The 144,179-nt window shown below is 36.6% G+C and overlaps 8 protein-coding genes, 4 long non-coding RNA genes, 1 other non-coding gene and 1 pseudogene across 15 annotated transcripts; 6 read left to right on the top strand and 8 right to left on the bottom strand.

Annotated features, from left to right (window-relative positions):
- The first annotated feature begins 4,434 nt into the window (after positions 1-4,434).
- Positions 4,435-6,889, top strand: LOC147283245 (uncharacterized). The gene is made up of 3 exons (XR_015123030.1): positions 4,435-4,783; positions 4,889-5,006; positions 6,411-6,889. It is a non-coding gene; the product is annotated as an uncharacterized LOC147283245 (long non-coding RNA).
- Positions 6,890-20,649: 13,760 nt separating this feature from the next.
- LOC147283244 (uncharacterized) lies at positions 20,650-21,628 on the top strand. Its single transcript, XM_086248393.1, has 2 exons — positions 20,650-21,498; positions 21,617-21,628. Exons 1-2 carry the CDS (start codon positions 20,650-20,652, stop codon positions 21,626-21,628), a joined length of 861 nt encoding a protein of 286 aa, XP_086104519.1.
- Positions 21,629-21,637: 9 nt separating this feature from the next.
- LOC147283243 (uncharacterized) lies at positions 21,638-23,069 on the top strand. Its single transcript, XM_086248392.1, has 3 exons — positions 21,638-21,747; positions 21,833-21,908; positions 21,985-23,069. Exons 2-3 carry the CDS (start codon positions 21,860-21,862, stop codon positions 23,067-23,069), a joined length of 1,134 nt encoding a protein of 377 aa, XP_086104518.1. The 5' UTR covers positions 21,638-21,747; positions 21,833-21,859.
- A 1,921-nt stretch (positions 23,070-24,990) lies between these two features.
- LOC147283242 (pentatricopeptide repeat-containing protein At5g15010, mitochondrial-like) lies at positions 24,991-26,990 on the bottom strand. Its single transcript, XM_086248718.1, has one exon. It carries the CDS (start codon positions 26,836-26,838, stop codon positions 25,273-25,275), a length of 1,566 nt encoding a protein of 521 aa, XP_086104844.1. The 5' UTR covers positions 26,839-26,990; the 3' UTR covers positions 24,991-25,272.
- Positions 26,991-28,593: 1,603 nt separating this feature from the next.
- LOC147283241 (uncharacterized) lies at positions 28,594-30,882 on the top strand (annotated as a pseudogene).
- A 10,660-nt stretch (positions 30,883-41,542) lies between these two features.
- On the bottom strand, positions 41,543-47,197 carry LOC147283240 (uncharacterized). The gene is made up of 12 exons (XM_086248390.1): positions 45,707-47,197; positions 44,973-45,598; positions 44,594-44,881; positions 44,391-44,502; positions 43,726-44,301; positions 43,419-43,469; positions 42,946-43,323; positions 42,633-42,854; positions 42,427-42,519; positions 42,242-42,340; positions 41,669-41,926; positions 41,543-41,611 (listed from the first exon to the last, which is right to left on the bottom strand). The coding sequence occupies exons 1-12, from the start codon at positions 47,195-47,197 to the stop codon at positions 41,543-41,545; spliced, it is 4,263 nt and encodes a 1,420-aa protein (XP_086104516.1).
- Positions 47,198-51,778: 4,581 nt separating this feature from the next.
- On the top strand, positions 51,779-53,407 carry LOC147283239 (uncharacterized). The gene is made up of 2 exons (XR_015122984.1): positions 51,779-52,089; positions 52,375-53,407. It is a non-coding gene; the product is annotated as an uncharacterized LOC147283239 (long non-coding RNA).
- A 796-nt stretch (positions 53,408-54,203) lies between these two features.
- On the top strand, positions 54,204-60,191 carry LOC147283238 (uncharacterized). Of its 2 annotated transcripts, none has more exons than XM_086246248.1 (2): positions 54,204-56,731; positions 59,167-60,191. In XM_086246248.1, exon 1 carries the CDS (start codon positions 55,214-55,216, stop codon positions 56,378-56,380), a length of 1,167 nt encoding a protein of 388 aa, XP_086102374.1. In that variant the 5' UTR covers positions 54,204-55,213; the 3' UTR covers positions 56,381-56,731; positions 59,167-60,191. The 2 variants fall into 2 exon arrangements, 1 of the variants encoding a protein (XP_086102374.1); XR_015122800.1 differs by lacking the exon at positions 54,204-56,731 and adding an exon at positions 57,549-57,629.
- A 16,407-nt stretch (positions 60,192-76,598) lies between these two features.
- Positions 76,599-85,036, bottom strand: LOC147283237 (THO complex subunit 4C-like). The gene is made up of 7 exons (XM_086246249.1): positions 84,761-85,036; positions 84,071-84,324; positions 83,600-83,743; positions 83,444-83,512; positions 82,229-82,416; positions 80,723-80,779; positions 76,599-77,155 (listed from the first exon to the last, which is right to left on the bottom strand). Exons 2-7 carry the CDS (start codon positions 84,272-84,274, stop codon positions 76,936-76,938), a joined length of 882 nt encoding a protein of 293 aa, XP_086102375.1. The 5' UTR covers positions 84,275-84,324; positions 84,761-85,036; the 3' UTR covers positions 76,599-76,935.
- On the bottom strand, positions 84,305-87,277 carry LOC147283236 (uncharacterized). Its single transcript, XM_086248389.1, has 3 exons — positions 86,866-87,277; positions 85,746-86,789; positions 84,305-84,324 (listed from the first exon to the last, which is right to left on the bottom strand). The coding sequence occupies exons 1-3, from the start codon at positions 86,912-86,914 to the stop codon at positions 84,305-84,307; spliced, it is 1,113 nt and encodes a 370-aa protein (XP_086104515.1). The 5' UTR covers positions 86,915-87,277.
- LOC147283235 (uncharacterized) lies at positions 86,953-88,448 on the bottom strand. Its single transcript, XM_086248388.1, has 3 exons — positions 87,308-88,448; positions 87,063-87,193; positions 86,953-86,979 (listed from the first exon to the last, which is right to left on the bottom strand). Exons 1-3 carry the CDS (start codon positions 88,446-88,448, stop codon positions 86,953-86,955), a joined length of 1,299 nt encoding a protein of 432 aa, XP_086104514.1.
- Positions 88,449-95,013: 6,565 nt separating this feature from the next.
- On the bottom strand, positions 95,014-95,120 carry LOC147283234 (small nucleolar RNA R71). The gene has a single exon (XR_015123200.1). It is a non-coding gene; the product is annotated as a small nucleolar RNA R71 (small nucleolar RNA).
- Positions 95,121-115,153: 20,033 nt separating this feature from the next.
- LOC147283233 (uncharacterized) lies at positions 115,154-118,493 on the bottom strand. 2 transcript variants are annotated; one of them, XR_015122970.1, is made up of 3 exons: positions 116,982-118,493; positions 116,608-116,887; positions 115,154-115,859 (listed from the first exon to the last, which is right to left on the bottom strand). It is a non-coding gene; the product is annotated as an uncharacterized LOC147283233 (long non-coding RNA). The 2 variants fall into 2 exon arrangements; XR_015122969.1 differs by having other exon boundaries at positions 116,789-116,887.
- A 28-nt stretch (positions 118,494-118,521) lies between these two features.
- Positions 118,522-120,304, bottom strand: LOC147283232 (uncharacterized). The gene is made up of 3 exons (XR_015122971.1): positions 119,050-120,304; positions 118,856-118,957; positions 118,522-118,769 (listed from the first exon to the last, which is right to left on the bottom strand). It is a non-coding gene; the product is annotated as an uncharacterized LOC147283232 (long non-coding RNA).
- Positions 120,305-144,179: the final 23,875 nt, after the last annotated feature.

Raw genomic sequence — 144,179 nt, 5'->3', positions numbered from 1 at the left:
GCTTCGACCTTGGGACTGTCACGGCCCAAAACTCGGGTACGTACGTAACAGAGGCACCTATCTTGAGAATACCTGAGACTACAACAACCAATCCCACTACAAGAAAATAGGGATTTGGCAATGATTGGAGGTCGTTGTATAAAGCTCGAAATTTGTTGCCTAAAACAATTGGCAACAAAATTATGCCGTTGCCCTAGGACCCTTGCCAATAACTATAGGCAACGATTTTGACGGTCGTTGCTAATTTGGCAACGAATACTTCGTTGTCTATTCTGGCATAAAAAACTAAATTTGAGGATATTTAGCAACGATCACCGCGTTGCCTATTTTATTATGCAACAACGTGGACGTTGCCTTATCAATTTATAAGCAACGACTTTGTCGTTGCCGACTATATTTGATAGCAATCCATGTCGTTACATATATCATTTAGACAACGAAAGTCGCGTTGCGTATTATATTACGCAACACCGTTGTTGTTGCCTTTTCAATTTATAGGCAACCACTATGTTGTTGCTTAATAATTGCGGTGACATTCTATGATGTTGCCTATGCTATCAAACAACGACTCTATTGTTGCTTAAGTATGAAATATGCAAGGACCATGGCGTTGCCCAATCTTCTTGGCAACCATGTCATCGTTGCCTTTTCCCATAAAAGACAACATGGTTTAGTCCTTGTCTAATCTTTTTGGCAACCAAACATTATCATCATTGCCTTTTCTCTCAAAAGGCAACATGGTTTGGTCCTTGCCTAATCTTCTTAGCAACCATGTCATCGTTGCCTTTTCCTTGAAAAGGCAACATGGTTTAGTCCTTGCCTAATCTTCTTGGCAACCGAATCATGTGATCGTTGTCTTTTCTCTCAAAAGGCAACATGAGTTGGTCCTTGGCTAATCTTCTTGGCAACCATGTCATCGTTGCATTTTTCCTCAATTGGCAACATGGTTATCGTTGCCTTTTGAGATGCGTAACGTGGTTTTCATTTAGAATTGGCAACGAATAATTTTTTAATTATCAATTATTTATTTTAATTAATTTTCATAAATATAAATAATGCTATTTTTTCAACATATAAAAGTTAAAATCCCAATAAAACTTTATAATATAATAAATCCAAATGTTAAATTGACCATCATATTCTAACTTGTCTAATCTAAAACTTAAACAAAAATTTAATAAATCCAAATGTTAGAAAATGATAACTTAAACACAAATGCAATAAAGATCAAAAAAAAAAAAAAATGCAACTAAATCAAATTTCATCCTCATCCTCACTACTACTACTTCAGTGCATTTGAAGCATGTCTCTTTGCTCTCTTCCCACGGGTCTCCATAAACCTATAACAATGCAAAAAATTAATAACAAATATGGGTTGGTAAAAATTAATAACAAATATGGGTCAATCAATTGGGTCTGCACTTATGATGCGAGCTTGCAAGTATCCTAAACCATCCAATTAATGGCAAAGGAAGAAAACCCAACAACAACAATTCATCCAACTATAGCTCAGCTCCACCATAAGAAATCAGTGCTTTTCACAATTATATATATAAAGCATATTTCACAAAGACTAGCTAGCTAGAGAAGAGGAATATAATAGTGAGCAGAGAGGAATATAATATGTGCTTGAAATTCCCAGATAATTGGCATCGACTATAAGGTGCAAATTGTGATAGTGATGATGATTTTCTAATCCTTTTGCATTATTGCAGTATCAGCCGAAACAATTTCATCACACAATTATGAAAGCTAAATATATATATATATATATATTCTACAGAAAAATAAAATTGTGGTCGAAGCCAATTTGCAAAGGTGGGTGGAATAATTGCTGGACCTATTCCTTATTATATATATATAATTAGAAAGATATATTGCTGACCAAATATAACACACTTAATTAGTTATTAGCCCATTGGTATGGTGAAAGCAACTTTACAATTTCAGGCACTCACAGCTTGCTATCAAACTGAAAGAGATTTCTAGTTTTCTAGTTTAATTCTCTTCATGAATATAACAGGGAGTACCAACAAAGGGGGAAAACAACACACAAAGGCAATGCAAATAGACCAAATCAGCACAAAGCCCAAATATGGTTTTCAAAATTAGGAAAATTAAGAGTGAAATTTTTTTAAAACCTTGGTTTGCAATGGAGAGGGTGGCGCACGAGATTTGCAATGGAAGTGAGCAAATAAAATAATTAAACCTGCATAAAAACAACCCAAAAATCAAAAGTTAGAACTGTAAAACATTCAAATATTTAGAGATGTTAAAATTTTGAAAATAAAAACTTGATAGAAGAGAAGAAGAGTCAATTGGAGGCTAAGAGGGGCAAGAGAGGGGCGTACTGTTGGCGATCAGAGAGGGCTAGGGCGAAGGGGACAGAGAACAAGAAGCAGGCGCACTCGCAGACACATGGAGGAGTATATATATAGCGTGCAGAGAGAAAGGAGTCTGAGAGTGAGAGGAGTTTAAGGGTCGATTGGTTTCTGATTGGCAATACATAGGGCATATGGGTTTTGTTCCTTAAAAAGATATAAACTTTCATAATGGCGGGAGGCATCCCACCAAAAATTTTTGTGGGTTCTCAGAGAGGGCTAGGGCGAAGAGGGAAGGTCGCAGTCGTAGTCGCAGGGAAGAGTAAATAGCTTGCAGAAATTGAGGGGTCTGTGAGAGAAGTTTAAGAGTCTATTGATTTCTTAGAGTGATAGGAGTCTCTGATAATCAGAGTGATAGGCGCTTAAGGGGGCATTTGGGTTTTTTCCCTTAAAAAAATTAAAAATTTCGTAATGGGGGGAATCATCCCACCGAAATTTTGTTCTCTATTTTTTTGGTGAAAAAAGTTTTGTTTTCTCATTTAGACAATGGGAGGAAGCATCACGCCAAAATTTCGTTTTCTCAAGAAAAAAATAAATTATTAGACAATGACCATCAAAATAATAGGCAACAAAATCGTTGTTGGGGGAAAAATTGAAAAAAAATAAAAAATAACAAATGAAAAAAAAAAAAAAACATTATAACAACTAAAAAACAACAATTAAATTATAGAACAAAAATTGAATTTAGTTGTGGGTGTTAGTGATTGTGAGTGGAAGGGTTTGATGGAGGTGGTACGGTAAAGGGCGGTTTTGGGTGGAGGGGGCAGTTAGACAGTGGCGGAGTTAGAAATGTTGTTATGGAGGTGAACTTAAATTAACTATGAAATTAATGAAAATTGTTTGGCCAATCGCAATTTGTTGGAGAGGTCTTGAATTCAAATCTCATATGGTCAGGTTACTATTATTATTATTATAAACATTACTTAAGAGGGTTAACAAGTTAATAAGTATTATATATAATTAATACTTAAATTAATTATATATAATTGATACCGAAATTGATCATATGGAAAACATATACACTAAATTGATCCCTTATTCAGTGTTAAATGAGGGATTTCCCTGTGGGGCCCGCACAGGTTGTTTTGTGTCGATCCGAACCGTCCATTTTTTATATCTCTATTCATAAATCATTGCTTCAGAAAATCAGCTAAATCGGAAACCGTTTACTCGTTTGATTAAGCGGTCAAAGTTTAGGTGTTTATAGGTGAACTTATTGTTCATCCATTTGTTTGATCCAAATTAGATATCTTAACCGTCTCTAATTTGGCTGATTTATTTTAAGAATGATCTATCAATGAAGATGTTTAAAATGGACGGTTCGGATCGACACAAGACAACCCGTGTAGGCCCCACCAGGGGAATCCCTCATTTAACACTAAATGAAGGATCTGTTATTGGAAGAAGCCCCCTGTATATATATAAACTACATATTTTCAAATGTTGAGTAATAAATGTTAGTCAACATAGAAACAAGAGTTTTTCAATTGGTGAGAAAGGTCAACTAACACTAGTGAGCCCATGCTGGCTCCGGCAATGGTGGCCGGTAGAGCCATGTTATGACTAGTTGGAACATCAAAGATTAGTAGGGAACATCAAAGATTAGTAGGGCACTAGTGGCCGGTCATAACATGCCTCTGCCACTGCCGCCTCCATCCAAAACGTACGGCTCTCCCCCATATCCCATCCAAGGCACCCTTCTAGTCAAAATCACTGAAACCCACAAGTAAATTTAATTTGTTGCTCTATAATCATATTAATTTTATTGATTTTGCAAGTTTATTCTCTTACACGGGAAATTAGTAGGCAAAAAAAAGGCGTCCAACGATGACTTTGTTGCCTATTATTTTGAATTTTTTACAGGTATTGTCTAATAATTTTATTTTTTTTAATAATGAGAAACCAAATTTGGGAGGCAACGATATAAAAATGTTGCATTTTTTAATAGGCAAGGAATTGCCCATTTATTATTATTTTTTTTTTGGTCGAAAAAGGAATTGCCCATTTAAGGCAACACAAAAAAGCTATGTCGTACTCGCCAACCTCCAATCAAACGACTCACACCATCTGTTTCCTCTTCTCTGTTGCCCACACCCTCCTCCATCCTCTATCCTCTAATCGCCCTTTCCTCTTCTCTGTTGCCCACACCCTCGTCCATCCTCTATCCTCTAATCGCCCTTTCCTCCTCTGTTGCCCACACCCTCCTCCATCCTCTATCCTCTAATCGCCCTCTCCTTCTCTAATCACCCACAACCCTCTGTTGCCCTTACCCTTTCTCCCTTCTCTCACCAACGCCCATCTCTTCCCCTCACCCCCTCTGGCTCTCATCCTCTCTGGTCGTGGAATCCATCGTCCAACCCCCTCATAGCCTTTTCATTCCGCATGTGTTCTCTTCTATATAGGTTTTCTTCTTCTCTTTTTTTTACCCAAGTTTTTCACATCATTATTTATTTTTATGTGTTACATTCTTGACTTCTGATTTTTGGTTTGTATTTGTGTTTATGCAGGTTGAATTATGTGATTTGTCAACTTCAATCCCAAATCCGTTTTATCCCCGTGCACCACTGACTTCTAGGAAACAGAGTATAAAAATAAATTGGCACTGCTAAATCAAAAGGAGAATCGGTATATTCATTTTTCTAAGGTTCTCCTTTGTGTGTTTGTTTTTGTTAGGAATAAATTTGACTATGACTATGCACAGGGGACAATTACATGCATTAGTTTTATTAAAGAGTGGACAGTTTAGGAATATATGAAGGATTATCACAGTGCACACCTTCATTTCGTTACTATTGATTCTGAATATCATCTTTTCTTTGATCTCTGATATTTGAAAGATTACTACCTTTCCAATTAATTAATTGCCTACTATTTTTTCATGTGGCAATAAGAGTTTTTTCATTTGTAGTGAATAGTTATAGCTTTCCCTTTTTTCTTTTTAATTTGTGCAAGGAAAAAGAAAAGTGGGGTTTGTTTTTATGCTCTTTTTCTTTTCAAAATCTTGGAAAGAGGGGGGGGAGGGGTAAGTAAGTGGGGCTGATTTGTCTAGTCCGAGGATCAGGCTATTTTATTTTCCATGAAGGTTTAAAATTACATATACTTTACGATGATGAGGTGCTGTTAAAATTATTCAGAAACTTGATCAGGTGGAGAGCAATAATTCTAAATAACTGGAAGGTATGAGATCATGCGTAGGATGGGTGTGTTGAGCACCCTTGTAGGCTGGGTCTACAATTCATATGATGACATCCATAAACTGGAAATGCATGCACTGTTTAGCTTTTCCACTTTTTTTTGGGTATCAATATTCATTAACTAAACTTTGCACTAGTTGAAAGACAGTATTGCTTTAGGTAGAACAAATTGAAAGTTTTACTTTAACTTAACTTTAAAGCCCATGGTACATTTTGAAGCCATGGTAGACAGTAAAGTGAGATGTATATGTTCGTATTGAAATTATCCTGTTAATATATTGTTTCTACCTAAGCTTATTACGTAAAAAGTAATCTTGTTTTGACTAAATGTTTTTACTTTTATGCATCTCTTAATCAAAATCTGTAAACTATATTACTTTTTTGCTCTATGGAAATGCACACAGTCCTTTTGATCCTCATTAACATTTTGTGCAAATGAATCATTAACATTTTGTGCAATGTATCTTCATACTGTTGAGACAACCTTTACTCGACCAGAACGAAACGATGATGGAGGTGATCATGATGCAAAGCTTTCCTTAGATTTGATGATAGCAATTGATCATAGGAGTCATTGTTGTTTATGGGATTTTTACAATGTTCTCTACATCTTTCTTTGTAGAAAATTAATATGAGTTACTAACTGTAGACTCTAGTTGTATGAAAGCTATGGGCTTTGAGCAGAAAACCATAATTTGAACTTCTTGTTGGCTGCTAATATTATGTTAGAATGGACTTCTCAAGTTACAAATTCTGTGGTTGCAGTATATTATTTATTATAACGAGTTTGAACATTCAAAATCCAATATATTTTTTTTCATGATTTCAATACCAGGAGATGGTCTTGCATGCTTGTCCTTCATACACAATTAACCAACTTTTGGAGTTTGAAAGAAGAGGTGAAAGTTTTAAGTGACAGCCTAGTTATTCATTGAAGAAGCTCATTGCAATCATCACATCTTAAGTGAAGAGATGAAGATGGAGGTTGATGCATAAGAAGAAACACATATTAGCCATGCTCTAGAAATACGAAAAAGCAAGACATTGAGAAATAGCATTAGCTCAAGATTAATTAGTGCATGTATTTGGAAATTATATATGTATATACTGTGAGCAAAATATTTACTATTAATGTAATTTATAAGTTTCAATGTCCTGCTTGAGCTTTCAACTTCCAATATTCTTATTTATTCCTTTTTAACTTTCAAGAAGAACAATGTTAGTTGTATTGTTATTATTGAGAAGCACGCAGAGATTGTGAATTAAGAGCCAGGAAAGAAGGGCAAAGACTTATAATGAAGTATTGGAGCTGAATCCTTTTATAAACATACCAGTATGTCAAAGTTTCATTGCATTACACTTAGAAATGTGCAAGGGATTTGCCCCTTCATTGTTTTGTTTTGATTTATATTAAGTAGTAATATCTTTATATTATATACATGGACTCTCTCTATCTACATAAATGTTCAAAGAAAAAAAAAAAAAAAACTCGACTCCAAAACTTTTTTTTTTCTATTAATCAACAATTGTCGTTCATAAGATTAATGCCTTATAAGGGTCAAAAATCAATGTGTTCAGTTTAATTTGTTTCTTATATTGGGAAGTTTATTGCTTATATTTACTCATATGCAATGTCAATAACGGTCCATACCTATTTTATATTAAATATAGTGCCAAAAATCCTCCACATATGAATTGGTAACCACGTGAAAAATAATAGGCAACGACCTTGTTGTTGCTAAACTTTGTGCCTTTTTCTCCTGTACTAATAGATAACGCCCTACTTAGTTCCTTGCTAATCCCCACAATATGCAATGACCACGTCGTTGCCTATTGTACTGAAGTCGTTGCCTTATATTTTTTCAATATTGCGTTCATGTTTGTTGTCTATTATAGAGTAATCGTTGCCAAACTTAATAGAAAACAAATTCACTTTGTTACCTAAACTCTTGCACATTCATAGCCTATACGCATAGGCAACGACAAAAACAGTCGTTGCCAATATTATGTTCATTATGGTGCCAAAATTTTCCGCCAAATGAATAGGCAACCACTTGAAAACAATAGGCAACGACCTCATCGTTGTGATCATTTCCCGCCAAATTATAGGCAACCCCCTTTTTATCTCCTTACCTATTCTCATACTCTGCAACCAAAACATCGTTGCCTATACTATCGAGATCGTTGCCTATTAATTATCATAGATCAAGTACATAATCGTTGCGCTTGTAAAAAACTTTGTTGCCTATTCTTGTATTAGGCAACGAATTTTGCAGCGTTGCCTATTGTTTCGTTGCCTAATCCCGAATTTCTTGTAGTGTCCCCCGGTGTTGTAATCCCAAATTTTCACAAAATAGGTTAAGCCTTTTGGTTTAGTAAAATGGGTTGGATCAGAGTCTTGAGTTTGCAGAGAAAAATTAATTCATAAATAATTAATTCATAATTAAACCAACCCTCGAAGTTACTATTGTTTAGAGTAACTTTCAAAGAAACTGTTTATATAGACTCGATAATTCAAAAGTAAACAACTCAAGGACTCAGTGTATATACAGGATATGACCAAGGGTATATAAAGATAGTAAAAGGTCACCAAAGACCTGCCCAAGGAAATATACTGACTAAACAGGAATACATGAGTTGACAAGCTCGAAACCGCACCACCACCCCCTTAATCGAGGCCGTCAAAGTCCACACGCGCAACACCTAAGAGGGAGAAAAACAACAATGTAGGGGTGAGCATCACATATGTTCATTGCTCCCCCTTAGGGAACTCCCTGCTAGGTTTGAAAAATAGTTTTAGATAATTTAAAATCAAAAGCACAACACAAACCAGTTGTCAAGCTTTGTAAAACTAGTAACATGCTCATACAGTTTTCAAAATACAGTTTTCCGGGCCCAAGTTCAGAATCATACCTGTTGACCAGCCGTTAGGGCTAACTACCCTCTCACAAAAACATAACAAAGTCCTACAGTCATTTGACTGAGACATGGTAGCAAAAGTGGTCATTTCATGGTTTTACCGCCTAGACTGGCCTCCCAAGAAGGACAATCGACCAGTCCGTCCATACAACCCCTCATGAGGTTTTGGGGATCGAAACCCAGGGTCTACCGTAAGGGACCTTTCACTCTCAAGTCAAACACAATAACAATCTCACGAGAATATGCATAACAGTCATCATTCCCATCATCATAAAACCAAGCAGATATGCCAATCAAAAACATGCATCTTTATCACACAGTATTTATTATATAGTACATGCAGGAAATCCACTAGTCAGAGTGTGTTGTCCCCTACCTAGCGTCCAAAGCTTTTGCCTGTTCTCGAGTACAAATCACAATTTGCCACGTCGCAACGATCTATTTTAGGTAATTGGAGTTCCTAGTTTGACAACAACTGGTGTTAAAAATGGTCTTCACGTAAATCGATGACCTTGTCTATTAAGACCAGGTATAATTCAGAGGTTTGGCACTAGCGTAACTGCTAGGCTTCTCGATCTAAATTCTTAATCCGACATGACCTTGCACCCCAAGGCAAACAGTCATGTCAGACCGTGTGGTTTCTATATCTATTGTAATTTATTGTAGAGGAGGTTGATCAGTTATGAACCTACAACGTGACCAGGTCAGTGCATGGGGAAACTGAGGGAGCTCTGGCTCAGTACCCAACGCCTGTATGCTCATGGACTGACCTTAGTCATCACGTTATTTGGTTACCACTGATATGGCCTTAATATTTATTAAGTTCATTTGATAACAACAGTTTAAACGGCGTTCCGTCTATAACCACAACTTAAATAACTGCAGATTAAATAAGCTGGGTTAAGGGTATACCTGTTGAAGACTTCCCACGGGCAGAATCTCGGTACTACTAGACTTGCTAAGTAACAAAATTAAAAGAGCCTAATTAACAAGAGATTAATTTAACAAAATTTTAGCAGAAGTTCGAATGGGATCAAGAAATTGCCTATGGAGCTCAGAAATGATTTTTTTAAAAACTTCACCAAAAACATAGCCTTCACACTACTAGAATTGAAGAGCTTGTCGCCACGATCGCGTAGGCGAAATCGGATTATCGATCGGAGCTCCAAAACTCAAGATAAACTCAAAACAAGATTGAAGAACATAGAGAAAGGAGGATAGAGGAGAGAGGAGAGAAGAGAGAGAAGCTCTCTCTTGGGAAGTGTGTGGCTGAATTGTGAGGGATTAGCTGGGGGTGTGCGGCACTATTTATAGGGGGAGCTTAACTGAGTCAACTTGGTCAACTCGTTGACTTAGTGGGTGGACTCACCCCCAACCGTCGCCACGTTTCATGTAGGGATGCTGCCACGTGTTGCGGGCCATGCAGCTGGTTTTACATGCAACCGTAGGATCAAATGGGCCATGCAAGATCCAACGGCCCAGATCGTGCCACGTGGCGCGATCTGGTGCTTCATATTTTATTTTATTTTTCATATTTTTCTCAACTATGAGGTCAAATTACCACTTTTCCCTTTAGAAAAATTTCAGAAATTTCAAGCTCCACAAACTAAGAAAAAAATGCTTTAAAGAAAAAGAAAATTTGGGAAATTCATAAAATAATCTCCCGGACTCGGAATAATACGAGACTTGCACCGTTGGATTTGTGAGTAAAAGTACTACCTTTAAAGGTCTAACTTGGGTCAAAACTCTAGTCAAAGTTGGTCAAACAATTAAAGCTCAAGGGGGAAAAATTAGATTTTCTAACAAATAAATTCTATAAAAATTTTAGAAAATAAGGAAAAATCCCAAAATAAATTTGGAAATTTCCGGGTCTCACAGGGGCCCTTCCTCTTCTCCCCCTGCCGAGCCGAACTTGGCACAGATGGCCCAAACTGGGCAGAAAGTGGAATTGGAACCTATACCGGTTTAGCTCGGGGCTGAATGCCAGCCTTCTTCTGGGCGCCCTTCGTCACCCTCCTCCTCAGCTTGGCAGCAAGGTCAGCAGGATCCATCTCCTTGTCACGTCGGGGATTTCTCCTCGGCACAAATTAGGAAACTCCGCTCGACCTGATCTAAATGGGATCGAGCAGAAACTTGGTGGAGAGGTACTCTGATGACTGGGCTCTCACCTTGTTAAGTTGATCCTGAAGTTCGCCCCTAAGTTTGTACTTGCCCCAGGTAACTACAAGAAGAACACAAAATGGTCAGTGCCGAGCCGAGCAAACAAAAAAAAAAAAAAACAACACAAAAATATTGCAAATCAGTTTGGGATTGATCGACTCTTCCAAACATCAAGTGCCCACCTGGTTTCCTAAATGCTTTAGCAATCCGAGCTGATGAAAGGTTTTTCAGATTGGTAAATTCTCAATCCCCAGAAACGAAAAAATACTTCTCCTTCCAAGTCTTCTGGAATGAGGAATTCCCAGTGAACAACTAACTAGAATAGGCCTGGAAGTTGTAAAAGCCGAACTCAGTTTTTTGCTTTGACCTCAACGAGTAGAAGCATATCACCAGGTCCTTATCTGGTACACACTTGTGGACCCTATGCCATAGGATGTGCATGGATAGCATAATCTTATACACGTTCGGATTCAGCTGGTGCGGTGCTGCACCGATCATCGCCAACCAATCATGCAGGAACAGGTGCAAGGGAAGCCGAACTCCATTTTCAAACATCTTGGGGTACATTGTCACCCATCCTTTGTGGGGTCGGCTCGGTTTCTCAACCTTCGTCGGCAAACGAGTCTGTACAGAATCAGGGTAGTACCTTCTCCTCAGATCCCTCAACTTTCACTCTATTATCTCATTTGGGATCTGATCGGCCTTCCACACTAGTTCCTCGTAGAAGTTCGGGTCGATCGGACTTCTTTGCACTTCTCGAGCCGAACTCGAGGCCTCATGACCCCGATCTCTTTCCGAAGACCCAGACGTGATCCTCAATAGAACACTCGAGCTTGGCTCGACATTGTCATCTTCTTCTTCTTCATCTTCTTCATCCCCCTCGTGTTCGGACTCAAGAGTAGCCTTCTACTACTCTCGATCCGAACCCAAATCCACTTGGGAATTTCTTCACCCCCACGTGGTCGGCGCTCCTCTCCAGGATTATATTCCAAATCTGAGCTGATCTCGTCCGAATCCTGAGACATCTCCTCCCAGTTAACTTCACCCCCAGGTGGACTTCGACTCAACTCGGCCTCGCTGTCTCCATCAAAGGCTTCTCCCTAGCCGAGCCGACCACTCGAATCGGAAGTAGACATTCTTTAATAAACACCTTCTTTTTTTTTTACTAAACTCACCTACTTTTTGGATTGAAAAGTGCTTTTCACAAGAACTCTCAAGAACAACCCAGAAAATATAAAATTCAGAAAATCACAGAAAAAAGGAAGGAATCACTTACTTTTTCTCTTGCCACCCCTTTTTGCCTCTCAAACACTCAAAGCCGCCGCGCCAACCGTCGCACCTCACCAACGTCGCGAACGGATCGCCGCCAAAAACACACAGAGAGAAAGAGAGATTTCAGAGTGAGAGAGAGAGAGAGAAAGAGAGAGAGAGAGAGAGAGAGAGAGAGAGAGAGAGAGAGAGAGAGAGAGTTTTGAGCTTGAGAGAAAAATGGCAAAAATGAGGACTGAGGAAGGAAAAGAGAGCCTTTTATATTTTTAGGCTATTCAGATCTGGATCGTCCGTTTTTTGCGCTTCAGATCCCAGATTCCGCCTCGTGTACATATTTAAAACACCCATAAATGAAGTGACCCTTGCACTTCCCCATGGAGGCACAATCATGGTGACTGTCCCTTCGTATCTTCCCGAGATACCTTGACCAACCACACATCATCACGTGTCCTGATTGGTGAGATGCCGAACCCATCGAGATCAACACATAGGGACCAGCTCGGCTCAGATATGTTTTTCCATTAATGAATTTCTCAACTTCCAATCCGTCTCCGCATGCTCGGATTGGAAGTTGGGGGACTTCTGTTTGTAGATAAATCCACATGGATTCAACGGCCAATCATAGACCAACACGTGGCTGATCAGGTCTTCTTTTGTTCTAACTTTTACTGCTGCAGCTAAGGTGTTCAAACGATTTTGTGGAAATGTTTTGGAAAATCATCTTTCATTGGTAAAGGTTTTAAAGGTTTTCAAACCTAGCAGAGTCTCTTGAAGGAAAGCAATGATCGTATGTGATGCTTACCCCCTACTTTCTTTGTCTTGTGTTCTTTTCTCTTGTTTATGCAGATTTGTCTCTTGGAGACGATATTGATTGAGGGGTGCGTAACATTGAAGTCTATTGTCTAATGTCCTAAAGTCTCATTACTCATGTCTTTTATCTTGCAGTCATTTCGGCCTTTCCTTGATTATCTTATGCTTATTCCCTTTTGGGAGCTTTTTTGAACAATGATGTTTATGTTTTAATTAGTTTGGAAACTTATTTGGGTTTTTCTATACTTTAGTAATTCTTTTTTGGCATAAATTCAATTTAGACACATAACTATATAAGCTATTTTTCAACGGGGTCCATGAACTTTAAAATATTTCAAATATACACCCGATCTATTATCTAAATTGAAAAATGAATTTATGTCCATTGATTCGTTGAGAGATCAGTTAAATGACAGATTGGCTTTTGCTGACCGGGATTAATTGGCGACGTGGCGCTATCTCAGCAAACATTTTCAGCCAAATGAGCGACACGGGCCCACAATTTAATAATAATAGAGAGAGAGTTTGTGGGCCCGTGTCAGGGGTTAGGTGGACCCTGTCGCTCATTTCCCGCCAAATGAGCGACACAGGTCCACCTAACCCTTGACACTAGTCCACAAACTCATCATCTCTTTCTCGATCGTTGAACACAAGTGAGAGATTTATATTCGAATTTGGGGGAAAACGTGATGTTTTTTGGAGACTAAATGGTTAGGAGAGCGTTCGACGAGCGAGAAAGAGGTGATGGGTGTGTGGGCCCGTGTCAAGTGAACATGTGTTGCTCATTTGGCGGGAAATGTATGCTGAGTTGGTGCCACGTCGCCAATTAATCCCCGTTAGCAAAAGGTAAGCTGACATTTAACTGATCTCTCAATAAATTGATGGACGGAATTTCATTTTTCAATTTACATAATAAATCAGGTGTATATTTGAAATATTTTAAAGTTCATGGACCCCGTTGAAATAGTATATATAGTTATGTGTCTAAATTGAATTTATGCCTTCTTTTTTTAGGGTGTTGATTCAACTATTTCACTCTAGTAGGTTGGTTAATTTTATTTATCTACTTTGATATTATTATTTACTTAAAAGATTTTACTGTGCAATTGGTACTCTGATCAAATTAGATAAACAGTGCCTTTGTGGCATGCCCGGAAGTAGGGGTGCACATGACCAAATTAGATGAAAAATCAATCGTAGTTGATGATTTGGATCAAACTGGGATATAAGTCACATAACTGACATTTTGTGGACTATTTTTATATAAAATTTTGTTGAAGCAGTAAATTGAGATTCAAACAAAAATTTATAAATCATTGCTGCAATTAAGCCAAAATTTAAATAAGGGGATGGAGTCGTCATGGGATTTGACAGGACACTAAAAATCAAGCGAACAAGGAAGCGAGACAGGGTTGAGGCCAATGTGTATGAATGAATGATGAGTTGATGATATATTCAGGAAAATAGGTTAAGCTTGTGGTTATGTACTTATGCGTGGGTTTTGTTGCTCAAATGGATTTAGGAATTATAACTATTATAATAATAATGATGATCAAATGATATATCAAAATGGCTTTATGGTTTGGTGACCACCCAATACCATCCAACAGCCGACAACTCATCTTGACAGCCCAGCTGAGCCAACTTTGTCATGAGCCGTCATTCACTCATTCATATATATATATATATATAATTATATAATATATGCCCTTCTCTGTCTAATTTTACTAAAGATAATATTAAAGAGACCCTCTTTTTGTATCATTTCTCTAATAGAGATCAGATCCACCAGTGACTCTATTAGAGAAATGATACACTAGATGATATAAAAAAATAGTTTTGCTGACATTTTTCTTTAATTAATTGCATAGATTTGGACCAATTATTTACAAACTGATCAGGTTTTAGATTTGAAAATTGCAAGTAGACCTGTATAATTTAATTAGTGAATTTGAATTTATATGTTATCGTTGAAATTCAAACTCAAAATGAATTCCGTTAAACAAAAATATAACTATCCCGAATTTTTATTTTAAAGTGTACTTAACGGTTAGATTTGACACAGTTATAAAAATCAATAATAATTACAGATTTGGTCCACTTATTTTATACCTATTTCAATTTTGGTTCACGATCTTTTTTAAGTTTTGTTTTGATCCACTAATTGTTTCATTTGTTTAATAAAGGTCTATATTTGTGACTTTAAATCTTTTGGGTTATGTTTTCTTCAATTATAATTGAAGTATAAGTTATATTTCATCATTTCTTAGTCATAAAAACAAATTTGGAGTATTATAATCTAAGAAAATTGAGATTTGGTGAAGTTTAAAAAATTAGTAGTTTTAGGTACCCTACTTTGGGGTCAATTATTTTGAGTTGTAGAACTATAATTTGAATGATCTTTATATGGTTATAAAGAAGAAGTGCATAACTTTAAAACAAGTATATGTTTGCTGAATTTGTGTGAGATTTAATAGGGTAAAAGGCAGGCCAAATTTGAGAAAACAAATCTGGACCTTTATTGAACAAGTGAAACAATTAGTGGACCAAAACAAAACTTAAAAAAAATTTTGGACCAAAATTGAACTAGGTATAAAATAATTAAACTAAATCTATAATTTTCTCTTTATTAAAATAAATCTAGCTTTTCAATACATTAATCATCACTTGTCTCTCAGTTTAAGTCTTTAAATATATGGTTATGCATAATAATTTCCTATTACAAAGGGCATCATTTTTAATTTTTTTTATTCATGGCTACATTTATGTACATTTGTCAAATTTCAATTGGGTGTCAAACCTTTTAATTTGAGTAATATTATTTGAAAATTAAATTTGAACCTTTTATCACGTGACCAGTATGAATTACACAGCCATATCATGTGAAGAATAAAAAAATTCTGGCTTTTTCACTCAAATTCCACCTGGACTATAGGGGATGTGCTTCCGTACCACCCAAACTTTTTTTTTTTTTCTGCTAGTTTATCATTTAAAGTTATCAATATGTGTCAATGTACCACCTGTCATGCTAATTTTTGTTAAATTATCAACTTTTTTCTCAAACTTCCTAATTTGCCCTTAAATATAATTAAATATTACTTTTGTAAAATTCGTTAAAAATAGCTCGGGTCTAGGAAAAAAATCACCGAAAAATCATACAGACTCATCTCAGTGAGTATTAATTATCTAAGTGGTCAAAATATTATTTTTTACTTCCAAACTATTTTTGAAAATCACAACTTCTTTAAATAAATTATCAAAATCTCATAATAAATTTCAAATAAAATTTAAAAAATTTACAGGGTCTCACATCGGGGGTGAGGGTGGATTGGCTGGATTTGTTTTTTTTGTTTTTAGTTTAGATTTTTATTTGGATTTTATTTTTATTTTTTAAGATATTCTATAACATGAATTGGCAATAGTATCCTTCAAGTTAACAGAAAAATTGATAGAAATGAATGACAAGTGCCACATTGGCACATATTGATAACTTCAGATGATAAATTGACAAGAAAAAAAGTTTGGGTGGTACGGGAGCACACTCCTTATAATTCAGGTAGTATTTAAGTAAAAAAGCCAAAAATTCTAAATCAAAAGATGAGAACCAAAACCCATGAAGCAGACAGAGCGGCCTCATTGGCTACCTCTTCAGCCTCCATATGCGGCCCTATCCCCTCAAAACCCAGAGGCTAGTGTCTCCTCCAAAAACATAACTATCTCACAAAAAACCCAACGTCTATGTTCGCCCTAACTTCCCAAACATCACCTTGTGTATTTGTTTTAGTTAAAACTCAAACTCTCCAAAAACTAAACCAAGACTAAGTGAATGCAAATTACTTTGAGCCTGAATGTGGCTGTGATGCCAACCTTATTATGTTCTAGAACGAAACAACAGTCAAGCAAAACGACAAACTAAAGACTGCAAAATTACGAGAGACTAAGGTGGCAATGATTTATTTTGTAAACACTTAGCACAAAGAACTTGACAAGTTGTTGAAAAATTGTGTATGTTAATGATTTAAATAAAGAGCAAAGTACAATTTACACCCCTCAGGTTTGTGATGTTTCACAACTTGAGTTATTTATATTTATACCCACTGAGGTTTATCACATTTTTACATACACTTCTGAGGTTTCAAAAATTACACACACCCCATAAAATTTCAAAATTGTTGTATATAACCCCCTGCAAGAGAAAATAATAAATAAATAAAAAATATTTGTATTGAGATTGGACCTTACACCTTGAATAATCTTATTACACCATTCCACCCCCTTAGTATGCCATTTTGCATACTTTTTCATCATTTTTTGTCTCATTGTAAGGAGTTATGTGCAATAGTTTTGAAACCTCAGAGTATGCATGTATAATTTTTGAAACCACAGGGAGAGTGTGAAAACACGATAAACTTCAGGGGGTGTAAATGTAAATAACTCTTTACAACTTGTACCCTATAGTTTCAATTTTTTCAATTTAGTACCTAACATTTTGATTTCTTTACAATTCAATACTACCATATTTTTTACTGTCTAATTATATATTAATTGAAGACTTGACAGTTGCAGATCCCATATTTTTGCCAACCTGTAAGGCCGAATGACCTCTCTGTATGTTCATTTTCAGTACATCAAGTTTGATATGGATTTTGAGAGGTCATTCAAAAACCAAAAATCCATATCAAACTGCTGACGCACTTCTTATGAGGCAGTTTGGAAGATCGTTCGGCCTTACAAGTCAACAAAATGTGGGATCCGCAACTGCCACATCATCAATTAATGTCTCATTAGACAGTCAGACAAACTGCAATAGTAAATTGTAAGTAAATCAAAACATTAGGTTCTAAATTGAAAAAATTGAAACCATAGGATGCAAGTTGTGAAACCATACAATTATGAAAGATGAAAGGTGTAAGTTGTAATTTGCTCTTAAATAAATTAATGATGTATCTTTTTATAAAAGGCTTGCAGGCAAGGAGTGAAATTTTGAAAATTTCGGCGAAATTTTCGTTTTTTAGGGATCCCGAAATTTTATCACACTACCCTTAATTTTCGGTAATTTTTCGGCGAAATTTCGAAAATTTCGCCGAAATTTCGATCCCCCTCACATGCATTTTTGTAAAATTTCGACGAAATTTCGCAGTGAACATAAAAAATTTCACTGTGCAGCCTTACCTTATCACTCGGATCTCTTCCTCTTTTTCATCCACACACTCAAATCTCAACCTATTCAGCTATTCTCTCTGTCTTCTTCTCCCCTGCGCACTCGGATCTCTCCCAGTTGCCTCCTTCTCCGGCGCGGCGTGACTCTCTCTCTCTCCTCACTCTGTCTTCTCCGCCTGCGACAACGGCTGGCCTCCGACCGTGAGTGGTTGTCTTCTCAGATAGACCCAGAATCTCGACTGGGTGGGTGATCGATTTTGGAGAAACGGCGGGTGGGTACTCGGTACTCCTAGTGGTTGTTCAATTTGCTGCTCGATTTTGGATGAAATATATCATATATGTCTATTTCTTGGTTTTGCTGCTCGATTTTTGTGCTGGGTAGCCTGGGTTTATGCTGGATGTCAAGTATATGCCTTCAGGTTCTCACAGCTGTGGGATTAGTAACAAGAAAATAGTTTTAGCAATGGTTGGCCTTTTTGTTTGTCCCTTGGTTCTAAGCTAGTGTTATGCTTTCTTCTGCTTCACGATTAAAATTTGTTGTTTGTTGGTTATTTATATAAGCAGAGAAAGCCAGTTCTTTTAGTAGGCTGCATTCCTATTGGATCATATTCCGGGTATTGTTTTTATTAGTTTAGATTTAGTCAAATTTTAGAATCATTTTTATTTCTCTTTGTTTATTCCGTTTATCGTTTATATCTTTTTTACTTCCTTTTTTCCCACTGAAATGTTTAATTTGCTGGGTTTATGAGTCTAAGTGTCTAAGTCTAAATTCCCATATCTATTGCAATTCTAGATATGAATCAGGTATTAATGTATTATATGTGTTATTATATATGACTGAATTTCATTGGATCAAGTACTTTTGATCTGGATGAGCATAAGCCGCATAACCTATCTTACATATATATTATGATCTTATCATATATGTCAATTATATTATTATATATGAGTATATTTGTCGATTAATTATAATTATTTAAATGTATGACCGATTAATTAGCTATCCTGATTTAGACATGTACAATGAATTAAAGTTATAGAGAATATATGTGAATATATATCACTGTTACTGTATCTTATCTTATAAGAAGAGGCAATCTCAAGTTTTTATTGCCATTATGTTTTAGACTGTCTAACTGCTAACTGCTAACCCAATAAATAATAATTTCGCCCGCACTCAATATATTTGTTAACTGGGGCAACTCATGCCCTGAAAAGAAAATTATATCCCCAAAATAATAGTGAACCTCTGTGATAAGAGGGGGTGCCCCAAAACCTGTGGGAACATAAATTCTGGGATTTTTACAGCTAAGAAGGGGTGTGTTAATCTCTATCTTAATTATAAGGGCAATGGGATCACATGGTTTTCGCATGCCCATGAAACAGTCCCTTTAATCCTCCATTAATTCCTCTTGTATTGAAATACCAGACTTTGACCACCTATTTTGTTTTTCTCCTTTTATTTTTAATTCCTCTTGTATTCCTCTTGTATCCAACTTTGCAGTATATAATTTTTAAGATCCTCTCCCTCACCCCTGTGAATTTGTGATGCATTATGCATATATATTATATATATAATATATGTCAAAATATATAAGATTAATAAAATAATAATGCTATTTTTTTGACAAGTATATAATAATATAATTTTGGCACTAATATATCCGAATATTGGTAATTTGTGGAATGCATGACAACATTTTTGTAGTTTGATGTGAGTTTGAAGTGGGTTGTGTACTAAATTTATGGTTCTATAACAAGATTGAGAAGACAATTAATCTTATATTCTTATCTAAGAAATGGATAATTTGTTTTATTATATTCTTTTATTTCTTAATTTATTTTTGTGAAAGGATTTATTGTTAATTAAGTGTTCCACAGTTATTAATGTATATTTGATTGTGATTTTGCATATTTGATTGTTATTATGATAATTGTGAATTTGTGATTGTGTATGTCTTTTGTTATTAGGTACTAATATGGACAGTGGAGGAAGAACACGTGATTCAGCTTGGGAGCATCCACTTCCAAATCCGGCTAGTAAACAAGGTTCAATATGCAAATATTGTGGCCTTGTAATGAATGGTGGTGGAGTCACAAGACTGAAATACCACCTTGCAGGTATTGATCCTGGAAGCAATGTGAAACGTTGCACTAGTGTCCCACCAGAGGTGAAACAACACATTGCAAACACCTTGGGATATAAACAACAACAAAGGAACAAGAAAGCCCAACAAATAGAAGAGATTCAAGCAGAACTTCGTGGAGAAGGTCATATAAACTTGAGTGACAGTGACGACGACGACGATGATGATTATAATGATGATATGGGGCCTGAAGAGCGAAGAAATTTTCGAGCTGCAATTCGACAATCCAAAGCAGCACAATGGGATAGGGAACACCTACATAAAGTCCCGAATAGGGGACAAGGTTCTGGGTCTAGTAGTGGTTCACAGTTGAGAAGAGGATCAAGCATGAGGGAATCACAACCAACACCCCCAGTAGCACCAAGCCTCTACAAGTCATCTAAAGCACGCCAAAAGAGTGCTAAAAATCTCTTTTCTGGAGGGTCAATCAAAGAGAAGATGCAGGGCTTGATAGCCAAGTTCTTCATCTAAGAAAATGTTCCTCCTTCAAAAGCAGCATCTCATCATTTCAAAAACTTGGTGATAGGATGTCAGCAGGCAGGAGAAGGAGTGGAACCTCCATCACCCTATCAGATACGGAATGTATATTTGGAAAAGGAATTTAATGAAATGCAAGAGCATGTCAACAACTTGAAGAAGGATTGGGCAACTTATGGTTGCACAATCATGTCCGATGGTTGGACAGGTCCAACCAAGTTGTCTATTATAAACTTCATGGCATACTCAAGAGGTAAGACTATATTCCTTAAGTTCGTTGATTCTTCAAATTGCATAAAGGATGCAAGGTATATATATGGGCTACTGAAGGATGTAATGGAGGAGGTTGGACCGGACAATGTTGTTCAAGTTGTCACTGACAATGGTTCTGCATATGTCGCCGCAGGGAAGAAGTTAATGAAAAAATATAATGTGTACTGGACGTCGTGTGCGGCACATTGCATTGATCTCATGTTCGAAGAGATTGGGAAGAACCAGTCGGTTGCTAAGGTGATAAAAAAGGCTCAAAAGATCACAAATTTTATTTACAACCATAATTGGTTGTTGGCAAAGATGCGTGAGATTTGTGGTGGAGATATTATTCGTCCTGGTCCCACCCGATTTGCTACCCACTATCTTGCATTGGATAGTTTGTATCGAAAGATGATTGGGTTGAAGCAATTGTTCACTTGTACTGATTGGGGTAATAGCAACTTTCGGCGAGGAGAAGCAGGACAACAGGTGGAATCCATAGTACTTGATCACTCATTTTGGCAACAGGTGCTTAAGATTTGCGGTTTGTTAGAACCTCTATACCTAGTTTTACGTGTTGTCGATACAGAGGTGTATCCTACTATGGGATCCGTTTATGAGTTGATGCGTCGTGTAAAGGAAGAATTATTACTTAAACACGGTGCACGGTCGGTGGTAAAAATCATCGATGATCGATGGTTTAAAACATTACAACACGATTTGCATGCAGTAGGTAACCTAAATATGTTTAATTTAAATTTAGTTCCGCATGTTTTTTCATTGATCTAAGTTATCTTACTTTAAATTATTGTTACTAAATATGTATTTCAATATTTACTTGATGCAGCCCACTATTTAAATCCTCGCTACCAATATAAAGAAGGCGTGGCAAATGATGGTGAACTTATTCGGGCTGTGCACAATGTATATAAAACATTGGATCCTGATTCAACAGAAGTTGCCCAATTTGGAAATGAGGTGAAAATAACTTGCCATAACACTTAAAAAAATTTAATTGTCTTAAGTTTTATATTTTGATGGATATTGTATGATTTGTATCTAGCTAACTTATTTCAAAGATGCGAAGAGAATGTTCGGAGAGCTAGCTGCAATTGCCGCTAGATCAAAAATGTCTCCTAGTGAGTATACACCGTACTTTTATTAGTTGGATCAATTGAATGGTTGAACTTACACTCATAATTTTGTACAATTCAGGTGAATGGTGGATCATGTATGGGACTGATGCGCCTACTGTAAGAAAATTAGCCATCAAAGTTCTTTCACAAACGGCGTCATCATCCGCTTGTGAAAGAAACTGGAGCACTTTCGCTCTCATACACACCAAGCAAAGAAACAGGCTTTCATATAGTAGGTTAGAAAAGATGGTCTATTGCTACTATAATATGAAGCTTGCAATTCGAGACAAACAAGCTGAGGAAGATCGCGTCGACAACTATGATCCGCTAGATATGTTTGAAAATTGTATGGGAGATGATGATGCAGAGGAAAACCAGCTTTATCAGTGGATCAGACCCATCCATCTAGATGATGACGCAGGCAATCCAGATCCTGATGTTGCAGCCCAAGCACGCCAAGAAGGCATCAATGTGGAAAGAGTTCTTAATGAGGAGGTGGGCCCTACTGAGAGTTTTGAGGAACTTATGCGAGGTCCAAGAAATCGCAACGAAAATGTTCCCACTAATCCTTCTCGATCAGGCAACTCTGACACAGGATCAGACACACCTACCAACAGTGGAAGTAGAGGTGGTGGTGAGGGTGGTGGTGGTGGTAGAAATGAAGATAACACTGGAGATGATCAATACGATATCATTCGATTTACTGGCGAAGAAAACTACACCCATGCAACACAAGATGAGGATCATGGGAGTAGGCGTGCAGGACGGGGAATTGGTGCCATTGGAAAGTACTACAATCGCAGGAAAAGAGGTAATGTGGGTATGATACCAGAAGAAGAGGATTCGTTATCCTCCACTTTTGGTTCTATGGGGGTAGCAGATGATAATTACAATTATGGGCAAAACCCTCCAATAGTCTACCCACCATATCCCTTTTACTTAGCTGAGTCTGGCAGTAGCTCTTCCAATGAGTATGGCTATGGGCAAATTCCACCACAAATACCACCTCCTGATCCATACGGTTGGCATGTTGGGAATTATATGCAAAGTTATGCTGGAGATGTATCTTGGGGTGATTATTCTTCGCAATTCACCTACTCTGGACAGGATGATACTGAAGACAGCGAAAATTTTGAACCTCCTAGAAACTCTATGTGGTATTGAATACTTATTTAATTCATGATTTAAAATTGTAATATAAATAAATTTGAGGTGTTATTTATATAATTATTAATTAGTCACCCATTTTTTTAACAGTATTTACCACCAGCGCGCATTATATTCATCTTATATTACATAAAACTTACTATATAATTTGGTTTCTTCAATGTTTTTTATCAATATAGTAGATAATATGTTAAATAAGCATATGGTCAAGTTTTATTCAAAATTTCCATATTTTGATAACAATTTCCGTCGTTTTTATCTAATTTTGTCGAAATCGAAATTTTAATCGAAATTTCCACGAAAATTTCCGTCGAAATTTCTATCGAAAATTTCATCGAAACCGAAATTTTACTCCTTGCTTGCAGGTGCTCCAAGCCCTCAGCATCATAATGGGTCATGATAATGGGTTATCATATTCTTAGGATATTTAAGAGGATACTGATATGGATGGAATGTTAATGGGCCGTTTGCCATCTGTACAGGCATAATTCATGCATTGCTTTCTGGGTTTTGAGCCAAATCAAACCATAGCCCCCATCTTTCTAAAATAAAGGTGAACCACTAATGAAATGCAGAAACTACCTTAAACTTGAAAAAATAAGCCAACATCATCGTAAGCAAACTAACAATCTTCTCCAGAGTCCAGACTCAAGTTGAGCAGCCCTATACCACAAACAGAGCTAACGCTCTTTGGCACAACTCACTACAGATTCAACATATGAGGCAAGCGGTTGCAAGGCATAATATGGATGCATCTGTAAATGTATGCCTACTATGTACACGCACACATGAGATAGCAGGACACATGAAATCATTCAGCCAGATACTTTCATTTATTAATAAGAAAACAATACATATATATCTAGGCTATAAATATAACAAAATGGAATCCAAGTTAACTAGCCATGTAAGGATAGTCAATAAGACACACAAAATAAACAAATCACAAAGAGCTACTTGCATGGAAAACAGGAAGAGTTTTTCAATGTTGACAACCAAATTCTAAGCTTTACAAAAGTGTGAAAGAAACATTCGCAGCCTGGTGCTATTTAATTCCAGTTTGGCTTCATGAATACTTTTTGTTTCTCTACTTGCTAGATTGCATAAGTTGTTACCCAACCACGTAGGAGCTGTTCCAAAGTGGTCAAACATGTAGGAAGAACCTTTATGCTCACAAGTTATTAAACAAAAACAATATAACCAAACCTGCATTAAACCAAGGTACAGTACCTCTTGAGAAATTAATTCAGGAACATCGAGGACCTAATTTCTCCCAGGTTCCAGATGTCAGGCTGGGCTGGGCAATAAGGGAAGCAAATAATTAAAATGATTCCTGTGACCTTGATCCCTTCTGTCATTAGGTAGAGCGACCTCGACCCTTGTTGAGTTTGCAGCTCAAGCATACCAATATGTTATGAGAAACAAATACTATTAACTCTAAAAGTCCTACAACTTACAGAATTAACAACAAAAAATTTATGATTGGGACTAACACGCACCTGAAGTGACCTTCATTTCCTGCCATTCATGCTCCCCAATCATTAATTTCTTGAGGTTGAAGATTATTGATCTTTCATTGATTGAAAAAAAATAAAAGGTTTTCAGACAACTAATTCAAATCTAGCTTATTTGTTCTAGTTTACATATTATTCAAGTGATAGACCATGCCCAAGCCTAGATCAAGAGCAAAGCAATATACTTACCTGCACTAGAACATTATGAGATCAACCACCACTTGAAAACGAGCTTGAGATGACAAAGATCCCACAAACTCACATTGAGGGACACGACAAACATACAAGACTAAAGTTTAATTCACATCTCAATATCATAAAATATGAATTACTTAATAAACATAAATTACAACTCTGAGACAAAATTTTAACAACAATTGACAGTCTTGGGCAAAGAAACCTAGTTATGAACAGTTTGGCTAAACTGTTCCGAAAGAGAGAATTAATATTTTCATTAGTCAAAAATGCCTATACAAGTTTTACATACATTTATCAATTGACATAGCATAGATAGAATAGGAAATAAAGACTACTATAAAGCAGCCATATAGCTGTACGACACAATCCAGTTTCATTATTTTTTTCCACAGGGAACAAATGTGCAAGTTTACACAAGAAAGGCAAAGGTCAACAGCTACTTTAACCTGTGTAACAAACACATATAATTCCAAGTATTTCTAACCTACCTACTGAGCTTTCCACTTTCTCAAAAGTTCATCATACAAGTATTCCTTCTTTGCTTGGGAAAGGTTCTGTTTCAGCTTTGACAATGTAGAAAAGTTCAACTTGATTCCTCTTATAATCATATCCTCCGCATACTTAACTGCTTCTGGGACCCTATTCAGATCACGAAGCCCTACAACCAACAAATTACCAATATCCTCCAAGCCAGAATGATAATTCTCTAGCATGCATTTCCAAACTTTCATAGCAAAATAAGGGTTCCCCGCATCCAAGTAAATCCTAACCGCTGCTGTACAATTAACAAGGTCTGGAACACACTCATTTTTAATCATCTCAGTAAACAAAACCGAAGCCTCCTGTAACTTCCTATTGTTAATCAGCAACTTAAACAACATGTTATATGTTTGCAAATTTGGGAATGCTCCATTGTACACCATCTCATCCAACATCTTTTTTGCTAAATCAATATTGTTCTCATGACATTGTAAAGAAATCATCAAATTATACATACTGGTATCAGGTAGGACGCCAATCCTCCCTACCATTGCCTCCCATAGAACCCCAGCTCCCCAAGCATTGCCATTCTTGACACACTCATCGAGTGCAAGCCTGAAAAAATTGAACCCCGGATAACACCTCCTCTCCTTTAAGGACTCACATAACTTCACTGCCTCGTGGATCCCATCAGGTCCCTTAAGCAAAGTATTCAAGAATGAATCATAAGCCGGTACATTGCTGGGGTCCCAACCAATCTCAAGCACCATCTCAGAGAAAACCTGCCTGGCAGCAGCTACATTGCCTTCGTTTTCCCACCCCTCCAACAAAATGGCATAAGTATCTGGGTCCGGCCTAATCTTATCCTTGGCAATACGCAAAAAATCAACGGCATCGGCGGTGTTCCCATCTCTACAAATTGCACTCAAAAGTGAATTCAACGCGACAATATCTCTAGGACAACCATATTGGTCCATAACCTCAAATGTCATAATAGCCTCTGGAACACGATTGGCAACTACATAACTACTAAAAACCGAAGCAAAAGTGGCCAAAGAGAGCAACCTTTCATTGTTCATGGACTTGATGGCGTCCCACATGGCGTCAAAGAAGCAATTTTTGCCCAAAAGATCAACAACCAAGTTCCAAGCATAGGGGCTGTGGTTGTCATTGAGCTGATGACCAGACCACCTGAAGAACTTCACAGCTGGACCGGGGAAAGCGTAAGAGAGTTTGAGGACCTCTTCAACGTCTTCTTGGGTGACTCTAATACCAGTCTCTTTCAAGCTTTCCTCAACGGAAAGACAGTGGGTATTGGCCACTATTTCACAGAGTAGTCTGACTTTGGAAGGCAGATTGGGAATGTCAAGGTATGAGGCAAAGGTTGGGCGCTTAGGGATGTGGGTTTGGGGGGGAATTGGGTTTGGGGTTGGGGTCGGGGTTGAGCAAGAGTTGTGCTTCTTGGGTTTCTTGGTGGGATGGTGTTTCTGGTGATTTGGGTTTGAAGAAGACGAGGGAGGAGGTGGTCGGTAATCATGTTCATGGCGTCGCTTTCTGCGGCTTGTTCTCGTCATATGAAGCTCTTTCGACTGATTATTTGCACTTAATTGCAGGTGAATTCAAAATTGAAACAAGAGAATTCTAAAAGATTTTAGCGATTTCAGAACCCTAGATTCATGGAATGTGTTCCGACTTCCGAGAGAAAAATCGATAAGAACAAGGGAAATAAACATACGCACACTCCACAAACTAAAAGGAAATAGACACCGGTAGCACTTATACATGTTCCGTTTACAACTCTAGCACCCGGCAGTAAATTTTACAAAAATAGCACTTTTTGGACAATGCACCTTTCAATTTTTTTGTTATTACTCTTTGCCATGGCACTCAAAAATCTGAATCCATCAATCTGTAATCCCCCACATTCCCACCCAAATCTATCGATCTATTTCCCCCAAAACATTCAAATCTCTCCATCCCATGTCATTCTCGCTCTCACTCAGATGGAGCTAGGGTTATTGGGAGTTTAGCCTCGTCATCGTACTTCACTGCTGGGAGGATATGATGGTCTACACATATGCATCAACGTCGGTGTGACAATTTATGCTCGGGTACCAATTGGATAAGAGCTAGGCTCGTTGTTGGTTGAAGGTATAATCTCTCTCTCTCTCTCTCTCTCTCTCTCTCTCTCTCTCTCTCTCTCCTTCTCTCCACTCTCCCCCTCTCTCTTTGCATTTCCTCATATTTATTGAAATTTAGGTTAGTGTTCCATGTAATTTGGGATTTTCTTTAATGTTTACGTTACTGCATCTTTTCCCTCTTTTCCAGGGACGGACACACAGCCAAGCTTGGGGGGTCGGGCGACCCCCCGAGCAGCAGAGCACTGGGCTTGGACCTCTGGTCGGCGACACCATTGACCCCCCAATGTGAAGAAGGCGACCTCCAAGCTCCAGCGGCAGGGATGGACGCACAGCCAAGCTTGGGGGGTCGAGTGACCCCCCGAGCAGCGGAGCACTTGGCTTGGACCTCTGGACGGCGACACCAGCGACCCCCCGACGTGAAGAAGGCGACCTCCAAGCTCCAGCGGTAGCCCTCCAGGTGTTTGATGAAAGTGCTCAGTGGGCTGGGCTGCGGGCTGATCACTGATTCACTTGGGTAGTTGACTAGTTGGGTTGTTTATTTTTTATTTTTTAAGTTCCTACTCAAAACGACGTCGTTTTGAGCTAGGAACTTAAAAAATAAAAAAAGACTCTTGCTGCTGACCCAGTGACCCGTGTTTGTGGCTCCTCTTCCTCACTCATTAGTCATTCTTCATTCATTTTCCCAAATAGCCAAACTTACACACAGAGGCACAGAGCCGAACAGCCCAACCCACTAAGGCCCAGCCAGCCAGCCGTCGCCCCTGTTGACTGCTGCCTAGTGCCCCTCAAACTCAAATGTGAACTTTGAATTTTATTTTTTCAAGTAAGTTCGAAGTTTCAAACCCTAATTCCCAATTCTCAATTCACCTTAAAGTTATAATATATGATATTTTTTTTAATTAATTGATAAGATTATTGTGATGAAATTAGACTAATTAGTGGTTTCTTGATGTTGATTTAATTATTGGTTGATTAATTGATTATGGGTTTTTATTGTATTAATATGATTATTGGATTGTTGTTGATTATTGTTATTACTTTGATAATTTGATTAATTGATTATGGGTTTTTATTATATGAAGTTGATTATTGGATTTTGGTTGATTATTGTTACTACTTTGATAAATTTGATAAATTGATTATTGGACTTTAATTGATTATTGGAAATTGGTTTACATGTGTAGAATTATGGAACGATATTTTAAGAGAAAATGTCCAACAGGTAGTTCAAATAATTCGGCTAATTCAAGTTTTGGTTCGACTTTAAGTGGGTTAGATGATATTTTGGCTAGTCTTTAAGCAGACCCTGGACTAAGAACTCAAATGGCGGATTATAGCCCTAATATTCGAGATGAGATCCGAAGAGCATATCTACAAAGGGACCTTGTCAACCTAGAGGTAATATATTCCCACAAACTAATCAATCGGGAATTGATCGACGCTTCATTACCCAATGGTTTGATGAGTTTGATTGGTTGGAATATAGTCAATCTAAGGATGCCGCATCTTGCCTTTATTGCTATCTATTTAAATCCAATTTTGAACAAGTGGGTAGTGATGTCTTTGCTGGGGTAGGCTTCAGGAATTGGAAGAAAGGGAGATAAAAGTTCAGCACGCATATTGGGCCAGTTGACAGTGTTCACAATCGATCTAGAGAAGCTGCTATGAATTTAATGAACCAAAATTTACATATTGAAACAGTTGTGCAAAAACAGTCAAACAAAGCTCGTATTGCTTATCGGACTTGCTTGAATGCATCAATTGATTGCACAAAGTTTTTGTTGCGACAAGGACTTTCTTTTCGTGGCAATGATGAAAGTGCCACTTCAAGCAATAGGGTGAATTATTTGAAGCTTTTGCAATTTCTTGCAGATCATGATGAGAAAGTTAAGGCCGTTGTGTTGGAAAATGCCCCGAGGAATCTCAAGTTAGTAGCTCCTTCAATTCAAAAAGATCTTGTTAATGCATGTGTCATGGAAACCATTGGGGTTATCATGAATGATATAAAAGATCGACTCTTTTCTATATTGGTGGATGATTCACGTGATATTTTAATAAAGGAGCAAATGGCTATGGTGTTGCATTATATGGACGACAAAGGGCAAGTAATTGAAAGGTTTGTGGGGGTTCAACATGTTGTCAAAACCACTTCTAGTGCACGGATGCCATTGATGCATTCTTTTCTTTCAACAAATTGAGTTTTTCCAAGATACGAGGGTAAGGTTATGATGGAGCTAGTAATATGAGAGGTGAGTTCAATAGCCTTAAAACAAAGATTTTGAGAAAACAACCTTGTGCATTTTATGTTCATTGCTTTGCTCATCAACTTCAACTAGTTCTTGTTGCCGTTGCAAAGAAAAATGCCGACATTGCCATTTTTTTCACATTTTGTAATAGTGTGGTTAATATTGTTGGAGCATCTTGTAAGCGTCGTGATGCATTGAGAGAGCAACTCTAAAAAGAGCTTATGGAAGCCTTTGAAAATGATTGTCTTCAAACGGGTTGAGGCTTAAATCAAGAATCTAGTCTCAAACGTGCCGGTGATACACGTTGGAACTCTCATTATGGTACGTTGATTAGTTTGATTTATATGTTTGCATCGGTTGTGAAAGTGCTTGAATTGATTGTTGATGATCGCTACATTGATAGGGTAGGTGAAGCAAATAGATTATTGGGAGAAATACTATCTTTTCAGTTTGTGTTTCACCTATTTTTGATGAGATCTATATTGGGAATCACAAATGCTTTGTCAAAAGCATTACAAAAGAAAGATCAAGAGATTGTGAGTGCAATGACTTTAGTCAAAGCATGTGAGGAAATACTACACCATATGAGAAATAATGAGTTTGATCTTTTGGTTGATCAAGTAGCATCTTTTTATGCTAAAAATCATATTGAAGTTCCTAACATGGATGAGACATATTGAGCTCGAGGGAGCTCTTTATTTATGTCATTGATGAACAACTTGTGGAATTGGAGGATCGCTTCAATGAGGTAAATAGTGAGTTACTTATTTGTTTGGCATGTTTGAGTCCGGATAATTCTTTCGTAGCTTTTGACATACAAAAGTTACTTTGCCTTGCTCAATTTTATCCTCAAGATTTTTCAGATCGAGATCTATTGGCACTTGAAGATCAACTTAGAATTTATATTCATCATATGCGTTCAAGTAGTGATTTTTCAGAATTGAAATGGATTGGTGATCTTGCGAAAAAATTGGTGGAGAAAGGGTTGAATCAGACATATACTTATGTGTATTTGCTTATTACATTGGCTTTGGTTTTACCGGTTGCAACTGCTTCAGTGGAGAGAACATTTTCCGCCATGAATATTATTAAGGGTCCACTCCGCAACAAAATGGAATATCAATGGTTGAGCAATAGCTTGATTGTTTACATTGAGAAAGATGTTTTTTATTGTATTGATAATGAAGCTATAATGACGCGTTTTCAGAATATGAAAACTCGTCGTGGATAATTGTAGCTTGTATGTTTTTATCATGAATTATAAATGAAACTACTATCATATAATTTTTTAGTGTTATTTTCGTAAAAAAAAAATTTATGGTATAGGTTACACTATGACCCCCCAGAATCAAATTCCTGGATCTGTCACTGATCGGACATATACTTATGTGTATTTGCTTATTACATTGGCTTTGGTTTTACCGGTTGCAACTGCTTCATTGGAGGTGGCATTTTCCGCCATGAATATTATTAAGGGTCCACTCCGCAACAAAATGGGAGATCAATGGTTGATCGATAGCTTGATTGTTTACATTGAGAAATATGTTTTTGATTGTATTGATAATGAAGCTATAATGACGTGTTTTCAGAAAATGAAAACTCGTCGTGGACAATTGTAGCTTGTATGTTTTTATCATGAATTATAAATGAAACTACTATCATTTAATTTTTTAGTGTTATTTTCGTAAAAAAAAATTTATGGTATAGTGTACACTATGACCTCCCGGAATCAAATTCCTAGATCCGTCACTGCTCTTTTCTTAACTATTTTCTTTTCATTTTTTTTTTCTATACTTAGAATTGGACGCCTCCAATCCAGTTTGTCACTCACTTTTTTCTTAGAAACTCAAGCAATAGAAAGAAATCGACCATCAGGCCAGTCGTTGTTGGTTTAAAGGTATAATCTCTCTCTCTCTCTTTCTCTGAAAGCACTTTTGCGGTTACTAAAAGCAAAGTGCTCAATTCATGAAGCACGTGTGCAGTTATTAAGTTGTTTAGTTGGACCTGCAATCCTGAAATACAGTGTGATTTGGAATACCAAGTACTCATTTGTTCGTACTGTGTCCCCTTTGAACCCTAATCCCCCTTTGTTTAGGGCTAGGGTTCAAAGGGGACACAGTTTGTGCAAACTCCTTGAGCCAAGTAATTAGTTCATCATGCAATTAACAGCTCACTCCTTGAGCTCTTCAATGCATGGCACCAATCAGCAACACAAGCACAGTGGAACCAAAGTAAATGCTATGAAATGCAATTTTAGATTCTATAAAAATCAGCTCCTTCAAGTTACAAAACTTGAAGAAGTTGATGGAGAATCCAAACCTAAAATCTATATGAGTGTTTGATAATGAAAATAAAAGATCAAAACCAACTCAGATTTTAGAAAACATAAACCCAGATTTTGAAAACATTTTTCATCAGAAAAAATATTTTTCTCACAGGAAGAAACTTGAACTCTCTCTCTCAATCCAAAACGTGAAAAGTCCAAAATGAAAGAGTTGAGGAATGAGAGCTAGATGGCACACTCTATTTTGTCCAAAACAAATTGTCACCTGATTGGGACACATGGAGGATTCTGACTTGTTTTGAGCTAAAGAACAAATGACAGCTAGAAAAAGAATGTCCAAGAAAAGAATCCAAAGCTGGTTTGATGATGAGAATGATGATGTGGATTCAGATAAGAGAGGAAGGGAATATTCTTAGTTAAGAAATATCCAATTATGTGTAAGGATGATCTGAGAGAGAGAATACACAGTGCACGTGAGTGTGTGTAGGCAATAATGAACAGTGCACGTGGAGGGGAAATGTGTAACGCCCCGAATCTCGGGCTCATAAAAATCATGAACATCAAACGTTTAAACTCCTTTCTCTTTCAATGATGAGCTATGCATTTAACAAAATAAATATATATAATAAATATGTGAGAACCCGTATTTTTCAAAATCTTATTTGGAATTTTATTTTGAGATTTGGGAATTTATTTGAGAAATAAAAAAGTTTTGGGCAAATTTTTAATTTTTGTTTTAATTTGGGCTTGACCCGAAAGTTGACTTTTAAAGTTAGTGGGCTTTCGTTTTTTATTTTGGGCACGTTGGTTAGGTCCCGACTTCACGAGTTCGTAGACATGAAGCACGCGTAAATCGGAGTTACAGTTTGAGTTTTACGGACGTTCAAAGTGATGGGCAATTTTGTAAAATTTTATTTAACGATTTTAAATACCCAAAATTAGTTTTATATTTCATTTTTTCCTCTCTCTCTTCCCAGCTCTCTCTCTCTCTCTCTCTCTCTCTCTCTCTCTCTCTCTCTCTCTCTCTCTCTCGCACTGCACAGTGCAGCCGCCGCCATCACCGTCGCGTGAGGGAGTGTCCAGCGACGACTACCGGAGGTCGAAGCCCAGACGAGCTCGTCTCCCTCTCCTCTTCCTCCCAGTGGCAGCATCTGACCCAGAAAACCCAGCGACGACGGAGAATTGACGCGAGATAGAGAAGACTCTCTCGTCGGCGATCTGCATTTTTCGACGGAGTTGTGACGTCGAAGCTACTGGGTCCTTCTCCTCTCAGCACGGCGAGTTCAGCCATGGTTCTCCCTTGCTCTAAAGACTTCTCTCAGCGACAGATCGATGATTTTAGGCCGCTGCTTCTCCGACGATTTTTTGGCTTTTCCAGCGACTTTTGGCCATTGACCTAGGTTGACCACCGCGAACCACTGCGGGTCTCGCCGTATGTGGTCGTGCCGATGACTCCAATTGTTGGTTTTTGGCCTCTGGCCAGACACCCGAAGCTTGTGGGTGAGTTTTTGTGTGTTTTGTGTACTGTTCTAAGTTGGGCAGCCACCACGCGGTGCGATTGCCGTCCGTTTCGGTTGTTTGTGTTTCTGATTGTATTTGATTTGGTTGTCTGGTCTTAACAGGTACATGAGCTCGGGAAATCATATTCTCGATGCCGTCATGCTGCTGGATTTGATATCCTAGCAAAGGCGCTATGAAGGACATTTCGGTCTTTTCATGTGGTTGTACAGTGAGTGAAATTGGATAGTTTGATTTGTTACTTTGCTTGCATGTATGCATTTGTTTGCTAGGATTTGGTTTGGCTAGGACTTGATAAAGTCTAAGCTTGAATCTTGAAGATGAGAATGTTGATGATTTGTCATGAGATTATGGAATATGATGTGTGGTTTGTATTATCGTGAATGAGTTGGAGATACGGTATAGGCATATAAATTATGTTTGAGGTTAATGGTGGATGATTAAGCTTGAATTGTTGGAATGACTATTACATTTTTATTGGTGGGATTTTTATGTGAAATTGAGGAATTTGATTTATTTTGATGCTTGAATTATCGGTGAATGAAATATTATGTTATTGAGTAATTATGAATATTATTGAGGATAATTGTTTAAGTTATTTCACTCATACGAGCTTTCGAGCTTACCGGGTTTTTTGTATAACCCGGTACACCATGGATGTGGTGTAGGGTTTGTGTTTTGCAGGTTAAGCATGCTGAGGAGGTAGTGGGGAAAAGACGAGGCAATGGAACCCATTTTAATTTGATTTAAACTATTTTATACAGTGATTTTACATAAATGTTTTTGGGGCTCACACTCTAATTTTGATTAATACGGGTAGGGATGGCAAAATTCCCCGCCCCCGAAAATCCCCGTGGGGACCCGCCCCGATTAAGCGGGTATGGTAATACCATCCCCATCCCCGCCCCGCCCCGTATACCTGTTTAATAAAAATATTATATTACATAATTATATTTTAATTTATTTTCTTAATTTTTGTTGCATATCTTTAAAATTTAATAGTGTTCTCTTTATGATTTAGTGTTATTGTAATATAATATGATGAATTTTAGTGTATTTCATCTATTATATTATATATTTATATTAATTTGATATGTTATTAATAAAAAAATTATTTTTTTGAAAATAATAGGGGCCCCGAATACCCCCGATGGGGACCCGATTACCCGGCGGGGCGGGTATGGTATTGGCAAACCCGCCCCGTATTGCCTCACAATCTACCCCCCTTAAAAAAAATTTCGTCCTCGAAATTCCTAAGGGAAAGTAAAAGCATAACAACTTCACACAATCTTAACCAAGCACAAGCAACAACAAAACATACTTCAGAAAAATTCTTTCAGTTAAAAGAAAACAGGGAATAATACAAGCAAGAAAGATAATAAAAATACGATGCAGATCGAATCCTTCACTTGAGAACTGCAGGTAACGAGCTTGTTGTGTTCCATCCGCATCTATTTTCCAAGATCTTTCGAGTGCATCCAGCTTGATCTTCATATCCTTAGAGTAGCTTGTCGCGGTTCTCGATAATTTTGGATTCTCCTTCTTGAGAACTTCCATCTCCATGTGCGAGTAGCTCAACCACTTCTGAAGCATTTCTATGTGAGGTTGCAAAACTGTAACCGCTGAGTTCTGGCAAACAAACAACAACCTAGGTCCTACGTAGCTACTACATCGATAACCCTACTTACTCGGTGAACTAACTCTTCAACCAACTAAAAACCCTACTTTACTATTTCCCTTGAACCTTTGTTCTCTAACTAATAAACTTACTCAAACCTTCAAACTTTTCTAAATTCAAATCTCATACTAAGTCTGAAACTTCAACTTTCCTGAACTTTCTGAGGAGCAGAGAGGCGATGGCAGTGCAGGGGACATTTCTCAAAACTTTCTCAAACATTTTCATGGCTCAAATAAAATATTTTTCTAAAATCACTTGAAAATCATTTTCTTTCTCAAACTGGCTTTGTCAAACATTTTTCTCAACTAATTTTCTCAAACTGGTTTCTCAAACCTTCCGTAACATCATCATTCCTCACCCAGGCAGTGTGAGATCACTCACTTCTCCTCATCTGGTAGCTCGCCAGTGTCTCGCGTAGCCGCCTACTCAGGGTTTTGGAACTTGGGTCTTGCAATCCACACACTTCTGGACGGGTCTAGCTCTGATACCAAGTTGACAGCATCGTCCACAAATTCCACGCTGGAATCCGAAGTGATCCTGTTGAATCCAACATTAACTGGGTGTTAGGCCCGCAAATTTCCACTGTAATCCAAAATTTGTATCTGAATTTAAACAGAGCATAACTAAGTAGGATTTTTACAACATCAATATACATAAAAACAAATAAGACAAAAATATTGTGCCAACAATGTTGACAGACGAATAGTAGGAAAAACTCATACCTCGACGTGGGGGAAAACGTAAAAAAATATAAAACGTGATAATAATCTCTGTGAGTGGACAAAAATGAACTTTAAAACACGACCCTTGAAAATCATTTGTAAAACTGCTTGTTTACTTTGAACTCATTTCTTTAAAGATTCTCCAGTTTTAAAACCATTTTTAAATTCCCTCAAAGCTGTAAATCAAACTCTGAAGAACATATAATACTTTCAAATTGTAAAACTATTAAAATGTTTGAAATAAAACGAAATGTCTTACTGAAACTATCATTTAAAATATTTATTGATGTAAAATCATTTTTCAAAATATTTCACAAACTAAAACCTCACGCACCCTAGTACCCGGGGAAAAACTGGTCATACGTGCACGTCGAGACTATGATGCTGGTCATACACTGCTGAGTCATCTCTAGGCAAATGCAGAGCAAATATGTAATGCTGGTCATACATCGCTGATTAGGCAGGTGCAAAGCAATATATAATACTGGTCATACACCGCCGACTAGGCAATTGTAGAGCAAATGCTGATCATACACCGCCGAGTCATCTTTAGGTGGGTGTAGAGTAAATCTATACCTGTTGAGGGGGTACTAATTATATGGCGGTTTGAAACCGCTTTTGAATATCTCAATCAACCATATCTTAGGAATACTCATCCAGATAAAATATAATTCTTTTAGTAAATCCGCTTAAATAAAATCATTCTCAAATCGTGAAAACTGCTCAATCAAAATCTTTTTCAGAGAAATAGAAATTTTAATCATAAACAACTTAGAATAATACCCAAAAACCATTTTCATAAACCTTCCTTATGAAAATCATGCAATGCAACCATGATCTCAAAATCTCACTTCCTTAACTCATATCAAAACAATTATTTAACAAAAGATTTTCAAACTTATGCAATTGAACAGATTTCCAAAACATTTCGTAAATCATTAATCGAAAATATCAAGATAGTTAAGCATAAATTTAAGCTTCCAAACAATAATAGTAAATTATTATTATTTTTCTCTTTTTCAAATGAATAAGCATGCACTAGCTTGTTTAAACCCTCAATTAAATTAGCATGCAATAATTAAAAAATTTTCTTTAAAAAAAATAATCATAAATTATATAAAACATTTATAAAACAATGTCCACTCACGGTTTACATCGAGCTATGCCGAATCCTTTTCAGAATTGATTTCTACTCACGATCCTTTACTTGTTTGCCACTAGAATAGCCGAGAGGTGAAGCTCATTCGACCTAGTATAAAAACACGCCCAGTTTCATAATTTAGGAAATTTATTATACGAATTTCAAGTAAGGAGATAAATGATTATATGCCCTCTTAATTGAACGAGATCTAAATTTTTGTTTTGCATAAAATTTCAAATGCGGTCAACACCACTCAAACCAACATCAAGACTCAACATCTTCCTCGAATAACAAATCTCAATTTTTCCAATCAACCAAACCTACATTTCTCCTTCTCTCCATAATCAGTATAAACCATAATAATACCAAAGATATAAATAAGAATCCTCAAATCATACCGATACTTCCTTAAAAATTAATTAGATCATTCTAGCAGAATAATTGACTACTAAATAAATCATTAACCTCGACAATAGACATTTCTCGTCTAAATCAGCAATTAATCTCAGAGCATCTCTATAATTTCCAATTAATCCCTTAGCCTCAATATCATCATCAATCCATTCTCATGATCTAGTCCTACACTTAGCCTCCTCTAACCTAAAAAAACAAATCACATAAAACAGACAATTCGCCCACTATACTCTACAATATAACCAGATAAATTTCACTCACCGTGCAACTTGTGAAAAGATTGAAATGCCATTCATGGCGCCTTTGCTCTAATATCGAATCTGGCAGCATGACGACATCGGGAATAAGATTTCTCGAGCCTGTGTACCTGTTAAAACCAGAACACTAAATCAAATACAATCGGAAACACAAACGACCATTGAACGACCAAAACGGACGACAATCGGCTCGCGTGGTGGCTGCCCAACTGAGAACAGCACACAAAACACATAGAAACTTACCCACAAGCTTCGGATGTCTGGCCAGAGGCTAAAAACCAACAATTGGAGTCATCGGCACGACTACACGCGTCGGGACCCGCAGTGGTCCGCGGTGGTCAACCTGGGTCGACAGCCAAAAGTCGCCGGAAAAGCTAGAAAATAGTCGAAGAAGCCGCAGCCTTAAATCATTGATCCGTCACCGAGAGAAGTCGTCAGAGCAAGAGAGAACCATGGCCAAACTTGCCGTGCTGAGAGGAGGAGGACCCAGTAGGTTCGGCGTCACAACTCCGTCGGAAAACACAGATTGCCGGCAAAAGAGTCTTCTCTGTCTCGCGTCGATTCTCCGTCGTCGCTGGATTTTCTGGGTTAAATGCTGCCACTGGGAGGAAGAGGAAAGGGAGGCGAGCTCGTCTGGGCTTCGACCTCCGGCAGCCGTCGCCGGACGCGCCGGTGATGGCGGCGGCTGCACTGTGCAGCGTGAAAGAGTGAAAATGGGGAGAGAGAGAGAGAGAGAGAGAGAGAGAGAGAGAAAGAAAGAGAGAGAGAGAGAGAACTGGGAAGAGAGAGAGGAAAAAATGAAATATAAAATGATTTTGGGTATTTAAAATCGTTAAATGAAATTTGACAAAATTGCTCCTCACTTTGAACGTCCGTAAAACTCAAACCGTAACTCTGATCTACGTGTGCTTCATGTCTACGAAATCGTGGAATCAGGACCTAACCAACGGGCCCAAAGTCAAAAATGAAAGCCCACTAACTTTACAAGTCAACTTTTGGGTCAAGCCTAAATTAAAACAAAAATTAAAAATTTTCCCAAAACTTTTTAATTTCTCAAATAAATTCTCAAAATCTCAAAATAAAATCCCAAATAAGATTTTGAAAAATACGGTGTCTTACAAAATGGGTTGAGAAAGGTGAACTTATGTGAACATCACATGATTCTTAAAAGACTAACAGGCTCACTTAAGACAATTTCATAAGCAATGAAATGGACTCATATGTAATGGGCTTATTAACAAATATGATGCATGAAATGCATTTTGCCTTAGTCCATATGCTTTGTTCTTTCAACCTTGATGTGTTTAACCTAAAACAAACCCTAAGAGACTAAAATCTCAATTTATCCTAGAGCTTGTTGAATGTGACAAATATAAAATGAGTACAATGGTTTTAACAAGGAAAAACCAATTTAAATTCTTAGAACTAAAAAACGTGATCTTCATGCCTTTGGGGAGGTTATTCCTCCAAAGGCCCTTCGATTCTTAACTTAGTCATGTTATCTTTTTCGGATCTCCTTTTTCGTCCCTTAACATGATCTATGTCGAGCCTTTTCATACCCCTTCTCCCCAAGAGTTATTTCCTGAATTTGAAGAATAAATAACCTCTTATTCATTAACTGTCGAGGTACATTAACCTTCAAAGCAGTTAATGAAGGCTTGGTTCTTATCTGACTATTTAATAGTCAGATTAGCCTCCAGCTTGGGCCTTGGGCGTCTGATCATTCTTTAGGCACCTATTTATGACCTAGAAATTAATAAATATTGCATCTAAATATAATGGCCCATCAGTTACCCCTCTACTTTCTCTGAGGTTCCAACTTCGAGGAAAAAGTTCTTACTAACTCGTAAAGCTTTAAACAAAAAGAAATGAAAGAAAAAAAGCAAATCCTTAGAATTACCCTTAGGACTCACTAGGGATGTTCCTAAAATACGAGCAACTATCCCTCTAAATCCTCCATCTCAATCTAGTGTTGAGGTCGCAGTTGTCTCTGATCAGATTCAACCTCAATGATATCCACAGGTCATTGTTGATCGAATTCAAAGTCACGTGGTAGAAAAAAACTGTCTAGAACTCGAATAACTTCATCGACCCTACAAAATTAACTTCAACACCCCCGGAATCAAAGACAGGTGTTTATACTCCAACAAAGGTATTATCTGCTTCCAGTTACAGCCTTTCGAGTTCAGGCTTAGATTGCCTCTGCATCGTCTCATTAGGAAATTTCACTACAAGAAAAGTACTCATTTGCAGCATTCCATAAACGCTGCAAATTATCATTTGCAGGGTTTTATTAAACGCTATATATTGAGACGTTGCAAAAGACACCTTGTTTTTGCAACGTTTATTTCATGTTACTAAGAAATGCTGCAAATGATATTTTATAACATTTTTTCATCGTTGGATATTGACTTTTATAACAGTTGGATAACGTTGCAAAAGTTCCATTTACAACATATTTTTAACGTTGCAAAAGAGGTCTTACATCCCCCACAAATATTATTCATAACATATTTTTAACGTTACTAAAGATATTAGATTGCAAATGTTGTTATGTATTACTCAGCTTGCAACATTGTTTAAATGCTGCGAATATTGGTTTTTTTTTTTTACATCCTTATTCTCTTGATTAACCATTATTGTTCAATTAGAAATATTTTAATACACCCACTAACTTCTAAAATGTTCCTCTCAAAGTCATCCATGAATCAAAATAGACATTGAAAAAATTAAATAAAATCAAGTGAATAATAGATCACATTCTTACAATTAATTATAAAATATCACATAGTAAAATAATTACATCATTTCGCCACCTTAGTTTTTAGTGGAAATTACAGAAGAACTTAAATACATTCAACTAGACGTTAAATATATTATACATCAGACCAACTATGTAGAACAAAATAAGGTCACCTACTTCTAACATATACCAAATGCATGTGTAGACCACAAAAAGGTCAATATATACATTATCAACTAGAGTCAAAATAATGGTCAAGATGGAGTTGCAAAAGACCAAATATGCACAAACTCAAAAAACATATCCTGCATTGGTATAGCTAGACCATGTGTAGAACCAAAAACACTTTAGTTAGACTTTGGACCGAGAAAGATCACCCCTCTGCATAATAGCCAAAAACTACATTGTTCTAAATTAAGTACTTAATTTAGAACAATGTAGTTTTTGGGCCAAGCAATAGTACTTCCAATTGCATCATCAACCACATTAAACTCTGACGTTGGACGATATAATGGAGCATCTTCTAATACTATAAGTGTCACCCAAACCTTCCAACAATCTGGTCCAAGACAAACATGGTGTACCTTTGAAAGAGGATCTTTTGATGCAACTGTTCCTTCAGCTACAACTTCTCCAGTTCCCATCCATGATAGTAATTTACATCGACCATTTTCCACATTCCTTGCATCTGATATAGTTGGATTCATGTGCTGCAAATAGAGTAATTACAAAGAAAAATAGAATGCGGTCAATTTTCTCCAAGAAGAAGATGTGACCAAATTGAATAAGCATATATATAATGCAAACCTGTGAAGTTTCCTTAGAATGTTGCATGCTATCCTTAGGAGTAGTAGTTTGATCCTATAAAGATTTTAGCATTTGTGTATCAAATTAAAATCACAGTAATACAAATAGTTGTTCTTCAAATCATAAGACAATTGGAATCTTTTACACACCAAATAGACACACACACACATACAACACCTGTAGAATATCTTCAGAATGCTCCAATGTGTCCTCTGTAGTAGTTTGATCCTAAAAAAAATTAATAAAATGTCATATATATGCTAATTGAACATGAAGTAATCATATATTTTGTTCATCATTTGGTGTCAATTAAAATTGAACCACAGCTCACATCACAGCAAACATGTAAGGGCCTTGGTTGTACATGAATTTAACATTTTTCATGCTAGTGTATTTCTATAATTAGATTAATAGAGTTCATTGCTTTTAGATAAAGAAAAAAAATAAAATTACCTTTTGTCTGCTGCCTTGTTTAATAAACAAGGCTTTCAGCTCATCAAATTGTGATTGAAGATCTTTAATCTTACCCTCAAGACATGCAACATTGGACCTATTATGTGCTTGTAAAGTGAATCTTGTTGATGTCGCTCCAAACCCGAGTGCTCGAACCCGCCCTGGTCGTTCAGCTCCAAATACATGGGTTAGAGCATCGTCCTTGAGAGATTGAGCAGCTTCACTTGCATGTTTTTTGTTATATTCACTCACTTTTTGCTGAATGTAAGCAAATATTTTGGTTAATAGTGTAAGGCTAAAAATTAACAAATTTACTGCTTGTATTTATATTGCTAACTCAAAAGGGACAAACAAATCAACACTTAGATGGAGTGGATAGGAGTTGCAAAAATCAACACCTCATATCCAAACAAATAAAGAACATTGCAGATTCGAAAAACTTTATAATTAAAAAAAAAAAGCAAACTAACATTAAATAAAAGAATAGACAATGTATAACTGTTAAGAGATTGAAATAAACCATTCCCATAAGGGATTCCAACCCCTTTCGGTCTATTAATTAATGTATATTACCGTTGCATCAGCAAGTGCCTCACTAATTGGCTTTCCTGTTTTCTTTGAATATCCACGAAGCCACACATCAACTCTAGACACTGATCCATTCTCTTCTCTCTTAAGAAACATAGAAATAATTAGTGGATAACTCATTAATTTCAATTTTAGAAGAACTAAAGATTGATAGACAATACAAGTTTTACCATTTCATCTTCTAAACGAGCAAAGCCTTTCCGACCTGTGGTGTGAATGAGAGTCTGGTTTGCCTTCATGTCTTGAAACTTTTTACTCTTTTCCTAAAATAAAAAAAAAAAAATAGTAAACATGTAATTAAGAAGGCATCAATCTTTGTTTTACTTAATAAAAAATGTCAACATTTGCATTATTATATATAGAAGAACATGCTAACCTTGAAGGTATCAGACAGTCTCTCTTTGACAAACTTCGCCCAATGTTTTTCGTTAGTGCTTTTGGGTTTCAAGTCCTTGAATGCACCAATATGTCTGGAAACATCCTCACTTTCAGCTAATTCTCGTATTTTTCGTGTTAGAACAGATTTGTGAGTCCTCCAGCTCCTTCCCATTGACATTAAAACAATTTTTTTATGGCATTCCTCTAACTTGAATTGTTGCTACATTATAAAAGAAAATGATTTATGAACAAGTTATAATGTAATAAACTTAATAATAGTAAAAAGCAACAGTATGCGTTACAATACTTACCTTAACACAAATCCAAAGTCGTTCTTCTGTTTCATCATCAAGACCATGCCAATTATCTAATGTTATGGGCACCACTTGTCGTGCCAAACAACCAATATAAGAAGATAGCTTATTAGAACTTTTCTTCACAGGTTGACCCAAAGGATTAAATTCAACATTGACAAGTCTTCCATCTTTGGGAGGATCGATAATATCAATCGTTGCAGGGCCCCTGGTCTTTTTTTTCAGTGGAGAGGAATCAGGTATCTCATCTACATTAGGCGCTGAATTATCAGAATCATCACGGATTCTAATTCCACGATTTTCAGTATTATTTCTAAGAGCTGCAACACTAGCATCTTGTTCTTTCCTTGCTCTTTTGTTCCCCTGTTTAGACGACTGTGTAATCATAGATAATGAAATTTAGAGACTTTTATATTATCAAAATTCCAATACTGATAATATGTGCAAATTAACTGTACAGTGGAGTTTACCTCTGGGTTGGTTTTGGACATCTCTGAAAATCTGGTTTCAATTACAAGATCCTGCATACATGCCAATTTAAATAGAGATATACCTTTTTTTTTTCCAATGAACCTCAATAGATGAAGTTTATTAATGAAAAACAATAGGGAAAAAGATAATATGACATTTCAAAGCAAAAGCAACCAATAATTAACAACAAAAAGTGCTTAATCAATAGATGAAATAGTACCCTAAATATAATTTTTTTAATAAAAATCTAGGTTATTACACTAACATTAGAAGTTACACTAAGATTCCATCACAATCCTCTCTTACATACTGGACATCTTCACTAATATAAGTAGACTTAATTGTTTCTTTATCTAGAGTTGCGTATGGAGAAAAATCACTCTCATTGGACATCTCTACATCATGAATGCCTCTAGGTGGTGCTTTTAGTACAACATACCATGATGATGTATCACTTTCCCTAGAATAAAAGACTTGCTTCGCTTGTGGTGCCAAAATAAAAGGATCTTTTTCAAAGGCTGATTTTCCATCAGGGAGGTTAACTAATATAAAACCATCTTCTACCTTGACACCATTTGAAATATTAGCCCAATCACACTTAAACACAGGAACACTAAATTTGTGGTAATCTAGTAAAATGATATCCTTTAGAATCCCATAGTAAGAGATGTTTCCCATAACTTGATTGGGATCTTTTGCACTAGATCTACAAAGAGTGTCAGCTTCAATGGATACACCGCTATTTTGTGTTGACTTCTCAGTATCCTTTGTACGAAAACGGAGTCTGTTAATAATATATCCAGAATAAGACATAGCATAACTTCTAGGTCCATATGCAAGCCAATAAAGTGTGTCACTGATCCCATCTTCTTGGACCTTAATCTGTTTAAGTAAAAATTTAGTTAGAGATCACTAACTAAATGTAAATGCAAAAGGCAGATTGGCAGCAAATTAAAAAAATACTCAACCACCTTATTTGACAACCATTCCCTAAATTGGTCTGTGTGCCTCTTTTCTAATAGGCTTTCATACTTTGGATTTCTAAGTCTGGCATCTTTTTGTTTCAACTCCTCTTTGTGCATTCTAATATATCAAACCAAATAGAAACAAAATTAAAAAAAAAAAAAGTTAAGATAATTGTTCCTAAAATAAGGGTTATAGTCATCTAACTTACTCAAAATACGGCTCAACTTCTGCACTATTACGTAACACATAACAATGAGCAATTTCTCTCATATCATCATCCAAAATAATTGGTACCCCAGTAGTGAATGTATGTCCTCCAAATAATATTCTTTCATCATCCCAATCTTCATTGCGATCATGTCGAGTACCAATTATACTTGCTTGTTCCATGTATCCACTACAAAACCTCATACATTCTTCAGCTAGATAACGCTCAGCTATGCACCCTTCGGGTCGTGCACGATTTTTTACATACCCCTTCAATACTTTCATATATCTAGAGAAATGGTGTATGGGATAAAAATTATGTTAGTTAGATTTGAGATAAGTGAATTATAAATAAAAATAAAATTCAATAATGATAGTACCTTTCAAATGGGTACATCCAACGATATTGTACTGGACCACACCGTTGAACTTCCCGTGCTAAGTGAATCGTCAAGTGAATCATAATGTCGAAAAAAGGAGGAAAAAACCTTTCAAACATGCACAAAGTCTCTACAACTTCTGTTTCCATTTCTTCTAATTTATTACCATCAATCACCCTCTGGCACAATTCATTAAAAAATGCAGATAGCCTGAAGATTGCATTCCTTGTCCCATTTGGTAAGAGGCCTCTTATTGCTACTGACAATAGTTGCTGCATTAGAACATGATGATCATGAGATTTAAGGCCCATTATTTTGCATTCCTCTAATGAGATGCAATTCCCAATATTGGATCCATATCCGTCTGGTAACTTTAAAGTATATAACCTCTTAAGAAATGTTTCTTTCTCATTCTTGGAAAGCATGTGCATTGCTGCTGGCAAATACATCCTGCTGCCTCTTTTTACTGGATGCAAAGCATGCCTAATGTTCATCACTTGCAAATCTCTACGAGATTTCAACCCATCTTTTGATTTTCCTTTTATATTCAACAATGTGCTAACAATGCTATCACAAACATTTTTTTCCACATGCATAACATCCAAGTTATGACGCAAGAGTAATCCCTACAAAATTATCAAAAGAAAATAATTGCATCATGGTTTAAATTAACACCCAAAATAAAAACTGATGGTCTAAAATATTAAACAAGTAATATAGTGTTAAACATATACCTCCCAATATGGCAAGTCAAAAAAAATTGACTTTTTTTTCCACATTTGTACCTCTTTTGGGTCTCTCTTCCTTTTCTTCTTTGTTTTCTTTCCCCAATCATTCACAATATCTTTCACTTCTTGTAAGACTTGTTGACTGGTTAATGGTTTAGGCCTTCTTTTAGTTTCTTCATGTCCATCAAACCAACTTTTCTTTTTTCGAAAAGGATGAGTTGATGCAAGAAACCGTCGGTGATCCATATACACCACCTTCTTACTGTGGAGTAAATATTTTGAGCATGTACCAAGACCACATATAGGACAAGCTGCTTTCCCTTTTGTTGTACATCCAGCTAAGTTTCCATATGCTGGAAAATCATTTATTGTCCAAATTAAAATAGCTTTCAATTTGAACATTGCCTTATTGTATGAATCATACATGTCCACCCCGTTGTTCCATAGTTCCTTCAAGTCCTCTATAAGGGGCTCTAAATAAACATCTATATCATTCCCTGGCTGTTTTGGACCTGGAATTAATAGACTCAACATTAAGTTTTCCTTCAACATGCTTAACCCTGGGGGAAGGTTATAAATCACTAGTATCACTGGCCAGCAACTATATCTAGAACTAAGGTCACCGAAAGGGTTAAATTCATCAGTTGCTAGTCCAAGTCTAAGATTGCGTGCTTCCAAACCAAATTCAGGCCATTTCCTATTAATTGTATTCCATGCTGGTGAATCAACTGGATGACGCATCTTTCCGTCTTGACTTTGATTATTAGAATGCCAAGTTAACTGCTGTGCTTTTTCCACTGACTTGAACATCCTCTTAAATCTTGGTATTATAGGAAAGTAGCGTAAAATTTTCACTGGAACTCCCTTTTGAACCTTTTTAGTGCGTTGGTTTAACTTCCATCTTGAAGTGCTGCATTTTGGGCATGTCTCCATATCTTTTTTTTCTTTCCAAAATAAACAACAATCGTTGGAGCATGCATCTATCTTCTCATACCCTAGATCAAATGCTTTCAATAACCTTTTTGTTGAGTAAATCGAATCAGGAATACTGTTTCCATCAGGCAGCATATCTCGAAATATCTGAAGATATTCTGTAAAACAAATATCAGACAAACCATGTACAGCTTTAAGCTTGTACAAAAGTACAACTGCAGACAGCCTAATGTACTTTTTACATCCTGTATAAAGGGGAGACTCAGCATCTTCCAACTTTTGCGTGAAATCTTCCTCTGCTCTTTCACCAAATGGTTCTCCATGACGTAAATCTTGATCATACACATCTTTATACATTCTATATGTGTCTGATATATCAACATCTTCACATTCTACATTCATGTGTGGACTTTCCCCATGAAGGACCCATGTAGTATATCTAGGATCCATTCCTTTGATAACCAAGTGTTCATAAACAACATTAGCATGGTGAGAGCGAAGGTTTCGACATTTAGTGCAAGGGCATATGATATTACCAAAATTCCCTGCGCTTGTCTGAGCCATATTGACAAAGTTTCTAGCTGCATCTTGGTATTCTTTAGAACGTCTACACATAAAACTAATCATTATTATTGTTTAAAATTGACTATACTATGTTTTAGTATTTTCTATAACAAAGTAATTGGAAAGACCTTTCAAGATACACCCATGTCTTGTCCATTATATATAAAGCCTGCTCTCACGTGTGCACATATATCCTGATTTGAATAATATATTGGATCATATTATACCATGTACCAGTTAGCTTAACATAGATATCCATGTACTAATGAAGAAAAGGATGAGAGAATATGCAATTTATACTTTCTAACTATTGGGTTGCTAATATGCAATTTTGTGGTTGAAGCAATTATAAAGAAGCACTACAAGAAATGTGAACAAAGGCCACTTTCATTGGTTGTATAGAAAAGGGTGGCATTTGGGAACTTTAGTCTCTATTGCTTAATTGCCATCAATTTTTGTTAAAATCGAGGCACTTTAGTCCCTAATGCCCAATTACCACCCTTTTCTGTGCAACCAATGAAGGTGGCTTTTGCTCACATTTCTTGTAGTGAAGCAAGTCTAGTTTAAATAAAATAGTGAGTATAATGTTGCAATGCCATTGTTATATTCAACAATTCAATTAAGGGCTTTGAAATGTTACCTGAGAATGGAATTAGCAATAATGAGTTTTATTAGCTGATTTTGTGCCCTCTGTTTTTTTCCTTCAAAAACATGTAACATAAAGGCAATTCCCAATTGACTTATTTCTAAGATATCACATAAAAAAGACAGCAACCAAAATCTATTTGATGCAGACAAGTATACATTCAATATTCACACATGTTTAATAAAAAAAGTACAAGAGAATGCTTGATCAAGACAAAAGTAGCCTCTTTATAAACATATATAGTCAATTTGATAAAACAGCCACAAGTACAAAAAATTATTTGTTATGGTTTTAATCAGTATATATAGATTACTCTATGAATAACAAACATTGTGATACAAGATTTACGAGGGTCTATCAAAAGTCACTCTATGATTAGTAATGAAGGTGCATGAGATAGAATAGTAATAACACTCCAATCACAAGAAAATTGCTATAACCCACAAGCCACCACAGTAGTAGTACTGCTCAGTTTGAGGGTCGAGGATTCTTTGGACATTTACAATGCAACAATACATTACAGATCAGGTAATTTACCATCTAGGGATTGCCAATTAAGCATGAATTTTTCTCAACGAAATCTAAAATTAAGTGCCTATTAATTATATCTAGCTAGCTCCTTAATTAATCTATCTTTATTTTGTATATTTGGGTTACAGCTACATACAGATTGCAAAGTTTGATCATCTTATAATCTTTACTTGAGTGTGGTGGTCTAAGAAATTCCAAGAACTTAGTTTAAGATTAGACTCATTATAATCCATTTGTATTCAAAGAGATGGAGTCTAATGTGTGAAAAAACATAAGAAACATAAAATTACTATGACCTACAACTTGACCATCAAATAAGAAATATAAAATTACTATGACCTACAACTTGACCATCAAATAAGAAATATAAAATTACTATGACCATCATTATTATGATTCTTAGACTCAAGTCTCGTAAAATTACTATGAACTTGAGTGAACTTGACCATCTTGGTACTATTACTATGACCATCAATATCTTTGCGCTTGTTAGAGCCATATTGACAAAGTTTCAAGCTCCATCTTAGCCTGTGAGAGTGAACTTGAGTCTAAGAACTTGGTCATAAAATTACTATAATTAACTTGAGTCTGTAGGTTCACTAATATTCACTATTTGACTATCAAATAAGAAACAGAAAATTACTATGATCAAAAACTTGAATGCCTTCAGGGAAAAATATCTCAAGAGAACATTAAAAATGTCACATTTTTATTTGTACACATCTAATTTCATTCCTCCCAGGCTTCAATCGAGGCTAGATTAATTGCATAATTCATTTAAAAGAGTAATTCACTGTTGTAAATTGTGTGATGTAGCCATACCCAAAAGAAAAGTTTATGGTGTATCATCATATACATCTAAGGCAATGAATCGAGGAGGTAATAGTTTATTGCTGAAAAATAGTATCTTATAAAATCTACCTGCCATCCTTGGTCAAGAAATAGTTTTTCCTTGCCTCTAATGTTGGTGTATCATGTATGCCCAAGAGTGCACAGCCTCGACTCTGAAAATACAAACACAATAGCATTATTATGTGCATATCAAATATTTATTGCAGATAAGATGAGATAGTGTTGAGCAACATAGTTTCACCAAAAGCAATAAACGGTTAAAATTTTACAAGTTTCACAAGCAGTGACACAGACCAACAAGGTGCAAGTGTCTAGCCTAGACGATCTTCAAATGATAAGCATGTGTTTTAATTAATTTATCTATTTATTCTTTTCTTTACAAGAGATTTTATTGAAAAAAAAAAAACAGGAAAAAAAGAAAAAAGAAAAAGAGATGGTACAGTACACAAAAGGTAAACATTATTGCATTTATTTGTCCTGTTCTCAGGCAAACGCTGGCAAATGGGAGGAAAGGAAATTTTTTCCTGCTTTTCACAGAAACACTTTGCAATCAATATAATGAGTCTAATTTTTTCATGATAATATATATTGGATTATAGCATCATTATAATCCATCTCCTTGAAAAGAATCGCCATGAATACATTAGACTCCATCTCCTTTAATGTTAGACTGCAAATCAAAAGCCTTACACATCCTTGAATATCTTCTAAAACTCAGGTACAATACAAAAATTCGTATGAATTTCAAGTTCCCATAGATTTGGTTCTCACCAAATTTCCAATTAAATCTTTTTTGGTTCTATGATACAGAGACATACAAACAGAGTGTGTGAGGGATTCATCAACAGAAAAAAGAAAGAAACAAAAGAGGGAGCAACAAAAAGGAAAAAAAATAAAATTGCTATCATGAATGATGATACCCACACCCATAAAAATTACTATCATGAATGATGATACCCACATCCAATTTCGTCTGATCCATAGTACCCACTACTCAAGCGCGATTGTCCAAAGCTCTAACCACTGGAACAGTGTGAGCTACTGAAACAACTGGATCGACTAGTGTGAGCTATTTCCAAACAAAGAAACAAAAAATGAAAAGTAAGAAGAAGAAGAGAAACGTACAGATTTTTTACTTCTTAACACATGCCACTGACGTCGTACCAAGATCACTGGGTAAGAGAAACAGAAAGCACCACTGGATTTTGGGTATTTTTGAAGAACCCCATACCTCTAAGGTTTAGGGTTGAATTCTAAGTCACTTTTGTACGATCATGATTTGAGAGATGATAACCCATTATAATGATGAAATTTTTGCGCGCGAAGAATGAAATTGGCGGAAGAATGAAAACTCATAAAAAAATCTGGAGTTAACAACATTTCTCTTGCGTGGTAAAGGTTAGGGATTTTAAGGCGTAAAGGTAACGTTGCAAATAAATAAAATCAGGTGTTTTGTTTAAATTAGACAAACTTAACATCTTATGCAACATTTTATCAAGTAAATGTTATAAATATTTATGATTAACAGCATTTATGTATTAAATGTTGTAAATTTAATGTTACAAAAAGTTACTTTTCTTGTAGTGTTTCTTAATCACTTTGGACTCCCTCCTGCCCAACTCGTCCCGAACAGTTGGAGAACTCTCCTTCAAATTATCACGCGTTGGAATATCTTTAGGATTAGGCATCGGAATAAAATGAATGAGGCATATGTAACCCTTAGGGACATCGTGCATTGCTACACATTAGTCCCAACAAAGAAGGTACCTGGAAGCTTTTGGTACTTATTGATATGTTCATAAATTCACATCTTTTTATATTCCTCTTACTTAGTTTTTGTGAGTTCATTTGATTAAAAGTTTTAAATTTCATTTAGTTTTGTGTTTTTAGATTCTGAGCAATAAAATGAGAAATTTCACCATTTATTCTCCTTACTAGATTTTAACATGAATCTAATTGGAGATAGAAGTTCATACCTTGAAGTTATTCCAGGTTAAATTTCGTGACATTTGAAGACTTCTAAGGTGTTCATTTTGAATTTCAAAATCAGCCCAAAACTGCACCCAAGGAGAATTGAGTCAGCTGCATTGTGTGGGGCATAACTTTTTGGTTCGAGCTTGGATTGAGGCATATATTATATGGTTGGAAAGAAGGCATCTAGGGCTTTCTATTGATATATAAAACGTAAATTTCTGAGTTGGTTAAGGCCTCCAAATTGCTCATCAAAACTAGCTCAGAAATCCTGTCAGCAAAAGGATAAAGTGGTCCCAAGACATCTTTCCATTTTGGGTAATTGCCTATCACATGCTCTCTTTCCTTCCCCTTTGTTTGCCCATTCTAAGCAAAATTCAGAAACCACAATGTGAAGGCTCTAAATGAGGCAAAGAGAACATCTACCTATCTCAACATCCTTTAAGGATCATCCATTGAGGGATAAGATGAAATATTCTCATTTTGAATTAACCAAACTTTATCCCTTCATTTCCTATTAATCCTAGCCACATATTTTAGACATAACAACTCACTCAAACCATAAAACACTCTCTCATTTTCGAGCTCCCCCCTCCATCCTCTCTAATGTCACTCATTTCATCATTCATTTCATCATCTCATCTCAAAAACACACATCTCATCTTCCATCTTTCAAAACCCTAGCTTTTTCTCATCTTTCTTCATCATTTTTTTTCTCCATCTTCCCTCTATCAACTCTTCCTCTCCAAAAAGCCAAACACGATCACAACACTCATCTACCATATTCACCACCATTATTGCAAAAGGAGCTTGGAGGCACTTGGGATAAGAAGCTATTTTGGGTATCCTTGGAAGAGTGACACCCCTTGGGAGTTTGGCTTCAACATCTAGAGTTTTCTCTTTTCCTTCTTGTTTCCATTTATGTTTCAATTTTTGATGTTGTTTGTAACTTTTATGAATAGTGAGTAGTTGATATGTTCATAAATTCATATTCTTTTATATTTCTCTTATTTAGTTTTTTTTGTGAGTTCATTTGATTAAAAGCTTTAAATTTCAATTAGTTTTGTATTTTTAGATTTCGAACAATAAAATGAGAAATTTCACCATTCATTTTCCATAATAGATTTTAACATGAATCCAATTGGAGATAGAAGCTAACACCTTGAAGTTATTCCAGGTTACATTTCGTGACATTTGAAGACTTCTAAGGTGTTCATTTTGAATTTCAAAGTCAACCCAAAACTGCACCCGAGGATAACTAAGTCAGATGCATTGTGTGGGGCATAACGTTTTGGTTTGAGCTTGGATTGAGGCATATAATATATGGTTGGAAAGAAGACATCCAGGGATTTCTATTGATATATAAAATGTAAATTTCTGAGTTGGTTAAGGCCTCCAAATTGCTCTCCAAAGACAGCTCAGAAATCCTGTCAGAAAAATGATAAAGTGGTCCCAAGGCATCTTTCCATTTTGGGTAATTGCGTATCACATGCTTTCTTTCCTTCCCCTTTGTTTGCCCATTCTAAGTAAAATTCAGAAACCACAATGTGAAGGCTCTAAATGAGGCAAAGAGAACATCTACCTATCTCAACATCCTTTAAGGATCATCCATTGAGGGATAAGATGAAATATTCTCATTTTTGAATTAACCAAACCTTATCCCTTCATTTTCTTTTAATCCTAGCCACATATTCTAGACATAACAACTCACCCAAACCATAAAACACTCTCTCATTTTTTGAGCTCCCCCCTCCATCCTCTCTAATTTCACTCATTTCATCATTCATTCCATCATCTCATCTCAAAAACACACATCTCATCTTCCATCTTCCAAAACCCTAGCTTTTTCTCATCTCTCTTCATCATTTCTTTTCTCCATCTTCCCTCCATCAACTCTTCTTCTCCAAAAATCCAAACACCATCACAACACTCATCTACCATATTCACCACCATTATTGCAAGAGAAGCTTGGAGGCACTTAGGACAAGAAGCTATTTGGGCATCCTTGGAGGAGTGACACCCCTTGGGAGCTTGGCTTCAACATCTAGAGTTTTCTCTTTTCTTTCTTGTTTCCATTTATGTTTCAATTTGTGATGTTGTTTGTAACTTTTATGGCTAGTGAGTAGTTTCTTGATTTGGGGTTAGGGATGTAGCCCTAGCCCAACCATGTAATGACTTTGTGATTTGTGATATAAATGCCCTTTTAGATATATATGCTCTTATGCTAGTTTAAAGATCATGACTGATATGTGTGAATTTACCACTTGTGCATATGAGAAATGTTGTCATGTAGAAATTAGAGATTGGTAACCTTTAGTTTCTAAAGCTTGTTGCATAAGAGCATGATAATTTAAAAACACCTTGGTTGGATTGTTTTAATTGCTTGGATTCCTCATCCTTAGAACTTTATGCACCTAGGATTTGCTATGGCATTAATCTTAGGTAGTTACCTATTACCTTGGTTGGGATAGTTGATAACATGAAAGAGGATGTGCCCTAATTTACCTTGATCGGGGGTTAGGAGGGAATTTAATCTATCTAATTTGGCATAATCATTAATTGCATTGTTTGTTACATGGGAGGGTTAGTGTGAACCCCTAATAACCTCAAATCCTTCATCATCATTGAATTTAATTTGTATTTGAATTTGCTTGTATTTCTATTTGTTAGTTTCAAATATTCTAGTGTTACGTACCATCTATCAACCAAACAACAACTCAACACTACACATTTGCACGTACCATTATGTTTAGTCTTGACTTTACATAGTACATAGTAGGTTGTTTGTTAGTTTTATAACCCTAAAATCAATCTAGCTTGTGATTGAAATCCTAATCCCATCTCTTGGGTACGACAACACCCTACTTCCATTTCCATACTAAAACTTGACAACCTTGCACTTGAGGTAGGACAACAACAAGTTTTTGGCGCCATTGCCGGGGATTGGAGTTCTTGGACCTTGATCCTAAGCTTGGGTTGCATTTAGGGTGAATTTTATTTAGTATAAAAGAAAAGAAAAAAAAATTTCGAATTTTTAGTTTTAAATTTGTTTTTACTTTGTTAGAAAACGTAGTGTTTCTTTTTGGATTAAACTGCTTTGTTTGGTTGCTGCTTTGCAAATTTGGTCAGTTTAAGGTTCTTTATTTTTTCGTCCTGAATCCAACCATATAAAGAACGTCAAAATCGGATCAGCGGTTTAAAAGTTATAAGCTAAAAACTGAGCAGAGGTCATAAAGTAGTTTTCTGTTGCGTTTTAGTTTAATTGTTTTACTTTTTGTGTATTACTTTGTGTACATTTGTTAGTTACTCTTTTCTTTTATTGACATTGGATGCTTATAGTGTTAGTTACTCTTTTCTTTCTTTTATCCTTGTGACTTATAGTGTTCTTGCTCTCTTGATAGGTGTATGAGTAAAAACTCAACCACTTCAAGTTCACACATTATTTTGAGAAGTGGGAAGAAATTGATAGAGTTTACAAGGGGTAGATCAAGAGAAAGAGGTATAAGGAAGACAAGGGAAAAATCACCTCCAAAGGAAGCAATGATGGGGGATAGGAATCCACCTCCACCACCACTAGAGGAAGAAAGACCCTTGAGAGATTTTACACTACCTCTTTTGGCCACTCATCCTAGTTTCATTGTGCTTCCACCTTGTGCAAATGCATTTAAGATCATGCCGGGTACATTACAATTGTTACCTAGCTTTCATGGAATGAAAAGTAGTGATCCCTATTTGCACATCACCGAATTTTGTGAAGCTTGCTCAACCGTACAACTAAATGAAATTAATGAGGACAATTTAAGGTTAAGGCTTTTCCCATTCTCATTGAAAGACAAAGCTAAGCAATGGTTATACAAGTTGCCGGCCGCAAGCATCCACACATGGGAGGAAATGCAAAAGAGCTTTCTCCAAAAGTTCTTTCCACCATCAAAGACCATTGCTCTTAGGCAACTCTTAATGCTTTTAGGGAGCAACCTAATGAGCTATTTCATGAAGCATGAGAGAGATTCAAAGATATGGAAAATGGTTGCCCTAATCACAGTCTCACCAAGTGGATGATTCTCAACTTCTTCTACAATGGGTTGACTCAAGAGACAAGGAGAAGAGTGGACTATGCATGTGAAGGAAGCTTTATGGACAAAACCGAAAGGGAGGCCGTAGAGGTTCTTGGAAATTTGAGTGAGACTTCACAACTTTGGGACAATGTCAATGATAGGTTGCCAATGAAGGATGTGAACTTATCTATGAAAGAGCAACAAAGAAGAGGAGTATTTTACATAGACACTTCTCACATCAATGTGCAACAAGAGTTGAAGAAGATAGAGGCCACAATGAACAAGAAGCTTGATTTGCTTCTCAATGCTCAACAAGGGAATTCTAGCTATACACCATCTTCATCTATGGCAAGCAAGGAAGTGGAGCATAGTTGTATGATATGTGAGAGCTTGCAACATAAGACAATGCAATGCTCTCAAGGAGGTTCATTTCTGGAATTTATGGAGCAATGCAACCAACTTGGTTATCAACAAAGACCAAGGAATGATCCCTATAGCAACACTTACAATCCGGGGTGGAGAAACAATCCAAACTTTAGATGGAGTGACCAACCACAAGCACCTCAAGCACCATCCTATCCTAGTCGTGAGCAAGGCCAAGGGTTTCAAAGGCCTAATGGTGGCTATCAAGGTGCTAGTAGCTTTTCATTTAACAACCAAGGAGCCATCAATTCATATCAAGCTCCTAGGGCACCCTACCAAGCTCCTTCACAACAACAACAAATGCATCAAGAGGTAATCAAAAAACCCTCTATTGAAGATTTGCTAACTAGTTTCATCATAGAGAGCAAAGGAAATCAAGCCAAGCAAGATGAAAAGATCAGCATTCTAAGCAATGGTTTGAACAAACTTGAGATGCAAATTGGGCAATTGGCCAATGAGGTTATAGAAAGGAAGCAAGGTGTGTTTCCAAGCATGGTTGAGAACAATCCAAAGCATGAGCAAGCTAAACTTATCACTACCTTGAGAAGTGGCAAGGAGTACAACAATCAAGTAACCTTGCTAAGCTTTGAGGAAGAGGTACAAGAGCAACCTAGGGAGCACACCAAGGCACAACAAGGAAAGTCACTTGCACCACCCGGATTTGAGAAGCAAGAGAAGAACAGGGAAGGTTATGGATCTGGGTGATAGTGAGGTGAATTTGGGGTACAATGATGGTTATCCTAAGACTTTGAAGGACAATCTTAATACTAAGGCCGAGAGTAGCATCAAGGAGAAGCAAGAGAAAGAGCAATCTGAGAGACCATTCAAGAGAGGTATCACATTCAACCCTCCTTTGAAGATAGTGCAAGATTTTGAGCCACCACTTCCATATCCTTAAGTTCTAAGAAAGCAAGAAGATAAGGCCAAGAAAGAAAAAGAGAAGAATGAACTTCTTGAGTTGTTCAAGAAAGTGGCTATAGACATTCCTCTCCTCAATGCCATAAAGACCATTCCTTCATATTCCAAGTTCTTGAAGAATCTATGTACAAACAAAAGGTACAAGACAAACTTTGTGAAGAATGATAAGGTGGTGCTAAGTGAGCAAGTGAGTGCCATTTTGAAAAGGAAGCTTCAACCTAAGTTGAAGGATCCGGGTTCCTTTACCATCCCTTGTACCATTGGGAATCAACCATTTGAGAAAGCTTTGATGGATTTAGGGGCAAGTATCAATCTTATGCCTTATCATGTGTATGAGACACTAGGTCTTGGAGACATCTCTCCCATCACTATTTCTCTTCAATTGGCGGATAGGAGCATAGTGTATCCAAGAGGAGTAGTGGAGGATGTTCTTGTAAAGGTTGATGAACTTATTATTCCGACGGATTTTATTATTCTTGACATGGAGGAAGTGGAAACGAATGACTTACCTATCATCTTTAGTCGTGCATTTATGGCAACCGTGGGTGCCAAGATTGATGTAAAAGAGGGGCTTATGACCATGACGGTTCATGACACTACCATTGTATTTAGGGTGTTTGATGCATTGAAGAGGCCATCACAAGCCTATGATTGTTATCGGATTGAAGTGAGCTATGTCATGAAGTTCAAACAAGAAGCAACCATGGAGGCCGTGAGATCCTATACAACACCCTTGGTTCCCAAAGTTGAGGAATGTCTTTCCAATGACAAGCTATACAAGAAGAGAACCACAACATATCATGACAAAAAGCTTGTGAATAAGAGATTTGGGCCAAAGTAACTTGTGTTTCTTTTAGAACCAAGATAGAAGTTGTTTAGGGGTAAAATAAGATCAAGATGGAGTGGTCCATTTCAAATAGTTCAAGTCTTTCCCCATGGTGCCGTTGAGATCAAAGATTTGAAGAGTGGAGCCATCTCCAAGGTGAATTGCAATCGTCTTACACTTGATGGGAGTTCATGCCACCTTAAGATTCAAGTGATGGAAATCAACAAGGGGGAGTTTTTCTTGACCCTTGTTTTAAATTTATTTATTTATGCTTTGTTGTTTTGTGTGTTGTTGTTGTGTCAATTTGATGCATTGTTCATGACTAGGATAGGATGGTGCTTGTTTTGTGTATTGTTGCTTTGTCAATTTGATGCATTGTAATGAGAGAAGCATAGTAAGACTTGTGTGAACCAATTATGCCATATATGTGAGTTTTGAGCCTAATAGAAGTGCATATATATATTGTTCATAGCACTTTGTTCTTCATGTGTGATCAATCTTGTGCATATTGCATCTCTAGAACTTGCTTAATATCTCTCAAAACTTTGTGTCATGTATGAATCCATCTTGGAAATGATCTAGGCATTAGGAATCCACCATGGCCAAATGAGCATAATCCCTAAATATGTTATATCCATTAGATTGCCATTTTGTGCCTTTATGTTAGCCTTTCATTTATTTCCACTACAAATGTCTTACCCTTTTGCTTAAACACTAGCCTTACCCTTTTCAAGCTAACTAGTGAGCAATATGAGATTGAGTTATGTTAAGGTGCTTGCAAAAGAAATAATTTTGGGGGTTATGAGAAAGACAAGTGTGAGAGTGTTCTATGTATGCAAAAAAAAAAAAAGAAAAAAAAAAAGAGAGAATCGTGATTGTGATTGCATGTCCAATTGTTAAACAGGTAGATGTGATAACTTTGAAAATGCAATTGCATTTCTGGCTTGAAAGGATTGGATAAAAAAAAGTGTTATTTAAGAAATAAAAAATGTTTTTAGTTTAAGTTTGAGGGAATGGTTTGAGGGTTGAGTTTTGGCAAGCATCTTAAAGTCTTTAAAGTTCTTAAATCTCAACAACAGAATTGCTAATTATGTTTGCTTGGAATTTGTGATAACCTTTCCTTTTCATTTCTTTAACCCCTCACCCTAAAGCCCATTACAACCTAATAAAGTCCTTTTGATCCAAGATATTTTGTGCATGACTAGTGGAGATGAGATTGAGTAGCAAGAATATGGAGGCATATACACAACATTACATTGAGTGCATACACTAACCCTTAAACACTTGTGTGAAAATAGAAAGCATTCCAATGAGTGTTTGCTTATCCAAGTTTGAATTGCATATCTTGTGAATGCATTGAATTGACATATGGTTTATAGTGCACACACTCACTCAAGCATGTGTTTCATGTCTTGTTATTAGTACTAGAGAAAAATCTAGAAAATATTTTGTGCTTACGAAATTCATAGCCCTATCTTGTATTTTTCTTTATTGTGTGTTTTGTTTGCTCGAGGACGAGCAAAACCTAAGTTTGGGGGTATTTGATATGTTCATAAATTCATATCTTTTTATATTCCTCTTACTTAGTTTTTGTGAGTTCATTTGATTAAAAAGCTTTAAATTTTATTTAGTTTTGTGCTTTTAGATTCCGAGCAATAAAATGAGAAATTTCACCATTTATTCTCCTTAATAGATTTTAACATGAATCTAATTGGAGATAGAAGCTAACACCTTGAAGTTATTCCAGGTTAAATTTCGTGAAATTTGAAGACTTCTAAGGTGTTCATTTTGAATTTCAAAATCAGCCCAAAACTGCACCCGAGGAGAACTGAGTCAGCTGCATTGTGTGGGGCATAACTTTTTGGAAAGAAGACATCCAGGGCTTTCTATTGATATATAAAACGTAAATTTCTGAGTTGGTTAAGGCCTTCAAATCGCTCTCCAAAGACAGCTTAGAAATCCTGTCAGCAAAAGGATAAAGTGGTCTCAAGGCATCTTTCCATTTTGGGTAATTGCCTATCACATGCTCTCTTTCCTTCCCCTTTGTTTGCCATTCTAAGTAAAATTCAGAAACCACAATGTGAAGGCTCTAAATGAGGCAAAGAGAACATCTACCTATCTCAACATCCTTTAAGAATCATCCATTGAGGGATAAGATGAAATATTCTCATTTTTGAATTAACCAAACTTTATCCCTTCATTTCCTTTTAATCCTAGCCACATATTCTAGACATAACAACTCACCCAAACCATAAAACACTCTCTCATTTTCGAGCTCCCCCCTCCATCCTCTCTAATTTCACTCATTTCATTATTAATTCCATCATCTTATCTCAAAAACACACATCTCATCTTCCATATTTCAAAACCCTAGCTTTTTCTCATCTCTCTTCATCATTTCTTTTCTCCATCTTCCTTCCATCAACTCTTCCTCTCCAAAAAGCCAAACACCATCACAACACCCATCTACCATATTCACCACCATTATTGCAAGTGGAGCTTGGAGGCACTTGGGACAAGAATCTATTTTGGGCATCCTTGGAGGAGTGACACCCCTTGGGAGTTTGGCTTCAACATCTAGAGTTTTCTCTTTTCCTTATTGTTTCCATTTATGTTTCAATTTGTGATGTTGTTTGTAACTTTTATGGATAGTGAGTAGTTTCTTGAATTGGGGCTAGGGATGTAGCCCTAGCTCAACCATGTAATGACTTTGTAATTTGTGATATAAATGCCCTTTTGGATATATATGCTCTTATGCTAGTTTAAAGATCATGACTTATATGTGTGAATTTACCACTTGTGCATATGAGAAATGTTGTCATGTAGAAATTGGAGATTGGCAACCTTTAGTTTCTAAAGCTTGTTGCATAAGATCATGGTAATTTAAAAGCATCTTGGTTGTATTGTTTTAATTGCTTGGATTCCTCATCCTTAGAACTTTATGCACCTAAGGTTTGCTATGGCATTAATCTTAGGTAGTTACCTATCACCTTGGTTGGGATAGTTGATAACATGAAAGATGATGTGCCCTAATTTACCTTGATTGGGGGTTAGGAGGGAATCGCATCTATCTAATTTGGCATAATCATTAATTGAATTGTTTGTTACATGAGAGGGTTAGTGTGAACCCCTAATAACCCCAAATCCTTCATCATCATTAAATTTAATTTGTACTTAAATTTGCTTGTATTTCCATTTGTTAGTTTCAAATTCTAGTGTTACTTATCATCAATCAACCAAACAACAACTCAACACTACACATTTGCACATACCATTATATTTAGTCTTGGCTTTGCATAGTACATAGTAGACTGTTTGTTAGTTTTATAACCCTAAAATCAATCTAGCTTGTGATTGAAATTCTAATCCAATCTCTTGGGTACGACAACCCCTTATTTCCATTTCCATACTAAAACTTGACAACCTTGCACTTGAGGTAGGATAACAACAAGTTTTTGAGTGATCCCCAAGGGGAAGTCGATCAATAGTTGTTGACAATCCCATTTCTAAACATGATTGGAAGAAATACTTCATCCATGCTAGTGGCGAGTGAGAATTTAGAAAGGGCGAACCTGAGGACTTAATTTCCAGTGCCTTGAAAATGGAATTTCGAAGGCATTTTGAATGAAAAGAGGGCTTGTCCGACCTTAGACGAGGTCGAGTTGAAAAATTTAAAAAGGCTACTGAGCCTTAAAGAGAACCTGCTTCTAAAGGGTTGTCCTCAAACTGGCCCCGATATCATTATTGCAGAAGATGCAAAGAGGATCGATGTGATATTAGCCTGGCCAGGGAAAGAAAGGCGAAACATCGCAGACTCCAATCATAATAGCCGAGGCAAACTTTATCGAACCTTTGAGGGAAAGAGATACGAGGGTTCTCCCTTCACCTCCTGGTGTCAAGAGAAAAATTATGGTTCTCCTTTCCAAGGTATCGAAGAGGAAGAAAGAATTGGCCGGGTGAGGATCCCAAGTTTCAGATGCCTCTGAAAAAGTTTAAAGAGTTGTCAAGGAAGAATAAATCGATGCCGAACCCCTCTTCGTCGATCTCGATCTCCCTCCAAGAAAAAGGAAGACATGAATTAGAAGGCACAAAAATCCACATCCTCTGATGCTTTTCCCTCCAAAGACCTCAAAGGCAAATCTTAAGGAGTGTTTGAGGTCCTTGCTGATTTCGAATCCACAATACATGAAGTCTTTGATGGTCAATTAATGACTATGCCATCTCTCGAGAAGCCCATCAAAGATCTTTCAATCGAGGAAGTCTGCATACTTGTAGTCATTGCCCAGACAAAGGTTAAGAACCATTTATTCACTGTTTTAGCTCAAATTTATCCCTTGATAATGCAAATAATCATTGCTACTTCTTCAGTCTTTACTAGGCAAGGTATCCATATGGATTCTTACGTTGAGAAGATAAAAGAAGAGGCTGATCTCAAACTCCAGACCATTAAAAACGAACTATTGCAAATTCAGGAAACGTCAGCTACTAAAGCCAATCAACTACGAGCCACAATTAGTAGCTTACAAAAGGATCTCTCCACTGTAAGTTCATCTTTGGACAAAAGTAATTATGAATTATCAAACTCCAAGTTGCTTCTCGAAAGGAAACAACTATCCTTGGAGGAAACAAATAAAGAACTTGCTAAAAGTACTTCTCAAATTTCAAGTTTTCAATTAGACATTACTAAAAGAGACACTGCCTTGTTCAAGCTTCAAGAAAAATTTACCAATCTGGAGGAGAGACGACTATCCAATTACTATGAAGAGTATTCTGAGGAATTCGCAAACTTAGTGAATACCTGCTACTCAGGAGGCCTTCAAAGATTGTAAGAAGAAACTGAAAGTGAAGTTCACTGACTTCAACATTCTGGATGATGTAACCCCTGACAAGGATGAGGAACATCCTTAAGGAGCGAAAATTAGCACTATAGAAGTCACTTTTGTAATATTTAAACCTTTCTAAATAGGTTTTGTTTTGTTGGACTCACATTTGATGGAATTTAATTCCATTAGGTTTCAAGTGTTATTTTTGTGCACAAGTTTATTTTTTGGACCCTTTGCATGATTTTTTTTTTTTTGAAATCATGATTTGCCTCGTGGGCCCCATCCAAGTCCAATTTTATTTACATAATTAATTAATTTAATAAATTTAACTTAACTAATTATGTACTTAAATCTAACTTAAATATGATTAACTAATTTAATAAATCAAACTTGACTAATTAATCATGCATAAAAACCTTAAAGAGAAAGTATAGATTAAATATCTAGTTGTAGACCTCCTTAGCTTAATCTCCACAAATAGAATTACTAAAACACAAAATTAAAGCCTAATAAGTAATTAACATCAAAATAAAATAACTTAACTGAGCTCAAGAGTCTTACCCACAGACCTTACCAAGGCGAGCAGAAAATTCGGCAGATTTTCCCTACAGATTGCCAAAATTATTTTTGAAATGTTCCTAGGTGCAAAATCTTTATGGTCATCCAAGAAAACAACCTAAACAAATATTTTAAACTTAAGAGACTCTCAACAAGTGGTTTGTCTCAAGGAAGTTTTCACAAAGCTTTAGGTATGAAGAGAAATGGAAGGGGTAGTCCTCTATTTGTAGGCACAAAGGGTTAGAAAGTTTCTCTAAACCTTCAATGTGGGACAATTGTACAAAATGCACTAACAAACAAAGGGAATCTGAACCGGGTCTGGGGGGTAAAATGGGTTGAGAAAATGGGTTTTATGTAAGAGAAAATTAACGGGAGGAACTGACTGGGAGCAAACCGGGTCGACGCGGTACCCAAGAATTGAGGCGCAGATATTTTGTGAGTGTAAACGGGTGATTTGGCTGGGAAACGGGTGGAAGGAAACAGGTCAGCTCCAGGTGCAAACGATATGTCGCACAGCCACGAGCGGCCAGTATTGAGCGTCCTTCGTGTCGTATGCACGTCTGTGGTCTGAATCACAGGTACAATGTAAGCTCTCTGCGCTGTGATGCACCAGATCTCGTCTCTGCGCTATCACATCTTGGCCGTCCGATTGGGCGTGATCGACGCTCCAGATTGCGCCATGTTAGCGTCCAATTTTCTTTTTAATTTCCTATTTTTTCTAAATTTCTGCAAACTTAAAAAATCACAAATAATACATCAGAGCTTTGAAAAATCTACCAAAAATTTCTACAGACTCGTAGAACTGATTACTAATTATCTATGGCCTCAAAACATTATTTTGATCTCTAGAATTTTTGTGAAAAATCAAATTTTTGTGAAAAATCCAATTTATCTAAATAAAATTCTAAAACATCAAATAATAACCTAAAATAATTATCCAACTTAAAATATTTGTAATTCCTTCATCCGAACTCCAATTTCGATGAACCACACATCGTTAAACTCATAAAAATGAGTTATACACTACTAAGGTCTAACCATAGTCACTTGGACTTCAGAAAAATTCATCCACTTAGAGAAATAAACTTAACTAACCGGAAAAACAAAATACTGAAAATTATAGGGTCTCACAATACTGCCTAGACTAGGCCTCCTCTTAGGACAATTGACCTAGCCCATCAATATAACCTCTCTAGAGGTTTAGGAGATCGGAACACAAGGTCATCATAATGTGACCCCTTACTCTCAGGTCGTCAACTAATCTCGACATTACCGAATAAATCAAATCGTTTCTCAGCCAAAAGGCTCACCCAACTGTATCTCGACCTAACCAACCCATCAATTTGTATCTCAGTCGCCAACCAACCCATTAAGCTGTGTCTCGGCTCAACTGGCCCATCAAGAACACAAGTATTACAAATAGTTCTCAAACAGCGTCTTTACCGAGTAACTATTGAATCAAATTATGATGTTCAATTATGCCAAGTAAGGTCACACATCAAACAACACAATAACTTATGTTAAGTCTCTACAGTGTGCCCTAGTTCATTATTATTAGGCTAAAGTTCAATTTAGACACTCAACTATAGGGGGTATTTCAACTACATTCATCATCTACAAAATCATTCAAAAACATTCTCCATCTAAACTCTAAATTGAAAAAATGAATTTTTCTTCCTCTTTTCCTTGTTTACCCCTCTCCACCACTCATTCTCTCTCTCTTCCCTCTCTCTGGCCAACCTTCTCAGCCCCTCCCGACCCCACCCCCACCACAACCTTCTTAACCTCAACTATAGCTCGTGGGGGGATGGCTTGCACCACTGGGAAATGGTCAGCCTTGGCTGGGTTGAGGTGCGCACATGGAGGGAATTGCACTAGAGAGGAGAGGGAAGAGAGGGATGGTTGAGGGAGAGAGAGGAGCTGCGGGCTGGTTGCTGGTGGTGTTGCGCTGTGGGCTTGATCAGAGTTGGCTTGGTTACGGTCGGACTGTGCGAAGTCATGCGAGAGAGAAGGGACACCCGGGGAAGAAAAAGAAAAATGAGAGAAGAGAGAGAGAGAGAGAGGAGTAAAAAAGGAAAAGAGGAAGAAAATTTCATTTTTTCAATTTAGATTTTAGATGGTTTTGAATGATTTTGTCGTTGATGGATGTAGTTGAAATACCCCCTCTAGCTTAGTGTCTAAATTGAATTGTAGCCTTATTATTATTAAATAAAAATACACCAAATAACCATTTTATTAATTCGGTTATTGTGTGCCTTATCTCACTCTGTTAGTTTCTAGGATTTGATATATTGGCTTTTTCCTTGTCAAAATCATTGTATTTATTTTTCATTAATCACTCATAAGCTCTAGGCTAGAATTAAGGGTAAGATCAGTTGTATTGAAGAAATCAAGAATGAAGTTGCAATGCACAAAGACCCAAGGTATACTGCACTTTATGCATTTCATGAAAATAACAGCTTTTTGTCTATTTGATTAGTCCTTCATTGAACATAAGCACAATATTCTTCACGTACAGTGGTTAACACTTAAATGACAGTCACTTCAGTGGGGCCATTTCGGGTTTTGCTTCTTAAAGCCTATTTCATTTAAAGCCCATTTTCTGTTTTTCTAAACATGCATGTGCACAGCACATGATTTGGTTTCTTCACTGAATCAATCAGATCAGATCTTCTTCTCATCACTTTCACACCACTCACTCACACACCTCAACACTATTCATCATCTTCCCCATTTCTAGGACAAAAGGAATATGCCTTTCATTTGCAAAATAAAAAAATATATGATTTTACAGCTCCTCATTCCTATCCTTATCAGTACTAGAATACCTCTCTAGGACAAAAGGAATATGCCTTTCATTTGTCTCTTGTGGACAGCCATTGATTGGCTTCCATGTGGCTTCGGCAAACACGGTGAGGATGTGTGTGTGGTGTATGGGTATATGGATGTATCGGTTCAGTTTTTGCTGTGTGGGTTGATGAGCATAATTTTCTGTGGGTATTCTTGTTGCGTGTCAGCCTGGGTAATTTGTGTGAGTACTCATCCTTTTTCAAGTAAGAAAATGTTCTTGATTTTCTCAATCTAAAATGATTTTTTTAACTTGTTTTTCACCCTCTAAAATCTGAATGGGTTTGAGTGTCGTTCTAAATCTTTTCACATATTTATAAACACATTCATTTAAATTTTTAGATTAAAGATTCTCCATTAGCCTTGTCATGTCTTTTGCTTGAGAAGGCTGATTTTTATATAATCCAAATTTTCATATCATTTCACTGCATTATTTTTGGAATCCACTTACTAGGGTGCGATCGGTGCCGTGCGTTGAAGAGCTCAAGGAGGAGCTGCCAACGACATGAATGATTGATTGCCGGCTTCAACGTGTTTGCGCAAGGACGCACAATGGTAAAAAGCTGCCACTTAGTATTAGGACTAGAGTGATTGACCTTGTTGTGTGATTGCTTGTATTGAAACCCTTGATATTGGATTGCTTGGTCAGCTGGAAAAGACCCCCAGTTTTTAACCGTTAGTGGTTTTCTAGGTGAACAATCTTGTGTCTTGTTTGTTGTTTATTTCCATTGTGTTGCTAATTATTAATCTGGAAATTACATCACAAAATCACACACTTCACTTTAGCATGTTAACTTAAACTTTTAAATGCTAAATGTAAGTTTGATAAATCTGTCCACACACCACTTTAGTTGTTGATAGCACTGGGATGCCTACATTGATGAATCCTTTGAGTGCATAGGTTGTCACTCAATTCCTTGGTGTGTTTTGATTTGTGATATTTACAAAAGTTGTTTTGGTTTTACAAGTCAATCTGTGTTTTCAGATTTTAGCTACTGTATCGTCAGAGTTGTGTCTGCTTGAGTAGTTCATGAATGATCATATAAAACAAAAATTGGGGTCCGATTACTGACAGTGAATTTAATCAAGTTTATTAAGTAGATGTTAGCTTCTAGGGTTTGATATATTGGCTTTTTCCTTGTCAAAATCATTGTATTTAATTTTATTTAATCACTCACAAGCTCTAGGCTAGAATTAAGGGCAAAATCAGTTGCATTGAAGAAGTCAAGAATGAAGTAGCAATGCACAAAGACCCAAGGTATACTGCACTTCATGCATTTCATGAAAATAACAGTTTTTTGTCTGTTTGACTAGTCTTTCAATAAACATAAGGACAATGGTCTTCACGTACAGTGGTTAAATGACAGTCACTGCAGTGGGGCCATTTCGGGTTTTTTGCTTTTTAAAACTCATTTCATTGAAAGCCCATTTTCTGTTTTTCTAAACATGCATGTGCACAACACATGATTTGGTTCCCTCACTGAATCAATAAGATCTGATTGCATCTCATCACTTTCACGCCACTCATTCACACACCTCAACACTATTCATCATCTTCTCCAATTCTGATTTTTGCAAAATAAAGAAATATCTGATTTTACAGCTCCTAATTCTTATCCTTAGTTGTACTAGGATACCTCTTTAGGAAAAAAGGAATATTCCTTCATTTGTCTCTTGTGGACAGTCACTTCTTAGCTTCCACGTGGCACGGGCAGCAGGGGCATGTGAGCGTCGTGAGTATTTGTGGTATGCTTGGCCTGGGTTTTTTGTGAGAGACGTCAATTTTATCTGGGCATGCTGGTTGCGTGAGGAGTGTATGTTTTTGTGGGTGTGTGCTCATCCTTTCAAGTAAGAAAAATGCTTTGGATTTTCAAACATAAAATGATTTTTTCTTAACTTGTTTTTCCTCTAAAATCTAAATGGGTTTGAGTGTTGTTTAAAATCTTTTCACATATTCATAAACACATTCATTTAGATTTTTAGATTAAGGATTCTCCATTAGACTTTTCATGTCACTTGCTTGAGAAGGCTGATTTTTATATATAGTATCCAGATTTGCATATCATTCTACATCATCTATATCATTGAATCCACTTGCTTGGGTGCAATCGGTGCCGTGCGTTGAAGAGCTCCAGGAGAGCTGCCAATGACATGAATGATTGATTGCTAGCTTCAACGTGTTTGCACAAGGATGCACAATGGTAAGAAGCTGCCACTTAGTATCAGGACTAGAGTGATTGAGCTTGTTGTGTGATTGCTTGTATTGAAATCCTTGATATTGGATTGCTTGGTCAGCTGGAAAAGACCCCCAGTTTTTAACCGTTAGTAGTTTTCTGGGTGAACAATCTTGTGCCTTATTTGTTGTTTATTTCCTCTGTGTTGCTAATTATTAATCTGGAAATAACATCACAAGATCACACACTTCACTTTAGCATGTTAACTTAACCCTTGAATGCTAAATGAAAGTTTGATAAATCTGCCCACACACCACTTTAATTGTTGATAGCACTGGGATGCCTACATTGATGGATCCTTTGAGTGCATAGGTTGTCACTCAATTCCTTGGTGTGTTCTGACTTGTGATATTTATTAAAGGTGTTTTGGTTTTACAAGTCAATTTGGAGTTTCAGATTTTAGCTACTGTATCATCAGAGTTGTGTCTGCTTGACTAGTTCCTGAATGATCATATAAAACAAAAATTGGGGTCCTATCACTGACAGTGGATTTAATCAAGTTTATTAAGTAGATAAATCACCTAATACAAACTTTCAATTGGTATCAGTGCGCTACTCTAAACAAATAGAGAGATCCTAGGGTGTTGTTTGTTTTTAGGTGTGTCTAGATGGAAAGAGATCGAGTTGCAGGGTCTTGCAACTCTCCTCCATTCTTTGATGACAGCAACTACGCTGCTTGGAGTGAGAAATTAAAAATTTTCCTTGATGCCTATGACGAGTTGGCATATGAGTATCTCACTGTTGAGTGGATTCCTCCCACTCGAACTGTTGATGGGATTGAAACACCTAAGCTTAGGTTCGAATGGTCTTTAGCCGAAGTCACGGCCTCTAGCTCCAACAAGAAAGCTAGAAATGCTATTGTCATTGCGCTATCTTCCTCACAATTTGCACATATACAACATTGTGTCACGGCTAGGCAAGCTTGGAACAAGCTTAGGGTTGTTCATGAAGGGGAAAAACAACTTAGGTCGCTCAAGCTTCAAATGGTACATTCCAAATTTGAAGAAATTAGGATAAAGAGTCCGAGTCATTCTCTGAGTTCTATGAAAGGTTGGAAGCTTTCACAAATGAAGCCTTGTCCTTAGGTAAACCATATGAGGAGTCTACCATTGTCCAAAAGGTTCTTAGATCTCTACCTAAGAGATTTCAATTTAAGAAACATGCAATTCAAGAAGTCCAAAATTTGGATGAACTTAAAATTGGTAAATTGGTAGGAAAGCTTAAAACTTTTTAGATGGAGCTTGAAATGGATGAAAGGGACAGCAAGAAGTCAAAGGATATTGTTTTGCAAAGTGTCAAAGAAATGAGTGAAAACTTGAGTAAAATCATCAACGTCCGATGATGAGGTTGACTTGTTTGTCAAAAAGTTTAGGCGAATTCTTAAGAATAAAAGGAGAGAAGCTAGGACTAGTGGTAACAACTTCAAGGACTTCAAGTTCAAACCTCAAGGAGAGAATTCATTTGAGAGAAAACAAGTGAGAAAGCCTAACTTTAAAGAAGAAAGAACAACCAAGAGAGAAGTGAAATGTTACACTTGGGGTGGAATAGGTCACATAGCAATTGAATGGGCAAATAATAGAAAGAATTATTCTTCAAGTAAGAATAAAGCCATGAAGATCACTTGGATTGATAGTGAGTGTGAAGACTCAAATGATTGTGAGTCTTCATCCGACATTGAGGGTGATGAAGTTGCGTTTGTTGCATCAATCAAGGAGATTGAAAAAGTTGATGGTGGGTCTGACTCAGAATTTCCTCTTGGTGATGAGTCTTACACTGCACTCTGTGATAAGTATGACTTACTTTTCACCGAAACACTTGGCATAAAGGAAGAAAATCAGAAACTAAAGAATGCTAAATTGAAATTGAGTGAGAAGATTGAGTCATTAGAGAGTGAATTAGAAATTGTGGCTATCTTGAAACAAAATCTAGAAAATCAAGTCAAAGTGCTGAAGGAGAGCAACATCTACTTTGAATCTTCGAATGAGAAACTTCAAAAAGAAGTACATGATGCAAATGAGAGCATTGTTGAGCTCACCATTGGGGCTGAAAAGGTTGATAGGATGCTTAGGATTGGAAAGCATCATGGGGACAAGACCAGTTTGGGTTTTAGTGAAAATAGTCCTAGTGTATCTAACACAAAGACCATTTTTGTTAAGTCAAAATCTGATCATGGTGTCAAAAAGGGTCTAGGTTTCATTGACATTGGTCAAAATGCATCTCATTCTAAGTCAAATCAAGCTACACCAAGTGTCACATAAATTGATTGCTCTACTTCACATAGAAAAACAAGGTTTGTCCCGGTTTGTCATCATTGTAATGTAAAAGGTCACATTAAACCAAATTGCAACAAACTTAGAGGAAAGAAATCAAATGAAGCAAAGAGAAGTATTTCTCTACAAGAGCAAGTGAACAATCTACTCAAAGAGGTAACCAAAATTACTTTACTTGTCACCCCACTTCCCAAACAAAAGTCAAGTCCAAAGCAAAAATGGGTTGAGAAAAATATCACCAAATGTCTTGTGGCCATGACTGAATTTTCAGCCACAAAAAGAAAAATGACTGGTGTTGAGGAAGTATTCACTTCACTAGCACCTTATGATGGTGGGATTGTCACTTTCGGGGGTGATGAAAAGTCTTATGTGAGTAGTAAATGAGTGGTCCATGTTTCTAGTGTACCCAATAATTGATCTATCTTCCAATATTTGTGCTTCAATGTCAATTTTATTTTATGTCTAAGTTTGCATTTTGCATAATAATTGGAGGATATCAACACTACAGTCATACTCTACTTGATTTTAAAAAGGGACTTTGCACATAAATTTTAATATGTCAATAAGCATAATCCCTTCTTCTTATCAAATGTTAGCTTTGAGGTCTCTTTCTATTTAACACTTTGTCATGGTCAATCAAACTTGTTAAATACTTTTCAAAGACAATTTGTTTGAGGATACAATTTAGTCTTTCAACATAATTTCTCCTTTGTGACCCATCTTAAGCTAAGTTTTCCTCATTTGAACAAATGTGCACCATACAAAATTTAAAAAAAAAAAAGTGTGACCAAAGAAGTCACGGCCCTAGGGAGTAATAAGGTGTTTTTGTGGTGTTCTAGGTTTAAGAGTCGCAAAATTGGACCAAATCATTGCACTTAATATGGGGTGTGCCCAAACAAAATATAGAAATAATTTTTTCCCATAGCCATTGTCATGAGTTGAAAAACTTTGTTTTTAAGATTTGTTCATAAATTAGAAATTTTCTTGAGTGGTCAAATTCTAATCTCTTTTTGTGGATAAAACTTATCTAACTTTTTTGTTGTCTTTGACATTGTTTTATTCCTAGAACAAGACTTGATTGCTAGCAATGACCTCCCTATATCCCAAATGTGTTCATTTGATCGTAAAATCTTGCTAGTTTCTCTTTTTCATATCAGTTGGAGTGGGATAGATGTGTTTCAAATCCTTTCATGAAAATTTCATGCATGTAGTGTCCTTTGGTCTAAATTTCAATAAAACAATGAAGCACAAGTGTTTGGAAGTAAGATCTTTGATTTCTAAGTTCTCTTTGTTATGTCAATTGTCATGGTTTCCATCTCCTCAAAGATTCCTCTATCCTTTGTCAAATCATATGGCTGCTTTATGTTCCAGTTTTGTTATGTACGAATTTTGTTCATTTTGACTGGTCTGCAATTGTCACATACAGTCATTTTAACAGGTCCATTCAGCCCTTGGGATTACTGTTCATTAAAGGGCATTTCAGACTTTTCTGCATGCCTATTTTCTTCTCTAGCTCTTCCTCATATTACATGTTTATATTCTGTAAGCCCGGTATCGAGATGCTACAGCTGCTGCAGATTATCAACTTTAGGGGGAGTTAGCATTTAGGGGGAGTTTGTCTTTAGGGAGAGTTCAAATTTCAGGGAAGTTATGGCATTTACTTCAATTTCTCTTTGAGCATGTAGCTTTTGAGTTTTCTTGCATATTCTTCCAACTCTATGTACTCTTAAACTTCACTCTTATTGTTTGTGTGTGCCCTTTTGTCTTGCCATGACAAAAAGGGGGAGAATGTATTTGTTTAATCTACACTGCTTGCTGTGTTTAAACTGCATTGGTTGATGTACTATCAGGTTTTGTGTTGTGCAAGTACTTCTTCTTGTAGGTACATTTTTTGGAAGCTTATAACAAAGTGTTGGGCTGTGTATTGAGAGTCTTGTGAGGTGAATTGGTTGATGTTTTGTCAAGAAAAGCCAAAGGGGGAGATTGCTAGCTTTTAGGATTTGATATATTGGCTTTTTCCTTGTCAAAATCATTGTATTTAATTTTATTTAATCACTCACAAGCTCTAGGCTAGAATTAAGGGCAAGATCAGTTGCATTGAAGAAGTCAAAAATGAAGTAGCAATGCACAAAGACCCAAGGTATACTGCACTTCATGCATTTCATGAAAATAACAGTTTTTTGTTTGTTTGACTAGTCTTTCACTAAACATAAGGACAATGGTCTTCACGTACAGTGGTTAAATGACAGTCACTGCAGTAGGGTCATTTCGGGTTTTTACTTTCTTAAAGCCCATTTCATTAAAAGCCCATTTTCTGTTTTTCTAAACATGCATGTGCACAGCGCATGATTTGGTTCCCTCACTAAATCAATCAGATCTGATTGCATCTCATCACTTTCACGCCACTCACTCACACACCTCAGCACTATTCATCATCTTCTCCATTTCTGATTTTTGCAAAATAAAGAAATATCTGATTTTACAGCTTCTAATTCTTATCCTTAGTTGTACTAGGATACCTCTCTAGGACAAAAGAAATATGCCTTTATTTTTCTCTTGTGGACAACCACTTCTTAGCTTCCACGTGGCACGGGCAGCAGGGGCATGTGTGTGTCGTGAGTATTTGTGGTGTGCTTGGCCTGGGTTTTTTGTGAGAGACATCAATTTTATATGGGCACGCTGGCTGCGTGAGGAGTGAGCATTTTTGTGGGTGTGTGCTCATCCTTTCAAGTAAGAAAAATGATTTGGATTTTCAAACATAAAATGATTTTTTCTTAACTTTTTTTTCCTCTAAAATCTGAATGGGTTTGAGTGTTGTTTAAAATCTTTTCACATATTCATAAACACATTCATTTAGATTTTTAGATTAAAGATTCTTCATTAGCCTTTTCATGTCTCCTGCTTGAGAAGGCTGATTTTTATAGTATCAAGATTTGCATATCATTTCACATCAGCTATATCATTGAATCCACTTTCTTGGGTGCAATCGGTGGCGTGCATTGAAGAGCTCAAGGAGGAGCTGCCAATGACATGAATGATTGATTGCTAGCTTCAAGGTGTTTGCACAAGGATGCACAATACGCCTGAAGGGCAATTTTGTCTTTTCACAAGTTGCACGGTGAATGAAATTTATATGGTTATATTGTTGAGTACCGTGGGTGAATTGTCTGTTTTATGTGATTTGTTGTTGTAAGTTAGAGGAGGTTAAGTGTAAGATTGGATTATGAGAATGAGTGGATGATGATTTTGAGGCTAAGAGATTAATTGGGAGTTATAGAGATGCCCTGAGAATAATTGCTGATTTAGATGAGAAATGTCTATTATCGAGGTTATTGATTGATGATTTGGTAATCGTTCGGCCAGAATGATCTAATTAATTTTGAGGAAGTATTGGTATGATTTGATGATTTTTATTTATATCTTTGTTTTATTATGGTTTATATTGGTTATGGAGAGAATAAGAAGTGTTGGTTTAATTGATTGGGAAACCGAGATTGTTATTTGAGGAAGATGTTGAGTCTTGATGTTGGTTTGAGTGGTGTTGACCGGATTGGAAAATTTTAAGGAAAACAAAAACTTAGACCCCGTTCGACTATGAGGGCATATCGATCATTTTATCTATTTACTTGGGATTCGTATAATAAATTTCTCAAATTATGAATCTGGGTGTGTTTTTATATTAGGTCGAATGAGCTTCACCCCTTGGCTATTCTAGTGGCAAATAAGTGAAAGATCGTGAGTAGGAATCAATTCTGGAAAGGATTCGGCATAACTCAGTGTAAACCATGAGTGGACTTTGTTTTATAAATGTTTTATGCAATTTATGATTATCTATTTAAAGAAAATTATTTAAAAATTGCATGCTAATTTAATTGAGGGATTTGAAAAAGCTAGTGTACGTTTATTCATTTTGAAAAGAGGAAAATGATAATGATTTACTATTATTATTTGGAAGCTTAAATTTATGATTAACTATCTTGGTATTTTCGATTAATGATTTACCAGATGTTTTGGAAATCTGTTGAATTGCATAAGTTCGAAAATCTTTTGTTAAAAAACAATTGTTTTGATATGAGTTAAGGAAGTGAGATTTTGAGATTATGGATGCATTGCATGATTTTCATACGAAAGGTTTATTATGGAAATGGTTCTTGGGTATTATTTTAAGTTGTTTATGATTAAAATTTCTATTTCTTTGGAAAGGATTTTGATTGAGCAGTTTTCACGATTTGAGAATGATTTTATTTAAGCAGATTTACTAAAAACATTATTTTTTTCAGTTTTTATCTGGATGAGTATTCCTGAGATATCCAAAAGCGGTTTCAAACCGTCATATTAGTACCCGCTCAGCAGATATAGATTTGTTCTACACTCACCTAGAGATAACTTAGCGGTGTATGACCGGCATTTACTCTGCACTTTTCTAGTCGGCGGTGTATGACTAACATTATATATTGCTCTATACCTGCCTAGCCGGCGGTGTATGACCAGCATTACATATTTGCTTTGCCTTGCCTAGAGATAACTCGACTGTGTATGACCAGCATTATTAGCTCTGTATACACACATATGACCAGTTTGCCCTCGAGTACTAGTGTGGCGTTAGGTTTCAATTTGTAGAGTATTTTGAGAAATAAATTTATATCAGTAAATATTTTAAATGTTAGTTCAGTAGAACATTGCGTTTTTATTTCAGATATTTTAATAGTTTTACAGCTTGAGAGTATTATTTGTTCTCCAGAATTCGATTTACAGTTTTGGGATAATTTAAAAATGGATTTGAAAAATGGTTTTAAGACTGGAGGATCTTTAAAGAAATGAGTTTAAAGTAAACGAACAGTTTTACAAATGGTTTTCAAAGGTTTGTTTTAAAGTTTATTTTTGTCCACTCACAGAGATTATTCTCACGTTTTATTTTTTACGTTTCCCCCAAGGTTTTAGAGATCGCTGAGGTCGGACCGCACCACGTCGAGGCATCAGTTTTCCCTACCATTCGTCCGTCAACATTGTTAGCACAATGTTTTTTGTCTTATTTGTTTTTATGTATTTTGATGCTGTAAAATTATATTTAGTTATGCTTTGTTTAAATTTAGATACAAATTTTGGATTGCAATGGAGATTAACGGGCCTAACACCTGATGGGTGTTGGACTCCACAGGGTCACTCCGGGTTCCAGGATAAAATCTGGGGACAGTCATGTCAATGTGTCTTTAAGGTCATCCCTGCATAACAAGGCTTTTCATGGTGATTCAATTACATAAGAAAGAAGCAATGCACCAAACAAAAAGGTAAATCATTATTAACGCTTTCTTCATTTCCAGCCAGGGAGGCTCAAGTTAGTTTTGAAGGCTAAAAGGTGAAAGAGATAAAAGAAAAGTGAAACTTGCCCATACTCTGATCTCACATTCCCCTTTTTCATCTGACGTGAACTTTTGTGGGACTGATCAAATTATTACAGGCCGTGTTGTGTTTGGCTCGTTGAAGTCCTAGTTGGTTTTAGGATTCCTAATTAGTTTAGGAAACTAGAGAAAAGTGTGCACAAGTATTTCCTAGTAGCTTTAAGAAATAGTTCTCTTTAGTATTCCTAGTTGATTTAAGGTTAGATTTAGGAAAGAAAGTTCCTTTCCCTATTCTAGAAGGTTTAGGCTATCCTAATAAGTTAAGGAATGTAATCAGCAACTTATATATATAAATAGGCTTGCTAGAATTACTTCAGAAAATATAAGGGACAGAAACAAAGAAAGGCCAAGAGTGATAGAGAGAAGTGAAGCTCGAGTTTTGGGGATTAGTTAGGGTTTCAATAGGTTCTTGTAATCTCTTTCTAATCTTCATAGTGCAGCTGTGATTCTCTAAAGATCACACGGGGACGTAGGCAAAGTTAGCCGAACCTCGATAACAAATCTTGTGTGTGTTTTACAGTCTTTGTTTTCTCTTATTATTTGCATAGCATTTGCATAGCATCTAACTATAAGTCCATCAATAATCAAGATCAAAGCATTTAGGGACATAATAAACAACAGGCCGAAACTCTAGATCCAACACACTATTAATTACATGGGTGTTTTCTCAAAAAAAAAAAAAAATTATGTGGGCCACTTCATAAGACCATATCAATACATCATGTAACGTTATTGTCACACAATAATATTTCAAATTTTCACCTGAAGCCCCATCTGCGCTTTACATGATGGCAGACAGACCAGACAAGGCCAATTTTAATCATAAAAAACACCTTGTAAGCAGGCGACACTACCAAACTGAGCTTATCAACCCCAATAAGAGTAAATCAGATTGCATTGGGCACTACAATCGGTATACAGGGTAAATCAGATGGTATTGCGGGTCATAAACAAAGCCTGGAAGCAATGCAAATTATGCAATTCTTCATAAACCAAAGAGCAAGGATACATGAATCCCAAAAACCTGTAATCCTAAGAAAGCTGTAGCTGTCAAGAAACTGTAATCTTCAAAAATTTCTAGTTGAAACTTGGAACTTTGCAAGGCTATGTCTTCGAAAAGAAATATACACAATTTCTCATCTAGAATAGTAAAGGAAAAACTTTAAAGTATCATATTACACAAAAAAAAAAATCATTCTTACAAACAAAACCAACTTTCAAATCAACCAACAGCTTCATTTAAGTCTAAATTTCCTAGACTAGGATGAAAAACATGGTGACATCCAAACAGAATTTGTCAAAATCCCAAAAGGAAAATGGCCATTTTTGTACAGCTACCATAGCTAATACTGATTGATACTAGCAAGTTTCACAGCTTCAAATCTCTAAGTTTGCATGGCTTCAGCATGATAGTTATCCAGTTCCTTGTCGAGATCGTCAACTGACTTCTCAACAGGCTTCTTCCTCCCATGTCCACGTCCACGTCCACGTCCACGCCCGCGCCCGCGCCCAGTCCCAGTCCCAGTTCCAGTCCCAGTCCCAGTCCCAGTGCCAGTCCCACGTGGACGACCACGGCCATTTCTGATCCCTCCACGACTGCTCCTACTAAAATATCCAGCAACATTATAATCATAAAAAATGAGATGTTCCAACTATAATCCACTTTTGAAAAGAGAATTTACTGAAATCCAACATATGCACATATACTAGTGTTAAATAACTAAAGACAAATAAATGTTAGGATATATTTGGAAACTAGATCAACAATGATGATATTTTCCTAACCAAGATAATACTCTAGATACCACCAAAAACACAACAATACATTTTGTTAATTTTCACTGCTGGATGGCTCTGAGTTAACAGGTAGATGATGCAAAAACTTCAAGATTGCATACATGCATGTGTGCAGAAGTGCTAGAAGCGGCATCTAGCTTGGGCTGATGTAGACATTGCAATCAATCAACATTGAGTTCAAGCAGCTAAACATTAAAGCAGATGACAGTAACTCATAGCAAATCCATTTTTACTGGGCATATAGATTGCATCTTACTAAATCCTGCCTTTTGATTGCAAAGTAACAAAGGTAACAGCTATTGAACCAATTGATTTCAGAATCAATATCACATAACACATAAGAAATATTAGGGCTGTATGACAACCAGGAGAGCTCATTACAGATTGAAACAATTAACCAACCCAGAAAAACAGCAAAAGGAACACCAAAAATATTTTTTTTTAGAAACATGGGCTTGTAAAGTGGTCTTCATTCTACGTAATAGTAGTCTCTCTAGCCAAAAGAGAAATTAAATTAAGGGTCAAGTATAAATTAGAAATAATATGTTTTTGCATTACAATAAAATTGTAATTCTGTCTTTCCAGGAAAAGATAATGTTCAATCTGACACAAATAAGTCCACATGCAGTTTATAAACAAATGCAATTTCATTACTCAGTAAGACAGCAAGTACTAGCTCAGCCAAATTAGTTAAAGATAATAGATCTCTTGAGCCCATCCAATCTCAGAAACAAGCATAAGACAAGTCAAGCCTACTGACTTGTCTTGCATCAGAGCCAAGTTACATTATTCATCGGTCAAGAGCACACTTATTTAACTCCAAATGAATGCAGATTCGACCCCAGTCTAGGATTTATCTATTAAGTTGTCAAATTTGAATCTCTGGCCAAGAATAACAAATTTCACCTTTTCCTTCAACAAAATTTTCATGCACATAACGTTATTAACCCGTATGCATAGATTCTCAAATGAATGGGGAAAAAGGAAGAGAGAGAGATAAGGACGCATGAAGATCAAGTAAAAAGCAAGCTTGAAGAATAAGCCACAAATTAGGTTAAATTTCTATGATGGGCCTTCATTAGCCTCATTGACAGACTACTGTACTCATTATTGAGTTGTAACTCATAAATTTATGTTTCTTTAAAGGCTTTTTATCATCAATAGTCCCTCTACTTTCACTCAAACATCAAATTGGTCCCTAAAGTGCATTTTCAATCAATTTCATCCCCATCTTTGCCATCGAACATCAATTTGGTCCCTAGACACACTTTGAAAATTTGCCAAAAAATGCTTGAGATACGAAAAAATTCTCCGAAAATTCCTACAGACTCGTCTTGACCACTACTATTTTTATATGGGGTCAAATTATCAATTTGATTTTCCAGAAAATTCAGAATTCCCAAACTAATTCCCCGAATTTTTTGGAAAATACTAAACATCAATTTGATAATTTGACCCAATATAAAAATAGTAGTAGTCAAGACAGTCCATAGAAATTTTCAGAGAATTTTTTCATATCCTGAGCTATATTATTTTCAAAGTGTGTCTAAAGACCAAATTGATGTTCGGTGGCAAATATGAAGGATAACATTGAGTGAAAATGCACTTTAGGGACCAAATTGATGTTTTGGTGAAAGTTGAGGGACTATTTGTGATAAAAAGCCTTCTTTAAATTAGCAAGCCATTGATTTTATTTCTATTGGTAACTTCGTAATTTTTCATCTCTTTGTTATGTTATTTGATTTGATTTTATAGTGTTTTGTACTTCTGTATCTAAAAATCCAAGTCCACTTGTTATTAGAATTAATACCATATGGGTCTTATCTTCTCAACTTAATTGACTAGTTCAGCAGCCATGACATTATCAATTGTGCGATCCAATTCAGCCGTAGGTATAAATGCCCAAGGAACACTAGGTATGATGCCTGGTAATCTTCTTCTCTCTTTATTTTTTTAATTTTGCAAATACTACCCAACTTCCAGCCACACTATATTTTGATCAAGCCCCATCAAAGCCATAATTCCTAGGTTCAAAACACTGACTCATTCTCCTCAATTGTTTATGCAAATCAGCCTTAAGTTTCGTGCCTAAGGAACCCTAGGTGTAATACCTCATAATCTTCTTCTCCTTCATTTTCTTATATTTTCAGCAAATATTACCCACGTTAAGGGCCCATTTGGTTCACGTGTTCGAGCCACACAATTTTCTGTTCAATCCCCCATCAAAACCCTAAGGGCCCGTTTGGTTCACGAAATTGATTTCTTGGGAAATCAATTCCTTTGCATTTTCCAGGGGGAAGGGAATGTGAAATTCTCTTTCCAATGTTTAGTAAGCTTGGGAAAGTAAACTAAGAATTGGAAATGAAATGTGTCAATTTTTCAATTATACCCTCACCCATTATTTATTTTGAAATAATAGCAGGGTTAGTTTTGTCCAAAAAGAACCAATAAATGCTTTCCCAAGAGGGGGGAAAACAAAACCCAAGCTGGAGCAAGGGTTTCATTTTCCCCCCCAATAAGGACATCAGATTCCCTTTGGCCGAGAATTGATTTCCCTCCCAAGTACTTACAAAACGTGAGAATGGAATTGATTTCACATTCCCAGACCTCCAAAACTTGAACCAAACGGGCCCTAATTCCCAAGTTCAAAACACTGACCAGGTAGAAATACCAATAGCTTGTCATCCCATTGAAATCCCTAACTAGCATACGTCCACACTTTAAGTTTTTCATATATATTTTCATATATTGAAGCAATACAGACTTACCCGTTAAAATTTTGATAAGGCACTTGCAATGTTTAAACTTTTAAGCCGCTGGATGAAAATTCTAACAATTGATAAAACACATGTCATTTACATGCTCTAAAGTTTTGTCCTACAAGCGGTCAGATTTTATCTATGATTTAAAATATAATAGCGCCTTTTTAAAAGGCTAAAAGGTAAGTGCCTGAAAATATATTTAACATTTTTACTTCAGACTTTTTATCCATTAAGTCATTTAAAAAATTAGTGGGCCAACCCAGGGCCCGTGACCCACAATCCTTGGTCCATGGGTCAACCGACTGTAGACCCATGCTTCGCAAGAGTTGCGATCCATATATTATGTTAATAGCCTGGCTTGGCCCACTGAGGCATTGACCAGTCAACGACCCTCAAGGCTGACCTTGGTCTAGGGCTGGACCTTGTTTTGATAGGTCATTGATGAGGCTAAATTCTTTAAAACATGCATAAGATACATCCAACAAGCATATTAGACAATATTGGAACCCTAACATATATGTATTTCATCATTAAAATTAAAAAAACGATTATATTGGCAGTTCATAAACACACAAAAAGGCCATACTAACAAGATCAACAAATAAGAACTTACCCAGAACCACGATTAACAACAGGCAAAGCATAGCCACCAGCACCACCAGGTCCAGGCCTGCATTAAAAAATGTGTAAGTGGGGGGGGTACAAGTGGAGTAAAAAAATGATGCTAACAAGAAAAATGACAAAGCCCTTTATTTGTAGTCCAAACAATACCAGCACCTCACATACAAAGATCCTAACTAATCATGGGGAATAAGACATATGTCTCCTTTTTGGATCTGATATGACTGAATAAGTGAGCTCTAGGAAGGAAAACAAAGGATCATACAGAGGGAGAGAACCAACATATTTTACTTGAAACCTGAAGCCACAATTTTTTGCATAAGATGGCCTTCAATTTAATTTTTTTTTTTTTCAGAAACCCCTAAGGTGGACCTGGCTTCAAAACTGGGGCCCCCGCTGAACCCTACTATCTTTGGAAGGCAGGAAACTCTAGCAAATAGCTAGATAGCTAGATAGGTACCTATGAGGAATAGAATCCCAAACTGCGTGGAAGAAGACCACGGGCCTGACCATTCAACCTAAACCCTTGTTGGTGCCTCCATATTATTCAATAGATGATCTTACAATAGCAAGCATCAGCACTAAGTTGGATCAAGAAAAATACATCACATTTAAACAAGAGATCTAACTGAAGACAATGAATTAGAATGTTTTTTCTTAGGGGTGTTGAAAGATATCAGAAAATGTAAATGGGAGAAGGGCATATTCCATAATTCGAGACAAAAAGGTAATATCCTTTAACAGAAGCCACCTCCAATAAACCCCAGTATCGTTTAAACCACAAGCTGCATGCATATTCATGCTTGTAATATCCACATTCTAATTTGGACAATTGAAAGTGTGCGTGTAAATAAATTTATGACAGCCAGAAAGCCTTTGAAAATTAAAATTGAATAACATCAAGGATGTCCTGCAACTAGATATGTAAAAATGGGCCAAGCCGGGTTGAGCCCATCGGGTTTTTTACAAAAATTTGGGTCAGGCCGGGCTAAAAGGTAAAATGATGGCCTGAAGCCCAGCCCAGAGAATTTTCCAGTTTGGACTTTCAGGCCAATTCGGCTTTGGGCTCACCATACTTTTTTATTTCTACGATGCACAGTTAACACTAAAAAATTATAATACTAAAAGTAATAAGGAAAATATATGAAAGCAAATTAATTCTTATTGACTTTTATAGATATTGGGTTAAAAAATAATTCTTTGACCTTATAATATATTTAAAAAATAATTGTTAAAATTTGAAGTTTTGGGTGGGCTTCGGGCTTTGGATTTCAGGCTGGTCTTCAGGTCAGGCTTCAAGCCAGGTTTGCTAAAAAAAATTTTAGGCTGCAACTACTGTTCTTCCGGGTTTACTAAAAAATGCTTAGGCTGCAACTACTGTTCTGCCACATATATAATCATCAAGTTTCATGCAGAACTCAATACATGCGCATAATAGCAGTATCAGTTGCTTGAAAATAGGATAGAAAAGGAATGTGAAAGGAAAAAGAAAACATACGTCATTACGACAGTCCTCTTCTTCCTTCCATGCACTCCTGTCACATTAACACGAGCTGAAATTGGCATCCCAGCATTGGCACCAACAATCTCAATCTTCATAGGCTTCCCATCCAATAGAACATTATTATACCGCTTCAACGCTGCAAATGCATCACTTCTTCTAGTATAAACCACTTCAGCTGAACCCTGTGATGAAACAAAAAACTTTACTCTCTCAATGAAAAATGACCATCAAAGTTACCAGTCTAAAATAGTAGAAAGAATTGTGATGAACTAACCAAAGAAAATAAAGTTAGGACTTTGACATATATGAGTAATTTTTGGACCTAAATTTGAATTAAAAACTTCCAAAACTGTAATAAGTGTAAATGCATTACAGAGTGTCTACTTGTACTTCTGAAACTGGTAATGTTATAAGGATTGAAAAGAGTTGAATCATGCAGTGCAATATTGTTGAGCATAGTATTCTCCATATCTGGTACATCTTGGTGGCGTCACAGTCACCGGCGTCGGTGTGTGAGTAACCAGAGGATGGTTTGTCAAGAAGCATCAACCATTTAGGAGAACATACTATTTGTGCCCTCTTTGGCATATATAGTTAGAGAGAGATAGTCAAAACTTTTTGATGGGATGGAGCACTTGATTTCAGAAATAAATGACTCTCTTCAACAATGCTTCATACATGACTGGAAATGATAGTTCCACTTCTATCTTATCAAAATTGATAGCTCCATCCCCATTACCACCCCTCAGTCCTCTTGAGTAAGAGAGAGAGATAGAGAGAGAGAGAGAGTTCCAAAATTCAAATTATCCTCATAAGAAATTTTATACTAATGGACCCAAACAGCTAAATGTTCTTAACAGGCTAACAGTCTTATTTTCAATTCCAGCAACCTCCCACTCCCATAGAAAGGAAACAGGATGAGGCAGAAGACAGCTGCATATCGTTTGGCACTCCAATGAAGAAGATAAAATGAAATTATAATCAATCTTAGTTCTGGACAATGCATCGTATATCAATACCAATGACATCCATCTCATGATAAAGACATTAATAGATTAACTAAGGATCAGTGCTAAATATAAGAACAAACCAAAATAGAAAAAGGGAGGATCAGTGCAAAATATAAGAAAAACAAACCAAATTAGAAAAAGAGGGGGGGGAGGGGGTGGAGGTGAGGAATAAGTCTAGATACTGAGCACAAGAACTCACACTTGGGCGACCATTTTTGTCAAAATGAACTGCATATCGTTTCAGCTCTCCGATCTCAGAGAAAAGTTCCTGATTTGCAGGTGATGTTTCAGGAGAACGTTACAAGAAATTGATATAGAAAGCGCTTAAGATGAAAATATATGGCTCAAGTTGTACCCTTATATCCTCATTTGTCACTCCATAGTCCAAGTTGGAAACATATAACTTTGTGCCAAATTCAATCCCTGATATCCCTGCAGCTCTAAGGCTGTCTTCAAACAAATCAGGCTGCCATGGGAAACGCTTGGTTCTGCGGAAAGACTGATGAAAGCATGCAGAAAAAGATCCAGATGGGGAAAAGAAATGTCAGCTCATGAATAGATAACAAGATAATTCGCCATTCCTCAAAGTCCCCCAGAAAAATAACCCAAATAACCCACAAGTACAGATAAATCTCGAAGATAATGGTACATATGCAGTGGACGACGATAGCACTTTAGAGGATGAGCCAAAATGAGCTTCTCCATGAACATACGCTACAGATCCCCTCGTATTTGAGTTTCTAAACGTTTTAGAGATCCTCGAGTGTTTGGGTTTTAAAATCATATTCTCAAGCATATCATAAAACATCTACAGTTTTTAGCTTGCCTTGGCAATGGTGTACGAAGATGGCCGAGTATTCACTGGGAGAGGACCTCTACGAACTGCCCCTGCCCCAGTCATTCTTCCAGGGTTAAAGGGCCCACGTGGTCCACGGCCACGAGGGGCCCTACCACGTTCTCTGATTCTCTCACGGTTACCCCTGTGGCTCTTAATCATATCATCAAGCGACATATCCAAAGCAGTAGTCATCGAACTGAGAATATAAGTGAAATCCTTTTGCTAAAAATGGAGATCAAGACCTGCAATTATAAAAATAAATAAATATCAACTATAATCACCTCAAGCTCATTAATCATAATCTGCAACCACGTTAAAATTATAAACACGCAGCACAATAAAATTACTCGTCCTGTTTTCTAAATTAAATTTAATCAGGGTTATTTGCTTCCAAGAACAAGAAAAGCTTCCATCATTGAAAACAACAGAACACAAAAAGAAACAGTAAAACTGTGAGGAAAAGCAAACCAGAATACAATTATAGACAAAATTATTATAACTATTTAGGTAAATAAAAAAGAGGGCAAATCAGATTCGATAACAACCTAAAATCAACGCGATCTCTTCGCATCGACTAGAAAGTAAAGAAGCAAAAAAGCTACAACGGATTTTAAATCAGGCACCATGAAGAATATACAGTAGCAAAGAATACGAGAATAGAGAGAACAGGGAAATTACCAGGAGACGATTAGAGCAGCTTGAGAACCAAAGAACCGAGAAAACGATCACAGAGAGAGGTGTGCGTGAGAGAGACTGGAGGAGGTGGAAATTAGAGTTAAGGACGAGACGGAGACGGAGAAATAATGGAGAGGGGTTTTAGGGTTTCTGATTCTGAGAGTGAAGATTCCTTTTGTTTTATGGTTAGTTTCGGAGAAAGGCGGTGTTTGGGATATACTTGTGTTTGGGAGCAAACGCTGTTTCATACGCGGTTGGGACAGCGATCAAAAGTGACCTTGTCTCTTCGCTTTTCCGTATTTTTCGATTAGTACAGTGAACTTATACTCCATAGTTTTAATTTTTTTTAATTTATTATTTAATATTATGATTTACTTACAATTGACTACTCTCATTTATCTAATCATCAAATTAGAGATTAATTAATGACATATAATTACAAATTTCACATTTTTATCAATCTATAAAGTGGAATGACCTTTCTTCATGGATATTTTTTATAAATCAAATTTTATATGAATTTTGAAAAATTGTTAAAAAACTAAAATTTCATATTAAATAGTTGAATCACTTTCTATCAAGGAGTAAAATTTCGGTTTCGAGGAAATTTTCGATGGAAATTTCGACGGAAATTTTCGAGGAAATTTCGATTAAAATTTCGATTTCGACAAAATGAGATAAAAACGACGGAAATTGCTATCAAAATACGGAAATTTTGAATGAAACTTGACCATATGCTTATTTAACATATTATCTACTGTATTGATAAAAAAAATTGAAGAAACCAAATTATATAGTAAGTTTTATGTAATATAAGATGAATATAATGTGCGCTGGTGGTAAATACTGTTAAAAAAATGGGTCACTAATTAGTAATTATATAAATTACACATTTACACCTCAAATTTATTTATATTACAATTTTAAATCATGAATTAAATAAGTATTCAATACCACATAGAGTTTCTAGGAGGTTCAAAATTGTCACTGTCTTCAGTATCATCATGTCTAGAGTAGGTGAATTGCGAAGAATAATCACCCCAAGATACATCTCCAGCATAACTTTGCATATAATTCCCAACATGCCAACCGTATGGATCAGGAGGTGGTATTTGTGGTGGGATTTGCCCATAGCCATACTCATTTGAAGAGCTACTGCCAGACTCACCTGAGTAAAAGGGATATGGTGGGTAGACTATTGGAGGGTTTTGCCCATAATTGTAATTATCATCTGCTACCCCCATAGAACCAAAAGTGGTGGATAACGAATCCTCTTCTTCTGGTATCATACCCACATTACCTCTTTTCCTGCGATTGTAGTCCTTTCCAATGGCACCAATTCCCCGTCCTGCACGCCTACTCTCATGATCCTCATTTTGTGTTGCATGGGTGTAGTTTTCTTCACCAGTAAATCGAATGATATCGTATTGATCATCTCCAGTGTTATCTTCATTTTTACCACCACCACCACCCTCACCACCACCTCTACTTCCACTGTTGGTAGGTGTGTCTGATCCTGTGTCAGAGTTGCCTGATCGAGAAGGATTAGTGGGAACATTTTCGTTGCGATTTCTTGGACCTCGCATAAGTTCCTCAAAACTCTCAGTAGGGCCCACCTCCTCATTAAGAACTCTTTCCACATTGATGCCTTCTTGGCGTGCTTGGGCTGCAACATCAGGATCTGGATTGCCTGCATCATCATCTAGATGGATGGGTCTGATCCACTGATAAAGCTGGTTTTCCTCTGCATCATCATCTCCCATACAATTTTCAAACATATCTAGCGGATCATAGTTGTCGACGCGATCTACCTCAGCTTGTTTGTCTCGAATTGCAAGCTTCATATTATAGTAGCAATAGACCATCTTTTCTAACCTACTATATGAAAGCCTGTTTCTTTGCTTGGTGTGTATGAGAGCGAAAGTGCTCCAGTTTCTTTCACAAGCGGATGATGACGCCGTTTGTGAAAGAACTTTGATGGCTAATTTTCTTACAGTAGGCGCATCAGTCCCATACATGATCCACCATTCACCTGAATTGTACAAAATTATGAGTGTAAGTTCAACCATTCAATTGATCCAACTAATAAAAGTACGGTGTATACTCACTAGGAGACATTTTTGATCTAGCGGCAATTGCAGCTCGCTCTCCGAACATTCTCTTCGCATCTTTGAAATAAGTTAGCTAGATACAAATCATACAATATCCATCAAAATATAAAACTTAAGACAATTAAATTTTTTAAAGTGTTATGGCAAGTTATTTTCACAAAGTAAATTAAAGTGTTATGGCAAGTTATTTTCACCTCATTTCCAAATTGGGCAACTTCTGTTGAATCAGGATCCAATGTTTTATATACATTGTGCACAGCCCGAATAAGTTCACCATCATTTGCCACGCCTTCTTTATATTGGTAGCGAGGATTTAAATAGTGGGCTGCATCAAATAAATATTGAAATACATATTTAGTAACAATAATTTAAAGTTAGATAACTTAGATCAATGAAAAAACATGCGGAACTAAATTTAAATTAAACATATTTAGGTTACCTACTGCATGCAAATCGTGTTGTAATGTTTTAAACCATCGATCATCGATGATTTTTACCACCCACCGTGCACCGTGTTTAAGTAATAATTCTTCCTTTACACGACGCATCAACTCATAAACAGATCCCATAGTAGGATACACCTCTGTATCGACAACACGTAAAACTATGTATAGAGGTTCTAACAAACCGCAAATCTTAAGCACCTGTTGCCAAAATGAGTGATCAAGTACTATGGATTCCACCTGTTGTCCTGCTTCTGCTTCTCCTCGCCGGAAGTTGCTATTGCCCCAATCAGTACAAGTGAACAATTGCTTCAACCCAATCATCTTTTGATACAAACTATCCAATGCAAGATAGTGAGTAGCAAATCGGGTGGGACTAGGACGAATAATATCTCCACCACAAATCTCACGCATCTTTGCCAACAACCAATTATGGTTGTAAATAAAATTTTTGATCTTTTGAGCCTTTTTTATCACCTTAGCAACCGACTGGTTCTTCCCAATCTCTTCGAACATGAGATCAATGCAATGTGCCGCACACGACGTCCAGTACACATTATATTTTTTCATTAACTTCTTCCCTGCGGCAACATATGCGGAACCATTGTCAGTGACAACTTGAACAACATTGTCCGGTCCAACCTCCTCCATTACATCCTTCAGTAGCCGATATATATATCTTGCATCCTTTATGCAATTTGAAGAATCAACGGACTTAAGGAATATAGTCTTACCTCTTGAGTATGCCATGAAGTTTATAATAGACAACTTGGTTGGACCTGTCCAACCATCGGACATGATTGTGCAACCATAAGTTGCCCAATCCTTCTTCAAGTTGTTGACATGCTCTTGCATTTCATTAAATTCCTTTTCCAAATATACATTCCGTATCTGATAGGGTGATGGAGGTTCCACTCCTTCTCCTGCCTGCTGACATCCTATCACCAAGTTTTTGAAATGATGAGATGCTGCTTTTGAAGGAGGAACATTTTCGTAGATGAAGAACTTGGCTATCAAGCCCTGCATCTTTTCTTTGATTGACCCTCCAGAAAAGAGATTTTTAGCACTCTTTTGGCGTGCTTTAGATGACTTGTAGAGGCTTGGTGCTATTGGGGGTGTTGGTTGTGATTCCCTCATGCTTGATCCTCTTCTCAACTGTGAACCACTACTAGACCCAGAACCTTGTCCTCTATTCGGGACTTTATGTAGGTGTTCCCTATCCCATTGTGCTGCTTTGGATTGTCGAATTGCAGCTCGAAAATTTCTTCACTCTTCAGGCCCCATATCATCATTATAATCATCATCGTCGTCGTCGTCACTGTCACTCAAGTTTATATGACCTTCTCCACGAAGTTCTGCTTGAATCTCTTCTATTTGTTGGGCTTTCTTGTTCCTTTGTTGTTGTTTATATCCCAAGGTGTTTGCAATGTGTTGTTTCACCTCTGGTGGGACACTAGTGCAACGTTTCACATTGCTTCCAGGATCAATACCTGCAAGGTGGTATTTCAGTCTTGTGACTCCACCACCATTCATTACAAGGCCACAATATTTGCATATTGAACCTTGTTTACTAGCCGGATTTGGAAGTGCATGCTCCCAAGCTGAATCACGTGTTCTTCCTCCACTGTCCATATTAGTACCTAATAACAAAAGACATACACAATCACAAATTCACAATCATCATAATAACAATCAAATATGCAAAATCACAATCAAATATGCAAAATCACAATCAAATATACATTAATAACTGTGGAACACTTAATTAACAATAAATCTTTTCACAAAAATAAATTAAGAAATAAAAGAATATAATAAAACAAATTATCCATTTCTTAGATAAGAATATAAGATTAATTGCCTTCTCAATCTTGTTATAGAACCATAAATTTAGTACACAACCCACTTCAAACTCACATCAAACTAGAAAATGTTGTCATGCATTCCACAAATTACCAATATTCGGATATATTAGTGCCAAAATTATATTATTATATACTTGTCAAAAAAATAGCATTATTATTTTATTAATCTTATATATTTTGACATATATTATATATATATATAATATATATGCATAATGCATCACAGATTCACAGGGGTGAGGGAGAGGATCTTAAAAATTATATACTGCAAAGTTGGATTAATCCCCATTTCATTTGTTTTTTTATTTTGTTTCATTTATTTTTGGTCTAAACTCTAAACTGAAGTTACTGAACAACAAGTCAACAAGCCTCTACCATCTATTACGCTGGTATGGGATAGAAAAGCCTATTTCCTAGACAGATGCATCAGCTAATTGCATAATGGCATTCAAAGTGCTCCTCAAAATACAATTAATGTGACAGATTTGTTTTCAGCTAAGCACATTAATGGGCCGATATCAAGTGACAAAGTCACTGAACCAGAAATGAGAAAATGAAAGATCTGGCCCATCTGGGTAAAGGACATAAATTGAACTTAAATCAACAACAACAAAAAAAATATATAAAAAAGACAAAAAAACCCAACCTTGAGAACGTGAAGGTTGCTCAATTTTTACAGATTGAATCTTCTCTTCCGTTGGTTCTCAATCGATTGTGCGAAGATCGCAGCTTATCTCCCTCAGATGGGGAGACTTATCTCTCCATTTTCTCTATTCTCTCTTCAGATGGGTGTTGTAGACTTGTAGTGTAGTGGGTCATGGGTCCTATTTTACTTCTCTGGGGTTTAAATGGATCAGTCCAGTCACAGCCGTCCTTTGATCCTACAGCTGGGCGATCACTTGATCAAAAGCACTGCATAATTTATGACATTCAATTCACAGTGGGTCGTCCTATTTATTTAGAAAATACCGAGAAATTCTACTTCTACCATGCAAGTGATGCAACTATGTTACCTTTGCAGGGGGTCACGCCGCGCCGGAGAAGACAGAGTGAAGAGGGAGAAAGAGTCACGCCGCGCCGGAGAAGGAGGCCACTGGGAGAGAAACCTTGTGCGCAGGGGAGAAGAAGACAGAGAGAATAGGTTCAGATTTGAGTGTGTGGATGAAAAGAGGAAGAGATCCGAGTGATAAGGTAAGGCTGCAGTGCTGCACAGTGAATTTTTTTCTGTTCACAGCGAAATTTCGACGAAATTTTACAGAAATGCATGTGAGGGGGATCGAAATTTCGGCCGAAATTTCGCCGAAAAATTACCGAAAATTAAGGGTAATGTGATAAATTTTCGGGATCCCTGAAAAACGAAAATTTCGGCGAAATTTCGCCGAAATTTTCGAAATTTCACTCCTTGCTTTCTATGAGCATTTTAAGAGGTTGTTTAACCTTATAAGCTAGTAAAAATGTAAAACACCAAAACCTCATATGTGTAAGTTGTAATTTGCAAACCAAAAAATTTTGACAGTGTCCCTAAATTATGCCCAATTTCACCTTTCCCTCCAAATAAATAATTGGAAAACTAACAAAACTAGTGCTTTTGCATATGCCATTTTCAAGTGTAACACACTTTTGAAAGTCTTTCACAAAATGGCACTTTTGTGATGCGAAAGGTTCAAACTGATCCTGTTATTAATTATCATCACTAAGTCAATATTGTCTTGACATCATTGCTAATTAAAGTTGATGTTCATTGTCAAATAAAATTCATCTTTCGAGGCCAAATTCAGTTTCCCCCATCTCACTAAACCAATTTGGCTCCCAAACTCCAATTTAATAACTTGATGTCTATTCTCACATTCAGTGGAATGGTTTGTACTTTAATCAACTAGACAAAGCTCACACGTAGATGTGAAGCTCCATCCTCAAATTTTGTCACTCAAAGGATCAACTTCAGGTATGTCAGTGATTTTCACGTTATATGAGAATTGGGAAATTACATATTTGAAATGTTAGTCTGTTATACTAGAAACCCAAGTTTTTTTATAATATGGTGTTTTACCGATGACATGGAATAGATCGTTGAACCCTAAGATACTGATAATGTGTCAATTTTTTTTTTGTTATTTTTACTGAATAATTAGAAAAAAGGTTTATTAACACCCATAGTTTCTGGCAAACTAACTGATTGATTCATTTGATGTTTAGGGTTTTAGGTTAAAAGTATGGCACCCAAATACAAACTGAAGAATAACCATGTGTTTGAGGGTAAGGCCTCATCTTTGTCGCACCCAAATAGATGCATATATAAAGAACATTGAGGCTAAGTTAACTGAGTCAATTCAAAAAATTCAAAACATCCTACTTTGGAAATCTATTGGGCATTTTTGGTTTCAAGTTCCATTAGTAATTGGTGTATGCGTTGTTGTTGCGTGAGTGTGAGGTTGTGGGTGCCAAATTCGTGGGTGCAATTCATTTTGGAATTGGCAGCAGTATTTTATAATTTTTAAATAAAGAATCTACACTGATCACCGGTCTTCGATTTGGGGAAATCCCACGATGGGCCCCGACCAAAAACTAATGAAGAAATAAGGGAAAGTACTTTAAGGGCAGACAAACTATAACCGCGGTTGACATAGAAAGAGTATTTTTAGAGTGCAAAGACAACTACGACATTGAGAAATTGGCTCTATTGTACTTTGTCAAGTTTGTCGTGGTTAATAGCATTACTCATAAAGTATACCCACCTGATCAAAAAACAAAAATGAAATTTAATTACTATGTTCAGTGTTTTCAAATACTCGCGTCAAACACACCTCAAGGCGCATAAGCTGTTCAACGTATTGCTTGAAAGACAGTCACCTTTCTTCTCAAGCGTACGCCTCACACGTAAAAGCATTCAAGCAATCGTGTTTTGGGCTTTTTTCTTTTTACTTTCCTAGTCCCAAAACAACGTCATTTTGGACTGAGAATTTAATTAACTTAAAACTCACACCTAGTGGCAGATCTAGGGATTTTATCCTGGAGAGTTTGATGAGTGTGCATTTTACATCACTTTATGATACTAATTCTTTAACCCAGAGTGTTAGAACTCGATATTTTGTTTTTCTTGTCTTGTTTTTGTGTTTTCAGGTCAAATGAAGCAGAAATAGGAAGAATGAGCAAATGCAGCCATTTTAGGACATTTCCTAGTCAAATTAGGAAAATGGGTCAATTCCTGGTTTGTTCTTTAACCCAAAGTGTTAAAACTCGATATTTTGTGTTTTTTGTCTTGTTTTTGTGTTTTCAGGTCAAATGAAGCAGAAATAGGAAGAATGAGCAAATGGAGCCATTTTGGGACATTTCCTAGTCAAATTAGGAAAATGGGTCAATTCCTGGTCAAACCAGGAAAAGAGCAGAAATCCTAGTAAAATGAGGATTCCTAGTCACACTAGGAAACATCAAGTCCAGAACCATCATTGTCGAGCTAGAAATAAGTAATCCTAATTGGAACATGAATTCCTGGTTGAACTAGGAAACCTAAGCCTACTAGGGAAAGGAGTCCTAATGACACTAGGAGACTTCATGGGCAATATGGTCATTACGAGAAGTCGAAATGGACAAGGAATCCTTCATTAACAAGAAATCCTAGTTGGACTAGGAAAGATTGGTCAAAGTCAACTCTATCAAGTCAAGGGTCCAGAAGCTTATAGAAGGTGGTGGACATCCATGAAAATAAATGGAGGGAAGAAATGAATTCAAATTCAAGGGAAATGAGAGGCGAAATGGGAAGTCAAATTCAATGGTCAAAGGTCAACTATGACATGCATGGGCCCATGTGGAAGTCAAACGCAAGGAGGCAGCCATGCATGCATGCGCCAAACCCTTGCAGCCCATGCAGCCCATCACACAAGACCCAAGTGGCAGCCCATGTGCATGAAGGAAACCCTAGAAGGCCTAGGCGTGAGTCACTTAAGCCCATTGCACAAGCCTTGCCGCAAGCCCATGCTTCCCCAAACCCTAGCTGCTGCCGCAAATCCTTAGCCTTGCTTCACAAGAATTTCTCCCTCACCTCTATAAATATATCATATTCTCTCATTGTTGAGGGTTCATATATTTTCATATTTTCAGAATTCAGAGAGAGAGAGAGAGGTCGATTTTCAGAGAGAGAAAGAGAGAGAAGGTGCATTTGCCGCAAACCCTAGCTGTGAGCCACCTGCTTGTGTGAGGTTCCCTTCTTCTCCTCTTCTTGCCGCAACCCCTCTTCAATGTTCTTTAATTTTTCGTCTAGAATTCTTCTTTTATTTTAGTTTGTGTTTCTGATTTTATTTTAATTATGGATTGGGATTTTGTTTATGTATTTCAGATTTCTCTTTATGTTTTAATTATGTATTTATTATTCTATCTTGCATGTTAGTTGTAGGTTGATTTTCAAAGATGTCATGCTTTAACAAATCGTTTATCCGTCTCTTGATGACTTAATTTGATGTTTGCATATATTAAATTCTCATTATCTGATTGAATCCGTCACTAGTTGTTTGCGTCCTTTGACTGGCCATCTTAGGATAATTGCATCTAGTTTATTTGTTAGGTTTAGCTGTGGACTAATCAAAGACACTAAATCACAAGTAACAAGGGAATAAGGGATTATTCTTGGTAATGGTTTTGGGCAACCTCTGTAAGGAAATAATCAAAGCTTGTATGTTGTGCATGTTTGACGTTCTCATAGATCTTAATGACTCTTACATGGATAACAGTTGCCTTAAGTCCGCTTAGGGAACATGTAAGTTAACTGATTAGGGAAGGACTAAGAAGCTCTTAATATATGCCTTAGGAGAACAATTGCGAGAAAGTAACTAATCAAACCTTTTTAGCAGTCAAACTTTAATACATTGTATTAGAATTGATTTGTCATTAGCCTTGAATGGTTAGAGTATGCATATTTGATTTGAAGCTGAAAACTTAACATTGCAAGATAGGATAATGGGTGTATGCGTGTGTTTCCATACTTCCTAAACCCCCATTTAGTTATTCTTTTGATTATTTGAATTGATTTGTTGTTTATTAACCATTTCATGTGGGATCGATCTCGTGCTTGTACGCTTTGCTACTGATGCGATTCGTGCACTTGCGAGTATACTTAGAATGAGATATGTTTTTATTTTGTTCTATGAAAACAATCAACAAGTTTTTGGCGCCGTTGCAGGGGAATGGTGTCTAATATCGATGAATTGGTTTAATTAGTCATTAGAACTAGGTTATATTAGTTAGTTTTTATTTTTGGTCAGTTTTTAGTTTTTAATAAATGTCATGTCTTTATAAGCATTCTTTCTACTGATTGTGTGTTTGCTCTTGATTAGGTTTTTTTTATGAACCCTGAAGTTATTGCAAGGTTAGAGAGGCTAAAAAATGAAGCGTTAGGAACTTTACACATCAGCCCTCAACCTAGTGCATTTGATTCGAGTAGTGAGGATATTGAGAGCGTCGAAATGGCTGAAGCAAATGAGAATGTGCTGCAGCCCCTGAGTCACTTTTCAGCACCCTCGCGGCCCACTCAACCGTCATGCATCCGTTATGCGGCAATAGCTACTGATTTCGAGATCAAGAGTGGTCAGATCCACTTATTGCAGAGTTACCATGATTTGAATGGGGAGGATCCGATCCACTTCCTAAAGGAGTTTTCTGGGGTATGTAAAGCCGCACAATTGAGGGGATTGAATGCCGATTAGTATCGTTTGAGGATGTTCCCTTTCACGCTTAAAGACAAGGCAAAGAAGTGGTTGTATTCGCTGCCCAGTGGTTCCATTTCAACTTGAGATGATCTTTCGAACAAGTTCCTGAACAAGTTCTATTCCATTTTCAAGACCAATTCGATTAGGAAGGAAATCCTTGGATTTGTGCAAAAAGTTGATGAGCCATTCCATGAGACTTGGGACAGATTCAATGAGTTGCTTACTAGCTGCCCGCACCACAACTTATCCCTTTGGTATGTGATTTGTTGTTTTTATCAAGGACTTTTGGAGAGGGATCAAGCCAAGGTGGATTCGGCATGTGGTGGTGCATTTATGTCAAAAACTGAAGATGAGGCTACAGAATTATTTGAGTCACTTTCTTTGAGTTCTCAACAATGAGATTCTAATCGTTCAAGAGGAGGATCAAAGAGAGGGTTATATGAGGTGGCTGATGCGCCAAACAACCCCAATTTTAGGTGGAGCAACACTAATGGACAGCAAGCTAGTGGGAGCAACACTAATGGATAGCAAGCTAGTGGGAGCAACAACAAGCCATATGTGCACCCAAATGCCGAGAGGTCTAGCTTGGAGGATAAGATTGCTCAGATTGCTCAAAGCACCACTTCCCTTGCTCAAAGCGCCAATGCCTTCATGAATCGGACCGAGCAGCAAATGCAAGCCAACTCGAAGGCTATTGCAAACTCGGAAAGTCAAGTGGGTCAGATTGCTACTACTTTGAGTCAAAGAGAGAAGGGGAAGTTTCCTAGTCAGCCCGCCGTCAACCCGAAGAATGAGGAGCATGTGAATGCCATTCTAAAGACAACTCCAAGAAAGAGAGTGAGAGTAATCAAGACTAAGGAAGTGATTGAGATCATGGATAGTGAGGAAAAGGAGGATCCAGACATGACTGAAGAGTATGTGGATACACATGTGATTCCCCTCATTCCAGACATCGATGTCACCAAGTTTCCAGCAACCATGAGGGAATTGAAGTCCATTGAGAAAAAGGTTGAGGAGCAAGGGCATAGTCACAACGTTCCTAGGGAGATCGGTGGTTATCTCTTTGCAACTTATCCGAGCAAGAAGAGAGATCTGGGCTCGTTTGTCATACCGTGCAGCATAGGGGAGTATGAGATTGCCAATGCCTTAATTGACAATGGCTCAGTTATCAATGTCATGCCGCTGGTGGTGTTCAAGAAGCTTGGATTTGTGGAAGATGATATCCACCCATTTGATTCAAACATTCGCTTCGCCAACTTTTCGGTCGAAAAAACCCGTGGTATGCTTGTTGACGTTTTGGTTAGATGTCGTAATTTACTAATTCCCTCTGATTTCATAGTGCTAGATGTTTCGAGACTTCCTAGTGACGTGTCTATCCTTCTTGAGAGGCCATTTTTGTGCACCTCTAACATGGAGTACAAAACAATGGAGTGCTTAATGAAGATTCGTCACAACACCAAGCAAGAGGTGTACCGTCTCACTTCCGAGCCTCCGCAGAGCGAGGAAATCACTTTTTATGGAGATGAGAAGGCAGAGATGGAGAATTTCTTCAGCTCGTTCTTGGGAATGTCAAGAGTAGCAATGGGAAAAAGAAGAGGAAAGGACGCAAGTAAAGGAGAGGCAATGTCAGGCTGAAAACAGAAAACCAAGCGTTGATTGGGAAGCAACCCAAGTTTTTGTTTTGAAGAATCTAGAAGGAGCCATTGAAGACTAAGGAGGCCGCGCCTACCCTTGGAGTGTCCACGCTTGCGTACGCAAATAAACAGTTTCCTTATTTCGCTTCATAAGACAATTTTCATTTTTGTGTGTTTATTTGGTTTTGGATAGTTACAGTTTCCCTTTTTACTTATTTTGAGCATTCATGCATTTATTTCTTATACATTGAGGGCAATGTATCATTTAAGTGTGGGGGAAAGGCATTTGTCAGTCGTTTGTGTTTTTAGGTTAGAACAAAAAATTTTCGTTTATTTGGTGTTTTTAGGTTAGGAAAATTTTTTACTTCTGTTTTTAAACTTAGGGTGTCAAACCCACATCAAAATGCACTTTTTCTTTAGATTTTATCCACCTTAGTGACGGATTTGAATCTTTAGAAGTGTGCGACATTGTTTTAAAAACAAAGTTTTTGAGTCTTTTTGTTTGTTTTGGGTAGTTTTGAGTCCCCAACTAATTGATTTGATTGTGCATGATTGTTATGAGCATGTTTAGTTTGTGTGTATATTTGGTGTTCTTTTCTTTCTAATAGTGTTTCATAACATATCTTGCAATTCTATGTCATTTGGCCTTGTTGATATGAATTTAGGTGGTGATTGGCATTACTAATGATTATGTGCATAATAGAGTAGACTTGCATGACCTAAGTGAGCTTTTGAGCCTAGTTCTTAAATTCTTGAGTGTTGCGCGCCACTCCAATTCTATTGTTGTCATATAAGTCGTTGTTGTGATCTCATTATCTTTCATTTGATCATTTGCTTGGAATTTGCATAATCTTGAATCAATGAGCTAGTACTCTTTTCTTGTGTACAGAAAGCATGTCGTATTTACATAACTCTTGATAAATGAATTTAGGCCCTGTTTGTGTACCCCATAGCCTAAAAGCCTACCAATTACATGTTTTATCCTTAGTTACCCATTTTGAGCTTTTTAAGCCGTTTTCTTCGTTACCGCATACCAAACTCTAAGTTTGGGGGTGCTACGCCCCTTTTACCAGTTTTACCTTATCTATGGTATTGCAATGTGTCTACATGTTGATTGAGGTGGAAAAGAAGTAAAAATGCATAGCTTATACCAAAATGTGTCAGAAAAGTATGTATGTCGTGCCCAAAGAAAAGAAAAAGAAAAATAAAGCAAAGAAAGAGATGGGCGGTTTCAAAAGAAAAAGTGAGCAAAAAGAGTTCAAATTGATCTGTGCAGTGCAAAGAAGCAAGTTATGCCTCAAAATGTTCTATTAATGTTTGCAATTCTATGTATTTAGCCCTTGGTGTTTTCCTTTCATTTCAATACTCTATCCTAGCCTAAGCCTTCATTATAATCCTATTTTAAGCTCTAGCTGATTTCAAGAAGTGTGTAATATATATACTTTTGTAGAGTCTATTTGAGAATGGAGCCTATGGTCATTGATTCTATTTCAAGCACTTTGATTCCTTTCCATGAGATGAGTATTTCTTTCTAAAATGTGCCGTTATTTCATGTTCGTATGTGAGCTAATTGTTTTTGTTACATATTTTCTCTCACATATATCTCTGAGTGCACACATCAACCCAATTCTTGAGTGTTTATCATTGAGAGTATGTCATAGTGAGGATTGAAGTTGAATCTTTTGTGTGTATTGATTTAGTTTTGTTTATCTAACACTCGATTTGTGTCAAGGATGACCTATATGACAATAGAGGAGTGAGGTATGTTATTAGCTAGAAATGTTATTAGAATTTGAAGAATGCAATTTATATGCCTTACTTTCCAATGTGATTAATGGTTATGCGCATGAATTCAATTGTTGGGATGTTAGAGTCAGTTTTGAGTCTTTTCTTTATTTTATTTGCTCGATGACTAACAAAATCTAAGTTTGGGGGTGTGATAAGTGTGCATTTTGCATCACTTTATGATACTAATTCTTTAACCCAGAGTGTTAGAACTCGATATTTTGTGTTTCTTATCTTGTTTCTGTGTTTGCAGGTCAAATGAAGCAGAAATAGGAAGAATGAGCAAATGAAGCCATTTTGGGACATTTCTTGGTCAAATTAGGAAAATAGGTCAATTCTTGGTCAAACCAGAAAAAGAGTAAAAATCCTAGTCAAATGAGGATTCTTAGTCACACTAGGAAATATCAAGTTCAGAACCATCATTGTCGAGCCAGAAATGAGAAATCCTAATTGGAACATGAATTCCTGGTTGAACTAGGAAACCTAACCCTACTAGGGAAATGAGTCCTAATGACACTAGGAGACTCCATGGGTAATATGGTCATTACGAGAAGTCGAAATGGACAAAGAATCATTCATTAACAAGAAATCCTAGTTAAACTAGGAAAGGTTTGGTCAAAGTTAACTCTATCAAGTCAAGGGTCCAGAAGCTTCTAGAAGGTGGTGGACATCCATGGAAACAAATGGAGGGAAGAAATGAATTCAAATTCAAGGGAAATGAGGGGCGAAATGGGAAGTCAAAGTCAATGGTCAAAGGTCAACTATGACATGTCATCAAGTCAAATGGACCATGGGCCCATGTGGAAGTCAAACGCAAGGTGGCAGCCCATGCATGCATGCACCAAACCCTAGCAGCCCATGCAGCCCATCACGCAAGACCCAAGTGGCAGCCCATGCGCATGAAGGAAACCCTAGGAGGCCTAGGCGTGAGTCACTTAAGCCCATTGCACAAGCCTTGCCGCAAGCCCATGCTTCCCCAAACCCTAGCTGCTGCCGCAAATCCCTAGCCTTGCTTCACAAGGATTTCTCCCTCACCTCTATAAATATATCATATTCTCTCATTGTTGAAGGTTCATATATTTTCATATTTTCAAAATTCAGAGAGAGAGAGAGGCCGATTTTCAAAGAGAGAAAGAGAGAGAGGTTGGCGTGACAAGCAAGAGAGAGAAGGTGCCTTTGCCGCAAGCCCTAGCTCACCCTAGCCGTGGGCCACCTGCTTGTGTGAGGTTCCCTTCTTCTCCTCTTCTTGCCGCAGCCCCCTCTTCAATGTTCTTTAATTTTTCGTCTAGAATTCTTCTTTTATTTTAGTTTGTGTTTCTGATTTTATTTTAATAATGGATTGAGATTTTGTTTATGTATTTTAGATTTCTCTTTATGTTTTAATTATATAGTTTATTATTCTATCTTGCATGTTAGTTGTAGGTTGATTTTCAGAGATGTCATGCTTTAACAAATCGTTTATCCGTCTCTTGATGAATTAATTTGATGTTTGCATGTATTAAATTCTCATTATCTGATTGAATCCGTCACTAGTTGTTTGCGTCCTTTGACTGGCCACCTTAGGATAATTGCATCTATTTTATTTGTTAGGTTTAGCTGTGGACTAATCAAAGGCACTAAATCACAAGTAACAAGGGAATAAGGGATTATTCTTGGTAATGGTTTTGGGAGACCTCTATAAGAAAATAACCAAAGCTTATATGTTGTGCATGTTTGACGTTCTCATAGATCTTAATGACTCTTACCTGGATAACAGTTGCCTTAAGTCCGCTTGGGGAACATGTAAGTTAACTGATTAGGGGAGGACTAAGAAGCTCTTAATATATGCCTTAGGAGAACAATTGCGAGAAAGTAATTAATCAAACCTTTTTAGCAGTCAAACTTTAATACATTGTTTTCGAATTGATTTATCATTAGCCTTGGATAGTTAGAGTATGCATATCTGATTTGAAGCTGAAAACTTAACATTGCAAGATAGGATAATGGGTGTGTGCGTGTGTTTCCATACTTCCTAAAACCCCCATTTAGTTATTCTTTTGATTATTTGAATTGATTTGTTGTTTATTAAACATTCCCTGTGGGATCGACCTCGTGCTTGTACGCTTTGCTACTAATGCGATTCGTGCACTTGCGAGTATACTTAGAATGAGATATGTTTTTATTTTGTTCTAAGAAAACAATCAACACAGTCATAGTGTAAAACTTATATAATTTTTCTTTTTATGAAAATAATACTAAAAGATTAAACGATAGTAGTTTCATTCATAATTCATGATAAAAACAATACAATCTACAATTGTCCACAACTAGTTTTCATATTCTGAAAACATGTCATTATAGCTTCATTATCAATACAAGCAAAAACATCTTTCTCAATGTAAACAATCAAGCTATTGCTCAATCATTGATCTCGCATTTTGTTGTTAAGTGGAGCCTTAATAATATTCATTGCGGAAAATGTTCTCTCTACTAAAGCAGTTGCAACCGGTAAAATCAAAGCTAATCTGATAAGCAAATATACATAAGTATATGTCTGATCCAACCCTTTCTCCACCAATTTTTTTGCAAGGTCACCAATTCCTTTCAATTCAGAAAAATCACTACTTGAACGCATATGGTGAATATTGTTGAGCTTCATTTATATGCATATTTTATCCTTAAAACTATACATTTTTGTCTATATCTTTTAGCATTTTTATTGTTTTAATTCTTATTTTTATTATTTATTAGTTTTTGTTATAATTCTTAGATTTTATTAGGTTGCATTTATTTTTCATTTAGGCTAGATTTTAAAATTAGAATTTTTACTAATTAGTTATTTTTATGTTGTAGGTTTTAAATTCAAGAAAAACCCTAAAAGAAGAAATGAAGCCCAGCCCAAACAAATGGAAGCTGAAGAGTCACTGGGAAGCTTCCTAAAGCTTTTTTCCGCCTAGAACCCATTTGTTTTATTAATCAAACATTTGGCCTTCCTCCAGCTGACGCGCGTCCACTCAAAAGCAAGCCAAGTCGCCGAGCCGAGCCAGCCACCTTCCTTTCTTATCTTTCTCACGTTGCTCTCTAGCCGCACGCGCACCAAGACTAGCTAGCATCTTTCCGCCTCTTCATTAATCTTCATCTCTTCCACCCATATGCAGCCACGTGTCCTATTGCAGCTGTTGACAGCCTTTCTCCAGCCTTTCATCTGTGTGCCTCTCTCTATCTCTTTCCTCCCAGCCTATAGCTGCACGACATGTGACAGAAAATCCCAGATATTTCCAGCCTTGCACCAGCTTTTGTGCTGATCTTTTCCTCATCACATGACCTAGTCTTTGCCTATTTAAAGGAACCTTTAGCCCCTCTTTCACAACTTTTCCTCTACATTTTAATTTTCTGCCTATTTCTAGTAGGATTTCTCTCTTAAGCCCTTTGGCTATGTTGTTTGAGAGAGAATAGGAATGTAATTCCTTGCACTTTTAATTAATGAAACATTAATTTATGTCTCTCTTCTCTCTTCTCCTAATCTTTTATTTACTGTCCAAGTTTAGGTCTTACCTTTTAGGCACTAAGGTTATTGTTTATTCTGATCATGCGGTTTTAAAATACCTTTTGTCTAAAAAAGATGCTAAACCCCGCCTAATCCGTTGGATCCTTTTGCTCCAAGAATTTGACATTGAAATCCGTGACAAAAATGGGTCCGAAAATGTGGTTGCCGATCATCTTTCTAGGTTGATAGTTGAGTCATGTAAGGAGTCCATTCCCATCACTGAGACATTTCTCGATGAGTAACTTATGCTTGTTTCCCAAACACCATGGTATGCAGATATTGTGAATTTCCTTGTCACTAATGAGATGCCTTCCCATTGGACCAAACAAGATAGGTCTAAGTTTCTAGCTAAGGTCAAACATTATTTTTGGGATGATCCTTAATTGTACAAATATTGCTCTGATCAAATCATTAGAAGATGTGTCCCGAATAGTGAGCAATCCAATATCATTTCTTTTTGCCATGACCATGCTTGTGGAGGCCACTTTAGTGCTAGGAAAACCGCTGCCAAGATCCTTCAATGTGGTTTTTATTGGCTTTCCCTTTTCCGTGATGCCCATGTGTATTGCCAATCTTGTGAGAGATGCCAAAAGTTAGGAAGTCTCACTAGGAGAAACATGATGTCTTTAAACCCAATCCTTGTTGTAGAAATCTTTGATGTTTGAGGCATTGATTTTATGGGACTTTTTCCTAATTCCTTTGGGCAATTTGCATGTACATACTTGTGGGTGTGGATTATGTGTCCAGATGGGTAGAGGCAATTGCATGTACAACCAATGACCATAGGGGAGTACTTTGTTTCTTGAAGAAAAATATTTTCACTCGATTTGGGACCCCATGCGCTATCATTAGTGATGGTGGGAAGCATTTTTGTAATAAGCTATTTGAACATTTAATAAAAAATTATGTCATCACCCATCGAGTTGTCACCCCTTACCATTCCTAAACAAGTGGTCATGTTGAAATATCTAATAGGGAGATTAAGCATATCTTGGAGAAAATAGTTAACCCATCCCAAAAAGATTGGTCTTTGCGACTCATTGATGCATTGTGGGATTGCCAAACTGCTTTTAAAACTCATATTGGAATGTTTCCTTATCGCTTAGTTTTTGGGAAAGCGTGTCATCTACCTGTTGAATTGGAACATAGAGCATTTTGGGTAATAAAACAATTTAATTTTGCTTTAGACAAAACAGGGATCCAAAGAAAGCTCAAGTTAAATAAGCTTGAGGAACTAAGGAAGGATTCCTATGATTGTGCTAAAACTTACAAGGATCGTATGAAGGTATTTCATGAAAAACACATTTCGAGGAAAACTTTTTCACCTAATCAAAAAGTCCTTTTGTATAATTCTCATTTGCATCTTTTTTCTAGTAAATTGAAGTCTCGTTGGACTGGTCATTTCCTTGTTCGCACTATTTTTCCTCATGGGATAGTTGAAGTTGAAAATCCTAAAAATGGTAATGTGTTTAAAGTCAATATGGTCAAAGATTGAAACCATTTCTTGAATTCCAAAATTCTGAGGTTGAAGAGGTTTTACTTTGTGATACAAATTATCATGATTGATGTTCTTTGGATTTTTCTTTTCTTTTCTTCTGTTTTTCTTTCTTTTTATGTGTATATTCTCTTCATATTTTTGGAAATTATCATTCATTATTTGTTGAGCTTCATTGTTGGTCATTTCAAGGAAATGAAAGTATCTTCTTTTAAGTAATTTCTTTCCACCATCTTCTTTCTTATTTCTTGTCATGTTATGTTTTTCCTTTCCAAATCATTGAGGAGAATGTTTGATTTAGGTTTGTGGGTGGATTTTTGAAATTTTACTTGAATTTTCTAGTACTTTTCTACTTTAAAAAAAAAGTTTTTGTTTTGTTTTTGTGTTGATTAATTGCTTCACCATGATGGGATTGATTTTCTTGCATTCAATGCTTATCTTTAGAAAATACATGATTCTCTACTTTAATATTTTTGCATGCAAAATAAGAATATCTCTCATTAGATTTTCTATTATTTTCATGATAGAATCATTTTTTTTTATTCTTGAACTTGGAATATATTTGCACTTAAGCCAATAATTGCATTTTAAAATTGAAGAGTGAAATTTGAATTGAATTACCTAAGGAAAAATAGTGGAGACTTGACCCTATTGAGCTTAGAGCCATTCTATTTTTGTGAGTGTTATACATTTATCTTTAAATTTTCTTGAGTCCATATTATATCGTTGATGATCTCATTATTTTTTCTTATTTGGTCAATTACTTGAAAATGACATTGAATTTTGAATCATTGCACTTTAAGCTCCTTTAGTTCAATTGAAGCATTATAACCATACTTGACTTAAGAAATGATTTTAGGCCATTTTTTTATTAAGTTTGAGCCTTTCTTGCCATCTTTTGTCATTAAATAAAACTTTACCACTAGTATCCCTTTTGAGCCTTAGTTCTTAGTCTTTCTTCGTTTGTTAATAACTGTCACCCTCTTTTATGAGAATTATTAGAAAAAGTTAAAAAAAAAAAATAGGCATTATGTTATTAGTATCTCTCTTTATGTTATTATTTTCTTCAGTAGAAAGAAATGTCAACAAAAAAAAAAAAAGAAGAAAGAAATGAGAAAAAAAAAATGCCTTAATATCATTTTTATTTTCAAATAAACTTTTTCGGAAAAATGTTACATTCCCACCTTAGCCCTTCATTACAAGCCAATAAAAGTCCTATTTGATCTTAGGAAGAGTTTGGTTAGAATGTGGAGAGAGAATGAGTAGAAATTAAAGTATTTGATTCAACATTTTCATGAATTTGATTTTCTTTCATGAGATCTTATCTTTTCTCTATAATTATGTTCTTTATGATACATATATGTGAGTTATCTTTGAAAATTGTTCACATTTACTCATACTCACATATAACTTGAGAGAAAGACAATCAACACATTCCTGTGTGCTTCATTTGAGAGTGATTTACCTTGTGAGATTTGAAGTCAAAGCAAAAATTCCAAAGGTGATTTAATTCTTATTTTACTTAGAGGTTAAAATTTGCATTCTTTGTTGGCTTTATGCACTTACATTCTTAGTTTAAAATCTTTAAAGATGATTTTACCACTTTGAATAATATTTGATCTCTTATTCATATTCTTGAGAGCATGTTTAAGTGTTATGATAGTTAAATTTTGTTTCCAAAGTTTATGCATTTGAATGATAGAATTTCTCTGAAAAAATTTGAAGTAATCAATTTCTTTTGCTCAAGGACTAGGAAAATGTAGGTTTGGGGATATTTGTTGAACTTCATTTATATACATATTTTATCCTTAAAACCATACATTTTTGTCTATGTCTTTGAGGATTTTTAGTGTTTTAATTCTTATTTTTATTATTTAGTTAATTAGTGGGTTTTATTAGGTTTTGTTATAATTCTTAGATTTTATTAGGTTGTATTTATTTTTCATTTAGGCTAGATTTTAAAATTAGAATTTTTACTAATTAGTTATTTTAATGTTGTAGGTTTTAAATTCAAGAAAAAGCCCAAAAGAAGAAATGAAGCCCAGCCCAAACAAATGGAAGCTGAAGAGTCACTGGGAAGCTTCCTAAAGCTTTTTTCCGCCTAGTAACTATTTGTTTGATTAATCAAACATTTGGCCTTCCACGATGCGACACGTGGCGTAGTCATCTTCTCTTCAGCCAACACTAGAACGACACGTGGTGCTTCTTTCTCTCTTTCCCAACTACCTCCCTTTATTTTTCTTCCGCCCAGTAGCTAGCATATGTTTGATTAATCAAACATTTGGCCTTCCTCCAGCTAACGCGCGTCCACTCACAAGTAAGCCAAGCCGCCGAGCTAAGCCAGCCACCTTCCTTTCTTCTCTCTCACGTTGCTCTCCAGCCGCACTTGCACCAAGACTAGCCAGCATCCTTCCGCCTCTTCATTAATCTTCCTCTCCTCCACCCATATGCAACCACGTGTCCCATTGCAGCTGTTGACAACCTTTCTCCAGCCATTCATCCATGTGCCTCTCTCTCTCACCTCTCAGCCTATATCTGCGTGACATGTGGCAGAAATCCTAGATATTTCCAGCCTTGCACCAGCTTTTGTGCTGATATTTTTCTCATCACATGACCTAATCTTTGCCTATTTAAAGAAACCTTTAGCCCCTCTTTTACATTTTTTCTTCTACATTTTAATTTTCTACCTATTTCTAGTATTCTTTTAGGATTTCTCTATTAAGCCCTTTGGCTATGTTGTTTGAGAGAGAATATAAATGTAATTTTCTTGCACTTTAATTAATGAAACTTTAATTTATCTCTCTATTATCTTTTATGATAATCTTTTATTTACTCTATGCCTTTTATTTTATGTAGTTCTTTACTTTATGGTTAGCAGTGTTATTTATTTTCTTGTTCTTTAAATTACATGTTTATTTATTTATTTTTATTTAATATCTAAGCTCAAGGGTGGTCACTAAACCTCCTTACCAAGGTAAGGAGGAAACACCACCATGAATATTATTAAGTGAGATTTTTATGTTAATTTTTCCCTTATTTAGATCCTACAAGCTCTAGATCTTGATATTAAAATAAGAAAGAGACCATCTTTCACCCATAATGTCATATATTATAGATAGTTAGATACTCTTTCCACATTTTAGCTTTATGGTTAATCTCTTAAACAAAAACCTTTTTGAACTCTAGTTGTTCCTTAGTTTTTGGTTCACTTGAGTTGCTTAAAGTTTGAATTTTCTAAGCAAAATCAAGATCTACCATATAAATCTTCAATTTTTGTGCTCAATTCATATTTATCTTTGTAAGAGGGCATCAAGTGACTCTTGGGTGCCCTCCTTTTTGGGAAATTACTAAAAAATCTCACTTAATATGTTCATAAGTGGTGTGGAACCCTAACCTTGGTTCTTATACCATTGTTTAACTTCCAAAACTAAAACGTTGTTATTTTCCTTTATAGATTTAATATTTAAATTCTTGCACCTTTATTTACTTTATTCTCTTTTCATCTACTTTATTTGCTCAGTAATACTACACTTACCACATTTTTATATCACAATTTCATACCATCTTACATGGCATTCATACATTGGACACTAAAAATTAAAAAATAAAACCTAAAAAAGAAAAAAGAAATATCCTTCCAGTAAAGTAATGACACATCAGGTGGGATACAAATGTGGGAAAAAAAATGTGGGACAACTAGCATTATTGTTATTTGCTTTATACTTTAGTTGCATTTTCTTTTAAGTCGCCTCACAAACTAACAAAATTTTCAAACTAGGTTAGTTTTAAATTAACTTAAGTTTAAGCTTAGTGTATTGTTTTGCATCACTCCTTGAGCTATATATGTCTTATCCATGTTAAGAACCTCAATATGATTTTTAGCACAAAAAGAAGATACTTGATCAACCAAAAGATCAAACTCATTATTCCTCATATGGCGTACGTAGTCTTTCCTTACTTGTTTTGACTAAAGTCATTAATTACACTCACAATCTCTTGATCTTTCTTTTGTAATGCTTCTGACAAAGCATTTGTGATTCCCAATATAGATCTCATAAAAACTAGGTGAACCATAAACTCAAAAGATTGTATTTCTCCTAATAATCTATTTGCTTCACTCATACTCTATCAATGTAGTGATCACCAACAATCAATTCAAGCACCTTAACAACAGATGGAAACATGGAAATCAAACTAATCAACATACCATAATGAGAGTTCCAACGTGGATCACTGGCACGTTTAAGACTAGATTCTTGATTTAAGCCTCGCCTTGTTTGAAGACAATCATTTTCAAAGGCTTCCATAAGCTCTTTTTGGAGTTGTTCTCTCAATGCATCATGATGCTTATAAGATACTCCAACAATATTAACCACACTATTACAAGATGTGAAAAAAGTGGCAATGTCGGCATTTTTCTTTGCAACGGCAACAAGAGTTAGTTGAAGTTGATGACCAAGCAATGAACATAAATTGCACAAGGTTGTTCTCTCAAAATCAAGGCACTTAGGCTCGTAAGCCCTTTAGAGAGATGTAAAACTAGTTACTTATTTAAAATATTAGGCCCAAAATTTAACAAGAGTAAATCATTCAGATAATTTGAAAGCGACACATCAATCAAATAAAATAAAACCTCAAAATAACAAATAAAATCAGTGAGTCAAAAGTAATAATAAACTCATTAAAATGATTTGTAAGTACAAAATATATATCAATCTCTTTTCAGTTCGCCCACTGTCATGCCTTCCTGCTGTGCCACTCTGATCAATCATAAGTACTCTGTAAAATGACCAACTACACCATTGAATAGTGCACTGGGTCACATAAAAACTCGGTAAGCTTTTGAAGCTCGTGTGAATGAATACCAACTCAAAAACACACATACTCAAGATCATGTAACATGATTGAACACTTATAACAAACCAAAGTTAAGTGTAGCATCAAGAAACGTCAGAGCATATATTATACCACATCACAGGTCACGCACAAGTCATGAAACGTACCTGAAAACTATGAAGTAAAATGTCAGTATCGTCAATACGTCAGGGTAGCATGACACCAATCCAAATCGCAAAATGGGAGTACTAATCTAAATCCCAAAACGGGAGTTGCTCAAATATTAAAGAACAACAACTCAATGACAGACCACCTATAGAACCAACTAGACTTACCCTAACCACACCTAATAATGTAGCGAGAGTATTCATTTCATGGTAGTACCCCTTAAGCCATCCTCTCCAGAAGGACAAATCGACTAGCTCGTCCGTACGTACCCCTCCGAAGGTGTAAGGGATCGAAACCCAAGGTTATCGTTTTTCGTAACCCTTTACTCCCAGGTCATAACACATTCAATCACAAACGTGATATCACTATTCTTAAAACCACGATCATGCTCACTTTCCAATTCAATTAAGCAACCACAATTCTCAATGAGAAAGTATCAACATTGATCTCATCAAAATAAATGGAGACTCATTTTAAGAAAACAAGCTACAACTGTGACCGGGAATAGAATCCATTTTTATCTTCTTGTTAGGAAGTTAGGGATGTTCCCGTTGAGCAGACCCATAGGAAACTCTGAATCTCTCCATTACTTCGACCGTACTAGATATATTTTCTCATCAAGAATGTGTGTGGAATACATTCATGTTATAAATATTTATCAAACATTATATGTCTATGTTACCAACTAACTTATTAATCCAATTATGAGTTCTAGTTATGTAAGGTAGAGTACACCTTAACCAAATAGGAAAATTACATGAAATCTCTAGAGTGTGCCCTAATTCATTTTAATTAATTAGCAAACACATATTGTTAGCCTTTAATCTAAGTGAAAGATCTAATACCTAATTAAATTATGAAAACCGTAATTCAATTTTATTTTCCTTCACAAACAACATTAAAATCGAATACGTGCACATCATCGAATAGGTAAAACAATTATAAAATATATTGCACGTAAATCATGAAATTCAAATAACCATCGTGGTAAATCCAACTCTGCAGTTTGATTAACAAATCACATTCCGACCAATGGCTACGTCACATCGACACTTGTTTTATGTCACAAATCACCCATTGTAACGCCTCGAAAATGGCTACGTCACAGCGGCACCTATTCTAGAAATCCCGAGAATATAATACTTTTTCCACTAAGTATCACATTCTCAAACTCCCTAGAGGATCGAAACCCAAGGACACTACACTAGAGCCTTTTACTCTCAGGTTGCAATGGTAATCACAATAAAATCCATACAAGTATGCGATACAAAATCCATGCAATACTTGAAAACAATTCCATAATATATAGTATTATCAAAATATGGGAAAACCCTATAACCAGGACATGGTGTTTTCCCCTACCTGTTACCAATGTGAAAGTCTTGCCTGTCTCAAAGTCTGAACTCTCCACGCATGCCTGTTGGGAAAATTGGAGTTCCAAATGCGACGACAGCTATTAGGAACGTACAAAGCGTGCCCTCGACCTTGTCTGTTAAGATTAGGTAAAATTCAAAGGTTCGGTACTAGCGTAATTGCTAGTCTTCTCTGAATTCTTAATCTGGCATGACTCTGCTCCCCGAGGCAGACAGTCATGTTAGACAGTTTGGTTTCTACTTAGGTTCATTTTAATTTAAATGAAGGAGATTAATCAGTGTTCACCTACAACATGTCCAGATTAGTGCATGGGGAAACTGAGTGAGCTCTGGCTCAATCCCCAATGCCTGTATGCTCATGGACCGGTTTTAGAAAATACGTTGTTGGGTTTACCACAGATATGGCCTCAATATATTATTTAATCCATTTTCAGTTAAACAGTTAAGCAGTGTTTCGTCTAAAACCACAACTTAAATAAACAATTGTTAAAAAAGTTGGGTTACGAGCTTATCTGTAGAAGACGGTGCACGAACAGAACTTCGATACAACTAAACTAGCAAAACAACAGAATAAAATAATGTAATTAATAAAAGTACAAAATTTAATAAAATTTTAGCAAAGTTTCAACAAAGGTTGAAGAGGTTACCGAAGGCTAAAAAATGGAAATTCTAATTTCTGCAGAATTTCGACTCTAAAGGGTGGCGCTCGACTCCACGAACACTTAAGCGAAAACGGTTCGCCAATCGGACCTCTAAAACTCCACTTATGATCAAAATAGAGAAATTTCTATTTGATCTCTAGAGAGAGAAAGAGAACAACTAGGGAGAGAGAGAAATAATTTCTAGAGAGAGAAGCTCTAGAATTCAAAGTTTAGGTGTGAATGAAAGTGATGGTTTTGGGAGGTATTTATAAGTGAGCAAGGGTGGATTTAATGACTAGGATTAATTTGAAGTGTGTGGCTAGAATCAATTGGAATGATCTAGATCTATAATTAAAAATAAAATAAATATAAAATAAAAATCAAAATTCTAGAGAATTCTATAACATCCTAGAAAATGAGCTTTGGGCTTTGGGTTTTGTGGGATGAGCTTTGGGCTTTGTGGGATGAGCTTTGAACTGTGAGTTTTAGGCTTTGGGCTTTGTAGAATGGACTTTCAAAACTTGAAATGGGCTTTAAAAATTTAGTAAAAAGGTGCAGCCCAAAAGAGAGAAACATGGCCTGGGCTTAGAGAAGTGTGTTATCCAATCATGGTGTGCCACATGGCACCATGTTTTCCGTTTTTTATCCCTTCTTCAAAAATTTGCTAAAAATAGCTTGGGACTCGAAAAAATTCACCAAAAAATTCTACCGACTTGTCTAAGTGAGTACTAAATATCTAAAGGGTCAAAACACCAATTTTCACCTTTTATAATTTTCAGAAAATTTGGGAACTCCAAATTAAATTCTAGAAAATTAAAATACTAAATAAACTTTGGAAATTCATAGGATAAATTCCTGAATTCCAAAAAATACGAGGTCTGCACCGTTGATCTTCTAAAAACAAACATAACTTTTTCCGTGAAGGCATGCTACTCAAAAGACCCCTCGGTCTCGAAGGAAAACAAATTTCCTTAACAAAATAAATTCTAGAAAAACTCTCTAATTTCCGTAAAGTTTTAAGAAAATTCACAAAATACTTTTGAGAATTTTCGGGCTTCACACCCACTTAGGTTCCAAGAGAAACTTTTAAAAAGTTTTCTCAACAACCGACTCAAAAGGTGCGCGTTACGATAATTCGATAAATCGACCAGTTGCCCTTAAAAAAAAACAAGGGACAAACGAGTCAATTTAAATTACCGGAAGTCTAAACTTCAAGATGAAAAAAGTACGAGATTCAAAAGAAAATGGTGAAATGACCAAAACACCCTGGGTCAAACAGAGGGTCTGGGATTACTTTCCGAGCTCTTTCTAATCTGAAACTAATGGATTGGATTTCATAAGTAAATAGGGTCAACTTATCAAAAAATTGGTTACATGAACTTTTGGTGAGAAAATTCCAAAATACCCTTGTTAGTAAATCGATTCTAAGTTTTGTCTCAAAATCAACTTTGTTTTCACAAATAAATTAAAACTCTCATTTAGACAAAACCCTTATTTTCCTTTGTTTCAAAATCAACCAAGTTAATTTCACATTTCAAAACTAAATGGGTCTTAGGTTTGTGTATGGTTGAATACACAAGATTTGCCAAAACTGGTTTTTCATTTAAAATCAGAATCTCAAGGGTGGCTGGTTTTGTGGTTTCAGCAATGACAAAGATTACAAACATGGTTTTTCTTCTCTAAATCAATCTGACCTGAACAAGTTACACAGAGGAACTCAAAACTGACAAAAACAATAACACACAAGTTTTTGTGATTTCAACGAAACAAAACAAAGAGAACGTACACCTTAATTGCATCCATGGACTACTAAGCTCGTGGTGGCAGAATACCTGGACAAGGGATTTCAAAATTAATCTCCAAATCACATAAATGAATCCAATACACAAAGAATTCGAAAAAGCTAAGATAACAGATACTCAATAATGACCTGAAATGGTGGGAGCCGCCAAAATCTGAGGGTGGTAGCTGCAAGAGTTAGGGTTTCAAATTAGAGCTTTTTATTCAATTGAAATCATACTCAATCAAATACATTAGTAGGAAGACCATGCTGAGGAGAGAAGAATAGGACCAGAACCACCTCAATCCGCCGCCGGATTCGGCAGGATCGATGGCGGAAAACCGCTGAGATACTTGGCTTCGAAATGTCGTCGTAGCTGGTCAGTTGGGCAATCAGAAGCCATGGAAAGACTCACTATGACAAGCAGGTGGTCTGGCTTCCTAACTCTATCGGAAACGACAAGATGCCGGCAAGCACCATCGATCAGTGTCGCTACGTTCTAGGTTGTTTGGGTGGTTTTCTGAGCGATTGAAAAACATGGCAAGGAAGAGGCAAGAGAGACGGAGAAGAGGAGACAAGAATCTCCAACAATCGCCACCAGACGACGACACATGCGCCAGCGAGGCTACGCGGGAGGAGAGAAAACATAGAGAAGAGAGCGTGCGACTGTTTCAGGAGAAAAAAAAAGGGAGATAAAGACTGAAATGATGGCTATACACCTCATAAAACCTAGGTTGTGAAAATACAATGTTACCCCTCAAATTAAAAACATCGTAAATTTTTAACCGTAACTCTGATTCAAGAACCGTTCGTGGCTACGCTCCCGTAGTCCTGTGCTCTATCCCAATAACTGAAAATATCGTTAAAAAAAAAAACTAAAACCTTTATTTTGGTCAAATAACGTCAACTTTTAAAATAATTTATTTAAAACATAAACATTTCAAATAATAAAATATTTTTGAAAACCTTTACTTTCAATTTTTATAAAAGAAACAAATATGAACAACTTTGAACAATTTTTTTCTCAAATAAAATTCAAATAGTTATTTTTAAAAAATCCGAGGTCTCACACAGTTAGTCCCCAACCCACCCACCTAACCCGCCACCAGCTCCACTACCAGCAGCCCATCCCCACTCTCTCTCTCCCTTAATTTATTTCCCCTTTATCCCTCTCCTTCTCTCTCACTCTCCCTCTCTTTCCTGATCTATCTCTTCTTCTCCTTTAGATTTGGACAACGCACGTGTACCACCATTTGATGGGAATGGTGAATATATTTGAATTTTTTGTATATATGATAACACACTTGTTTTCTTGCAAGCATGTTAATAGGAATTATCTATTTGAATTTTGGGTATATATGATAAGTGTTGTCACTTTTTGTACAACTTGTTTTACTTGGAATTTGAAATGATTACTAAGTTGTAGTTTGCAAGTATACGAATCGCTGGTGCAGTGATAGCATATATGTACGAGGAATGGAATTGGCGAGGCACACATTCCCTTAGATCAGCTTTTATTGAAAACAGTAAAAAGAAGGGGGTTTGAAAAGTGAACCTAAACTAAGTGCATAAAATTAAGTAAATGGGTTGACATGCTAGAGTTTAGAATCTACCATAATCTTAGAAATACCACCACTAGGGGTGCCATGCACTACACTTCAAATACCTAGTATTAAAGTTTTGTCTACCAGTTAGGTTTGATTAGTTACTAGTGGTAACTGTCATTAACAAATTATGTTTTCTTAAGCATGAATTTAGAGCTTGATTATTTCCTCTAAGCAATTGACTATACATGTTATCCTTCGGCTATGGTCGCGAGTTCCCTAGGAATCTACAAAACTTAATCCCATGATCTTGCAGGAAGATCACGTAGAGCTTGTGAGACAGATGTCTTTGATTATTTCACACCAATCCCCAAATATTGCTAGATGCATACAACTTAGGATGATCAATCCTAAGTGGCAAACAACTAATATGACGTTTATGCAGAAATTAAGAATTTAATATGTATCAAGCAATCTATTGTTGTGCATGCATGATCGTTTACCTCTAAGTACTTTATGGTTTAACCTTGATTAGTGGTTCATCGATCCTCACTCTAACATGTCAAAGGAACTAAATCATAATGAAAAACATAAAAGAATTCATAACCAAGAGGAAAAATAGATTAAAACTAATCAAGTTCACAAAATGGAATGAGAAAAAACAAGAACAACTAGAATAGAGAAGAACAAGAGAAACCACGATGAAGGCCGGCGTCTGCTAGGGTGGCGGTGCTAAGCTTCTATGGAGGCGCTCGCGTGACTACAAGAAAATTCTACCACAAAATCATTTCGTCATTAAAAGTCGATAATTCATTGCCAAATACTATAGGTCACCAAAATATTTCGTCACCAGGTTCGTTGCCTATAGTGCGTGGCTCATGAAAATTGGCCAAGAAAGACAAATTTCGTGGCTGTTTTCTTTTTGAGACGAAATATATTTCGTCTCCGAATAGCATTATTTCGTCGCCAATGTACACATAAGAATTGCACAAGATTTGAATTTTGGTTCCAATTTTTGTCGCCTATTGTACAAATTTCCCAGGGAATGGCGCAAAATACATATATTTGGCGCCAAAGTTTTGTCGCCCATTATATTTATTTTTATAGCAAAATCATGCATGTGCCAAAGGAGAGGAAATCCACTTTTGTCGCCTATTCCTTAATTTTATATTTTCATTATTTATTCATTAATATTTTTCTTTTGGTATTTAATTAATTTTCTTTATTTTTTGGATTCATTTAATTATTTTTCATATATGTTTTAATTTGTAAATTAATAGGCATTTTTTATTCACATTATCAAATATAAATGTAATTTATGTAAATAATAATATGGAACAAATACTTAAATAAAGATAAGATAACTTTTGGTTCAAATGTAACATATATACAAATTGCACAAGTGTTTAAACACTTCAAAAGGACCAAATCATCTGAATATATAGATGCCCATGTGACTTCAATATCTCAACACTTCATCAGGGATCAAAGTATCTAAGTACACTTCAAAAGGAGCAAAGTATCTTAACACTCCAAAAGGACCAAAGTTTATGAACACTTCAAAATAATTGATGGCATATTACCTAATGCACATCTGATTTGGCAGCTACCATAGTCAAAATATCAAAAGGGTCTAATTGCCAACATACCTAATGCACACCTGATTTGGCACACCCAAATTTGTTCCTATATATACCTTTGGCGCATACCTAATGCACACTTAATCTACCTAATGATTACTAAATGGTCTACATGAAGCCAAAAGACCACAATATCAAAATACCCAAGACACATACATCTACAGTAAAAGTGTAACAACCTAATTAGACCTAATATCCTTAAGATCATCAAAGGTATCATCATTTTCATCAACATCATCACAAGAATTGTTATGTTGGGCACCTCGAATGGCAGCAAGCTCAGCTTTCATTTGCATAATAGAAGAGGTAAGATCCTCCACCTTTCCCGTCAGCTCCTAAATTCTCTTATTTGTTGCAGTAGCTGAAGCACTTGAACTGTATGCATGGAAGAAGCAGTTTCTTGACGAGGACCATATCTCACACCTCGAATTTTCCTACCTTTAGCAACCCCAAGGTCTCCAACTGTTATGCAACATGTACAGTGATATGCTCAAGTGGGGTATGTACCCTCGGGTGCATTCTCAGCCAGCTCCTTCTTCTTTTCATTCAACTCTGCCACCATCTTTTCTTACAATTAAAGAAGAGAAGTGTATGCATGTTAGTTAAACATTAAGGTATAGGGCAGATACAAAATGTTTATAAAAATGTCAATACAAAATTGACAGTCTTGTTTGTTTCTCTAATAATTCCAAAATTTATAACCTGCGATAATTAACATTTCAATATTTTCATTCATGGGGCAGATACAAAATATTTATATTTTCCAAGTAATTGATGCCAAACATAACCAAAATTATTCCCTACATTTATCCAACCTCACATCAATAAGAAAATCCTATCAAGTAAACCTAATACTTTTCCACTCTCTTGTTCCCTTTCAACCCAACAACAACTACAAGTGTTGTGTATAAAATCGGTGGGTAAATTGTTTTTCAGATTTGTAGGTGAGGAAAGCTTTTTGAGGTTAGAAAATAGATTAACCAAAGTCTTAAGTTTTTGCACAAAATCCATTTTCTCTATTTTCTTTAGTCACTGACCTTGTGGTACTCTTTTCGAATTCTGTATTGATTGGTAAGATATCTTGAGTTGGTTTTTTGTGAGCATATACTAGACATCCTAATGGTCATTTCAAGATCAAGATCACATAATTTGAACATCAGATGCATTTGTTAAGCAATTTCTAATTTGACACATTCATTAACTAACCCTATCAAAAAGTGAGTTGATTTCATAGCACTATAAAGAACAAACTATTCCAAACTCAAGGATTTAGTCAAATGCGTAGCAGATTTTGGCAATGAACCCCTTACATGTTTTTCTTTGGCCATCTCGTCGCTCCAATTGCCCGATTTGCCCTTATACATATGGCCCTAGTTCTCAATATATGTGATTTGTTGACCCTCCTATGTTTGCTAAAAAATGACAAATATATTGAATAGATACTTAAAATACAATTTATTAAACATGTAAATGATTATATACTCTTGGTACCAATTTTTTTGCTTCCATGTGTTTTTGGAATGGTCGCGAGCCCCCATGGTGGTTATGTGGCTTCTTATTCCGATTATCTGGATTGATCTTAGCACGTTTCTACATGAGGAAAACACATCAAAGTTATAGATTAACCATAAATAGTAGAAAGAAAAATCATTCAAAAGACCATTATAATTAATATTTAACGTACCTGTTATGCTTCTTTTGTGTACAACTCATCAACTAACCAGTGCCAATCCTCTGCAGGTCACAATTGGTTACCCAACTCCTTCGGAGGGTGTGCCCGTGCATATTCAGGGTCCTTCAGCTATGTCTGCGTCTTGTAATACTTGTGAAGCTTGGTGTTTGTGTATAAATCCATGTGGATTTAACAACTAATCATGGATCGACACGTGGCTGGTCAGATCCAACTTCAGGCTTTAACTTTTCAACGGTCAAACTTGGAGCTCCACATCATCATGTCAGCTTGATAACATTTTCATAGCCAGTTCGGATTGGATTGGATTGGATCATCTCAGCGGATCCTCGCATCCGACCTGATCTGATCTGAGGATTTTGAATGAAAAACTGAGTATTCATCTTTTCTTGGCTATCTCAGTTCGGTTCGGCTCGGCTCCTAGTGATCATTTTCTCAGACAACGGATTACCGTCGAGTGATGATTGTCATATCATATGTCGGGCCAGTCTGAACCAGCTCATCCATGTACGTCCGATCCGAACGTAGATATGTTCTATACCCGCGTATATGATATCTATGATCGGTTCGGCTCATATCACACCGCCATTCTAGAAGATTGGAATCAGGATGAACCGCCTTACTCGAATATCTCTGGCATGGCTCTCTGACAGATGAGACATCCCAGCTCACAGCCATGACTATTAGGCATCCCACTTGATCTTTCATCCTTGCATTCAATGCAGCATTGAATGTAAAGGAGGTGGGTAGCTGTGCATGCTACTATTCATGGCCGAACGTGTGGCCTCTTCTCAACCATTCATCCTCATGCAGGTAACTTACCCTTTACAACTTCCTTTGCCTATATATAACTGGCTTATGTACACAAAACAGACATATAACTTCATTCACAAAAAACCTATCAAAAAATACACACCACTTGCTAAGAATAAACCCAGAAGATCTTACGTTGTTCTTCCTCATTCTCCCAAGTTCATCACCTGTTTTTCTTTGTTCCGACACAAACACCTCCAAATACACATCACTGACTTCATCATCGGAGCGTATTTGGTTAGTACCACACCGATCCTTCTCCTTTGATCCTGTGTTCGTGCAGGAAATTTGCATCAACACTTGGCTCTCCACTCTTTGAAGGTTGTTGACATATATGGTCCACAACATATCTCCATATATCTGGGTCCTTCAAGTCTATATCAAACTTAACTTGATATTTTACACAAGAAACATGTTAAAAGATGCATGAATACATTAGCAACTAAGTAATTGGCAGGCCTGACTAACAAGCAAGTAGATGTTCTTTCTAAACCAAAAAGCTACACTACAGTAAAGTAGCCCACCTATATATTTAGAGTGTACAGCTAGTTGGTGCCTAAGGCTAAAAGTAATGTGTGAATTTCTAAGATATGTGACTCTCTAAAGAGCTAGTTCAGTAACTCTTTACAGCCCCAAACCTTATAATTTGATTAACTGGAAAATAATTAGAGAGACCATATATACTATTAATTATAACAGCATATAATTAACTCACCGTCAACCCTTTTGCAATTTCTCCCTTATCACTCTCAGACACCTCCTTCCATCGCTTGACTTTCATAGGAGTAGTAGTGCGCACAAAGTATCCAATCTCTGATACCAACTTCTTGTTGGCATCTATCCCAGCAGGAAGTTTCAGCGACTCATCTATTCATATAACAATCCTATGTTGAGTTGCATTTACCATATCATGGGTGCCCAACCTCATTGTTGGGCCTGACTTCCTTTTCCCTAGAGAAGAATAACCAACTAAACAGAAAAGTTAATTAATTAACAGCATAAGACACAACAATATTTACAAAAAAAATAGGTAACATGTTAGCAATCACTTTTACCTTCCAAGTTTGACCCTGCATCGAGGGGGGAGGTTGATAGCTGTTGTGACTCTTATGGTCGTGGTGCCAATAGTGGCAGCTCAGCTAATGTCAAACTTTGAGCTAAGCAAAAAAAAAAAAAAAAAAAAAACTAAGTAAAAAAATGAGGTACAACAATAATTACAAAAAATTAAGAGCAAATTACACGTAGGTACCTCAAGTATGCACCATATTTCAAGTTCGTAACTCAAGTTCAAAAAGTTGCTCATCAGTACCTCAACTTTCATTTCGTGACAACCACGTACCTCCGTCAATTTTTTCGTATGTCAGGCCGTTAAGCGCTTACGTGGCACATTGACATGACTTATAAAAAATGTCACGTAAACAAAAAAATAACAAAATATAAAACTATTGTTTAAAAAAAGCCACATAGACAAATAAATTATAAAAAAACGTTTAAAAGTAAAAAAAAAATAAATATAAATATAAAACAAAAAACAAAAAACAAAGAAAAAAAATCTCCATCATTATGCAGATGTAGATCCCTCAATCAATTGATTCAATCCCAATTTTTTTTTTCTTTCTTCTGCTACTCTCATCATCATCATCTTCATCCACCCTTAACCACCCAAATCAAAATAAAATTAAACAATCATTATCATTCTCTTTTTTTTTTCTTTCTATGAAAAAAATAAATCTCAAGAACACCAAGAACTTCAAACGTCTAACCTAAAATTAGAAGAATAAAAAAAAAACAACCCAGAAGGCCCAGAGCCCCCTGCCCCAGCCACCCCTCCTCCCCACACTCATCGACAACTCGCCTCTGAGGTCCGTCGCCGTCATCGCTTGGAAGGGCAAGACCCTCCACTGGATCAGATCTAGGTTGCTCTGCATTTTCTTGTTTCAAATCTGGGTTTGTGTTTTTATTAAAAAAAATTTTGTAAACAATACAAAATTTTTCTTTGATTGGATTTTAAGGAGAGAGGGGGGAGATGGGGTCGTCAGATCGGCAATGAGGTGTCGCTAGAACCAAAGGACTCGTCGGTGAGGGTGGGGTGGGGCGCTGCAAGTTGTAGGTGTGCTTGGCTTCCATTTTTTTTTTTATTCTGCAGGTGAGGGTGGAAATGGGCTACGGGTTGGGAGAAGAAGAATAAAAAGAAGAATTTTCTAGGAACCTCCCAAAAGACCAAGAAAAAACAAGAACACTAGCAGATGATAGACCTCTTCAGTCTTCCTTGCCAAAACCCAGCAAATCTCCTCCCTCCCCCACAGTCGCCACCATCAACACCCCTAGGCAACGGGTCGCGATGCCATCGCACGAGAAACCCCATGGTCAAGGCCGTGAAGATTGTCATCAGCAATCGATCACTTACAGGCCAAAGAAGTTCGGCATCAATTAAAATTCATAGGTCGATTTCATATGTTTGAATAGGTTTGTGTGTGTGTTTGGTTTGGGAATTTGGAATATTTGTTTTTGAGTAGCGTAGGATTTTGTGGTTTGATGAAATTTCTTTGGTTTTAATTTTGATTTGGTACATGCATTTTGCTCTTAGGTAGCAGCTATGGTTTATGTGGGGATGGAGGAGTGGCTACGGGTTGGGGAACCTGCAATTTTTTTTTTCTTCTTTTGTTTTGTTTTTTTAATCAATTATTTCATTTTCATAGTTTTTTTTTTGCTTATGATTTTTTTGATAATATGTGTTGATTTTTTGTTTGTTTTTTTATTTTTTAATTGAATTATTATTTTTATTTAATAAATATTTATTTCATTTTTAAAAGTTTAGTTTTTTTTTTTTTTTTTTTGTCTACGTGGCATTTTTTATAAGCCATGTCAGTGTGTCACGTAGGCGCTTAACGGCTTGACAAACGAAAAAATTGACGGAGGTACGTGGTTGTTATGAAATGAAAGTTGGGGTACTGACAAGCAACTTTTTGAACTTGAGGTACGAACTAGAAATATGGTGCATACTTGAGGTATCTACATATAATTTGTTCAAAAATTAAAGTAACATGCTAGTAATCACTCTTACCTCCCAAGTTTGACCCTGTATCGTGGGTGGAGGTTGTTGGCTGCTGTGACTCTGATGGTCATGGTTCCAGTGGTGGCAGCCCAAATGATGTCTTCTTTTTCCTCTTTCCAGAATCGGTTAACTTAGTCATCTTGAGAATAGCAAGTACTTCAAGTTAACGTTCCTATTTTACTTAGAAAATGACAACTTTAGCAAAAATAAATTGTAATTACATTTGCTGAGCATTAATATCAATCACTATATTCATCACTTGTTAAACTATTTTCCTCATCATCTGATGATATTTATTCTTCTAGAGGGTCGTCATCTATGAAATCATCGACCTCAACAACTCCTTGTTCCATATCTTTTTCTCTTAGAGCAACCACTTTAGGTTCTACATCATCTCTACACAATGGTGTTCCTCACTTTCATCTCGAATAATTCTAAAAATGCCTACTCCTTCTTCGTGATCTGCACCATCATCATTGTTAGTTTCTACATCATCCACCTTTTCATTCTCAAGAACGTCTCACACATGTTTATGTTGAATTTGTTGAACCACCTTCCAACTAGGCCCCAATTTTGGGTCGTCCAAGTAAAATACCTGACATGCTTAGGTTGCTAGTACATAATGATCATCATGTAACACCCTGGATTTTTGCAATCCAATTGTGTCTTGACACGTATTTTCGAATTTCTTTTGTTATTAGCAACTTAAGATTTTCTTTAAGGGAATGAAGTTTCCTTTGTTTTGAGTAACTAACTTGTACCAGTAGAGGTTAAGAGTAGAGCTCTAGAACCCTTGAGTGTAATTTTGGTGATTTTCAAGTTGGATTTTATTTTTGAGAATTAAATTCATTGGTGTTGGATTTTTCTTAATTTTTCTGGAGACCAATTTATTGTTTTGAGTTTACAATAAACTAATATTAATCGCTACGAGTCCGTAGGACTTTTCGGGGAATTATTTGAAGTCCCGAGCTATTTTTGGTGATTTAACGAAGTTTAGGAAAATAGAAAAATAGGAAAAAGAATTAAATTGGTTTTGGACGCTGATTAGGCCGACAAGCGCGCCACGTGGCGCTACGCCATTCGCTGGACACGCTGACAAGGCACCCAGCAGGCGCTAACATGCTAAGCTCACGTGAGCTTTTGTGAGCACGCGACATCGAATCCCGCCTCATGTTTTAATCTGGAGCATCGAAACTCATTAAAGGAGAACAGATCTGGACCGTCGATTGGGCTTACTGATCGGTACTATAGTACCGGGTTGCGCCTGACCCACGTGTCTGCTTCCGGGGAGACCTGCGGATCTCTTGAGTCTGCAAACGGGTCCCAGCCGGGTTTTTTCCAACCCAGTTCGACTTTTAGCTCTCTTTTGAGTATTTTTAGTGCACTTTGTCTCACATTAGAGATTTACAACTTCTTCCAACCCTCTAATGCTTATAAATAGAGATTCTTGTCCCTCATTTTCACTTGCACCACCAAGTGAAGTTAGAATTACTCACTTATTGGTTATTTGGGAGTCTCTCCAAGAAGAGACATACCAAAAGGGAATAAATTTCTCATAGTTTAAAATTTTAGAAGTGCAAGGAGGAGACCCTAGGAGTGGAGTCTAGCTTTGAAGGTCTTCAACCAAGTAAGTATTTTATTTTAAGCTTTATTTATTTATTCTTAAGCTTTAATTTTAAGATGCGTGCTTAGATTAATTAAGTAGGATTTATTTATTAATTAAGCAGAATTTATTTATTAATTAAGCATGCCTAGCCTTATTTTTGGAGACTTATTTATTTATTTATTTAAGAGTTATTAGCATGCTAGGATTAACAAGTTTCAATTGCATAGATTAAATTGGATTAATGTAAATTATTTTTGAGGATTGCTTTGAGTTAAAACAACTAGTCAATTGGTTTTACTTTAAGATAGAAGTTGAAACTTGTGAACCCTTAAGTAAACTCTAAAGAGAAGAGTTTAATCCACTTAGGACTAGAAACGAGTGACATGTGACTAAAGGAAAAGTCATATCGTCTTCCTTTATTGTAATTCGTCCCTAACTTAGAGTTTGTTCCTCTTGTCATGTTTGTTTCTATCGGATTACCAAGTTACCCGGTTGCCGAGTTATTGAGAGATTAAGGTTGCCATATTTGTCTAGTTATGACGAATTTTCCAAAATAGGACCGTGCGCGAACGTGGAAGGCTTGTGGAAGAGAATACTTGAAGTGCATTGGATTCCAGGTAGGAGGATTTATCCTACATTCCTGACTATGGACTTTGTGTGTGTATGTGTAGTTTTTAAACTGTGATAACATGCTATTATCATTATTGTGATTGGTACGTCTGAGAGTTTGGCCGGGTAGCGTAGTACGTGACCTTGGGTTCAAATCCCTAAACCTTCTAAAAGAATTGATCTGTATATTATGGGGAGTCTAGCCATGCTTACATGTGGATACGTGTGTTTGTGCGAAACGGAGATCCATGATTGATCAGGTGGCAGTAAATACGGTTTCTCAATTGCGACTCCCTATTTCTGTTTACCGTGGCACTCTCGTTATGGATGTTATCTCTTTGATATAGCTAGCCATAGTCGTACCTAATGTGTATCGACCATATTGTTATTGTTATTTATGAGTTTTTATGCATGTTTACCATATACTGCTGCAGTTGAGGTGTTCAATCGATTTTGTGAAAATGTTTTGGGATTTCAGAAATCAATTTTTCACAGATAAATGTTTTTAAAGGCTTTCAAACCTAGCAGGGTCTCCTGAGGGAAGTTATGATCGTATAAGATGCTTAACCCCTACTTTCTCTGTTTTTTTTGTTTCTACACTATTGCTTTTACAGATTTGCCTCTTGGAGAAGGTCTTGACTGGAGGGGTGCGCAGGTTGGATTCTATTGTCGGGTGTCTCAAGGTCTCTGTTGTCATGTCTTTTGATATTATTGTGGTTCTTACTTACCTATTGGGAACCCATTTTGGAACAATGTTATTTTGATTTACTCGTTTTGAGAACTTATGTGGGTTTTAATTACACTTTGGTAATTCCCTTTCTGGGGTGTTGATTTAACTATTTCGCCCTAGCGGGTTAGTTAATCTTTATTTTGATTACTATTATTTTGATCTTATTATTTTCCTTAAAGATCCTGTTGTGTTATTAGTACTCTGATCTAACTTGATCCATTTCAGTATAAAGTCTCAACCTTTCTTGGGCGTCTTGGGAAATTAACGCCGGTGGTTTGGCATTGATCTCTCGAGATACTCAGGGAAGGTGCCTCTGTCGCATACCCGGGGTTCAGGGTGTGACACATCATGATACCATAGGCGATTTATATTCACTAAAGTGAGATGGTAATCTTTAACAAGTCTTTTCTTTTTCTTATTTGTGTCGAACCACTCACATTTAAAAAAGAATTACCTGATAGTCATATATAAATTGTATCTTAACAACATCCACCAACTTTCCATAGACATCGCAATCTTCATCATCATGTGACCAAGGTACAATAATACCACTATTTTGTGTCATTCGGTTTCCTTCGATTTGTTTGACCCACCACCGAATCCCATTAACAATAAACCCTGTGTAAGTTTCAACCCGATTATCTGGACCATAAGATAGTGCATACAACTCATTAGTCACTGATTCATCACCCTTATCATACAACACCTTCACATGTTCTTTAAACCACTTGGGAGGTAATTTTCTAGGTCTCTTATCTATGTCAACTGCACTCTCTTTGTAACAATTCATAATACTCTCTGCATAAACACAAGTTAAAAGTTAAAATACAGTGCAAGCAAAAAAAAAAATTAAAGAAAGATATAATGATCATTCTCAAAACAGTAAAAAGGACTGGATGCTATTAGTATTAAAGTACCTTTAAAAGGGTTCAATCTCATTGCAATTGTTTAAGATATACCAATAAGATAATTATGTTTATGTGGCAGAGAGATGAACCATTTTATGCCTACCAAATGGACTTGTATTATGAGAAAATACTGAGCTCTGCTTCATTATCACCCCTATCAACATTTAATTATGGTCTAGTGAATGATGTCTCAACATTCCGAAGATACATTGCACAAAACGTCACTGACTCATTAGCAATATATGCCTCTGCAATTGAACCTTCTGGTTTAGCACTATTACGCACATAACCCTTCAACTTTCCCAACATCTTAAGCATTACACAATTAAATCAATTACATTTCAAAATAATTAACATAAAATTAATATGTCAAAAATAGAATGGAAGTGTTGAGTACCTCTCTATCGGATACATGATCATCCATCGAAATCTTACTGGACTAGCAAGTTTTGTCTCACGTGGTAAATGCACTGCTAGATGTACCATGATATATATCAAAGAATGCAGGCGGAAAAATCTTTTCAAGTTTGCATAGTATGTACACAATGTCAATCTCCAACCTATCAAGGTCTACAACATTCAATGTTCTTGCACATATATGTTCAAAGAAGTTAATTAGACAATTCTACAAGTGGGGCACACACATCCTTTTTCAAGTATGGTCAAATTCCCACCGAAAGAAGACGTTGTAACAAGACATGGCAATCGTGGCTCTTCAAACCTGAGATCTTACCATCTTTAACATTATGTGAGATATTTGCTGCATAGCCATCTGGAAATTTCACAAATTTCAAGAATTACAAAAATTCTCTACGCTCGATTGCTAACAATGTATAACATGCAGGAGGTTTATCAATTCGGTTACCACGCTGTCTGAGATGTAGTTCCTTTCTTATTTTCATGTCTGCTAAATCCAGTCGAGCCTTGTTTGTGTCCTTGTTCTTCCCTTCTATGCTCAATAATGTTCCCAAGATGTTATTACATATATTCTTTTCAATGTGCATTACATCTAGATTATGCCTGATTTTTAATTACGACCAGTACTCTAATTAAAAAAAAATGCACTTCTTTGTCCAATTCAACTAATTTGTAGTCTGCTTTATCTTCTTATCCCTATTATCAGGGTGTTTACCAGGCTTACAAGGCATAAGGTGATCAAATTGTAATAAGACATCATCACCAGAATTCCCTGGGGGGATCCTTCATCTCATGTTTTCCATCAAAAGCAAGACTCATATGCCAATGATGGTTGCTACTTAAGTAACAACGATGCCCTAGGTAAAAAACCTTATTCTACAGCCCACGCGACGATGTATCCTTATTACACATAGGACATGCTAGAGAACTTTTGGTGCTCCAGCCTGATAAATTTCCATAAGCTGAAAAATCATTAATCGTCCACAAAATAGCTACTCTAAGGTAAAATACATAATCAGTTAACTTATCATAAGTGGCTACGCCTCGTTCCTACAACTCTTTAAGCTTATCAATTAAAAGGTGCAAATACACATCAAGTTCCTTGCCAAGTGCTTGTGGCCCAGGTATTAACAATGTCATGATAGAGTATTATGTCTTCATACACCTCAAAGATGGCAGATTATATGGAATCACCACCACTGGCCACATACTATAAGATGAGCTCATATTTCCAAACGGGTTAAACCCATAGTTGTAAAAGCTAACTTGACATTGCGCGGGTCTTGAGCAAAATCTGGGTACATTTTGTCAAACTCCTTCCACGCAATAGAGTTAGTTGGATGTCTCATAACACCTTAAGTATCAACATTTCTATCCTTGTGCTACCGTATATCTACTGTTGTATGTCTTGACATAAAAAGTCTTTGTAGTCTTGGCTTTAATGGAAAATAACACAAGCATTTTTGTGGAACCTTCTTACTCTTTTTGCCTTCACTAGAAATGAGAGAGGATAAATACCTTGGCTCATCACATACTGGACATTTTTCCTTATGTTCATGCTCTTTATAAAACAAGGCACAATCATACTTACATGCATCAATTTTTTTGTACCCCAAACCCAAATCTTTCAAGATCTTATTTGGAGCATATAGGATTCTTGAATGTTATTGGGTTTAGGGCACATTTGTTTTAGAATTTGTAACATCATATCAAAAGACTTGTTAGTCCAATGATTAAGGACTTTGTAGTTCATAAACTCCACAATAGCTGTTAAAATTGTAAATCTTTCGTAGCCAAGGAAGAACTCATTTTTAGCTTCAACCATTAACTTTTCATACTTAGCAGCTTCTTCCCTATGCACATTGTTTCCTCCATCATCCTCCACTGTATGTTTAGTACCTCCCAATATATCATCCTCTTCCATTAAATCTTGATCCATGTCTACAACTTGTGGGAATACATCATCCATAATATTAAGTACATCATCATTTGGTCCAGGTGCCTCTTGAGCAATTGAAGAAGGCAGATCTTGTATATGTGACCCCACTTGTTCTCCATTATGTATCCAAGTGTCATAAACCACTGACATCCCATATTGAATTAGATGCATCTCAATAACCAATAAAGACTGCCATTTCAAATTCTGACACTTCATACATGGACATTGAGTCTCATTACTAGAGTTCACATGCTGGCTTGTGCAACTTCGAGGAATGATTGAATACCATATATATATTGCTGACTCACTCTATTGGGATTGCGAATCCAACTCCTATCCTTGTTGGACTGCTTGAATATTCTGCTAGTCTAGCTACCAACAATCCTCAATAAACAACAATCTACACATGTGAGACCCCGTATTTTTCAAAGATTTATTTTGAGATTTTGAGAATTTATTTGGAAAATAAAAAGGGTTTTGAGTTAATTTTTAATTCTTGTTTTAAATTAGGTTTGACCCAAAGTTGACTTTTTTATTTAATAAGCTTTTGATTTCGAGTTTGGGCTTATTAAATAGGTCTCGAGTCCACGAGTTCATAGACACAAAGCACGCGTAAATCGGAGTTACGGTTTGGGTTTTACGGAAGTTCAAAGTGAGGGGCATTTTTGTAATTTGTGTAGAAGGGTTTTAAAACCAAAATTTTAGTTTTAATTCTCATTTCTCTCTCCCTGATTCTCTCTCTTTTCTCTCCCCCTCTAATCGCTTTCTCTTTCTCTCTTCGATTATCAGCCGTCCGATGTCGAATTTCAGCGATTCGACTAGCGTTGGAAAGTAAAAGAGGACTTTCATCCGGCGATTCGACCGGCGTTCGAATTTCATCAATTCCATCCTCAGGATGGAATTGATGATGAGTTTGAGTTTAAGAAAGTAAAAGAGGACTTTGAAGTTAAAATTTTATTTGAGGATTCTTGAAATGCCATGAGAATTATTGATATTGATGTTTTAAAATATTTAAGTTTGTTGAATTTAGTTGATTGATTATATGTTGGATGATTGGCATATGAGGATTATTTTTGAATGCTTTGGTATTATTATAATTATATTGTGGATTGTGAATTGTGATATTGAGGAAATGTATATTGAGGCCATGTGATTATTTATTGAGGATAATTTATTAAGTCATTTCACTCATACAAGCTTTCGAGTTTAGCGGGTTTGTTGTATAACCCGATACACCAAGGACGTGGTGTATGGTTTGATGTTTTGCAGGTTAAGCAGGCTGAGGCGGCAGTGAGGAGAAGATAAGGCAATAAGACCCATTTTAATTTGATTTAAACGATTTTATACAGTGATTTTACATAAATGTTTTTAGGCACACACTCTGATTTATTAAATGTATTTATTTATTATGTTGAATGCATGGCTCATTAAAAGAGAAAGAATTTTAAATGTTTAATGTTTCAGTGTTTTTATGGGCCCGAGATTCGGGACGTTACAACACATTTGTCAACTTCACATATTAAAAATAAAAAAATATTTAATCAATCGATGAACTTTAAAAATTCATTCCCAAATTAAAATCAGATAGTCATAACACAAATACAAAATTCAAATGAAAAAATAACAAAGTATTGAGTGATCATTAGAAGAAAAAAAGTTACCTACAATCAACTGCTAAATTAGTCTCGATTGCAATTTCGAAGCTGCGATTTAAACGATGAGGAGAAAAGATCTGAAAGAGAAAACAAACACTATATAACTCATAAAACAATTACAGGAAATTAAGGTGTAATCAATATTACTCTAGCCTTATATTCAAATCCAAAATCAAGGTTGAAGAAACAAACCCAGATTTGGCAAAAAAAATTTACTCTAGTTAAGACATGCATCTATGTTAAATCATCCACATAATGTAAGTATTATATCTACAAGTTTTAATCATACTGTGTACTTATGGAAATTTCAAAGAAAGTTACAGATAACTAAAAAAACCATGATCACATAACTTGCAAAATATTTATGGACTGCAGATGCATTTTGTAGAATGAACTATAATTAGATAGATGAGATTTAAAGATGTATGCCCAAGGATCGACAATGACAATGTTTTCTGGCACAATTAATATTCCAATTAATGATAAAGTTTTTATAGTTAGTGGCTATGCCTTTAATAATATATTGACAAGAGCCTTGCAAGCAGCTGAAGCTCTGCCCCCAAAAAAGTTGCAATACCTAGTATTCTATACAATGAAATTCCTTCATCTTCAAAGGAAAAAGAAAATAAAAATACCAAAACAAATGTACTGATAGACTTCATCCATCTAAGAGTCATACCACTAGTATACCAAGTTAGATAATTATGTATTTATCTTGTATTTATCTGTTCTCTTGTGTGATAAGCCTTGTAGAGTTTGTGTTTTAATGGGCTTGTCTACATACATTTGTAATATGTTCTATATATATCAATATCAGTAAACTCCTCAAGGGTCGAGGATTTCACCAAACTCTTTCATGGTATCAGAGCACTGACAAAGTTTTACGACTTTGGTCGATTATGTGCTATTGCGTAATTCTTCTTTAAACACTCAAACACCTTTTCTTCTTTTATCGTTATGGGAACTGAATTTGGTGCTTCGTCTACTCCCATCGGTTCCACACCTGTGTCATTTCCTACTGTCTCTAATTCATTAAATGTTCGTCTGCATCGCAGCAACTACTTGGTTTGGTTGGCTCAAATCTGCCCTCTCCTGAAAAGTCAAAACCTCATGAGGTTTGTTGATGGAAGTTGTCCTTGTCCATCAGCATTTAAAAAAGATGTCACTGGGAAAAACACAACTGAAGTAAATCCTACTTTTGAAGAATGGATTCAGGCAGATTAGTTGGTGCTTTCGTGGATCAATGGATCCTTAAATGAGCTGGTTCTTGGCACGGTGGCTCGTTACAATTCTGCCCGTGTAGTTTGGGTATCTCTCGAGTCTAAGTTTGCTTCTCATAACCAAAATCTCATTGCTCATCTGCGTAGTGAGCTTATTACCACAAAGCGAGGTGATATGTCTATCTCTAATTTTTTGGAGAAAATTAATGGTATATCTGATACTTTGTCCTTATCTGGTTGTACTATTTCTGAATCTGATTCGGTGGCTGTTATCATGAATAATATTGGCCCAATGTATGAAAACACAGTTAGTTCTGTTCTGGCCAGGGAGACTCCAATCACTCTTGCTGGTCTTGAGGCTCTTCTTTTAAGTGCCGAACGTCAATTTCACACTGTTGACTTGCAGGTTGATGATTCCTCCACTGGTACTGCTATGGTTGCCGCTCATGGGGGTCGTGGTCGTGGTTCTTTCCGCAGTGGTCGTGGTAATAATAGAGGACGAGATTTTTCCTCTGGTTTTTCTTCATCTTCATCTTATTCTGGTGGCTTTGGTCGTGGCCTACTTGTTGCTCCGACTTCTGGTTCCTTTTCAGGCCAATCTTCTGGTTCCTTTATTGGTAATCGGATCTATGAGGGTTGTGTACCCACACAACGACTTACAGCTATGAGGGTCATTCTGCGATTGATTACAATTGCATGAATCTAGCCTATGAGGGTCGTGTACCCACACAACGACTTACAGCTATGGTCGCCGCTCCGCAGCAAGCTATTGGGAATTCTCCTTGGTTAGTTGATACCGGGGCCAATGCTCACATCACTACGGATGTGAATAATCTTGTCAACCCAAGGGACTATCGTGGTAATGATCAGATTGGGGGTGTATTTGGTGGTTCAGGTTTGCAGATTCGTACTATTGGTCATTCTTTTGTTTCAAATGATAACTTAACTTATAAATTGCCTAATACTTTGTTCTGTCCTCAAGCTTCCTTCAATCTTATCTCTGTTCATAAAATTTGCTCGAGACAATCATTGCTTTTTCTCATTCTATCCCGATTATTTTTTAGTACAGGATTTGTCGACGGGGAAGATTCTTTTCCGCGGGCCGATTGATAATGGTCTCTATCCTTTTCCTATTTCATCGGTGTCTCGTTCTTTAGGTGGTCGTGTTGCTTTGGTTGGGGCTCGAGTTGGCAGTCAGGCTTGGCATTCCAGACTTGGTCATCCATCTCCTCAAGTCATGCAGTTTTTAGGGTCTAGTAATAAATTGCCATTGTCTGGCCAAGTTTCTAAGTTTTGTTGTCATTTTTGCCCGTTAATTAGGCAAACATTCTAAGTTGTCTTTTAATTCTCATTTTTCAGCTTCTGTTGCTCCATTGGATTTAATCCATTCAGATGTATGGTCTTCTCCCACACCATCTATTTCTGGTTACAAATATTATTTGTTATTGGTTGATGATTATTCTCACTATATTTGGCTTGTTCCAATGAAGTTGAAATCTGAGGTTTTCTCTATCTTTGTTAAGTTCAAAGCTTTGGCTGATAATTTATTTTCTACTACAATTAAATATTTTCAGACGGATGGTGGTGGTGAATATAATAGTACCATGTTTAAAGATTTTCTTGCTAAACATGGCATTCATCATCGTTTATCTTGTCCTCATCATCCTGAACAAAATGGGATTGTTAAGAGGAAGCATCGTCACATTGTTGATACTGGGCTTACTTTGCTTGCCTAAGCTTCCATGTCTCTTGCTTATTGGGCTGAGGCTTTTCATACCGCAGTGTATTTAATCAATCGTCTTCCTTCCCGCACTCTTAAAATGGGTTCCCCATATTATCGGTTGTTTAAAGAGCCTAACTATGTGTTCTTAAGAATTTTTGGGTGTGCTTGCCTTCTAAACTTACGGCCATATAATTCCCATAAGTTACTTTTTCAGTCTACCAAATGTATTTTCTTAGGCTACTCTTTAAATCAGCTTGGTTATCGTTGTCTTGATCCCTTCTACTGGTCGTATTTTTCTTTTCAAACATGTTCTTTTTGATGAAACACATTTTCCATTTTCAGAGACCATTCAGCATTCACCCACGGGGGTGTCTTCCTCGGTTTCAGGTTCGGTCTCCCCTCTTCACATTGTCACGCCCATATAGCCCATGAGTGCTCCTATGGATGCAACACTGCCGGTTCCTCCTACTGGTTCTCCTCTGCCAGTTGCTTCTCCCCGTTCTCCTGCTTCATCTCGTCCTCCAAAACTCGCAGATCCTTCTCCTACTCCACATCATATGCTTTCATCTCCAGAACCTGAGCTTCCTGGTTCTTCTCGTGCTCCTGCACCTGTGCCACAGTCTAGTTCTACTGCTCCAGACGTTGCTGTGTTGCCCACCACTACTGCCCCATTTGCATCTTTGTCCTCTAGTTCTACTGGGTTGCCTCGCAATTCCCATTCTATGGTGACAGGTTCAAAGGACGGTATTTTCAAGCCTAATTCCAAGTTTGCTAATTTGGTTAATGTTTCTGACACTTTCCTTGAACCTACATGTTTTGGGCAAGCTAATACGCAAGTGGAATGGTGGAAGGCTGTGGCTGAGGAATTTAATGCATTGCAGCGTGCTGGGACTTGGACTTTGGTTCCTTCTCACAGGTCCATGAATGTCTTACCCAATAAATGGGTGTATCGAATTAAAGAGAAATCTGATGGTTCTGTAGAACGGTTTAAAGCCCGTTTAGTGGCGAATGGTTTTCATCAGCAGGAAGGCTTGGACTATGGCGAGACATTTAGTCCGGTCATTAATCATTCTACTGTCTGTCTTGTTTTAGCACTTGTTACTCACAACTAGGTTATTCATCAACTTGATGTCCAAAATGTATTTTTGCATGGGTATCTCACGGAGGATGTTTATATGCGACAACCTACAGGGTTTGTTGATCCCCAATACCCTCATCATGTTTGTAAGTTACGGCGTTCGCTTTATAGACTTAAACAAACTCCACATGCTTGGTTTAATTGTTTTTCTAATTATTTGGAGCATTTGGGTTTCAAGGAATCCTTGGCTGACTATTCCTTGTTTATTTATTCACCTGGTTCGGTTCAACTATACTTGTTGATTTATGTTGACGACATTTTAGTTACAGGAAATAGCCAGTCCCATATTGATGCTCTTCTTGCTAGCTTACGACGTTCCTTCTTGATGAAAGACTTGGGTTCCATTCATTCTTTTTTGGGAATTGAGGCTACTCGATCGTCTCTTGGTCTTCATCTTTGTCAGTCGAAGTACATTCATGATCTGCTTCGCAAAACTAATCTCCTTGGTGCAAAGCCAATGGCCACACCTACTATGAGTGGTCGTCATCTCAGTATGTTTGATGGTGAGTTTTTGTCTGATCCTAAATCGGAGCACTGTTGGGGCATTGCAATATCTCACACTGACTCGACCTGATATAGCTTTCGCTGTTAATCAAGTCTGCCATTTCATGCATCGTCCTACCATTCTTCATTGGGTTGATGTGAAGCGCATTCTTCGGTATTTAAAACACACCTCCACTCATGGTTTATATTATACTCTGCGTTCGCTTACTTTGACTGCATATTCTGATGCGGATTACGCCGGTGATCCTAATGATCAGTGTTCCACTAGCAGGCTTTGTATTTATCTTGGTCATAATCTCATCTCCTAGAGCTCAAAGAAACAAGGGGGTGTTTCTTGTTCTAGCACGGAAGCTAAATATCGTCAACTTGCATATACTGCGGCTTCTCTTTCTTAGTTTTGTTCTTTGTTCAAGGATCTTCATCTTCATTTGTGCTGCCCCTTGCTTTGGTGTGATAATATAAGTGCTATTTCTTTGGCATCAAATCCGGTCTTTCATGCTCGTATGCACCATGTTGAGATTGATTACCACTATGTTCGGGAGAAGGTGGTGCGCAAAGAGTTGGTTGTTCATTATGTTTCTACCATTGATCAGATTGCTGATATTTTTACTAAAGGATTGTCTCCTCATCGTTTTCGGTATCTCTTGTCCAAGCTTCTTGTGCGTTCCCGCCCCCTCAGCTTGAGGGGGTGTGATAGACTTCATCCATCTAAGAGTCCTACCACTAGTTTACCAAGTTAGATAATTCTGTATTTATCTTGTATTTATCTGTTCTCTTGTGTGATAAGCCTTGTAGAGTTTGTGTTGTAATGGGCTTGTCTACATACATTTGTAATCTGTTCTATATATATAAATATCAGTAAACTCCTCAAGGGTTGAGGATTTCACCAAACTCTTTCATGTACCTGCAAAAGTGCTAGTAAGTATGAGCTCATATAAAATTTTCAAGTACAACTCTGCAACCTATGCATTATTCTCCTCAACCCAAACCCAAGTTTGTAGTCTTTCTTTTTGTGATCTATCTGCAAAAAAGAAAGTGTAATATCATGTTAATGTTAGGAAGCACCACATTTAATTATGTGTGACAAACCATCTAATGGATTTAACTAGTCAATTTCAACCCGATTGACAAGAGCAAAAGGCAAGCAAATATATAAGTTTAGAAGATCAATATTATCACCACATTGAAAGCCAATTTTCTTCTATAGAACATTCAACTTCACATCCTCAATTTCTCAATATAATAATAATAAAAAAAACCACCCTAATGTATATATATATATATATATATTTAAACAAGCTTTCAATGCTCATGACTCTAAATCAATCTCAATTCAATGTATCAATTTTTAAAAAAGTAGATTTCTCACCTCTGCAAAAATAATGAAATTAAGACCAATACTTAGGAGGGTGTATTCAATTAGGATTTTAAATGACTTTGGTGGAATTAAAAAGTTTGGTGGTATTCAATCAAAACTTTTAAAGAGTTTATAAAAGTCTGGTGGTATTCAATCAATACTTTTAAAAAGTCTATGGTATTCAATTAAAACTTTTAGAGAGTCTATAAAAGTGACATGGTATTCAAAAAGTCATTGACTTTATTAAATGATAGACTTTAAAAGACTTTCATGGACTTGTAGTGTAAATTATGTTATATCAAAGTCAATAATTCTCCAGCGTTCCCCCTGTAGATTTCAAAGGATTTCAAATATTAAAAATCTATTAAAAAAATGGTATTTATTTATTTTTTTAAAGAGTGATGCTAAACCCCCTAATCTTATTTTTTTACCCACCTCTTAATTTATTTTTTTCTAATTACTATATCCTCTTATATCCACTCACTCACGGAAGACAAAAAAATAAAAAACATATTGGAGAAATCCTAAAATAAATAATAAAAAATTATATCAAAATTATTAGAAGTTTATAAAAATCCTTCAAAATCTATGAGAAAAGTCAGGAAAACTCTAAATAGAATTCTGTCAAAATCTGTGTGGAGTTTATGAAAGTCATTAAAAATCCATCAACTCTACCAAAGTCAATGACTTTTAAAAACTCTACAAAAGTCCATTAAAATCTTAATTGAATACACCCCCTTAATCTTTCTTCTAGAAAAGCCGTGCAGCCATTTAAAAATCCCTAAAAAAATTAAGAATAATACTATACTTACCACATTCTTGTACCACATTTTTATACCATCTCACGTGTCATTACTTTATTGGACAGAGTTTTTCTTTTTCTTTTTCTTTTTGGATTTTTTATTTTATTTTTTAGTATCCAATGTATGAATGCCATGTAAGTTGTCACATAAGGTGGTATGAAATTATGGTATAAAAATGTGGTATATCTAGCACTACTGAAAAATTAAATCACAGTCTTCAAAATCAAAATATCTTAGTTGTAACTTGTAAGAAATAATCGAATGGTAAATAACCCAAAATTAAGGAAAAGTCCTAAATTTTGCAATTGCTACAGTATCATTGCAGTATCTATACCTCTTGAATATACAATGGCTAACCTCTTCAATATACTTAATCAAAAAAGATGAGATGGGTATTTCAACTACGTACAAAAGCCCTTGGTCCACCCATTTTATAGAAGCCCTAAAATCTTTTAAAAATTATCCAACCACATATTACAAAATCCCTGGGTCCATCCCTGACTACAAATCTAACATTTTAGATAAAGAAATCCAAAGGGGATTTTAGAAAAAGAGAGTGAAATTCGAAGAGAAGATGCATTGATACAAAACTCACATTCCAAAACACATATTAATTCTCCATATCTACAAAGCTAGGTCTCTGGAACTCACATCCCATATCTATCCATAGAGAGAGAGAGAGAGAGAAGTGAAGCTGACGAGGCAAAACTTGAGGAAATCATCGCCGGGAAGAGTCTCAAGCACCGCTGACTGGGACCACCCGATGGTCGTGTCGGAGTGGGAGTGAGCGAGAGAGAGAGAGTGAAAGAGCGAGAAGTAACATTGTCTGAGAATGAAGTGGAAAGAGAAAGTCAATTATAACAAATGGGTTTTGTTTTTGGGAAAAGTGAAAAAAAAAACTAATGGAAGAGGGAAAAAATGTTGGAAATATTTTTAGGAGCCAAAATTTGGAGCCTTAATAATAGGCAACCAACCATTTTGTCGCCCTAAATAAAAATCAATTCCCACTCTACGCCACGTAGACTCGCGAATGAGCGACAAAATCTACTTTTGGTTGCCCAATAATCAATATTCGGTGGCCAAATTCTATTAATTTCGTCAGCAAAGAGTTTACAAATTTTTTTCCCAAAACAATATTTGGTCGCCAATGACACGTATAGGCGAGGAAATTTTTGTTGGTCGCCCAACTCCCATTTTAGACAAAACCCTTATTTTCCTTTGTTTCAAAATCAACCAAGTTAATTTCATATTTCAAAACTAAATAGGTCTCAGGTTTGTGTATGGTTGAATACACAAGATTTGTCAAAATTGGTTTTTCATTTAAAATCAGAATCTCAAGGGTAGCTGGTTTTGTGGTTTCATAAGTGACAAAGACTACAAACATGGTTTTTCTTCTCTAAATCAATTTGATCCGAATAAGTTACACAAAGTGTGAGACCCAAAATTTTCCAAATTTATTTTGGAATTTTTCTTTAATTTCTAGAATTTTTTTCTAGAAATTATTGGGCGGAAAATCATATTTTTCGCCTTAAGCTTTAACTGTTTGACCAACTTTGACTAGAGTTTTGACCCAAGTTAGACCTTTAAAAGGTAGTAATTTTACTCACGAACCCAACGGAGCAAGTCTCGTATTATTCCGTGTCCGGGAGATTATTTTATGAATTTCCCAAAATTTCTTTTTCTTTAAAGCATTTTATCTTAGTTTGTGGAGCTTGAAATTTTCGAAATTTTTCTAAAGGGAAAATTGGTAATTTGACCTCATATTTAATTAGTACTAGTTGATACGAGTCCGTAGTATTTTTCAGGGTATTTTTCCGAGTCCCGAGCTATTTTTAATTAATTTTTGAAGTTGAGAAATATAGGAAAAAGAAAATAAAATAGGAAATACTAGATCGCGCCACGTGGCACGATCTGGGCCGTTGGATCTCGCATGGCCCATCTGATCCGACGGCTGCATGTGCAACCAGCTGCATGGCCCGCGTGTAACAACCCGACCCAAATTTTCACTAGAAATTTAAATTTTTATTTAACTATGTTTTTAAGAGGTTTATAAAAGATGTTGGATTGTATTTTAAAGATTTTGAGATTTATTTGGAAAATAAAAAGAGTTTTGATTTAAAGTTTTGATTTATTTATTTTTGTTTTAATTTAAGCATGACCAAAAGTTGACTTTTAAAATGAATGGGTTTTCGATTTTGACTTTGGGTCCGGTAGATAGGTTTCGATCTCACGATTTCATAGACACGCGGCACGCGCCAATCCGAGTTACGGTTTGAAATATATAGGCGTTTAAAGTGGGGGGCAATGTTGTAAATTTATAAAAGTGGGTTTTAAAAATCAGATTTCCTCTCTCTCTCTCTAGATTTTTCCACAACTTTCTCTCTCTCTCTAGAACTTTCTCTCTCCCTCTATTTATTCTCTCTCCCCGCACTCTCTCTCTCGGTTTTCCCTCTCCTCCGCACCCTCTCCCCTGCGCGCACCACCCAGCCACCCCCACTCACCATCACCGGCCAGCCCCTGGCTCCGGCAAACGCCCCCCAGGCGCCGACCACCACCCCCCGAGCCTACTCTCTCTCTCTCCCCGTGTTCTCTCTCTTTTCACTTTCTCTGTGCGCCACCAAGCCCTGCACATCAGCCAACGTCCATCACTCAGCCGCCGCCCATCTCTTCGCCCAGCCATCTTCAGCCACCTGAGGTCACCGGCGTGCCTCCCCAACGCCTGCTAGCTCGCCAGCTCCGCCTCCAGCTAGCCCAGCCCGTGCGCACAAAAAACCCAGCAATTGGCTCCCCTCTGTTTCGCCAAATTTTGGGTTGAACTCCGGCGCCAATCACCTCCCTTGTAAGTGGGTCTTCTTCCTTTTCCTCTGGGCTTTCAATTTCTTCTGGTTTTGTGGTTCAAGACTTTAAATTTGGGAACTTAAATTTTTGGATTATAGGGGCATTTCGAATTTCTTTGAGTTCTGAATTGGGGGTTGTTAATTGGTGTTGGTTTTGGATAAATTTCATCCCTAGGAACCCCAATTATTGTTTAGAATTGAAGGTTGGAGTAGATTTGATGAATTTGGTATTTTAGTTAAAATTTGGATTTGGGGCAGCCACTTTGGGTGGCACCCGCTGTGATTTCGAAAACCCGTTGTCATTTCGTGGTTGTAAATTTATTTTTAAGGCGATTGTTGAGTGGGTTTAATCATGGCTGCGTCGAGTGTGGTTGGAGAAGTCGAAATTTGTTTGGGGCGCAAAAAGTGAGACTTTGTTGTTGTCGAAATTTCTCTAAGATGAGCTTTCGACCGATATAAGTCTTATGCTAGTCCTCTTAATTTCCGGTTTGATTCTAGAAGTGTATGTGACGTTGGGTTGAGCCGCGAAGCTTTTGGGATATGAGGAGGCGTTTACGGATTTTAATTTGGGCATGTTAAAATTCGTGGTCATTGAACGAGAATCGAGTGAGACATTAGGTTTAGCACCCACTTTGATGTCTTTGTGGCGGGACTAATAGTATTTTTATTTGTTTATTTTATAGGTGAGACGACCGGGGCTCGTGACGATCCGGAGGAGGATCGAAGTTAGATTTCCTCACTGTGAGTGGACTTTTGTTTTAAAAACATTTTGTTTATTTTATGGTTGAATTTATTTGCTTATCCCGAGTTTTATTTGAGTATGGATTGAGTAAAATATTTTGGGGTTGAATTTGTTATAAGTGATTATGATTTCCAAAGTTTACATTTCCGTTAGTTTGACTAATGTTCTTACTTTAAGTTTTATTAAATGATTTTTCATACGAGATTGACGAATAAATGTGGTTTTAAGAGTCGATAGAGATGTACGATTTCAAAAGTGATTTATACAATAATTTATTGAAAGGAAATCGATTTCAAAGTTTTGAGAAAGCCTTGAGTTGATAGCAAAAGGTGTGAGAATCTCATTGGGACTTTTCATTTTTTAAGAAATTATTTTGCGTGGCATTGAGATATAAAAAAATGGTTTTCAAACCACCTTTACAGTACCCTCCAGGTTTCAGATTTAAAAGGTCTTTGGGACCCATCACGATGCACATATAGGCTTTGGGCCGTGTGTCGGGATGCTTCGCCCTTTGGGGGCCGCTCTGCGTGCACGTAAGACAGAATTTGTGGCTCTGCATGCGTATGACAGATTCTCGGCTCTGCGCATGTATGACAGATTATTTGTGGCTCTGCATGCGTATGACAGATTCTCGGCTCTGCGCATGTATGACAGATTATTTATGGCTCTGCATGCGTATGACAGATCCTCGGCTCTGCGCATGTATGACAGATTCTATGGGTATCTGACTGGTGTGTGTTTTTAACTGTTAAGTATTTTAAGTGATGAGTTTATGGCAGCAAAAAAGGTTTTAAGTAAGACGGTTTCAGTTGAACAGTTTTATTGAATTTCAATATATTGAGAATGTTTGAAAAGAAAGTTTTCAGCTCAAGTTATTTATTTATAAATTGACAATATCGATTTCAGTTTGAGAACTTGGATTTCAAAGTTTGATTTTCAACTTCATATTTTATTATTTCACTGAGAAATGGTTTTAAAAACTGGGGGATTTCAAAGAACATTCTAAGGTTTTAGAGTTAAACATGTGAAAAAGGGTTTTTCTGAAAAGATATTTAAATCTTTGATTTTCATCTCCATTTAACTGTTCACTCACTGAGCCTATCTCACCGTTTTCTTGTTTTGTCTTAAATTGTCCCCCCAGGTAGTAGCGTTGGTGGAGGTCGAGCCAAACGCGTCGAGGTAAAGCATCCATTTTTTATTCCTGGTCCCTATAGGCGCTATGTTTATTTTTGTAAAAACTTATTGTAAATGATTAGTGGCTCTGATAACAACTCCTAAGGTTTAAGTGGGTCCGAGACCCTTTATTTGCTTGTGGTAGAGGTGGCTGAAAGACTTAGAAGTGCTTTTTAACAGGTTTAGAAGTTTCTGGGTTAGTCCATTTTTAGGGGAGGTTCTGCCGAATTTTCGGTAGGATTTTCCTTGAATTTGGATTCCCGCAGGACCTCTCCGGGTTTCAGGGTGGAATCTGGGGGCGGTCCTGTCAACTTGGTATCAGAGCATTAGGTTTTCAATTCCTGTAGACTCGGCACCTCGTGTGCATCCCTCTGTGTGTAGATAGGTTTCCCTCAGCTAGTATGGATATGCCTCCTCGACGTGGCCGACCTCAAGAAGTTTGTGGTAAGTTTTGGGGGTATAGTTTATTCGAATAACGTGAGTGTTACGATTACGGTACGTCTATATTTCAGCTTTGACTCGTGCACTTCAAGAATAATTTTTGATCAGTACATAAGGAGTTGAGATCGTGAAGTACTTGGGTATTTGAGTTTAGTAAAAAAAAAAATTTCGAGGTTATGAGCAGGGGGTATTTAGAGTACTATTTGATGCATTTATAGATCAAAGGGTTAATCAGAGTGGCGCAGCGGAAGCGTAGTGGTGTACGGTCTAGCCATACGAGTAGAGGTGGAGAACAATAGAGAGATCAACCAAGACGCCCTAGAGCCCAGGGCAGAGTCCTCGTCATGACGCAGCAGGACGCTTTGGCTTCACCGGATGTCATCATGGGTATATTATCTAATTTTGAGCATGATATGATATTTTCGATAGACTTCAGGACACACACACACACTCTAGTTTGGCACGTATTCTCGTTTTGAATGTCGATAAGAGATAAACTTTCTCGATTGGTGGGTTAGAGTGGTTTTCAAATGATTTAAAGGTTTTAAATGGATTTATTTCGTAATGGTTTTATTCTTGAAAACTTTATCTAGAGTTTGGCGTTTCCACCAAATTTTCAAGTTTTTGTTTTTGAGGCTTACTAAATTTATTTAGGTTCGTTGTGGAGCGATTTCCTAAGTTTAAATATCCTTACTAAATTCACGCATATTTTAATATATGGTTGCTGAAAGGAGGTTTGATTTTTGGGCAATAAAAAGTTGCAACTACAATTCACTTAAATTAAAATTTTCTACTAAATTTCGAGGACGAAATTTTTTTAAGGGGGGAAGGTTGTAACAACCCGACCCAAATTTTCACTAGAAATTTAAATTTTTATTTAACTATGTTTTTAAGAGGTTTATAAAAGATGTTGGATTGTATTTTAAAGATTTTGAGATTTATTTGGAAAATAAAAAGAGTTTTGATTTAAAGTTTTGATTTATTTATTTTTGTTTTAATTTAAGCATGACCAAAAGTTGACTTTTAAAATGAATGGGTTTTCGATTTTGACTTTGGGTCCGGTAGATAGGTTTCGATCTCACGATTTCATAGACACGCGGCACGCGCCAATCCGAGTTACGGTTTGAAATATATAGGCGTTTAAAGTGGGGGGCAATGTTGTAAATTTATAAAAGTGGGTTTTAAAAATCAGATTTCCTCTCTCTCTCTCTAGATTTTTCCACAACTTTCTCTCTCTCTCTAGAACTTTCTCTCTCCCTCTATTTATTCTCTCTCCCCGCACTCTCTCTCTCGGTTTTCCCTCTCCTCCGCACCCTCTCCCCTGCGCGCACCACCCAGCCACCCCCACTCACCATCACCGGCCAGCCCCTGGCTCCGGCAAACGCCCCCCAGGCGCCGACCACCACCCCCCGAGCCTACTCTCTCTCTCTCCCCGTGTTCTCTCTCTTTTCACTTTCTCTGTGCGCCACCAAGCCCTGCACATCAGCCAACGTCCATCACTCAGCCGCCGCCCATCTCTTCGCCCAGCCATCTTCAGCCACCTGAGGTCACCGGCGTGCCTCCCCAACGCCTGCTAGCTCGCCAGCTCCGCCTCCAGCTAGCCCAGCCCGTGCGCACAAAAAACCCAGCAATTGGCTCCCCTCTGTTTCGCCAAATTTTGGGTTGAACTCCGGCGCCAATCACCTCCCTTGTAAGTGGGTCTTCTTCCTTTTCCTCTGGGCTTTCAATTTCTTCTGGTTTTGTGGTTCAAGACTTTAAATTTGGGAACTTAAATTTTTGGATTATAGGGGCATTTCGAATTTCTTTGAGTTCTGAATTGGGGGTTGTTAATTGGTGTTGGTTTTGGATAAATTTCATCCCTAGGAACCCCAATTATTGTTTAGAATTGAAGGTTGGAGTAGATTTGATGAATTTGGTATTTTAGTTAAAATTTGGATTTGGGGCAGCCACTTTGGGTGGCACCCGCTGTGATTTCGAAAACCCGTTGTCATTTCGTGGTTGTAAATTTATTTTTAAGGCGATTGTTGAGTGGGTTTAATCATGGCTGCGTCGAGTGTGGTTGGAGAAGTCGAAATTTGTTTGGGGCGCAAAAAGTGAGACTTTGTTGTTGTCGAAATTTCTCTAAGATGAGCTTTCGACCGATATAAGTCTTATGCTAGTCCTCTTAATTTCCGGTTTGATTCTAGAAGTGTATGTGACGTTGGGTTGAGCCGCGAAGCTTTTGGGATATGAGGAGGCGTTTACGGATTTTAATTTGGGCATGTTAAAATTCGTGGTCATTGAACGAGAATCGAGTGAGACATTAGGTTTAGCACCCACTTTGATGTCTTTGTGGCGGGACTAATAGTATTTTTATTTGTTTATTTTATAGGTGAGACGACCGGGGCTCGTGACGATCCGGAGGAGGATCGAAGTTAGATTTCCTCACTGTGAGTGGACTTTTGTTTTAAAAACATTTTGTTTATTTTATGGTTGAATTTATTTGCTTATCCCGAGTTTTATTTGAGTATGGATTGAGTAAAATATTTTGGGGTTGAATTTGTTATAAGTGATTATGATTTCCAAAGTTTACATTTCCGTTAGTTTGACTAATGTTCTTACTTTAAGTTTTATTAAATGATTTTTCATACGAGATTGACGAATAAATGTGGTTTTAAGAGTCGATAGAGATGTACGATTTCAAAAGTGATTTATACAATAATTTATTGAAAGGAAATCGATTTCAAAGTTTTGAGAAAGCCTTGAGTTGATAGCAAAAGGTGTGAGAATCTCATTGGGACTTTTCATTTTTTAAGAAATTATTTTGCGTGGCATTGAGATATAAAAAAATGGTTTTCAAACCACCTTTACAGTACCCTCCAGGTTTCAGATTTAAAAGGTCTTTGGGACCCATCACGATGCACATATAGGCTTTGGGCCGTGTGTCGGGATGCTTCGCCCTTTGGGGGCCGCTCTGCGTGCACGTAAGACAGAATTTGTGGCTCTGCATGCGTATGACAGATTCTCGGCTCTGCGCATGTATGACAGATTATTTGTGGCTCTGCATGCGTATGACAGATTCTCGGCTCTGCGCATGTATGACAGATTATTTATGGCTCTGCATGCGTATGACAGATCCTCGGCTCTGCGCATGTATGACAGATTCTATGGGTATCTGACTGGTGTGTGTTTTTAACTGTTAAGTATTTTAAGTGATGAGTTTATGGCAGCAAAAAGGTTTTAAGTAAGACGGTTTCAGTTGAACAGTTTTATTGAATTTCAATATATTGAGAATGTTTGAAAAGAAAGTTTTCAGCTCAAGTTATTTATTTATAAATTGACAATATCGATTTCAGTTTGAGAACTTGGATTTCAAAGTTTGATTTTCAACTTCATATTTTATTATTTCACTGAGAAATGGTTTTAAAAACTGGGGGATTTCAAAGAACATTCTAAGGTTTTAGAGTTAAACATGTGAAAAAGGGTTTTTCTGAAAAGATATTTAAATCTTTGATTTTCATCTCCATTTAACTGTTCACTCAC

The sequence above is a fragment of the Dryas octopetala genome, chromosome 6 (genome assembly GCF_963921425.1).
Source record: "Dryas octopetala chromosome 6, drDryOcto1.1, whole genome shotgun sequence".
Lineage (NCBI taxonomy): Eukaryota > Viridiplantae > Streptophyta > Magnoliopsida > Rosales > Rosaceae > Dryas > Dryas octopetala.
Note: the sequence above shows the minus strand (reverse complement) of the source record. Positions and strands in the feature narration are given on the sequence as shown.

Bases quoted from the DNA above. Each gene is read 5' to 3' on its own strand.
- LOC147283244 (XM_086248393.1), top strand. From the start codon at position 20,650: ATGCAAGAGCATGTCAACAACTTGAAGAAGGATTGGGCAACTTATGGT.
- LOC147283243 (XM_086248392.1), top strand. From the start codon at position 21,860: ATGTTCGGAGAGCTAGCTGCAATTGCCGCTAGATCAAAAATGTCTCCT. The intron at 21,909-21,984 runs GTGAGTATACAC...TGTACAATTCAG, and splicing joins TAGATCAAAAATGTCTCCTA to GTGAATGGTGGATCATGTAT.
- LOC147283242 (XM_086248718.1), bottom strand. From the start codon at position 26,838: ATGACGAGAACAAGCCGCAGAAAGCGACGCCATGAACATGATTACCGA.
- LOC147283240 (XM_086248390.1), bottom strand. From the start codon at position 47,197: ATGGCTCAGACAAGCGCAGGGAATTTTGGTAATATCATATGCCCTTGC. The intron at 43,470-43,725 runs GTAAGAGAGGAT...GCATGTATGCAG, and splicing joins TTAGTGAAGATGTCCAGTAT to GATCTTGTAATTGAAACCAG. The intron at 41,612-41,668 runs GTAATTTTATTT...ATCTAATTATAG, and splicing joins AACAAGGCAGCAGACAAAAG to AAATACACTAGCATGAAAAA.
- LOC147283238 (XM_086246248.1), top strand. From the start codon at position 55,214: ATGGAAAATGGTTGCCCTAATCACAGTCTCACCAAGTGGATGATTCTC.
- LOC147283237 (XM_086246249.1), bottom strand. From the start codon at position 84,274: ATGACTACTGCTTTGGATATGTCGCTTGATGATATGATTAAGAGCCAC. The intron at 83,744-84,070 runs GCAAGCTAAAAA...TGCTTTCATCAG, and splicing joins CTTCGTACACCATTGCCAAG to TCTTTCCGCAGAACCAAGCG. The intron at 83,513-83,599 runs GTACAACTTGAG...CCTGCAAATCAG, and splicing joins TGACAAATGAGGATATAAGG to GAACTTTTCTCTGAGATCGG.
- LOC147283236 (XM_086248389.1), bottom strand. From the start codon at position 86,914: ATGTTCGGAGAGCGAGCTGCAATTGCCGCTAGATCAAAAATGTCTCCT. The intron at 86,790-86,865 runs GTGAGTATACAC...TGTACAATTCAG, and splicing joins TAGATCAAAAATGTCTCCTA to GTGAATGGTGGATCATGTAT. The intron at 84,325-85,745 runs GTGACAATTTTG...TTATAATTGCAG, and splicing joins ACATGATGATACTGAAGACA to GTCTTGATCTCCATTTTTAG.
- LOC147283235 (XM_086248388.1), bottom strand. From the start codon at position 88,448: ATGAGGGAATCACAACCAACACCCCCAATAGCACCAAGCCTCTACAAG. The intron at 87,194-87,307 runs GTAACCTAAATA...TATTTGATGCAG, and splicing joins ACACGATTTGCATGCAGTAG to CCCACTATTTAAATCCTCGC. The intron at 86,980-87,062 runs GTGAAAATAACT...AATTGTCTTAAG, and splicing joins TTGCCCAATTTGGAAATGAG to TTTTATATTTTGATGGATAT.